Raw genomic sequence first — 144,179 nt, 5'->3', positions numbered from 1 at the left:
TCAGGTTAATATATGGACATGATCCTGAATTTCCATCATCGTTCATGAGATCGTGACCGATAACAGAACTAATTGCAGGGAAAATTCTTATTGATCTTGAAAATGACCTGGGTGGTGGAACCAGATTAAATTCAAACCTTAGTTCTCAATATATATTTACCCAGGCATCCATTATTTCATTCTTTTATTCCTTCGTTTGGCAACTTTACATTTAATTCACGTTGCAGGGATATCATGTACAGGATTAAAATCAATTTTCCATGAAATTAGCAGTAGACTCCATTTATATCACAGTGTGGAATTAATTGTTGGTCATTGGATGACAGCAAGAATATGTGTTCATTACAACAACAATAACAATGGCACTCACCCCCAGGAAGCTAACAAAATTGGATTTCCCTAAAACACGGGACTTTTTAAACTGTTTAAGTATCCCACCTTTTTAACCGTTATTACTTTGCAATTTTAATATGAAAATCAGCGTGGATTTCTGAGTTTGAGAGCAGGAATGTACTTTGTTTTCTTATCTAAAGAGGCAGAGTGAGAAAATTGGAATCGGACACTTATTCTATGCATCAGGGATAGTCCCAAATAGTCTTATTTGCAGTACCACCATATATGATCACCATACAAATGAAATAAATCATCTCATGATCAAAAAGGAACATTAGTGCATTTGAACTCAAGGCCTCGGCCAGCGATGGCAAACCTTTTTTGGCTTGTGTGCCAAAAGCAGGAGGGAGTGCAGGAGGAGCGTTATGCCGCCCCCATAATGCAATGCACGACCCCCAGCGCACATGACAGGCATTCCCCCCATTTTTTGCATGCCCTACTTAGGCAGGAAATCCTCTACCATTTCAGACAAATTCCTCCTCCTTGCTGAATCCTATTCTACTCCAGGGGGAGGACATGGGGTGTGCAAATCTTGCACTTTTAATTCAGGAGAACCTAGGGGAAATGGTTGGTGAGTTCCCATGTTGATGGTAGAAATAGAAAAACCTCTCTCTCTAGAACAGGGGTGTCGAGCACAAGTCCTACAGGCCGGATCCAGCCCATGATATGGTCAGATATGGCCCACAGGGCCATCCTGGAAAATGTAAGGAGCTGGCCCATGTCACTTTGGCCCAGTCTATCCAGTGCGAAGAGGAAACAGCAGGCCATTGTGACTTCGGCCTGGTCTACTCAGTGCGAAGAGGAAACATGCCAGCAGTTTTTCGAGTGGCGGCAAGCTGGCCATGCCCATCCAGTTGGCCACACCCATCCAGACAGCAATGCCCACCCAGCCCCCTGAGGTGAACCACAGCCCTGATGCGGCCCTCAATGAAATTGAGTTTGACACCCCTGGTCTAGGTGGATCTCTGCTACAAAGGATTTCAAAAATAAACCACTAGAGGTCAGTGAAGAGTAAAACCTTTTGTCTCTTCTTTTTTGTTGCCATCTAATGGTCATCTGCAATTTTGTCTCTTTGATATATATTTGGAAGAGAAAGAGAGGGGGGCAAAAGAGAACTAATGGCCTTTCCACAATTGCTACCTCTGTTTGGCTCTGAGTGTCTTTTGCTGCCTTCAGGATGCAATGAAACCATTTTATTTGGTGACTCTGTGAGAACCTTTGGAAACAATACCAAATTTAGGGTTAAACATTTTGAATCTCTGGGAGGCTGGGCAGCTGGGAACCCCACACATATCCCTAATGCAGAGAATTCAAGCCGTGTGTAAAATAAAAACCAAACGGCTTCAACTTATCCCAGCTAAATCTTAAAAGGTTTGGAGAAAAGGAGAAAAATGGTTAATTTGATGTCAACTCCCAAGTTGAAAAGTTGGAGAGCAAAGGAAAAAAAAAAGGAAGGAGGGGGGGGGGGAAGGTGACTGATATGGAAGCCAAGAAAAACTAAGAAAGGAAACCATAAATAGATCTAGGCAAACACATTCCTTTACTTCTTGCTTCTTGCTCTTTAACACCAAAGATGATTTGTTTTTAATTTACACTTCCCATCTGTTGATTTCAGGCCTGTCAGAAGCATTGGTTGAGGTCTTCGGTCTTGTGACAGTAATGAATTTTCATGGCAGCCCACATGGCCTTTTGACACCCAGCGCCAGGAGGGGGCCAGCTTTTGAAAGATGCTGCATCTGCTATCTGTTGGATGAAGGCTGCAGCTGTTGTCTGCTGGCAGATTGACACATTCGCTCTCTTTTCTCCCACCCTCAGCAGTTCCCATCCCTTTCTGACTGTGTTCCCCAGAAACAAACCCCACCTTTGACAATGAATGGACAGCCTTTCTTGGAAATAAAACAGGAATAATGAGGGAGGAGATAAGTTCAGGTATTGTCTTAAGAGCAGAAGGACTCCACTTTAGGGCAGGCAAAGGGCACTGAGCCTTATGGTGGCATATGGTAGCCCACTCCAGAAGACAGCAGTTCAGGGGCCAGAAATGGATAGGCCAGAATGGGAAAAAAGTTTTATTTAATGTAGATGCCATTAACACTGAGTTATTTAAATATGATCAATAGGTTTGAAATCTTTAATAATTACTCATTGTATGTCATATCTGATCAGGTGTGAAATTCACCAGGTTCTGACAGGTTCTGGGGAACCGGTAACTTAAATTTTGAGTAGTTCAGAGAACCGGCAAATACTACCTCTGGCTGGCCCCAGAAAGGGGTGGGAATGGGAATTTTGCAATATCCTTTCCCCAAGAGTGGGAAGGGAATGGGGATTTTGCTGTGACCCGACAAATGCGCGCCCGGCAAAAGCGCGCCGACAAAAGTGCGGTGAGAAAACCATGATGTCGAAAGCGCACCCACAAAAGCACGCCCACAAAAGCACGCCCACAAAAGCATGATTAGGGTTAGGGTAAAGGTAAGGTTTAGGGTTGGGGTTAGGGTTAGGGTTAGGGTTATTACGTTGTTTTCGCGTCCCACTATTTTGTTTGTTGATGGTGCGCTTTTGTCAGTACGCATTTGTCGGCGCCCTTTTGTGGGCGCGCTTTGAACGGCGCGCTTTTGTCGGCGCAGTTTTGACAGGCGCGCATTTGTCGGTGAACCGATTTTGCAGTATCTTCCCCCTGCTACACCCACCAAGCCATGCCCACAGAACCGGTAGTAAAAAAAAAAAATCACCACTGTATTAGATGTTAGAACTAGGTGGTGATTTTTGGAGAAGCATCAAGGGACACTTGATCATCTTAGGGGTAGCATGTAGCCTTGCCATTTAGAGTCAGGCACTTCTGATTTATGTGATGTCGTTGGGGTCCCTTCCAACTCTACCTGTGCATATCACATTGTATATCTCTCTTGCAAGATGTTTTTGGTACCTGTATTTCAATGGGAAAGACAGACAGAGAGACAGACAGACAGAGAGACAGACCGACAGACAAGTGACAGAAGGAAAGAGAGGGGGGAGGGAGGAGAGATGGATATGGATATAAGGATATAAATATAAATGATACAGGGAGGCGGTGGCTCAGTGACTAGGACGCTGAACTTGTCGATCAGAAAGATCAGCCGTTCGGCAGTTCGAATCCTTAGTGCCTTGTAACAGAGTGAGCTTGTCCCAGCTTCCGCCAACTTAGTAATTCGAAAGCATGTAAAAATGCAAGTAGATAAATAGGAACCACCTTTGGTGGGAAGGTAGTAGTGTTCTGTGTGCCTTTGGTGTTTAGTCATGCTGGCCACATGACCACGGAGACGTCTTCAGACAGCGCTGGCTCTTTGGCTTTGAAACAGAGATGAGCACCGCCCCCTAGAGTTAGGAACATCTAGCACATATGTGTGAGGAGAACCTTTACTTTTGCCTATAAATGATACAGATCATTATGCTGTAAGGACACTTTAGTGGGGTTTTCTTTCTTTTCTCTATCTTTCCAATCTTTCCCCCTTCTCCTTCTCCTCCTTCTTCTCTCCTGCCTTTTATCTCCCACCCATCCTCCACCTGCCATTTGGTCTGAGCCTCTAGAGGGTTTCTCCCCAGTGGGAGTCCAGGGTCAACCTCTGTTTCTCTGAAGACAGGGCTTTCTTTCCTTGGAGGAGAACTACAATGTCTGTTATTGATATTCTTGGCTCGGCATCTCCTGGGACCACGCGGGGAGCTTTTACAGATCTTCATTCGCCATGTTATACTAAAAGTCGGGGTGAGAGTTTGTACAATCAAGGAGCTGGAATAATAAAACAATAGAACAAGCAACAGGGAAAGCAGAAAGCTAAAGAGAGGCCAAAGGTTGGAGCTGTCAGCTCAGTGATTAATTCTTGAGCATTGTTCAACTACTGTCATTTAACGATGAGCTGAAATCTTCTAATTGCCTTTTTTTGATAGAACTGTTATGCCTAGTAACTGTGGCTTGCTCTGAATAATCCTGCTTCAAACAGCAATGCCAGAGACAATCTCACTTCAGCTTCATATGGACTTGATGATGGGAGAAAATATGGTGACTTCTGGTGTATGTGTGTGCATGTGTGTTTATGATTTATTGTTTTCTTTTTTCAGAAAAAAAAATCCATGGAGGAAAATAGATGCTACTCTTGAAGCAATAGGGTCTTTTTGATATTGATGGGGAAAATATGATCTGATAATAACTGAAAATTGACTGAGAGTAGGAAGAATAATTATGGTAGCAATTGCAATAGCTGTTAGACCTATATACCACTTCACAATGTTTTAAAGGCCTCCCTAAGTGGTCATGATATTGATCCCAACAATCTGCTGACCTCAGAAGGATGGAAGGTTGAGTCAACCTTGAGCTGGTCTGGATCAAACTCCTAGCAGTGGGCAGAGTTAGCCTGCAATACTGTATTCCAACCACTACAATATCATGGCTCTCTTTCAATATGGAAGGGTTTTTTTTGGCTATAGATTACTATTACCTTCTTCCCCAATCCATCCATCCACTCTTCCTTCCTTCCTTCCTTCCTTCCTTCCTTCCTTCCTTCCTTCCTTCCTTCCTCCCACCCTCCCTCCCTCCCTCTCTCCCAGATTAATCGACATAATTAGAAATTCCTGATTGCCTCGTGAGTACAAGAAATGAGACAAAATGTTAGCAGTCTCATGATGTTGACTTATTCAAATAACTGGACCTCAAACTTGCTGATAAAGAATTGAGGTTTCTGCCTGTGTTATCCTCTGGTTCACACATATACCTGCTCAGCACCAAGGGTTAAATTGATTCACATGTAAAAATGAACCCCACAAACTTGAAATAATTTTGAGTTCTAGCAAAAAAAACCAACACCTCTTGTTTGTTCTACTTAAACAAAAGCAGGTGACCTGATATTTTTTCCAATTCCTGTCTCCCCCATTTTTATCCCCTGTTCTGTATCCTTTGAATCTTTTCAGCGGATAGTAGCTTTTTGCTCACTAATTATGTTATTTAATAACTCTACCACAGTATTATAAAGACATCCCAGTATTTGTTGTTGTTTTCATTCGGTGTTTGCATATAGTTGCTAATTTGCAAGAGTTTCTTAGCAGCTTCGCAAAGCAAATAAATAATTAAAAGCATAACATAAAGCAAGCACTTTATTAAACCCATTTAAAACATAAAAGATTAGCATACATATTACTTAAACATTGTGAAAAGATAGTTACACAACTAAAGGATTCTTTCAGTCAGTTGAGTGATATAAGTTATAGTCTTGTTAAATAAATATATATATATATATATATATATTTAACAAGACTATAACTTATGGGGGTCCAGTCTATATTTTATATATATATGTGTATATATATATATATATATATATATATATATATATATATATATATATATATATATATATATATATATATATATATATATATATAATATAGACTGGACCCCAGTATTTTACCATAAGATAATTTACTAGAGAACCAAAGGGAACAAACTTCACATCTAAAAAGTTCTGGACTCCATTGAGTTCTCCTGTTTAAGCAGTAAAAAAATGAGAAACCGTGAATAACAATTTATAGGTGATCATATTCAAACAACTGATATTATATAAGAAGGAAAACTATGGTCAAACATCGTGTGCTATTGTTCAGAAGGTGGATGAACAGTTGTTTTGTTGTGTACATGGTGGATAGCTAGATGGATGGATGGATGGATGGATGGATGGATGGATGGATGGATGGACGGACAGACAGACAGACAGACAGACAGACTTACTGTCAGACAGATACAGGATAGATAGCTGGATGGATGGATGGATGGATGGATGGATGGATGGATGGATACATACATACATACATACATACATACATACATACATACATACACAGACAGACAGACAGACAGACAGACTTACTGTCAGACAGATACAGGATAGATAGCTGGATGGATGGATGGATGGATGGATGGATGGATGGATGGATAGATAGATAGATAGATAGATAGATAGATAGATAGATACATACATACATACATACATACATACATAGACAGACAGACAGACAGACAGACTTACTGTCAGACAAATAGAGGTTAGATAATTGGATAGATAGATAAACAGACAAACAAACTGATTGACTGACTGTCAGACAGATAGATGATAGATAGCTGGATAGATAGGTAGATAAACAAACAGACAGAAGATAGATAGCTGGATAGCTGGCTGGCTGGCTGGCTGGATGGCTGGATGGCTGGATGGCTGGATGGCTGGATGGCTGGCTGGCTGGCTGGCTGGCTGGCTGGCTGGCTGGCTGGCTGGCTGGCTGGATGGATGGATGGATGGATGGATGGATGGATGGATGGATGGACGGACGGACAGACAGACTGACAGACTGACTGACTGACTGACTGACTGACTGAGGATAGATAGCTGGATAGACAGACAGACAAACAGATAAAGATGATAAAGTGATGATAGATAGATAGATAGATAGATAGATAGATAGATAGATAGATAGATGATAGATAGATAGATAGATAGATAGATAGATAGATAGATAGATAGATATAGATAAGATACACACACAGAGACACAGAGAGAGAGAGAATGTGAGAAAGAGAGAGAGAGAGAGAGAGAGAGAGAGAGAGAGAGAGAGATGATAGACAGATGGGAAGTGGACTGATTGATGTAGCTTGGCCCATCTTAACAGTTCACAGAAGCAGAGAAGGCATACGATCATAATTTTACCTTAACCCTAATTGCCACTTTACTCAAATGATATCATGAGTTAGTCTGTCCCAAAGGAAGGGGGACATTGGAGCATTAACAAGAAGGTTCAACTACGGGGTCCTTATAGGTGTCCATCCCTCAGCGGTGGGAGCTAGCCTTGTTTCCCAGATCTTACCAGATGGACAGAGTTCCATTGGGGAAGAAAGAGCTATCCAGGTGCTGAGTCATGTGAAGCTAGTAAGGTGAGGATCAGAACTATGAATTGGATCCTGGATTATTTGTTAGCAGAACAAGTTAACCAGAGGTGGGTTTCACATAATTTTACCACTGGTTTGCCATGCGCTGAAACTCATGTGCCTGCTCACTTAGTGAGAGAGAGAGAGAGAGCCTTCCGCGCATACGCTTTGCTCACGCAGGGAGGCCCACCCTCAGGTCGCCACTACTGGTTCAGCCGAACCGGTCCAAACCGGCCAAATACCACCACTGATGTTACACTTATACTTTGTAGGTCATCTAATCAGCCTTCTTAAAAACGCTACAGGGCTGTGATCCTAATAAGAATCCTCCGTTAATTTACAGCCTTGAAAGGAAATGTCTACTCCTCAGGCTTCGGTGGACGAGTACAAGAAGCCGTTTTGTAAGAAATTGTGCCTTATGGTTTATTTGCAGGGTGGCTGGCAATTGTAAATCCAAGGGGGTTCAAGAGAAGGACAGGCTTGGAAAAGAACGCTGCTTAAAGCATCTTGACCAGACCACAGCCTTGATCTACGCCAGCGGCTTTCCTTGCAATTGTCCTCTTTCTTTGCAGTCAGATACTTTACCTTCCCTAACCTGCTGTTGTTCCTGCTGATAATTCCTAAATTACGTTTGCAAAGATTTCTCCCCCCCCACCCTTAACTAATCCATTAAAGTCTAGTTCAAGGATAAATGCAGACATTCCTGCTTTTAACTTCGCTTTGATCTCGCTATACCAACAAGGCTGCCAAGCCAAAAAATCAATAGCAAAAGCAGAAAACTTCTAGGATGGGTGGAACTCACGTCTGGGTGATTTTTGCTTTCTCCTTCGGGCACTAAGAGCACATTCCAGCTGCAATAACTACCGGGGTTTATCTCTGCTTGGTGCACTGAAGAGAAAAAGAGCACAGTTTGAAAAGAGATCTTTTACTCCGCTTATTAACATAACATTTTTTACACTCCATCAAAGCGCTCAGGAAAACTGACCATTATCCTCAGGAGTTCCAAGGAAATGAATGAGGTTGAATGATACAATGGGGAGCAATTTTTTCTCTCTCTTTAGAACAACTATTTTGCAACTTTTGCAAAACCCATCACAAATGTGATAGATTTGAGATAGATTTCCTTTAACACTCCCTCCTGGGTTGAATGCCTGCCTTGTGTGATTTTCTTTTGTTTATCCTTAGATGGTAGGGGTTGGAAGAAATGTCCATCTGGGTTCAGTTCCAAGTGGGGAGAAAGACATTGGAAACACCAAGGCTGATTAGAAAGATGGTTAATTGATGAACAGGATTGCATGAGTTTGAGGTCCTGGGCAGCTGACCGCAAGGAGTGGAGCATGAAAGTCATTTATATCTTCTCTTGGTTTTGAACTTGAGCTTCCTGTTCCTGTGGCAAGAGCATGCATTCTATTGGTTACTGGTAGACTCCCATGGGACTATGCAGGGGTCATGGCTAATTTTATAGGTTATGTTAGTGTGTTGCATAAATTCAAATCCAGAAAACACACAGAGATAACTGATTCAGTTGGGTTCATTAACTTCTTTATATACATAAGAATAGATGAATAAATGTACAATGCCAACAGGTGGTTCTTCCAAGTAAACACAAGGCAGGAGAGTTACAAGCAATTAGTTTCATTTCAGCAGACAAGCCCAGACAGATTGCTTGTTTACTTCTCAGAGCAGCAGACTGCTTAAGTTTCTGTTTCAATTCTTTGCACAGACTCAGTTCTCTTTAAGCCCCCATTGGCTGACTTAGTTGCTATGCCTATTCATTGGCTGACCTTGTTCCCATGTCTCTCCCAGTCATGAACATTCTAACAGATTATCTGAGTCAAGCTTGGTTGAAGCTTGGGCTGATGCAATGAAGGGGCTTGTTGTCCAGTTCCTATTGTGGCTGAATGGATAATCCCATCATCCTAGAGCTGAAGGTCTTTTGTTTTGTAGATAGGCTGGCCCAGTCTTTCTTAATGGGCACCAAATATTGGCTGGGGGCATGGAGCTGAAACTCTGAGTTTCTGTCTTCCTTAGGATTTCCATTTCTCTTGTAGGGGAATTGTATTCTGCCTTTTTAAATATTTTTCAAAATATTTCATTCTTCTAGGAGGGGTGACTTCCCTCAGTAGATAAGTTAATGATAGGTAGTCTATTAAAAATTCCAAAAAATTGCACTTTTTGGAAATATGCCCATTTCTTCCTTTGTAAAAAGACAAAGACTAACATCTGGAAACATTAATGGAGATCAGCCTTAATCATGGATTTGTAACTATCTGACAAACCATACTGAAATATTAGTCCTCAATGGTACTACATCCACATGGAGGGAAATATGCAGCAGGGTTCAAGTTTCCATCTTAGGCCCAGTACTCTTCAATATCTTCATAAATGACTTAGATGAGAGAATAGAAGGGAAACTTATCAAATTTGCAGATGACACTAAGCTGGCAGGAACAGCCAACACCCCAGAAGACAAACTGAGGATCCAAAAAGATCTTGACATACTTGAACAATGGGTCCTACCCAGGAGTGGGTTCTGGCAGAAACTACTACCAGTTTCTCAGGAATAAGCCCCATGCGCACGATTGAAGCATGCTGTGCGCGCATGCGCAATACAACTGAAATTGTTCTACGCGTGCGCAGAAGAAAAAACAATATGGCAGCACCATCTTTGGGCCAGTTTGAGGGCATGGCCAGCCTGGGTCATGCCAGTTCAGAGGCATGGCAGTCCTGGGTTGCTGCCAGTTCTAGTGATTCAGAATGCCAAGCTACTACTGGTTCAACCAAACTGGTCCGAACCGGTAGGAACCACCACTGGCCCTACCCAATAACATGAAATTTAATGTGGGGAAAAGCAAGGTTTTACACCTGGGCAGGAATAACTTAAGGTACATGTTCCAATTAGGCAAAACTGGCTCAAAAATAGTAACTGTGAGTGGGACTTTGGAGTCCTAGTGGACCAGGGGTGGCTTCCTGCCAGTTCTAACCTCTTCTATAGAAGAGGTTCCACAAATCCTCAGTGCCATTTAGAACCGGTTTCAGCTCCCTCCCCCCCGCCCGTCCGCATATCATCAAGATGAAGAGCGAGAGGAGGAATTCTGGGAGTTGAAGTCCACAAGTCTTAAAGCTGTCAAGTTTGAACACCCCTGGGGTTTTTTTTCTAAAGGGTTAAGGGTGCAAGGGTCTTGTAACTTGACAGCTTTAAGACTTGCACATTTCAATGCCAGAGTTCCTGAGCCAACATTTTGGTTGTTAAGCAAGAGCGTGCTTAAGTGAGTATCACCACATTTTACAAGTTGGCCACACCCACCCAGTCACATGGCTGGCAAGCCACTCCCACCCGGTCACATGGCCGGCAAGCCTCTCCCACCCGGTCACATGGCCAGCAAGCCACTCCCACAAAGCAGGCCACACCTACAGAAGAGCTTCTAAAAAATTTTGAAACCCACCATTGTAGTGGACGATTGCTTAAACATGAGCCAGCAGTTTGCAGCAATAGCCTAATACAATCCTTGGTTGTATAAACAGAGCCATAGAATCAAAATCACATGAAGTATTAGCATCACTTTATAAATCCTTAGTAAGACCACACCTGGAATACTGCATCCAGTTTTGGTCACTGCATTACAAAAGTAAAAAGTTGAGACTTTGGAAAAAGTGCAAAGAAGAACGACTAAGAGGATTAAGGGCCTGGAGACAAAAACATATGAAGAATGGTTGCAGGAATCCGATACGGACAGTCTAGAGAAAAGAAGGACTAGGGGTGATATGATCGCAATATGCTAACATTTGAGGGGCTGTTACAAATGTCAACTTATTCTCCAAAGAGCCAGAAGGCAAGACAAGAAACCATATATGGAAACTAAGGAGAGAAGCAACTTGGAATTAAGGGGAAACTTCCTAACAGTGAGAAGAATTAACTAGTGGAACAGCTTGCCTTCAGAGGTTGTAGGTGCTTCATCATTACAAGAGCCAAGGTGGCGCAGTGGTTAGGGTGCAGTACTGCAGGCCACTTCAGCTGACTGTTATCTGCAGTTCAGCGGTTCAAATCTCACCGGCTCAAGGTTGACTCAGCCTTCCATCCTTCCGAGGTCGGTAAAATGAGGACCTGGATTGTTGGGGGCAATATGCTGACTCTGTAAACCGCTTAGAGAGGGCTGAAAGCCCTATGAAGCAGTATATAAGTCTAACTGCTATTGCTATTGCTATTGCTATTGCTATTGCTATCACTGGAGGTTTTTAAGAAGAGACTGGATTACCACCTACCTGAAATGGTATAGAGTCTTCTGCTTGAGCAGGGGATTAGAATAGAAGACCTCCAAAGGTCCTTTCCAACTCTGTTCTTCTCTTCTCTCTTCTCTATCTTGCCCTACCCTACTGTAAATACTCTCTCTAGTATTTATTTCATTGCTCTTGTTTCCAATGAGGACATTCATTTTTGTCTTTGTCTCTAGTTTATAGTTGTCATTAATTTTAATTAATGGTTGGTTCACTTGGGTAGCTCTATCAGGGCAAATCAAGCCGTACTTGCCTTTCGCAGATCTAAACAATGACTCTTGCCCTTTTCCATATTCTTTCCTTAGAGACAAGGCTGATTTGAATTTTCCTTTGTTGAACCAGAAGCTGCTGCCAGTCCTGAATACAAAGGAATGTGATGATTTTAATGCTTCCCTGGCAGTTTAGAAAATGCATGTGTTATTTTTCTTTTCCAAAATTGTTTCGGAAAGCATCTACAGACAAGGAGAGTTATTTTGGAAGGTGTTCCTCCCATTTCTTTTTCTTCTTAAATTGCTCATTTTGTACTAGCATTTAATTCAATATTATTTGAGACATTTTCCAATTTTGGTAGAAACAACAGGTCTAGTCCTACTCAATTTGAGCAGTGGATTCATCCCCGACTGACTTCTTCCCAATATGTTTGGTGCTTGTTTATTTGTATCTGGTCTTTATTATTCTTAGCAATAGTTAGACTTATATACCGCTTCATAGGGCTTTCAGCTCTCTCTAGGCGGTTTACAGAGTCAGCATATTGCCCCCAACATCAATCCGGGTCCTCATTTTACCCACCTCGGAAGGATGGAAGGCTGAGTCAACCTTGAGCCGGTGAGATTTGAACAGCCGAACTGCAGAACTGCAGTCAGCTGAAGCAGCCTGCAGTGCTGCATTTAACCACTGCGCCACCTCGGCTCTTCTTATAAACAATTCAAGGTGATGACCATATTGAATGATCTTAGTCCTCCTATGTTACCCAGAATAACAACCCTGTGAGATGAGCTGGGTTGAGAGAGAGTGATGGGCCCAAAGTCACCCATCTGGCTTTCATGCCTAAGGCAGAACTAGAACTCCAGATTTATATTAATACATAATGTCTAACAGATTACAGATTAACAGAGTTGGAAGGGACCTTGTAGGTCATCTAGTCCAACCCCCTGCCCAAGCAGGAAACCCTACACTATTTCTGACAGATGGCAGTCAAGTCTCTTCTTGAAAGCTTCCAGCGATGAAGCTCCCACAACTTCCGGAGGCAACTTCTGTTCCATTGGTTGATTGTTCTCATTGTCAAAAAATTTCTCCTTATTTCCAGGTTGAATCTCTCTCCCTGTTCAGTTTCCACCCATTATTCCTTATCTGGCCTTCAGGTGCTTTGGAAAATAGCTGCTTGACCCCCTCCTCCCTGTGGAAAATATTGGAACATTGTTCAACTATTGGAACACTGTTTTAATGCCTCCACTGGTCTTTCTCTAGCTGGTGCCTTAACCATTAGACCAAAATGACTCTTGGCATAAATATGATGTGTTTCTTGGGTCAAAACAGACACTGTACTACTATTTTCAAAATTAGAGGAGGTCAGCAATGGACGGATGTCTGCAAAAGTTGATGGAGTTAGCTAAATGCTTTGATCAAGGGAAAAAAAAACACAGATACTTTTGTTTCTACCTGGAAACCACTTCTGGACTTTGTGCTTGAGGTGGAAAAAAATTGAAACTTTGATTTTTGCGTTTTAGCAATTAGATAGGTTTGTTGTTGTAGAAATAGATGGTTTAAACTATTATGTAAAAGTAAAAACTTGTGTTTTGATATTACTACCCTATTCTATTGCACCAAAAGGAGTCAGAGGTCAATGCCTTTCTTTCTCCCCATCTTTCGCACACTTTCCCCTTCTCTTTCTCCTTCCCTATTTTTATTTTTTTTATTTTTTTTATTTTATCAATTTCATATATACATTCACAATTATATGATCTCATAACTGTTATTAATAATATGTATTTATAACATTTTTTTCCCTACAGTTGACAATATACTTGAAGATTGCTTTCTTACCATCCCATAGATCCATCTTATCTTACAACGGTCCTACTTCTTCTTCCCTCCCTCCCTCTTTCTTTCCCTCGTTTCTTCTCTCCTACTCACCTTCCTTCCCTCCTTCCTTCCCTCCCTCCTTCCCCCTTCCCTCCTTCTCTCCTTCCCTCCTTCCTTCCCTCCTTCCTTCCTTCCCTCCTTTCTTCTCTCCTTCTCTCCTTCCTTTCCCCCTTCCTTTCCTCCTTCCTTCCCCCCTTCCTTCTCTCCTACATTCCCTCCTTCCTTCCCTCCTTTCTTCTCTCCTTCTCTCCTTCCTTCCCTCCTTCCTTCCCTCCCTCCTTTCTTTCTCTTTCCCCTTCTCTTTCTCCTTCCCTATTTTTCCTACCATTAGCTTTTGTAATTTTTTTTGTATGTTACGTTACAAACCAATAAAATTGTTTAAAAAAAATAGACGAGCTGTATCCCCCTTTGCATCAGCTCTCCCTATTTCCAAGGTCTAACAATTGCAATACCTACTGCTGATTTAAACCACATGAAATTCGGTCACTAGGGAAAGTGTGGAAACTCTAGTTTCATTACACCCCCCCATCTCAACATTTTTAGTCTGTGCTAAAAGTGAGTACAGGTGGGGGGGAAGTATTAGATATGTTTACCACCTTGAATTATTTATACAAATAATAAAAGCAGAATATTCAAGGGACTTTATTTGGAATGAGAGTGGTTAATTACACATATTGATGGTAACATGGTAACGATGGTGAAGATGATGATGACGATGAAAGATGATGATGACAATGATAATGACAGTAACTTAGGAGCAGAAATCGGCTTCGCTTCTATCTTAGAAATATAATTTCTGTGCCATTCATCTTCCCAACTTATATTTCTTCCTGGATACATTAGTCTAAGTAGTTTGCAAAAAAATGCATTATATTAGGTTTGCAAAAAAGGTGCATATATTAACTAAAATTGCCCATAACAATGCATGCATTAAGACAAATGGACATGAAAAGGTGCGTGGATTCTCATGCATATTTGTTTTTACAAGGTAGCCGATTGGCAAAGGCATGAGATGAACTTCAGGTTGACAGAATGAGAAACTGAGTCAAACTGAACTTGTCAGATTCTTCCAACCCCCTTCAGTTTTGACCTAATGGCTTGTCTCCATCACTCACTTGAGATATTAGGAGTCAAGCTGTGCTTCCCTCTTAAATGCCTAATTGCCAGCATCTCTAATACAACTGAAGCATATTATGGGTTTAGTGACAAGATGGTATATTGCCAGGGTTTGGGCCAAATTGCATCATTAATGATTCACAAAAGGCCAGGCAATTAGTGTTGTGTTCAAAAAGGACATGTACGGCTTCATGCTTGACTTAAATTGGTGTATTGTTAGAAAGAGTTACTCATGTATTTCTGAAGTACTAATGTCCAAGTGCTTGTGCATATGGTTTCTGTTTCTATAGATCATGTTTAGTGGCAAATTAAAGATTTGGTTACAACTGTAAAAAAGCCATGCTAACCTTTAGCTCTACTTTTTGAATATCTCAATTGAGTATGATACCTAGCTTTAAGCGTTGCAGACTGCAAATGAGAGTCATTGTTTAAATGCTTTCATTCATACAAACATAGGGATTTTTTTTCCAGAACTCCAGTTTGCTTTCATGGCAGTATTCCAGAACTTGAGTGGCTGCCACAAAGAAGAGGGGGTCAGGTTATTTTCCAAAGGACCTCTGGGCAGGACAAGAAGCAATGGATGGAAACTAATCAAAGACAGAAGCAACCTGGAAATAAGGAGAAATTTCCTAACAGCGATAACAATTAACCAGTGGAACAGCTTGCCTTCAGTAGTTGTGGGGGCACACAATACTGGAGAAATGTTGATATACCACGAGAGGAAGAGATAGTCAGGAAGATACTAACTAGATTCTGCAGAAATTGATAGACTGACATTGAAAATTAAACAGAAGGAAGATGTAGATTACTATCGAACATGGAAGCTATTTTACCAATGATTGGAAAAAAAGGGGTGGAGATTAAGAATGTAAATTTGTATTGTTAAGCAAATTAAATACCCAGACAACTCGATGTTTAATAAGCACTAAGGAAATGTATTTAATAGAAAATCAATTTTTAAAAAGTTGTGGGTGCTTCATCACTAGAGGTTTTTAGAAGATAGTCCCTTGTTCTGAAATGGTATAGGGTCTCTTGCTCGAGCAAGGGGTTGGACTAGAAGACATTCAATGGGCAAACCGAAAGTTTGTTCTGATTCGTTCAGGAAAGCCTCCTGAGCCTGGGGAGGGCAAAAATCCCCTCCACAGGTGTGGGGTCGCTTGTACATGCGAAGGCAAGGTGGGCCTCGCCCATAGAATCACCAAAATAGGATATGACTATATGAATATATAAGCATGGTGGTAGCTCAGTGGCTAAGACACCAAGCTTTCGATCAGAGTGGTCGGCAGTTCGGCAGTTCGAATCCCTAGTGCAGTGGTGGGTTTCAAAAAATTTTAGAACCTCTTCTGTAGGTGTGGCCTGCTTTGTGGGATTGACTTGCCAGCCATGTGACAGGATGGGAGTGGCTTGTTGTCCATGTGACTGAGTGGGAGTGGCTTGGCAGTCATATGACTGGGTGGGCGTGGCCAACTTGTAAAATGTGGTGAAACTCACTTAACAGCGCTCTTGCTTAGCAATCAAAGTGTTGGCTCAGAAACTCTGGCATTTGAAGCACACAAGTCTTAAAGCTGTCAAGTTACAAGACCCATGCACCCCCAACCCTTTAGAAAAAAACCCCAGGGGTGTTCAAACTTGACAGCTTTAAGACTTGTGGACTTCAACTCCCAGAATTCCTCCTCTCGCTCTTCATCTTGATGATGTGCGGACAGGCGGAGGGAGGGAGCTGGAACCGGTTCTAAACGGCACTGTAGATTTGTGGAACCTCTTCTATAGAAGAGGTTAGAACTGGCAGGAACCCACCCCTGCTTTAGTACCACCTAATGGAGTGAGCTCATGTTACTTGTCTCAGTTTCTGCCAACCTAGCAGTTCGAAAGCATGTGAAAAATGCAAGTAGAAAAAATAGGGACCAACTTTGGTGGGAAGGTAACAGCGTTCTGTGTGCCTTTGGCATTAAGTCATGCCAGCCACATAAACATGGAGACGTCCTTGGACAGCGCTGGCTCTTCAGCTTTGAAACGGAGATGAGCACCGCCTCCTAGAGTTGGAAACAACTAGCACATATATGCAAGAGGAACTTTTACTTTTACCTTAGAAGGATGAAAGGCTGAGTCAATCTTGAGCCCCATCAGGATCGAACTCCAGGCTGTGGGCAGAGTTTGCCTGCAAGACTGCACTTTAACCAGTGCATCGTCAAGGCTCCCTAATGCTATCAGGGGAGTAGGCACATTAATATTGGAGGTGCCTCATTCTACATGGCATGCGCTATGGCAGAGTCGGACTGCCTCCTGGGTCCTGATGGATGATGCTGTTTAATTGAAGAGACCCAGTTCACGTTAAGTCTGTTGTCTTTTATGGGGTGCCTGGGCTGACACCACGGGGGACAGGCAGATAACCAGGCATAAATTACTGTCTTTCCCAGCACCTGCTGGGGACCATCTCATCGAGGCATAGAAAAATATGTTATTGCAGAGTACAGCTTGAGAAATAAAAGAACTCATTTAGAAGTCAATGAATGTCACCAATTTGAATTTTCATTGCATTTATAGGATGGCATATATGCAAGTTACAAGAGGATTGGATTTCATCAGTAATAACTTTGGAATCTATTATTTCAGTCTACGCAAAGTCAGTTCCTGCTGGGTAGAATATTGCTATTTGAATCAGTAAATGTGGCTCAACGCAATGGGAAGGTGGATTTGTTCACTCTGTTGTATAATGAAATATACTTTTTTTTTTGGTAAGTTATCAAAAGAACATTGCCAAAGATATTAATAAAGATTAATTTAAACTTTTTGCTAGCATTCTTTTATGCTAGAATTCTTTTGTATTAAAAGTGATCAATTCTTCTCATGGTGAGCTTGATTTAAAAAAACAACAACAACTTGGATTTGCCAAAGAGGTTATTTGAAGTTTCTTTGAAATATATTTCGCCATTGTATCCACTTTTTAGACTCGAAACTTAATTCAAGTTGTGTTTTGGCATGCAAGCGCCTTTGTCTTTGGTAGCAATGTATCTTGACAGATTGTTACAGCAGATTGCACATGTGCTAACCTCTTTTCAAATGGTCAGAATATGGAAGGGGCTTCCCATTTCTCTTTTCCAAATTTATTTGTAATTCAAACCCAGCGTTTTCTAACAGTAATCAAAGCTGAGCAGAAACAGCATAGACGTTTTAGTGGATTGAACCATTAGTACAATGTATAACGAAATAACAGCGTCGGAGGGGAACTTGGAGGTCTTCTAGTCTGACCCCCTGCTCAAGCAGGAATCTCAATATCATTTCAGACAAATGGTTGTCCAATCTATTCTTCAAAACCTCCAGTGTTGGAGCACCCACAGCCCCTAGAGGCAAGACATTACAAAAAAATCAATTGTTTAAGGTTTAAGGTTTTAATGAATTTGTATGCCACCCAATCCCGAAGGATTCCGGGCGGCTTACATAAAAAACAATTTAAAAATATTAAAAGAATTTAAAATACAAAGACAAAGCGAATTAAAAAACACAACATGCACTCAATCTTAGTGGGGCTGGAGCTCAATCAAGGATCAGCAGCCCAGGCCTGCCGGAACAGCCAGGTCTTAATAGACTTTTGGAAGGCCGAGAGAGTGGGGAGGGTCCGGATCTCAGGGGGTAGATCGTTCCATAGGGCCGGGGCAGCTACAGAGAAGGCTCTCCCCCGAGGAGCCACCAGATGACATTGTGTAGTAATTGTTATAACTGTCAGGAAATTTCCCCTTAGTTTGAGCTTGCTTCTCTCCTTGATTGGTTTCCATCAATTGCTTCGTGTCCTATGCTTTGCAGAATAGCTTGATTCCCTCTTCTCTATGGAAGTTAAATATCAAATTCCTGAGATATTGGAACATTGCTATCATGTCACCCCCTATTCCTTATTTTCTTTTCTTTTTTAAAAAAATAGATTTTATTACACATTTTCAAGTTTAAAACAAATACAAAACAGATAAAAACACAAACAGCATAACAACATTGTATACTTTTACAGCATGTATAGTCTTCTTTTGTAGTTTACTATTCAACTTTTGCCTTCTCATAGTTTCTAACCAAATCTAATGATAATGTAATAATGATACTATAATGTAATAGTATAGTGCATATAATCAAAATTTACACATAAACATTTTTCTTCATAATATAATCAATAGTTTTCTAAACTTTCATTTCTTGTTTTGGCTACTTCTTCTTTTCATTAACTAGATATACCCAACTCCAGCAACCATTTTTTAAAATGTTTTAGCCTTTCTAATAGTAATCAAAACTGAGCAGAAATGGGATTTCAGCCTAGGAAGTAAAAAAACTGGAAGACTAATAAGGCATGAAATGTTGTCTCGATACTCTCATGCAGTAGACAGATGTGCTTTGAGTATGGGATGTTATTGAATGTTACACTAGTGTTTCTCTACCTTGTCGACGTCAAGATTCACCCTCCAATAAATACTGCATTCTAACTGTTGGAAGAAATATCCTTCTTTGTTAAGTTCCAAGTGGGGAAAAAGACACTGGATTCATGGAAGTTGCTTGGAAAGGAGGCTTATTGATGAACAGGATCACATGCCTTGAAGATCTTGGCCGAAGAAAAAGGGAAGAGATGCTGAGAGTGTCTGGATTTTGTGCCCTCTCTGGGCTTTTGAATTTGAGCTTGTATTAATGAAAGCCTGTCTAAAATGACATGATATTTTGAGAAGTAGGAATGAGTATAGTTTGAGTTTAGAAATGTCCTTATCATCTATTTGGAGGAATTATGAGAAACTCAGATCCTTGTTGGAAGAAATATCCTTCTGGGTTCAGTTCCAAGTGGGGAAAAAGACACTGGAAACATGGAGACTCTTTGGAAAGATGGTTTTAATGGTGGACAGGACCACATGCCTTGAAGATGTTGGGCGAACAAAAAAAAAAGGGAAGAGATGCTGAGAACGCCCTGAGTTGTTTTTTTAACCCCCTCTGAGCTTTTGAATTTGAGCTTGTACTCTGATTGGTTGTCAGAGTCCCATGGGGCCATGCAGGGGCAACTCTGGAGGCTGTCCTGAGTCCCAAGCTTGGTTGACTCTTGCTGGATGATGACGTAATGAAAGGGCTTTGGGCAATTCCTCTTATAGCTCTTCCTGAAGGGGGTAGATCTTTGTTATGTAGAATAGACTGGCCCAAGCCTTAATGGCCCATTGACAAAAATCGAGGGTGTGGGGAGATGAGTTTCTGTCTCCCTTTTAGGGGAAATATTCTTCCCTTTAAATATTCCCTAAAATATTTCATTTATCTAGGAGAGGGATGGGTGCTAACTTCCTACATAACCACTGCTCCACTGTAGCTTGTCAAGTCAGTTATGGGCTCCAAGATAAAGCATTGACAGCCTGGGGATAATAACAATAGCAATAGCAGTTAGACTTATATACCGCTTCATAGGGCTTTCATCCCTCTCTAAGTGGTTTACAGAGTCAGCATATTGCCCCCACAGTCTGGGTCCTCATTTCACCCACCTCGGAAGGATGGAAGGATGAGTCAACCTTGAGCCGGTGAGATTAGAACCGCTGAACTGCAGACAAGCAAAATGACACAAGGTAGAGGCCTGTGTACTGTGCTGAGAAAATGTGATCTTAGAATATGAAAAGGAGGAGATCATTTGGTTTTTGATTTACAAATCTCTAAAGCTGTATTTGTTTCAGCTCAATTGCTTAGCTAATATGCTAATGGTCACCTGAACCTGCCGAGGACAGAAAGAAATAGTGAGATTTTGTCTCTTCAGAACGGTTCCTCTCCCCTCAATTTGCAAATAAGCACTCCTTTACCCTGCTGCCTTTTGATATTTATTTCCAATCTTTCAATAAAACAATGCCCTTAATTTTTTGGCAGTGATGCAGAGAGGTTCAGCCCTCGGATTCCAATTAAATTCCATAGGAAATTTCCTATAATTAAAACCTATGCATTATTGAGGCAGAGCTACCGGAACAGAGGGAGCAGAAAAACTAATTAAGAACCATTCCCAATCACTCAGCTCCTGCGGTCTATATTAAATTATGTCCTCTTTGGAAAAGATGCAGTTATGTGGGGGGAAGCTGAGATGTAGGGAAGAAGGCAGTGTGACGTCGCCACATGCACGACTCAAGCCAACCTAGTGATGGGCCACATCCCACCAGAATAAATTGGCTTGGAAAGGTTGGTTTGAATGACATTAAAAAAAAAAACATACTTGTCACTTTGATGTCATACTTAGTGGAACAGGGAATATTAAATGCATAGAGAAAGAATAGTGAGACCACCAGATTTCATAAGAGGTTGGAATTGTTTGTGCCTAAATCTCACAGGTTTTTAGACAGGAATTGTCAGGTGCAAGAAACCAGGAACCAGGATAGAGTTCAAGAAAAGATCTCCAAGGTCCCTTCTAGCTTTATTTCTTCTCCTCTCTTCTCCTCTCCTCTTCTCCTCCCCTCCTCTCCTCTCTTCCTGTCCTCTCCTATCTTCCTGTCCTGTCCTGTCCTCTCTTCTCCATTCCTGTCCTCTCCTCTCTTCCTGTCTTCTCCTATCTTCCTGTCCTCTCTTTCCTCTCCTCACTTCTCCTGTCCTGTCCTCTCTTCTCCATTCCTGTCCTCTCCTCTCTTCCTGTCTTCTCCTACCTTCCTGTCCTCTCTTTCCTCTCCTCACTTCTCCTGTCCTGTTCTGTCCTCTCTTCCTGTCCTGTCCTCTCTTCTCCATTTCTCTCCTCTCTTCCTGTCTTCTCCTATCTTCCTATCCTCTCTTCCTCTCCTCACTTCTCCTGTCCTGTCCTCTCTTCCTTTCCTATCCTCTCTTCTCCATTCCTCTCCTCTCTTCCTGTCCTCTCCTATCTTCCTGTCCTCTCCTATCTTCCTGCCCTGTCCTGTCCTCTCTTCTCCATTCCTGTCCTCTCCTCTCTTCCTGTCTTCTCCTATCTTCCTGTCCTCTCTTTCCTCTCCTCACTTCTCCTGTCCTGTCCTCTCTTTCCTCTCCTCACTTCTCTTTCCTCTCCTCACTTCTCCTATCTTCCTGTCCTCTCTTTCCTCTCCTCACTTCTCCTGTCCTGTTCTGTCCTCTCTTCCTGTCCTGTCCTCTCTTCTCCATTTCTCTCCTCTCTTCCTGTCTTCTCCTATCTTCCTGTCCTCTCTTTCCTCTCCTCACTTCTCCTGTCCTGTTCTGTCCTCTCTTCCTGTCCTGTCCTCTCTTCTCCATTTCTCTCCTCTCTTCCTGTCTTCTCCTATCTTCCTATCCTCTCTTTCCTCTCCTCACTTCTCCTGTCCTGTCCTCTCTTCCTTTCCTATCCTCTCTTCTCCATTCCTCTCCTCTCTTCCTGTCCTCTCCTATCTTCCTGTCCTCTCCTATCTTCCTGCCCTGTCCTGTCCTCTCTTCTCCATTCCTGTCCTCTCCTCTCTTCCTGTCTTCTCCTATCTTCCTATCCTCTCTTTCCTCTCCTCACTTCTCCTGTCCTGTCCTCTCTTCCTTTCCTATCCTCTCTTCTCCATTCCTCTCCTCTCTTCCTGTCCTCTCCTATCTTCCTGTCCTCTCCTCTCTTCCTGCCCTGTCCTGTCCTCTCTTCTCCATTCCTCTCCTCTCCTCTCTTCCTGTCTTCTCCTATCTTCCTGTCCTCTCTATCCTCTCCTCACTTCTCCTGTCCTGTCCTCTCTTCTCCATTCCTCTCCTCTCTTCCTGTCTTCTCCTATCTTCCTGTCCTCTCTTTCCTCTCCTCACTTCTCCTGTCCTGTTCTGTCCTCTCTTCCTGTCCTGTCCTCTCTTCTCCATTTCTCTCCTCTCTTCCTGTCCTCTCTTTCCTCTCCTCACTTCTCCTGTCCTGTCCTCTCTTCCTTTCCTATCCTCTCTTCTCCATTCCTCTCCTCTCTTCCTGTCCTCTCCTATCTTCCTGTCCTCTCCTCTCTTCCTGTCCTGTCCTGTCCTCTCTTCTCCATTCCTGTCCTCTCCTATCTTCCTGTCCTCTCCTCTCTTCCTGCCCTGTCCTGTCCTCTCTTCTCCATTCCTCTCCTCTCCTCTCTTCCTGTCTTCTCCTATCTTCCTGTCCTCTCTTTCCTCTCCTCACTTCTCCTGTCCTGTCCTCTCTTCTCCATTCCTCTCCTCTCCTCTCTTCCTGTCTTCTCCTATCTTCCTGTCCTCTCTTTCCTCTCCTCACTTCTCCTGTCCTGTTCTGTCCTCTCTTCCTGTCCTGTCCTCTCTTCTCCATTTCTCTCCTCTCTTCCTGTCTTCTCCTATCTTCCTATCCTCTCTTTCCTCTCCTCACTTCTCCTGTCCTGTCCTCTCTTCCTTTCCTATCCTCTCTTCTCCATTCCTCTCCTCTCTTCCTGTCCTCTCCTATCTTCCTGTCCTCTCCTCTCTTCCTACCCTGTCCTGTCCTCTCTTCTCCATTCCTCTCCTCTCCTCTCTTCCTGTCTTCTCCTATCTTCCTGTCCTCTCTTTCCTCTCCTCACTTCTCCTGTCCTGTCCTCTCTTCTCCATTCCTCTCCTCTCTTCCTGTCTTCTCCTATCTTCCTGTCCTCTCTTTCCTCTCCTCACTTCTCCTGTCCTGTCCTCTCTTCTCCATTCCTCTCCTCTCCTCTCTTCCTGTCTTCTCCTATCTTCCTGTCCTCTCTTTCCTCTCCTCACTTCTCCTGTCCTGTTCTGTCCTCTCTTCCTGTCCTGTCCTCTCTTCTCCATTTCTCTCCTCTCTTCCTGTCCTCTCCTATCCCCCTGTCCTCTCTTTTCTCTCCTCACTTCTCCTGTCCTGTCCTCTCTTCTCCATTCCTGTCCTCTCCTCTCTTCCTGTCTTCTCCTACCTTCCTGTCCTCTCTTTCCTCTCCTCACTTCTCCTGTCCTGTTCTGTCCTCTCTTCCTGTCCTGTCCTCTCTTCTCCATTTCTCTCCTCTCTTCCTGTCTTCTCCTATCTTCCTATCCTCTCTTTCCTCTCCTCACTTCTCCTGTCCTGTCCTCTCTTCCTTTCCTATCCTCTCTTCTCCATTCCTCTCCTCTCTTCCTGTCCTCTCCTATCTTCCTGTCCTCTCCTATCTTCCTGCCCTGTCCTGTCCTCTCTTCTCCATTCCTGTCCTCTCCTCTCTTCCTGTCTTCTCCTATCTTCCTGTCCTCTCTTTCCTCTCCTCACTTCTCCTGTCCTGTCCTCTCTTCTCCATTCCTCTCCTCTCTTCCTGTCTTCTCCTATCTTCCTGTCCTCTCTTTCCTCTCCTCACTTCTCCTGTCCTGTTCTGTCCTCTCTTCCTGTCCTGTCCTCTCTTCTCCATTTCTCTCCTCTCTTCCTGTCTTCTCCTATCTTCCTATCCTCTCTTTCCTCTCCTCACTTCTCCTGTCCTGTCCTCTCTTCCTTTCCTATCCTCTCTTCTCCCTTCCTCTCCTCTCTTCCTGTCCTCTCCTATCTTCCTGTCCTCTCCTCTCTTCCTGCCCTGTCCTGTCCTCTCTTCTCCATTCCTCTCCTCTCTTCCTGTCTTCTCCTATCTTCCTGTCCTCTCTATCCTCTCCTCACTTCTCCTGTCCTGTCCTCTCTTCTCCATTCCTCTCCTCTCTTCCTGTCTTCTCCTATCTTCCTGTCCTCTCTTTCCTCTCCTCACTTCTCCTGTCCTGTTCTGTCCTCTCTTCCTGTCCTGTCCTCTCTTCTCCATTTCTCTCCTCTCTTCCTGTCTTCTCCTATCTTTCTATCCTCTCTTTCCTCTCCTCACTTCTCCTGTCCTGTCCTCTCTTCCTTTCCTATCCTCTCTTCTCCATTCCTCTCCTCTCTTCCTGTCCTCTCCTATCTTCCTGTCCTCTCCTCTCTTCCTGTCCTGTCCTGTCCTCTCTTCTCCATTCCTGTCCTCTCTTCCTGTCTTCTCCTATCTTCCTATCCTCTCTTTCCTCTCCTCACTTCTCCTGTCCTGTCCTCTCTTCCTTTCCTATCCTCTCTTCTCCATTCTTCTCCTCTCTTCCTGTCCTCTCCTATCTTCCTGTCCTCTCCTATCTTCCTGCCCTGTCCTGTCCTCTCTTCTCCATTCCTGTCCTCTCCTCTCTTCCTGTCTTCTCCTATCTTCCTGTCCTCTCTTTCCTCTCCTCACTTCTCCTGTCCTGTCCTCTCTTCCTGTCTGTCCTGTCCTCTCTTCTCCATTCCTCTCCTCTCCTCTCTTCCTGTCTTCTCCTATCTTCCTGTCCTCTCTTTCCTCTCCTCACTTCTCCTGTCCTGTTCTGTCCTCTCTTCCTGTCCTGTCCCCTCTTCTCCATTTCTCTCCTCTCTTCCTGTCTTCTCCTATCTTCCTATCCTCTCTTTCCTCTCCTCACTTCTCCTGTCCTGTCCTCTCTTCCTTTCCTATCCTCTCTTCTCCATTCCTCTCCTCTCCTCTCTTCCTGTCTTCTCCTATCTTCCTGTCCTCTCTTTCCTCTCCTCACTTCTCCTGTCCTGTCCTCTCTTCTCCATTCCTCTCCTCTCCTCTCTTCCTGTCCTCTCCTATCTTCCTGTCCTCTCCTCTCTTCCTGCCCTGTCCTGTCCTCTCTTCTCCATTCCTCTCCTCTCCTCTCTTCCTGTCTTCTCCTATCTTCCTGTCCTCTCTTTCCTCTCCTCACTTCTCCTGTCCTGTCCTCTCTTCTCCATTCCTCTCCTCTCCTCTCTTCCTGTCTTCTCCTATCTTCCTGTCCTCTCTTTCCTCTCCTCACTTCTCCTGTCCTGTTCTGTCCTCTCTTCCTGTCCTGTCCTCTCTTCTCCATTTCTCTCCTCTCTTCCTGTCTTCTCCTATCTTCCTATCCTCTCTTTCCTCTCCTCACTTCTCCTGTCCTGTCCTCTCTTCCTTTCCTATCCTCTCTTCTCCATTCCTCTCCTCTCTTCCTGTCCTCTCCTATCTTCCTGTCCTCTCCTCTCTTCCTACCCTGTCCTGTCCTCTCTTCTCCATTCCTCTCCTCTCCTCTCTTCTCTCTTCTCCTATCTTCCTGTCCTCTCTTTCCTCTCCTCACTTCTCCTGTCCTGTCCTCTCTTCTCCATTCCTCTCCTCTCTTCCTGTCTTCTCCTATCTTCCTGTCCTCTCTTTCCTCTCCTCACTTCTCCTGTCCTGTTCTGTCCTCTCTTCCTGTCCTGTCCTCTCTTCTCCATTTCTCTCCTCTCTTCCTGTCCTCTCCTATCCCCCTGTCCTCTCTTTTCTCTCCTCACTTCTCCTGTCCTGTTCTGTCCTCTCTTCCTGTCCTGTCCTCTCTTCTCCATTCCTCTCCTCTCTTCCTGTCCTCTCCTATCCTCCTGTCCTCTCTTTTCTCTCCTCACGTCTCCTGTCCTGTCCTTTCTTCCTATCCTGTCCTCTCTTCTCCATTCCTCTCCTCTCTTCCTGTCCCGTCCTCTCCTTCCTCTCCTCCTCTCCTCTCCTCTTCCCTTCCCTTCCCTTCCCTTCCCTTCCACCACTGCTCCATTCCATTATTTCATACTGCCTGTATGCAAGAATCTGAACTACTAACAGTCAAGCAAATTGGCACTGGATAAGAGTCAAGAGAATTCACAGAGGGCTGGACTTAGATATCTTGTGGGAACTTAGTGATTCTAAAGTGATGGCACATTGGACTCTGCCCTCAGGTTCAACCTGGTCATCTCCTATATCAACACTGATGTCTCATGAGGTTTGGTGGACTCTTAACTTTTAAGCCATTAAAAAAAACCCGTACAATTTTTATTTGATTAGGGGTTCCAAAGATAACAGCGTAGGGAGTGAGGCTTATCTACATCAATATGACCAAGATGAAGGTACATGACAGCAGTCTTCCAATATCTCAGGGGTTGCTACAAATAAGAGGGAGTCAAGCTATTCTCTAAAACACCTGAAGGCAGGACAAGATGCAACGGATGGAAACTAATCAAGGAGAGAAGAAGCTTAGAACTAAGGAGAAATTTCCTGACAGTTAGAACAATTAATCAGTGGAACAACCTGCCTCCAGAAGTTGTGAATGCCCCAACACTGGAAGTCTTTAAGAAGATGTTGGACAACCTTTTGTTTAAAGTGGTGTGGGGTGTCCTGCCTAAGCTCTGTTATGCTAAGGCAAAAACTTTTGGGGCAATTTTTAGCTATATGGTGCCCCTCAAAACCTGTTGATCATATTGGTCCACATAAATGAAAAATTGGCTTGTATGATATGGACTCGGAATATAGCCCAAATATAGCAATTGAAATATAAACATTTCATATATATGACACCCAGAAGGGAGAAAAGTCATTTGACGTGCTCTGGTAGCATGACAGGTTCTAATACATTTTCTGTCTTATAGGCATAGAAACATATAAGAAAAGCAGAGCTGCTCTGCAGCTTCAGAATAGCCGACTCTCTTGTGGTTAAATTAAAGGGAAGCCTATGAGGTATTAGCAGCAAATGTGCTGAATGAATAGGGCAGCTGTGCCCTTAGCAGGATCCTTACATAACTAGTCACTTGTGGTCCATCTTAAGTGGGGTGGAACTTAGAAGCCTCTGCCAGAGTCTCTTGGTACAGAAAAATCAGGTAGTTTGATTTAACTCTAATGAGCATGTTTGATGTGAGCCAAATGATGTGATGTCCTTCAGTGTCAGCCCTGGGAAAGCTACGCTTCACTGAAACCAATAAGCATTCAAGAATCAAGAAACTCCTTGACATCATTCTTTCCCTAGAGTTCCCCATCCTTCCTCCACCTTCTCTCCCTTTCCCTCCCTCTCTCTCCGTGTCTTTGAATCAGCCTTTTCTCCTTCTTAACCATTTATCTATGAAATCACAATTTTGTAACTGTAGGAAAGGACTGCACAACCTGTAGAGGCAAAAGGACCACATTGGCCAATGAAAAAAGAAGTGTAATGGTATGTGTGAATGACCTTGGGAGACAGTGAGAAGAGCCACAGTCAGAGAAGTGGTAGCTGAGTCTGCAGAAAGAATGGGGACTTGGCATACATCTCAGGAGGGACCCTCCCTAGTTTCATGGACTGTAAAGGGGATGCAATGGCTCAGTGGCTAAGACGCTGAGCTTGTCGATCAGAAAGGTCAGCAGTTCGGCGGTTCGAATCCTTAATGCCGCAGAATGGAGTGAGCTCTCATTACTTGTCCTAGCAACTGCCAACCTAGCAGTCGAAAGCATGTAAAAATGTAAATAGAAAAATTGGGAACCATCTTTGGTGAGAAGGTAACAGCATTCCATGCTGTCATGCCCGCCATATGACCACGGAAATGTCTTCGGACAGAGCTGGCTCGTCGGCTTTGAAACAGAAATGAGCACCGCCCCCTAGAGTCGGGAACGGCTAGCACATATGTGTGAAGGGAACCTTTACCTTTACCTAAAGGGGATGGGGGAGAGAGAATTGTACTTCGAGACTTGCAAGATTCTGAAAGAGAAGTAGAATTACAATGGTTTAATTGATTTTCCTCATAGGAAAAAAATAAAAAAAATGCAGCATAACTGAGGTATAGTTAGAATAAATGCTTTTCCATGGCTTGATTCTACATGCAATTCTGATAATTATATTGAGTGTAGATCATAGTTTAAAAGTAGATTAAAATAAGAAAACCCTACTACTTTTTCATGTCAGTATGAATCCTAAGGCACCTTTCTTGCATTAATCGCTTTAAAATTCTGTCTCGTGGTGTCTTATCTCTGGGACATCCAGATCCACGTAAATCCTTATTTTATTGCCTAGTATGTCGGATGGATTTCCACTCTGGGAAATTAATGACCATATATTTCATAATATATTCAGATCAAACTTTGCTGGTCTTCTTAGAGAAGTCAGAGAGTCATATTAATTTTCCCATTGTTTTCATGGGAAGAATACTGATCATCTACAACAATGCATGAACCTGTTTCATTTTTGTTGCATTTCTTAGGATATTCATAAACACAGAAAAATGTTATGGATTTATGCAGTCATTCCAGGAAGTGCAGCATACAAGAGGCACCATCTGAATATTGTTATGTTTGCTCATAGACGCAAAAATCATACATATTTTTGTATGCATTTTTCCTTGACATAGTCATTTTCAGCCTGATATATGCCTTTACTGATGTAGTTTTCCTTAATGCAGTTATTTTCATATGTAATGTGTGGGGTCCTTGGTGCTCTCTGAGCTTGATTGATTTTCTGCAGACATTTCATTGCCCAACTAGGTGACATCATCATGAACAGTGGTGGTGTTCAGACGGTTTGGACCAGTTCAGGCGAACCGGTAGTGTCAACCTACCCAACCCCCACCCCAACTCTATGTCGTATTATTTAGCCATGTTTTCTAAGCCGTGCACATGTGTGCAAACCACGCATCGTGAGCAAAGCACATTCTGAAAGGCCGCACGCTCACAAAGCGAGCATATGCACACTCATGAAGCGAGCATATGCACGCTCGTGCTCACATTCTCAGTGCATGGCGAACTGGTGGTAAAATTATGTGAAACCCACCTCTGATGATGCAGGAAAACAACCATAGAGCCGAGGTGGCACAGTGGTTAAATGCAGCACTGCAGGCTACTTCAGCTGACTGCAGTTCTGCAGTTCGGCTGTTCAAATCTCAGTGGCTCAGGGTTGACTCAGCCTTCCATCCTTCCGAGGTGGGTAAAATGAGAACCCGGATTGTTGTTGAGGGCAATATGCTGACTCTGTAAACCGCTTAGAGAGGGCTGAAAGCCCTATGAAGCGGTATATAAGTCTAACTGCTATTGCTATTGCTAACCAAACTCAGAAAGCATCAAGGATACCACATGATGATCCTGATCTACACATATTATCTTCTATTGGTACATATGTAAAATTTTAAAATGAGAATTAAATACTTAAAACATGAAGCCCTAAACATTTCATTTGGTTTAATTTTGGAGTTCAGTAATTGTGAATAATACTGGACCTTATTAAAGATAAATGTTTCCACTCTCCAGTCATGTACAAGTCTAGGAGGTGATGTCTCTCTGTTTCTTAGTCAAAGGAGCCAGCATAGTCCAAAGACACTTTTGTGGTCAAGTGCTCAGCATGGTTATATATCAAGAGGCACAGAATGCTGTTATTTTCCCACGAAGTTGTACCTATTTATCTACTCGCATTGGCATGCTTTTAAATTGCTAGTTGGACAGGAGCTGGAGCAGGTAATGGGAGCTCACCCCAGTGTTCAGTGCTCAGGTCTCAAACCCAAGATACCATTTTTCCAGCTGACAAACCCAACATCTTTAACTGAGGAGCCACTGCAGCCCAGTTCTTATTAAAACATGAATTAAATAAAGTCCTCAATTTATTAACCAATTTTGTTGTATTTCAGTACAATGACAGTAAAGATTATACTTAGACTTATTAAGTGATACATATGCCGAGACTGCCCATCCATGAAGATCATTGTTTAATATTATATTCTTGTTGAATTCTTCAGTTTTATCTCAAGATCTAAGAAGTCATCTTCTTTGTCCTTAATAATGCTGTTTAATCCCACATTTAATTTTGCATGAATATATTTTGACAAGATGCTACATTTTTTCATTGGTTTGAGTTAATAGTTCATTTGGGATGCTAATTACTCAAATGACAGTCACTTTGTTGAGCCTTCAGGAAGTTCCTCATGGGGGTTGTTTACATTGTTTTAATTGTTTCTTAATATTGTTGATTTATTATAACTCATGACAATTTGGCCCCACCGGATGTACTGGATATTACAATCACATATTAATAGATCTGTAATTGATTTAATGGGAGCTTTTTGCATGGTTTGAAAGGCATCATTGACTATTCCCATGACAAGTAATGAGCACACAAGGAGTATGATGTTTCACAGTGACTTTCGTTAAGGTAAAAGAAAAGAAAAATGGAACTCAGGTTCCCCAAAACAGGACATAAGCTTAAAAATGCAATGAGTCAGAAAAAGACATTGAATTAGTCCTCAATGAAGGAGGTGTTATTAGCTGGCCTTATTTCTAATCATCTATTTCCTAGGAAGACACCCTGTTGTTCCAAGAAAATAAGAATTAGATTTATGTATTTTTCTCTGGAGGATACCATTGGTCTGTATAAGCGAAAGTATAATCCAGAGAAGATGGGATTATTCTGAAGATGGTGAATATTCTGATTAACACAGAAAAAATTAAGATATGAGTTTTCACTTTCCTGTTCTATATGGTGAAGCTCCAATTTATCATAATGTGCTTACATTGGCACAACTATTCATATACGCATGGGTAAACCCAGCACTCCATTATTTTTCATAGAAAAACCAGAGATTACAAGTCTGGAATCTAATATCTGTTCTATGAAAAACATGCCACCAAACTATGATTCTGACTCAATTGATACTACATGCCCAATTCTAGCACAAGGATATTTCCCCACAGTTCAATTAAAGTAATGCCCACTTCTGCTTGAATTGGCAGAAAACTGCATGAACATGTAATTTGCTGCCCCCACAGCTGATCTCTATCTTTAGGGCGATTCCAACAAGTTGGAAAGGATCCATTATGTACTGATGTTCCTGTACCTTGGTAAGAGCCCCACTTGGATTACTGCATCCAGTTTTGGTTGCCACTATATTAAAAAAAAAGATGTTGAGACTCTAGAAAGAGGACAGAGAAGAGCAGCAGAGATGATTAGGGGGCTGGAGGCTAAAACATCTGAAGAATGGTTGCAGTTGGAATTGGGTATGTCTGCTCTAGTAAAAAAGCAGGATTGGGGTGGTGAGATAGCAGTGTTCCAATATCCAAGGGGCTGCCGTAAAGAAGAAAGGGTCAACCTATTCTCCAAAGCACATGAAGGAAGGACAAAAAGCCATGGATGGAAACGAATCAAGAAGTAAACTAACCTAGAGCCAAAGAGAAATTTCCCGACAGTGAGAACAATTAATAAGTGGAATGACCAAGATGAAGATACATGATAGCAGTGTTCCAATATCTCAGACACACAGTTCAATGACCCCCCCCCCGTATATGTGCACACACACCCCCCCTGTGCTCCCCCCATGCATATGCATGACCCCCCCTACCCAGTTTTGGGCCTAGCAGGCTCCCCTGAAGCCTCCTGAAACAAAAACTGGGCCATGAGGGGGCAATGATGCACTCCCACATGGCCTGTTTGGGCCTAGCAGGCCTCCCTGAAGCCTCCTAAAATAGAAAATGGGGGAGAATGCCACACCCTCACAGCCCATTTTTCATCTAGCAGGCCTTTCTGAAGCCTGTTGAAACAAAAAAAAAAAACCGGGGCAATTTATTTATTTATTTATTAATGAGACTTATATACCGCTTCATAGGGCTTTCAGCCCTCTCTAAGTGGTTTACAGAGTCAGCATATTGCCCCTACAGTCTGGGTCCTCATTTTACCCACCTCTGAAGGATGGAGGGCTGAGTCAACCCTGAGCCGGTGAGATTTGAACCGCTGAACTGCAGCTAACAGTCAGCTGAAGTGGCTGCAGTACTGCACTCTAACCACTGCGCCACCTCGGCCCCTTCCATTAACATGCTATTCTGACTGTGATCCTTCAAAAACATTATGAGCATTGAAGGATTATACAGATAGTCCTTGGTTTACGATGACAATTGAGATCAGGAGCAGTCTAAGAAACAAGTGCTATATCATCATTATCATTTAGTGATGGGAATTTGTCAATCCTGGTTGCTGTTGTTAAGCAAGAACATGAATGTGACTTTTCAACTTCCTTCTGGCTTCCCTTTTGGCTTTGCTTGGGGAAAGCTTGTAGGGAATGTCAGAACTCATGATCCTGTAAACCCAGCTCACCAATAGCAATAGCAGTTAGACTTATATACCGCTTCATAGGGCTTTCAGCCCCCTCTAAGCAGTTTACAGAGTCATCATATTGCCCCCAACAACAATCCGGGTCCTCATTTTACCCACCTCGGAAGGATGGAAGGCTGAGTCAACCCTGAGCCGCTGAGATTTGAACAGCCGAACTGCAGAACTGCAGTCAGCTGAAGTAGCCTGCAATGCTGCATTTAACCACTGCACCACCTCGGCTCCACAACCACCTAAACTCCAAGGACCCATCATTCAGTACTGACATAACTTTGAATGATCACTGAATGAATGGTCCTAATCTGGACAGATTTGTATCTGGCTTTTGAAATCAATTTGTTAAATCCACTGGTACTGAGCTTCAGGCTCCTCAGAGGCAATTCCCATTTTTATTTTTGGTTCCTGCAATATATTGTCTGTTGTTTATGCTACACTTGACAGCTCAGTTTCCAATGTTTTTTCTTTGTACAATACAGTAAACAAATGCCTTCCTTCCTTCCTTCCTTCCTTCCCAGACAGATCTGGCCTTTTTCTTCCTTCGATAGATCTGTCTTTCTCTCTCTTACATTTTGCATAAACAATGTTGATCATAACTCAGTAAAATGAAGATTTTTCCAGCTGTTTAAAACATTCCCATAGACTTTAAAATTGAGACTGTGAGAAAAAGATGTGAAAAGAGGCTCCTTTGGGAAGACAAAGCATTTCTTTCCACCAAAGGGCTGCAGATTTGTGGCTGTTTGTGGCAGACACAAATTCTCTGATGCCTCTGCAATCAGAGGTGATATTCAGCCGGTTTTGACCGGTTCTGGTGAACCAGTAGGGGAAATTTGGAGTAGTTCAGAGAACCGGCAAATACCACCTCTGGCTGCCCCTGCCCCTGATCTATTCGCTGCCTCCCCAGTCCCAGCTGATCAGCTGGGTCTTCTTTTGTTTCCTTGCACAGGAGAATGGAGCTGGAAAACAGGGTGGTGAGGGAATGGGGATTGTGCCGTATTCTTCCCCAGGAGTGGGCTGGGAATGGCGATTTTGCAGGATCCTTCCCCCAGGAGTGGGAAGAAATGGAGATTTTGCAGTATCCTTCCCCCAGGAGTGGGAAGGAATGGAGATTTTGCAGTATCCTTCCCCCGGGAGTGGGAAGGAATGGAGATTTTGCAGTATCCTTCCCCCAGGAGTGGGAAGGAATGGAGATTTTGCAGTATCCTTCCCCCAGGAGTGGGAAGGAATGGAGATTTTGCAGTATTCTTTCCCCTGCCATGCCCACAAAGCCACACCCACCAAGCCATGCCACACCCACCGAGCCACACCCATAGAACTGGTAATAAAAATTTTTTGAATCCCACCACTGCTCTTCATCACATATGGGCAGTAACTAAGGAACCTATGGAGCATCATATGATCCATTGGAGCTGTTGTGCTTAGGAGAAATAGTCTAGCAAACTATGTATGATACAACCTATGTATGGTAAATAAAAGTATTATTTATTTTAAAACGTACTTCAAAAGAAAAGCAACAAGAAAAAAATAGCTTTCTCTATTTCATATAATGGAAAGGCTGTATTTTATATGCACCCTTAGGACAAATTCAGCTTAAATGACTTTTAGAAAGGTATTATCAAAAATGTTTTTAAAAAACCATCTCTCCCTCTATTGTTCCAGGCAAAAACCAACACATGTAAATATTCAATTTTAGGCCAATTTCTCTCTCATTAATCTAAGAATCCATCCTGGACCTACACACTTATTATACCCAGACTGTATATCAGACACTAATACGATTGAGCAGGTCCAGAGGTATTTCACGAGAAGAGTTCTCCACTCCTCTATTCTCAATAGAATTCCCTATGCCACCAGGCTTGAAATTTTGGGTGTGGACAATCTGGAACTGTGGTATGATCAAAGCACAATACACAAAATTGTCTGCTACAACGTCTTACCTGTCAACGACTTCTTCGGTTTCAACCTCAATAATACACAGGCAAACAAGCAATAGAAACTCAAGGTAAACCGCTCCAAAGTCAAATGCAGAAAATACGACTTCAGCAACAGAGTGGTCAACGCCTGGAATGTTCGACCTGTATCCATTGTTACATCCTCAGACCCCCACAGCTTCAACATTAAACTGTCTAGCGTGGACCTCACCCCATTCCCAAGAGGTCCGTAAAGGGGGCGTACATAATAGCAATAGCAGTTAGACTTATATACCGCTTCATAGGGCTTTCAGCCCTCTCTAAGCGGTTTACAGAGTCAGCATATTGCCCCCAACAACAATCCGGGTCCTCATTTTACCCACCTCGGAAGGATGGAAGGCTGAGTCAACCTTGAGCCGGTGAGATTTAAACAGCCGAACTGCAGAACTGCAGGGTGCCTTCTGTCCCTGTCTCACTGTCCTCGTTTATCTGCATTCACTCCTTTCATTCATATCCATGTTTATATTTATAACTGCTCTCTTGAACATGTTTGACAAACTAATAAACGCACCTAAATACAAATGCTTCACTTTTGAATGCGAATGTGACCCAAATATATTTTGCACCTGTTTGTTTTGGGCTGATAGCATGAGATTGTGGTTTGTGGACAGGCATTAGCAAAAGTCTTCTAATGAGGTGACGGAAACCATCGGAAATCAAGCTCTCATTAATTTTTTTTAAGCCCCTTGGATACCACTTTGTGAAGTACCATTGATCAGAACAAGGCTGGCACAGCCGCCATTTCCAATCACGGTGCTCTTCAATCACACTTCCATTCGGGAGGGATTTTCAATTTTGCTGCTGAAATCAGGCAAGCAGCTGCACAGCTACTGCCGCTTGGGGTGAAGTGATACAGTGGCCAAAATGTCCCCCCCCCTCCCTCTCTCCCTCTGCCCTCCATTTTTTGGTCCTGTTTGCACTTCATTTCACCGAACATGTACATCTGATTCATTGACATCTGTTCAGGAGGCAGTGGAGGGAGAGCCAATGCATATGCATGGAAGGGAATCCTGCCCGCATTTCAATGAGGTTGCCACTGTTGTAATAAAGCCATTCATTATGAAACCGTTGCAGGGGCAACGGCCAAGGCAGTTGCCAAGCCTTTCAAAGCTTGATATTTGTTTAGTCAACAATACTGTCTTCTAGCAAGGCTTTCCTCTTAAAATGGGACTCAAAAAAGGTCAGTTTTCTTAATGGTGAAAAAAGTAAGGTTCTACATGTAGGCAAGACAAACAAAATACATAGGTACAGTATACATATGTGGTACCTTGCTCAATAGTAATAACTGTGAGAGGGATCTTGGAGTCCTAGTGGACAACCATTTAAATATGAGCCAGCAGTGTGCAGCAGTTGCTAAAAAAGCCAAAACAGTTCTAGGCTGCATAAACAGAGGGATAGACTCAAGATCACGTGAAGTCTTGATCGTTCCATTGGGTCGGGGCTACCACCGGAGGAGAGCCTTCTCGGTGGTAGCCCCGACCCAATGGAACGATCTCCCCGTGGAGATTCGTACCCTCACCACCCTTCAGACCTTCCGCACAGCCCTTAGAATCTGGCTATCCCGTCAGGCCTGGGGCTAAAGATTATAACCCACCCGAATGGTATGAATGTTGCGTTTTAATCATGTACTGTCTTATATGTAAAAGTCTGTCCCCCCTTTCCTTTTGATTGTGAGCCGCCCTGAGTCCCCCCAGGGAAAAGGGCAGCATACAAATAAACAATCTGAATCTGAATCTGAATCTGAATCTGAAGTCTTGATATTAAAACCACTTTATAATGCCTTGGTAAGGTCACACTTGGAATACTCCATCCAGTTTTGGTCGCCACGATGTAGAAAAGATGTGGAGACTCTAGAAAGAGTGCAGAGAAGAGCAACAAAGATGATTAGGGGATTGGAGGCTAAAACATATGAAAAACGGTTGCAGGAACTGGGTATGTTTAGTTTAATGAAAAGAAGGACTAGGGGAGAGACATGATGGCAGTGTTCCAATATCTCAGGGGTTACCACAAAGAAGAAAGAATCAAACTATTCTCCAAAGTACCTGAGGGTAGAACAAGCAGTGGATGTAAACTAATCAAGGTGAGAAGGAACCTACACCTAAGGGAAAATTTTCTGACAGGTAGAACAATTAATCAGTGGAACAACTTTCCTCCAGAAGTTGTGAATGCTCCAACACTAGAAGTCTTTAAGAAGATGTTGGATAACAATTTGTCTGAAGTGGTGTAGGCCTTCTTGACTAGGCAGGAGGTTGGACTAGAAGACCTCCAAGGTCCCTTCCAACTCTGTTATTCTATTCTATTCTCTGGCGTTGCAGTGCCACCAACCTTTCTCAAAAGGGAAGATGAGACGGGATGAAAATTGTTCAGCAATGGCTTCTTGAGAAGATCCATTTTTCAAAGCAGTCAGGAACATGCCCTCAAAGAAGGATGAAATTCATCATTTCTTGGAAACCCCCCCCCACACACACACATGATACTTCTGGAGTGGCCTTAATTACTCAGGGGGCCATGTATCTAATATACAGATGGTGACATTTATTTATTTTATTTATCTATTTAGTTTGTCAAACATGTACAAGATAACAGATATAAGTATAAACATGGACACAAACACAGGAAATGGGTACGAATAAATGGGGACAATAGGACAGGGATGGTAGGCACGCTTATGCCCTTTATGCTTAGGCCCTTTATGGACTTCTTAGGAATGGGGTGAGGTCCACGCTAGACAGTTTAAGGTTAAAGTTATGGGGGTTTGGGGATGAAACCACAGAACCAGGTAGAGCGTTCCAGGCATTGACCACTCTGTTGCTGAAGTTGTATTTTCTGCAATCAAGTTTGGAGCGATTTACCTTCAGTTTGTATCTATTGTTTGCCTGTGTATTATTGTGGTTGAAGCTGAAGTAGTCATCGACAGGTAGGACATTGTAGCCCACAATTTTGTGTACTACACTTAGGTCAGACTGTAGGCGGCATAATTCTAGCTTATCCAAGCCCAAATTTTCGAGCTTGGTGGCATAAGGGATTCTTTTGTGAGCAGAGGAATGGAAGACTCTTCTCGTGAAATATCTCTGGACTTGCTCCATTGTATTAATGTCCGATATACAGTGTGGATTCCAGGCAGATGAGCTGGCATCCTGTCCATTTCCTCAGGTCCAACAGAATTGAACCATTGCTGGATAACTGGGCAAGTTCACTCCCAGGGCCTTTCCACAGGACTTGTTCCATAATCAAGCCATTCCTTACTAACATGTAGTTTTATTCAGATGTCTTGAGGGTTAAAAAAAAATGTATCAAAGGACTGAAAGCTAAAAGATTCCAATGGCAGAAAGAAAAAAAGGAGACATTTATTTGATGCATGCAACCAAAACATCTATGAGATCTGATGTGGTGTTTCTAAGAGCCAGTTTGGTGCAGTGGTTAAGGCTGTGGACTAGAAACCAGGCAACCATGAGTTCTAGTACTGGCTTGGGCACAAAGTCAGCTAGGTGACTTTGGGCCACTGGCCAGTCTCTCTCACTGAGCCCCAAGTAAGGGTCACGGAGAAAGCATTCCCAAAATCTTGGCTAGAAAACAGCAAGGACAACGACTCAAGGCCAATGACTCTCTCTTTTTCTCTGTCTCTGCCTCTGTGTGTGTGTTTGTGTGTCTCTGTCTCTCTTTCTCTCTCTGTTTCTCTCTCTGTTTTTCTCTCTCTGTGTCTGTCTGTCTGAGTTTGTCTGTCTGTCTGTCTCTTGTATGTCTCTCTCTCTCTCTCTCTCTCTCACTCACTCTATCTCTCTGTCTCTGTCTGTCTCTGTCTCTCTTTCTCTCTGCCTCCCTCCTCTCTCTCTCTCTCTCTCTCTCTCTCTCTCTGTTTCTCTGTCTCTGTATCTGTTTCTCTCGGCCTCTCTGCCTCTCTCACTCACACACACAAAAGATCCGGAATGGGAATGTATCTTGGAACTACAGAAAGAGTGAATGTTTGCTGATAGTTACTTAATGAAAATAAATAACTTCTCATCAGCCTTATAAGCAAAATGAAGAAATTGTTAATTGGTTGAAGACAGAGATTTAACTTTCATCCACATGTACGGTGTAGAAAGTGTTTTGGTTTTTTTAAATGTGTGCTATTAACTTGTAAAGCCTCCAAAAGCTTGCGTTCTTTGAGATAACCATTTCCATACATGAGTTTTATGCCTGCCAGGAAAGAGAATAGGGCCTCTAAAAGGGAACATCTAACAAGAGATAGGGCAGAGACAACTTGGCAAACAAGGACACAGTTGTTTTTTTTACAATGCATTTCATGGCTTGGTGCATTTATCTTCTTCTACCGGAGATATCTAAGAGTTTTATTTTTAGTGTGATTGAGGTGGGGAAGGAACAGAGGCAAAGCCATTCTTGTCAGCGGCATAAACAATCGTTTCTCTTTTTAAAAGTTGCGTGTTCCTTTCCGGATTGAAGTTAAAGCTTTTCACATTTCAAAATGTCAGTTTCAGTCCAGGGCCCTACCACTAGCAACAACAGCAACAAAAGTATTCACACCTGTTATGCTTCAGGTTGAGGAATACAGTGTTCCAGTCACAATGATGAGATCATTTGAAAAGAAGTTTTCAGAGCAGAATGATTGAATATCATGGTCCTATGGAACCTACATGTTCATAAACAGCGTGCTGATTTCTAGCGGAGAAGATAACATTAATAAGAGTCAATATCCCATATTCACAAACATAGATCGCATCTCCTATAATATGCTGGCTTCCACTTATTCCCAAGAGCTGCTGTGGTCACTGATGGCCTACGGAGCTGGCAGCATAGTCAGACTGTGAGGAGGTTGGAGAGGAACATGGGCCAGTCCTGGAGTCAGGGGAAGGCTCGGACAAGAGCTCTACAACGGAGGCAGAGAGGGGGCCAGGACCATCTGGTAGTTATGTGCTGCCTCTGGAGCTTCTGGAGTCTGGCATCAGTGAGGCAGAGGAACAGGGGGAGCCTGTTCCCAGTGCGTACATGCGCAGAGCTGCCATAAGGCAAGAACAGCTAAGATAAAAGGGGCAACTTGGGAGTAAGGCTTGGAGATGATTGGCCCCTCCCATAAGACATAAAAGAGGAGCAAATGGCCTTTACAGGAGCAACTTGGTTCATTCTAAAACTCTGAGAAGCTCCCTTTGATTCTGTGCTCCATTTGGCCTTGCAAAACTAATTGGCGATTAAGTTTTCTGGCAGTGTTTCAAGGGAGATAAAGGTGGGTGCTTATCAGCCTTATCCCGAAAGACTGTGGCAGACATCTGTTGGACTTTTCACAGACTGTTTGTGAATCATTGCAGGCTGTGAATGAACCTAATTCACAGCTGTTTAATTAAAAAGAGGGGTTTTGGGATTAAGCGTGTGATTTTTACTGTCTCAAGAAGCCTAGGTCAGAACAAGAGCAAATATATAGGCTGCACCACATAAACTTGTCCCATTAGCCAGAACTTATGGGACCATGCGATTAGATTCATTCAAGCCATTCAGTCACAAATCACAGCTTAGAGACTACAATGCCTTGGTTCGCACAATAACCTGGGCCATCAAGATCATGGAAAGGAGCATGGTGGCTCTTATGGCTAGGGTGTTGGGTTGGAGGTTGGCATGGCCATGTTTGAAACCTGAATGCTGCCATGGGGCAGGATAGAGCTCTTGTCCTTCACTCCAGCTCCTGCCAGGGACACCTGGGTGACGGTGATGCTAGCCTTTTTAACCTGGAAGGACCTTAATCTGGAGTGTCAAACTCGCTTGCATCCCAGGCCATATGATGACGTATCACAGTGTTTTTGGCTTTTCTGGAGCTGGGGTGGGCGTGGCCTGCATGGGCCGTATCCAGCCTGCAGGCTGCCAGTTTGACTGGCCTGATTGCTTCTGACATGAGTGCAATGCAAGTACAGTAGCCATTATCAGTCTAAGAATATACCTTCTTTAGATGAGACACAAGAGAGCAGCCAAGGTGGTAGTATTCAGACAAGGAATATAGCATTTGAAAAGATGACACTCTTCAGCAAGGTAACATTCACCAACATTTAAGTCAATTCGACAGTCCTTGACTAACAGATGTGATTGGGAGCTCTCCAGGGTCCTGAAAAATATGTCCAATGGCTCCTTTGCCTCTTTATTTCCTTATGGCTCCTGCTGCACAGTTCCTTGTTGTTCCTGCCTCCTAATCATGTTTATTCCTATCATCCAGTTTAGAAGTAGGAAGGAAGAGGAAAAATAACATGTCAGAAAAATGGTAGTTCTCCATCCCTCAGTTCATTAAAGGATTAAAAGCCACATCGGAGTATTCTGACTGATCTAATGTGAACTCAGAGATTTTGAGTCTGGATTGTGCAGGGGAGCTCCTAGCAAGTGGTTATATTGATAAGAGGCATGAATGAATTGCTTTGGAAGATTTGCTTCAGTGGGTTATGTTTTATTTCACCTTTATTGGGAAACAGCCTATGTTACGCAGCCGTACAACCAGCTGACAGGTTGCTTAAGGCAGGCTTCATTTTGTTTAACACCCTGTGATAAATGGGCACTGCAAAGCCCTCCAAAAGAAAATCCAAATTCTTTCCTGGCTTTTCCAAACATGTCAGCAAGAAGAAGAAGAAAAAACCTCCACCACTTTGGTTGATGCAATTGCAATTACAGCAGTGTTTTGCCTTAAACATCTGAGTCATTGATGCATTCCCCTCTCTTGGCTTCCATAAAATATTTAAAGGGCTCTCACCCACAGTGAAATATGTCAAAAATTTAAAGCGACAGTTGCCATGCATGAAATCATTGTTAGGTTAGATAATTGCATTCAAAGTTCAGGTTCAGAACAGCTCTTATTGATTGGGGGAGAGGGACCTGGACAGATGTGTGGTGGGACTTGATTGACAGTCAACATGGCTTTGTCCCTTGGTCTCTTAATGAACTGGCTCCATGAAGTCTGGTTACAGCCATTAACACTGATAGGTCCCCATTCAGCACATGTTATCACCTGGGATACTTAAGAAGAAAATAGATATTATAGCTATTCATTAAGTGAAGTTGATGGATATGGATAATTTGTCAGTGAGGGGAGACCCCAGGAATAATTGTCTCATTAACTACAGCTAGTCAAGTACAGCATAATGAAAGACCAGCTCCCATAAGGTGAAAAAGGCACTATCAAATTTGCCAAAAGGGGTGGAAAATAACTCACGATTTTGGAAACATAAATGCAGAAAAAGCCATCTCATTTTTCAGCATTGCCAGCTATGAAATATGGATTATAATGTCCATCCTCTACATTACTGTATCGTCACACCTTCTTGATTTTTTCATCAATCCTTTCTGATGTTCTCTTCAACTCACTAGTAGTGTTCATAGGTAAAAGTAAAGATTCCCCTTGCACATATGTGCTAGTTGTTCCCAACTCTAGGGGGTAATGCTCATCTCTGTTTCAGAGCCAAAGAGCCAGCGCTGTCTGAAAACATCTCTGTGGTCATGTGGCCAGCATGACTAAATGCCAAAGGTGCACGGAATGCTGTTACCTTCCCACCAAAGGTGGTCCCTATTTTTCTACTTGCATTTTTACATCCTTTCAAATTGCTAGGTTGGCAGAACCTGGGACAAGTAACAGGAGCTCACTCTGTTACACAGTGCTAGGGATTCGAACCGCCTAATTGCCAACCTTTCTGATCAACAAGCTCAGCGTCTTAGCCACTTAGCCACTGCGTCCCTCTAGTAGTGTTCACACCACTGTGTAAAAATTCTGATGATTTAAATTCAATGATAAACTAACTGAATCCCCCCCCATCAAATCAAACCTTCAACCTGAATTGCTGAATCCAGTCTATGCACTGGGATGAATTGATTAGAACTGATTCTAACCAGTTGATGCTACGTGAGTTTATCCCATCTCTGAGCCTTCCCGGCCTTCCCTAAACAAATCAATCCAAACTATTTGGGAAGAGGATTATTTTAGTAGATTGTACCGTACACATATCCATGTTCCAAAATCCATAGTTTTATTCAGTCATCTCACTTTTCCACTGTTGGTCCAAGGCCTGTGACATAAACCTATAGATATTTGCTCTGTGTAACCCACTATGTTTTAATATTATTGGTAATTTGTGGTTCAGTGTGCTATGTAAACACAAATAATTGCAAATCCTTTGTTGTTTTTGCGGGTATGATATAGATACAACAGGGGAATGATATAGATGCAACTGGGGTATGATATAGATACAACAGGGGGATAACAGGGTATTTTTAAATGCCTCCCTGGGCACACGCTGCACTTCCTGGCCTGCTAGATTTTTATGTTTAAAAGGTTTTTAATTGAATAAAACATCATAAAACATCGACCTGGGTACTTGAGAGACCGCCTGCTGCCAATCACCTCCACTAGACCGATTAGATCCCACAGATTAGGCCTCCTCCATCTGCCGGCCAATGCCGACTGGCAACTACCCGGAGGAGAGCCTTCTCTGTGGCTGCTCCGACCCTCTGGAACGAACTCCCCGTGGAGATTCGAACCCTCACCACCCTCCAGGCATTCCGCAAAGCCCTTAAAACCTGGCTGTTCCGACAGGCCTGGGGCTAAAGAGCTTTTGCCCCTGTCTCGAATGGTATGACTGTTGTGTGTTTTTAAATTATGTATTGTTATGTTTCGTCTTTTTATTTTCTGTCTGTAACCCCCTTCCTTGATTTGAATTGTGAGCTGCCCTGAGTCCCCTTCGGGGGAAAAGGGCGGCATATAAATATAATAAAATCAATCAATCAAATCAAATACTATAGGAAGATAGGAACTTACAAACATATATTATTATCTTAAACTTCTGGAAAGCCTTTGGCCCTCATATAAAGTAGTGAGTGACTACCATTCTATGCTTGATTTAGGAGTCTGGCAAGTTGTTAAGGAAAAACACAAATCAAGGAGGAAGTGCGGAAGCTATGCCTGAAGCTTTCCTTTTCACCAAAATTTGTCAAACTATGATGGCCCATAGTTCTGATGATTGCAGTTATTTTGTGAAAAGCCTATCAGGGCAGCCATTGTATGAGAGTACCACAGCATGTTCCCAAGTAGGCTTACATGCTTGTTTGATCGATTATGTGCCATCAAGTCATCGTTGGTTCCTATATTGATTTTTCTACATGATGATCTATCCTTAATCGGGTTTTTCAGGGTCTTCCAATAAGTCGACTCATCACCATGGCAACTGAATGCATACACTTTCCTGGTGGCCTGCTTCTTTCTTTCCACCTTTCCCAGCATCAGAATCTTCTCCGGAGAGTTACACATTTTCCATAATGTGTCCAGGGTAGGGTATCGTATTTCAGAGTATAAGACACACCCTTTTCCCTCAAAAAAGAGGCTGAAAATCTGGGTGCATCTTATACACTGAATACAGCATTTTTGGCCTTCTGAAACCTTGCCCCCTTTGCAAAAATGGCTATGCATAGCCTTTAAGAGGCTTCCAGAGTGCTCCTGGGGGCTGGGGGCGCAAACAATGGCCTGTTTTTCACTCATTGTTGCCCCCCCGGCCCCCAGGAGCCCTCCTAAAGGCTATGCATGCCCTTTTTTGACAAAAAACACGGCCATTTTTGTGAAAAAAACGGGCCATTTTGGGGAGGTCTGCAGAGTGCAAAATCTTTTTTAATTTACCTCTTCAAAATCTTGGTGCATCTTATACTTCGGTGCCTCTTATACTAAAAAAATATGGTAATCTTGGAACATCTTGCTCCTCAAGGTGACATCCGCTCCCACCCTTCTGATCTTCCATAAAGACCTGAAGATTTGGGTCTACCTGTTGGCTTGGGGCACCAATGGGGGTGTATTATACTGGAGCTGGTTAACAGATTCAGAGAAGGCCCCATGTCCCCCACAATATACAACCTGTTCCCTCCCTCCACATCTTTGTAAGTGTTACTTTTACTGTTATTAGAAATATTTATTCTTCTAGTACTGAATAAAAATTAACAAAAATTACTAATTGCTATCAAACTTAGTACTGACCACAATGTGAATACAATGGTGATAGGAACAATTAATATCACTGTAATTGTTAGTACAACTGTTACTACATTATTACAGAGGTTAAAACCGATAGGAAGGCAATGGAGAATGGAGAACTACAAAGGCTAAACATATATGCCAATACAGAAGGCTATATAACTCTTTTGTGTATTGTTATGTTTGTCTTGTTTTTTCTTGTTTTTTGTTGTGTCCCCCCCCCCATTTTTAAAGGTAAAAATGTTTAATCAAAACTATTTTAAAAAACAAAAACAAAATACAATTGAAGATTACAAGCACTTGAAATGGAATTACCGAACTAACAATTGTAAAGTGCTAAAATGTTTCGACTGGCTTTTAATGATACTTAAAGATCTGCTTAAAAAAAGAAAAGAAATATTTATTTTTTGTAATTTTATTGGTTTTTAATGTGATAAGCTACCCAGAGTCACCTCGTTGTAAAATGAGTGGCAAACAAATCTAATAAATAAACAAAATGGTACAACAGTACCATCCCTTTTGACATTCCAGAAATCCTTCAAAACCTGGTAGTGTCATCAGGCCTGGGGCTTCCAGGGAATTGAAATAAATCCTGGTCATTTGTGTCTTGAATGGGAACTGATTTAGAGCAGGGGTGTCAAATTCACATTGTCACGGCAACGTCACATGACATTGCTAGATATTCATTCTTATTCTTCCTTTGCTGACTATTTCTGCATTTGTTTTTTATAATGTTTATTTTATAAAATCTGGAATTCCTACCCCCTTCCCTCTCCTTCTCTCACTCTCTCTCTTTTTATCTATCCATCCATCAATCCATCTAGTCTTGTTTTTGTATGACTTGTTCAATTGTTGCACGCCAGTGGGGGAATTCATCCAGTTCGCACCTATTCGGGAGAACCGGTTGTTAACTTTCTAAACAGTTCGGAGAACCGGTTGTTGGAAGAAATCTCCTTTTGTTTTTTTCCCACTTTACAGGGCTAATCCTGTAAGGAAGGCAGGGAGGAAACATTCTGGTGTTGTTTCTAGCCTCATCTTTATTGCCTTGCTTACAGAAACTGCCTCTCTGGTTAACCCTTATTACATTGTGCTAAGGCGAAGCGCCCATCGACCTGAGTGATGTTGAGTTGGCCACGCCCACCCAGTCACATGATCACTGCGCTACGCCTACCCAGCTGGTCATTAGGGCAGAGAACCGGTTGTTAAATTCTTTGAATCCCACCACTGTTGCCTGCTGTCCAGAGTTTTGTGAGATGGGCAAGTGTACAATTTGAGACAAATAAATGAATAAATAAATCCTGGTCATTTGTGTTTTGAATGGGAACTCTGGGTTGATTTAGAGCAGGGGTGTCAAATTCACATCATCACAGCAGCGTCACATGACATATTGGGACTTTTTTCCCCTTTGCTAAACTGTGCATGGGTGTGGCCAGCGCATGATGCATCTAGCCTGCAGGCCGGGATAGTCCTAATAGTCCTGATTTAGAGAGACGAGGTGGCACAGTGATCCTGCAATGTGGAAAACAGATTCATGTAACAACTGTGTTACTAGGTTAACACTTGCAGTGATTCACTTAATAACTGTGGCAAGGAAGGTCATAAAATGGGGCAAATTTTACTCCACAACCAGGTTACTAACTTAAGTGCAATGATTCACTTAACAACTGTGGCAAGAAAGGTCATAAAACAGGGCAAAGTTTAGTCCACAGATGTCTCACTTAACAACAGAAATTTGGGGCTCAATTGTGGTCATAAGTCAAGAACTACTTCCTGTATTACTTCTTGCTAAGTGGATTAACCTCCATTCACTGTTAAAAAAGATTTAAGGGCTGTGATCTTGGCTCTAGGTTCTAGCTTTTAGCTTTCTTTCTTTCTTTCTTTCTTCCTTCCTTCCTTCCTTCCTTCCTTCCTTCCTTCCTTCCTTCTTTCTTTCTTTCTTTCTTTCTTTCTTTCTTTCTTTCTTTCTTTCTTTCTTTTTTTTTCTAACTCAATATAGTTCACGCTATATTTAACTCCGCTCTAAAGAATCAGTACCACTTCTTGTTGGAGTGCTAATTTTTCTTTCTCCCTCTCAGGTTTTACTTATCCTTAGCCTGCAGTATGTGAGGTTTGTATCTGTGGGTCTTCTTCTATTCCTTCAGAAGGAATAAGATAAGGCCCACGAGTTTTGAAAGGGGGAAAAATATGAAACTTTGCTTCCAGAACAAAATAGAGATATGCTTTGATAAATTATTTCAGTATTCATCTATATTTTGTAGTGGCTCTCGGAGGCTGCTGCTGCTAAGAATAATGTCTTATGATATGCATCAGCTAGAAATTTAGCCCCAGCCAATTTGAAAGGCTGACTTTGGCAGAAGAACTTTGGAAGCCACAGGAGATTTGGGGGGGGGGGGGATCGAGGGAACAGAAGATAAGGAGAGAACAATGGCATCAGGAAGAACTATCTGTACTCATTCTTTTAGCAATGTGAACCTACTGTCTGAATGTAGGACATCAAAGGCAGACATTATTTTTGAGAAATCATCATTCAGGTATTCAGTGGAGGCATACTGGACTCCTGAATTATGACATGAGGAGAGTTACAGAAGCACCCTGTGGAATTGTTCTGCCATACTTTATGTAAAGTCAAAGCTAGATTTATCACCAAATATAATATACATTTAAAGGATTTGTTAAGTAAAGGGCCTCATCGATATATGAATACATGTATGCATATTTTTCGGAGTATAAGACTCTCCTAAGTATAAGATGCACCTAGCTTTTGTGGCAGCCTCTGAGATATTGGAAGGCTGCTATCATGTCTCCCCTAGTCCTTCTTTTCATTAAACTAGACATACACAGTTCCTGCAACCGTTCTTCATATGTTTTAGCCTCCAGTCCCCTAATCCTCTTTGTTGCTCTTCTCTGCACTCTTTCTAGAGTCTCCACATCTTTTCTACATCGTGGCAACCAAAACTGAATGCAGTATTCCAAGTGTGGCCTTATCAAGGCATTATAAAGTGGTATTAATACTTCACGTGATCTTAATTCTATCCTTCTGTTTATGCAGTCTAGAACTGTGTTGGCTTTTTTGGCAGCTGCTGCACACGGCTGGCTCATATTTAAAAGGTGGTCCACTAGGACTCCAAGATCCCATTCTAATAGAATAATTTTTTTAGGTGTGTGTGCTCTCATAAATGGAAAGATACAATTTGGCTCTTAAATAGGAGATGTTGATGTAGCAACCTTTTAAAAAATGGTCAAGAATATGGAATCAACTTGGAAAGACAGAGTGGGAGAAAAAACTACAAGGGATTGGGTAGGGAAGGCTTAACAGTTTTTAAATTAATGACAGTTTTATGCTAAAAACCCAGCAGTATTGTGTGAAGATTTGTTTATTTTAGCATAATCTACATATTAGATACCATTTCTGAACAGATGTTTATAAACCAATGTAGAAGAAGAATGGAACAAAATTATGAATTAATTGTCTTAGTCCCTTCTCTCCCCCACCCTCCATCTGTTAAAACTCAATTTATCCAAGTTAAAAAAAATGCATGTGTCTCCTGAATATTCAAAAATTGTTGATGCCAATTCAAAAATTGTTGATGCCAATTCAAAAATTGTTGATGCCAACTGCAGTGAGGATATCTTAAAGCCAGAATACTCGAGAAGTGTTACTGGTGTAGCTTTATATTTTCCATTCAAAATGTGTGCTACGGTAAATATTTATTTTTAGAGTTATGTGACTCAGAGGCAACAAACAATTTGTTTTCGGCCTGATCTACAAATATGTGGTGGCTTAGTGGCTAAGACGCTAAGCTTGTTGATCAGAAAGCTCGGCAGTTCGGCGATTCTAATCCCTAGCACCGCGTAACGGAGTGAGCTCCCGTTACTTGTCCCAGCTTCTTCCAACCTAGCAGTTTGAAAGCATGTAAAAATGCAAGTAGAAAAAATAGGAACCAACTTTGGTGGGAAGGTAAGAGTATTCCATGCGCCTTTGTTTACACATGCTGGCCACATGACCATGGAGATGTCTTCAGATAGTACTGGCTCTTTGGCTTTGAAATGGAGATGAGCATCGCCCCCTAGAGTTGGGAACAACTAGCACATATGTGCAAGGGGAACCTTTACCTTTTATTAATAAATGGGGAAGGAATAACTACAGAATCCTCTCCATCCCATTTCAGTAGGGCTACTTGCATGATTTCCATATTGACAGGTTTTTTCTGTCATGTCAGTTTTTGTAGATGGTTTATCTTTCACTCAGATTAATCGCTGGTCTGGGCATCTGAGGGGCAGATTAATTGATGAACTTGAACAGTGACCCAGAAATATCAACTGCCATGCTTCCTGTATTTAAAATGATATTTTTGTAAGCTAAGCAATATTTCAAGCTTGGTGGATTGGAAAGGAAAATTTCCCGTGGTTAAACATACTTTTCTCCTATTATAGTACCTTTTAAAGCAGGTGTGTCAAACTCGTTTGCATCACGTGATGTCACGTGATGTATCACAATTTTTTTTTTGCCTTTGTGGAGCCAGGGTGGGTGTGGCATGCACGTGACGCATCCAGCCCACAGGCCACCAGTTCGACACCCCTGTTTTAAAGGAATTTCTATGCTATCAGGCCATCTGGGAAAACTACTGAAATAAAAATATTTTCCCAGGATGTATTGTTTTAGTACAAAACTATGTTCTTTCTTTCTTTCTTTCTTTCTTTCTTTCTTTCTTTCTTTCTTTCTTTCTTTCTTTCTTTCTCCTCCCTTTTTTCTTTCTTTCATACCTCCCCCTCCCTCCCTTCTTTTCTTTCTTTCTCTCTCTGTTTTTCTCTCCCTCCCTCTTTTCTTTCTTTCCTCCCTTCCTCCTTCCCTCCTTTCTTTCTTTCTTTCTTCCCTCCCTTCTTTCTTCTTTCTTTCTTACTTTTTCTCTCCTCCCTTTTTCTTTCTTTCATCCCTCCCTCTCCCTCCCTCCCTTTCTTCTTTCATCTCTCCCCTCCCTCCTCCCCTCCTTCCTTCCTTCCTTCCTTCCTTTCTTTCTTTCTTTCTTTCTTTCTTTTTTCTTTCTCTCTCTTTCTTTATCCCTCCCTTCCTTCCTGTTTTCTTTCTTCCCCTCCTTTCTTTCCTTCTCTTTCATTCCTTCCTTCCTTCCTTCTTTCTTTCTTTCTTTCTTTCTTTCTTTTTTCCCTGGAAGAGCTGCTTCTATGAATGACAATAATTCAAAGGTTCATCTTCAATTCTTTCCATCTGAGTGTCAGTGAAGACTCAATCATCCAGGCCAAAAGTATCTAAAAAGGTTAAATCATGGCAACTGGCCACCATTTGTTAATCTGATGTTTCGTTATGCATCCAAATAATTTCATCAGTCAAACTAAAAAAAAGTTAGGTAGAGAGTCATTGGAAGGTACTAACTCTTGCCATATCAACTGCAGGGGTTTCCTCCACAAAATGTATTCCAATATGTCAATGAAGACTCAATCATCCAAGCAAAAAATATCTAAAAAGGTTAAAGCATGATAATTGGACCAAAGTCTATTAATATGAGATGTTTTATTATTTTGACTGATGAAGTTACTTGGAAGAGTAACAAGATGTCTCAGATTAACAAATGTTGGTCCAGTGGCCATGATTTAATCTTTTTATATACATCTGGAGAGAAAAAGGCAGAAAAGAGCCTAGCATATTAAGTGCTTAAGGTATGGGAGAAACTGCCTTTGATCGCTGTATGAATTCATCTAGGAGTGTGCAACTTATGGCTGTTCAGATGCTTTGGAACATTCCTTCTCAAACTATTTGTGGTGAAGATCAGATCTGTTAAATTTCCAGTCTGTCACGGACCAGTAGGATGCCGTAGCAATGTCAAATTGCTCCAAAAGTCTTTAAGTGCTTATTCTTGAATTTTGTCCTTACTCATTGTAGACCAATATACAGGCCATCACTGATCCGTGAACCACACTTTGAGTAGCCATGTTTTAGAGTATGGCTCCCACTGTCCCTTGTTACTGACTATGCTGGCCAATTTGGAGGTAAAAAATATCTTTAAGTGCCAGTTTTGCTACCTCTTAGAATATCACATTGTGAATATTGATTTTTATTTACTTTAGAGGGAGGAAGGAGAAGGAGGAACAAATATGTGATTTAGACCAATATTTCTCAGCCTCAGCAACTCTTAAGATGAGTGGGGCTGGCTGTGGAATTCTGAGAGTTGAAGTCCATCAATTTCAGTGTTTTTGAGGTTGAATAACACTGCTTTAGACTACCAAATATTATGTTATATTGATTTCAGTCTGTAATTCAGTGGGGGGGGGAGATATTTTAATGAAAAAAGATTCTAGATTCTACCCCCAAGATTTCAAAGTATGTGTGAGAGATGGTGACCCCAGAGCAGGGGTGGGTTCTTGCCAGTTCTAACCTCTTCTATAGAAGAGGTTCCACAAATCTACAGTGCCATTCAGAACCAGTTCCAGCTACCTCCACCCGCCTGTCCTCACATTATCAAGATGAAGAGTGAGAGGGGGAATTCTGGAAGTTGAAGTCCACAAGTCTTAAAGCTGTCAAGTTTGAACACTCCTGGGTTTTTTTCTAAAGGGTTAGGGGTTCAAGGACTTTGTAAATTGACAGCTTTAAGACTTGCACACTTCAATGCCAGAGTTCCTGAGCCAACATGACTGGAGGAGGAATTCTGGGAATTGAAGGCCATAAGTCTTAAAGCTGTCAAGTTTGAACACCCCTGGAGTTTTTTTTCTAAAGGGTTAGGGGTGCAAGGGTTTTGTAACTTGACAGCTTTAAGACTTGCGTGCTTCAAATGCCAGAGTTTCTGAGCCAACATTTTGGTTGCTAAGCAAGAGCATTGTTAAGTGAGTTTCATCACATTTTACAAGTTGGCCACACCCACCCAGTCACATGGCTGGCAAGCCACTCCCACCCAGTCACATGGCTGGCAAGCCACTCCCACCTGGATTCATGGCCAGTAAGCCACTCCCACAAAGCAGGCCACACCTACAGAAGAGGTTCTAAAAAAATTGAAACCCACCACTGCCCCAGAGGGAGAGCTGGTGTGATAGCCTACAGTGAAATTGTTGTTTTCTAGGAAGGAAAGGACATTTTGTGGGGGAGGGGGCAGACAAGAGGCAGCATGGTCCAGAGTTGGCCAGGAGACAGAGGAAGAGAGTAAAGATAGCCATTCCCTAGATTCTCCCCTGCATTTCTGTTACAGTGAGAATAGTTTAGTCTAGCAAGATTCTCCCTATTGGGTGCAAACTTTGGCTGGATTATTCTTTGTCGTTCTTGGGCTCGCCTGGGAGAATGATAGCTCAACATGTATTTGCCTAGAATCTCCCATGATATATCCATAGGCTCGGGGTAGTAAGGTTTTAGTTTGGCCAGATCTGTAATGCATAAGCAAATAAAGAACTGAACTCTGACCGAATTGTTCCTTGTCATTCTTAGTCCTAGCTTGACAGTAAGGTTGCTAAAACCAGTGACTGGAAACATCTAGGAAACCACTGCCTGTCATTATTGACACTTGTTCTAACATGACAGTGATTTGATAGAATAAACAACGTTTGTATTCCAAAGATTCTGAGTTGTTTATTATTTTGAGAAGAATGTTAAGCATAATTCATACTAGCTGGGTCAACTGTCATGAGAGGTCCTCTGCTGGTTTGGGTCAGGTATCATTAGTATGCTGATGATACCCCCATTATACATCTCAACGTCAGGCTGGCCAAGAGATTCTGTCAGAGTCCTAGCTAAGTGTCTGGAGGCTGTGCAGGTCTGGATAGAGAACAACAGATTCAGACTCAATCCTGACAAATGCAAGAGATGGACACTGACTTTCGGGATACCGTATTTTTCAAAGTATAAGATGTACCAAGATTTTGAAGAAGCAATTTTTTTTTTTAAAAAAAAGGTTTTGCACTCTGCAGACCTCCCAAAAATGGCCCGTTTTTTATGAAAACAGGCCCAGGTTTTTTTTTTCAAAAAAAAAGAAGCATGGATAGCCTTTAGGCTTGTAGAGGGCTCCTGGGGTGGGTGGGATGGGGGTTAAAATGGCAAAAAGCGGTCTCGTTTTTTGTCAGAAAAATGGCATGCTCCTGGGGACTAGGGGTGTGTGAGCATAAAACGGACTATTTTTTGCTCATTTCTGCCCTCCTCAGCCCCCAGGAGCATTCTGAAAGCTTCCTAAGGCTATGCATGGTCATTTTGGTGAAGGGGGTGGGGTTTCAGGAGGGAAAAAATTGTATTCAGTGTATAAGACGCACCCAGATTTTCAGCCTATTTTTGAGGGGGAAAGGTGTGTCTTATTCTCCCCAAAATATGGTAGTTTACATTTCATATTTAATGAGATTGCACTTTTCCAATTTCACATATCTGGAGGTACCAAGATTTGGAAGAATTCACTGGGGTGTGAATCTCCTACAGTGTGAAGAATATACTTCTGTCCAAGACACATCTCTAACAAATGGATTGTCAGGCCTGGAAGCTATCTTTTCCATTGGACCTTCAGGCCTGCCACATTTTCTACTGTGGGAAACTGGGAGGGGGGATTATATGGAGTATGGGAGATATATAGTCTAAATAACATTCCTTTCTCAGAGAGTCAAGGACACCTTGCCCTGCACCTTGAGTGGCGTGACTGTGAGGCATCTCCAGTTGGGACGGTGCCTGATTGGGCCATGGGATGGACATGTGGGTGCTGGGCAGGCGCTTGAACTTTCGTTTGGGTGGGGAAAACCTGGTATCAGCTTTGGAAGCCATATTAACACTGGAAGCTTCCACACTGCCACATTCTTGTACTTGGGAAATTAGGAGGGGGGGTTTAGTAGAGGGAATGTAGTTAGACATAATAGCATTTTTCTTTTCGGCCAAGGTCATGGTATTCCTGCACCTGGAGGAGGAATGGTTGAAATAATGTCTCGCGTTGGGACTGATTGGGATTGGACCATGTGATGGACTGATGGGTGCAGGGGATGGGTTTGGGCTTTTGGCTTACTAAGGGAAAACCTGGAACTCTCCAATTCGGGCTTTCCCAGATGTGCCAGTATACCTGCTCTTATTTGAGAAAATGTCTGTCTTGGAGTTTTCTATTGGAGTTGGGCTCTTCTGGAACGCTGGCACCTGGAAGCTTTCGTATTCGGGTTTTCCCAGATGTGCCAATATGACATCTCTAATAAAATGGAGCTTTGAGGAAACCCAAGCCTCAGAGTCTTCTTTCATTAGGGGTGTTACTTGGAACCCTGACATGGATTTTCCAGACAGAGATTCAGGATGTCAGCTTTACTTGTTTAGAATAAACACATTCATCAATGCTTCCATCGAGTTGAAATGAGCATAACTGAGGCAAACTGACTCCATCCCAGAACCAAAAAGAAGTTGCTGGAATGCTGGAACATAAATATGGTCTCAATGGAAGAGGAAGAGATTCTTCTCCTGTAGCATTTTTCTTTTTTTTTCCTGCATCCAGGGGAGTTGCAAGCGCCTAAAAGAGCCGAGGTGGCGCAGTGGGTTAGGGTGCAGTACTGCAGGCCACTTCAGCTGACTGTTATCTGCAGTTCAGCGGTTCTAATCTCACCGGCTCAAGGTTGACTCAGCCTTCCATCCTTCCGAGGTGGGTGAAATGAGGACCCAGACTGTGGGGGCAATGTGCTGACTCTGTAAACTGCTTAGAGAGGGCTGAAAGCCCTATGAAGCGGTATATAAGTCTAACTGCTATTGCTATTGCTTTCAGCAAAGTTCATGCAAGGGAAGCCGCCACAATGACTTTGTTTAGCAGCTCTTGTTTTATTTTGATGCCTCTGCCAAGCCCTCCGTTGGTTTCTTTGCAGGCTTCTAAAGTGGAGCCCTGGTGGGTATTCTACTGTCATGCTTTCTCTTTCTCTCCTTACCCCCTTCCCACCATTGTCGTGCGGTGACTACATAATGGAGAATTGAGGAATGGCGATAATAGAATCACTGACATCTGGTTAATTGCTATTCCAGCTGGAGGTTGCTTGGCAGCTTGAGTGGGACATGATTTGTGGATGAAGAACCTCTAGTGAACCATGATGGACAGAAGTCATTTGGGGTAAAAAGGGAGGGGTGGGAGGAAGAATGCTTCATTCCCCCCCCCCTACAAAAAGGCCTTAAGGGCAATGCCAATGTCTGTTATATTGTTCAACTTCTAAAAGAGCAGGCGTAGCTGACGACATATACTTTCCCCCACCCCACAATAATTCGATGAAAAATTATACATGTAAAGAATAAAAGTTAACACAAACTACAAAAAAAAATGCAAACAGAAAATATATAAAAAAGAAAAGAAAAATGGGTACATATGAAAGAGGAAAGTAAAAAGAAATAACTTTCCCTTCATCCCAGCAGAGGAAAAATAATTTTAATAGCTGATAATGGTCTCTGAATAAAACATAATTGTTTTCTCCTCACAGGGCCAACTTATCTTAGATGAGGAAGACAAAATGCTTAATCAATCAATCGTTGCCAGGAAAAGTCCAGTAAGCAATGCCGCTAAGAATTCTCTTCATAATCTCTTTTCTCCCCATACTGTAGATATAAAATTAAGGCAATAGAAATGGCTGCAATTAAACGCATTTGATTGCATTTGGGGAATTTGCAAACAGATTCACAACATAAAGAAATGACATCAGTTTTTGTTGATACAATAAAGGCTTATTGGTTTACTTCCGCTTTGAGTATTTGGAAATAACATTTGAGTGGGTCAGTACAGTTATAAAATAAGAATTGAACCGGGCAGCTTCTCAATAGTTCACCCAAACACTTGTAATTGATAAAATCATGCACATGTCATGAATTCAATATTTTCTCCTCTTATCCTCTTCCTTATTAGAACAGCTGTTTTCAATTTCTAGGGTCACTCTCAAGGATTTGGGGGATCCATAATCACCTGTGGTCTAAGGTTCATACCTTGGCTCACCATACTTATAGGTAGTTTGAATTATGACCCAATTGAGCGCAAAATTTCTATTGTTAATTGAGACCTTTGTTAAATGGGTGTTGCCCCATTTTATAGCTTTTCTTGTCACAATTGTTAAGTGAATCATTGCAGTTGTTCAGTTAGTAATACAATTGTTAAGTGAATCCGGATTTCCCATTGACTTTGCTTGTCAGAAGGTTACAAAAGGGGATCTTATGACCCCAGGACACTGCAAACATCATGGATACATGCCAGTTGGCAAGCGTTTAAATTTTGATCATGTGTCCATAGGGATCCTATAACGCTCTAAAGTGTGAAAAATGGTCATAAGTCATTTTTTGCAGTGCCATTATAACTTCAAACATTCATTAAGAGCCACGGTGGCGCAGTGGTTAGAGTGAAGTACTGCAGGCTGCTTCTGCTGCCTGCTGGCTGCCTGCAATTTGGCAGATCAAATCTCACCAGGCTCAATATTGACTCAGCCTTCCATCCTTCCGAGGTGGGTCAAATGAGGACCCAAATTGGTGGGGGCAATAGGCTGACTCTGTAAACCGCTTAGAGAGGGCTGTAAAGCGGTATATAAGTCTAAGTGCTATTGCTATTAAGGAGGGACATGGTGGCTCAGTGGCTAAGATGCTGACCTTGTCGATCAGAAGGTCAGCAGTTCGACGGTTTGAATCCCTTGTGCCGTGTAATGGAGTGAGCTCCCATTACTTGTCCCAGCTTCTGCCAACCTAACAGTTCGAAAGCACGTAAAACCGCAAGTAGAAAAAGTAGGAACCAACTTTGGTGGGAAGGTAACAGCGTTCCGTGCATCTTCAGCACTTAGTCATGCCAGCCACATGACCACGGAGACCTCTTCAGACAGCGCTGGCTCTTCGGCTTTGAAACGGAGATGAGCACCGCCCCCTGGAGTTGGGAACGACTAGCACATATGTGCGAGGGGAACCTTTACTTTTATCTTATTCCTATTAAATGAACGTTTGTGTCGAGTACTACCTGTATTGTATAAAGCCAGCCAACAAATATATACCTAATTCCCTCAATATAGCGACAGCAATAGCACTTAAACTTATAGTACAGCCTCACAGTGTTTTACAGCCCTCTCTATATAGATACCATGTAATACCTACTAGAAACTTTATATTTTCATACAGAGGAGGAAGAGGAAGAAGAAAAAGACTTACAGGCAATTTACCATAGTTGTCCCTCATTTCAAAATATGGGTTTAATAAAAATTGCCTTTGGCAATTTGGACTGGAGTCTTCTAACATGAAAGCCAGTTTTTAATTAAATACGTGTTTCAATGCTTCCAGTAAAATTTGGCTAAATACCTTGTATTTGATCTTGTAAACGACAAATTCTGTTTGATAAAGGGACATGCTTTAAACTCCTGTGGTTAAGAAGAACATTTCAATAGAAGCCAAATGTTTCATTTGGAGGATATAAAAGAAGAAATTAGGAAGGATTAAGCTGTGGCTTTTAGAAGAATTATTTTTAAGTTAAACAATTTTAGGGATGATGATAACAGTTCTTTTCAGCTATTATAATAGAGTTTGAATGTTTGGAATGCAGAAAGCATCTCTCTTCTAAGCCCAGAATGAATATGGTATATTTTATCAATGCTGGAAACTTATTCATCCTCACTAGGAAAGAGAGACAGAGAGAAGGAGGGAGGGAGAAGACACAACTCTTTTACAAGTAGACCTTGACTTATGATCAGTCACTTAGCAACCATTTTAAGTTACGACAGACCTCCCAAAAGGTACTGACTAACTGGGTTTGAATAGCTGTCCCTGACCAATGGTCATATGATCATATTTTGGGCCCACTCAACACTGGCCCACATTTATGACTGTTTGCAGAATCTTATGATCATGATTTATAAGGGGTTTTTTTTGTTTGTTTGTTTTTGCTGGAAACTGCTCTTTACTTTTGGTTTCCAGCCCCCCCTCCAAAAAAAACCACCCATTGTGAATAGTGGCTTTGCTTTATGACTGCTGCCTTGCCTGCTACGTATCTATGACTGCCAAAAATGATGATAAAATTGGGTGCAGTCATACCCGAGGTGGGTTCCTACCAGTTCGCACCTATTCGGTAGAACCGGTTCGTCAAATCTACCAAACCGGTTAGAAGAGGTTCCACCAGTGGACCCGGAAAGCAGGCCACACCTACAGAAGAGGTTCCAAAATTTTTTGAAACCCACCACTGGTCCTTGGATATGATTATTCTACACTATCATGCTCATATTTATAAAACTCAGTGCCTCTGTGAAAGGTAAGGATGACTACTGCGTTTGTGGTGCAATCAGAACATTGCGTGTGTTGAAGTTGTTTTAATGCAAACCAAAGATGCCTTTTAAAAAACAAGTTTACATCCTATTCTTATGCATGCCAGTGCTGTGTGTGAGGTAATTTAAGGTGGTTCTGACAAGTATCATCAGCATCTTCATATCCGGTCACATGGGCGGCAAACCACTCCCACAAAAGAGGCCACACCCACAGAGTAGGTTCGAACAATTTTTGAAACCCACCACTGAGTCATACAATGGCATCAGGTACGGAGGATTTAATAGCTGCCAGCTGGTGTAAGGCTGTAAGCTGTAAGCTAATGCAATATCAGGCTGATGCAATGAGGTGTCTATATATAGGTAGCCATTAGAGGGCGTTTCCCTCTGCCTTGTCGTGTATCTCATTCTCTCCTTGTGTCAGTAGCTGAGTGATAAGGGATTTAGCTTCATATATATATATATATATATATATATATATATATATGTATGTATGTATGTATGTATGTATGTATGTATGTATGTATATGTATATGTATATGTATATGTATATGTATATGTATATGTATATGTATATGTATATGTATATGTATATGTATATATTTGTATATAAACTACTATTAAGTGCCTAGAGGCTCTGTGTGCTGTGTTTTGCTCCCGGGTTTATCTCATAATAATAGTCACACTGCCAAAACTCTGACAGATGGCCTGTTTAACAATCGGCGTGACTTAGAACCATAATGCCAGGCTCCATTACAGTCGTAAGCCGAAGACTCCCTATAATATAATCTGTCCTGCCAGATGCAATTCAAGTCACATATAGCACTAGGCTCAGGTATCTCTGTCATCAGATGCTTTGGATGGAATCTATCCTTTGGGTGTGATCAGGTGTGAAAGGAAATGAAGGATCCTGTCCCCAAAGAGATAAGGCCATCGGGGAGTCTGGTGCCCAGGAATTCTATTCTTCCATTCAAACAGCCTCTTTCCTAAAATTTTAATGCCACTTTATAATGCCTTGGCAATATCATACTTGGAATACTGCATCCAGTTGTGGTTGCCACAATATTAAAAAGGCATCGAGGCTCTAGAGCAGGGGTGTTAAACTCAAGGCCCGCGGGACGCATCTGGTCCACAGGGTGCTTAGGACCGGCCCGCAGTGCCTTTGCCAAAGAAAATGGAGCTCGGAAGGGCTGCATGTGGATCTTCCAGGCTCCAGTTTTGGCCGCAATGGCCTCCTGCAGCCCTCTGATAGAGAAAACAGAGCTCATGCATCAGGGGTGGGTTCTGCATGGCTTTACTGTCAGTTTGCTTGTGCAAGCGCTTTGCACCCACAGTGCAGTGGATGTGTGCAGTGCGCTGCATGCATTCACAATTGAATTAAAATTGCTCTGCGCATGCGCAGAACTAAAAAGCAAGATGGTGGCGACGACAGTGACCGGGGAACCAGTTCGGGGGCATGGCAGTTGCTACCAGTTCCAGTGACTCAGGCCGCCATACCACTAACATTTCAGCCAGACCGGGCCGAACCGGTAGGAACCCACCTCTGTCATGCATGCCCCTGGGCTGTGTTTTCACTGGCAGAGGGCTGCAGGAGACCATCGCAGCTGAAAATGAGTGATGTTGAGCTGGCCACGCCCACCCTGGCCCCCTGAGGCCGAACACAATCCTGATGCGGCCCTCAATGAAATCAAGTTTGACACCCCTGCTCTAGAAAGACGCCTGGTCCATTGCAATAGGAATCTGCATCAGGTCTTCCCTGTTATACGTATATGTTAGTGCAGGATTTCCATTTTAAATTATTGCAAGCTGAGGACGAAAATCATTGGTTTCTTGGAGGCGAAAAGCAAATGCTCCATCAAATGGCATGTTTTTAGCTGCATAGTGTTTGCCTTTACTGCAGGTTGTTCTGGCTTACAAATTTCTCGGGTGTGAAGCCAGATTGAACTGGACGGCCTGCATGGAGAGAACACCTGGTGAATTTGCCTTCCATCACTGTGATTCCAATGTGTACACAAGGTTGCACTTTCCAAAAAAGAACTGTTTGCTTTAGTGATTTATATTTGGACAATGCAAATGGAAAATCAGGAGAATTATCCTAAGGGACAGAGGGTTAAAAGCCCCTCACTAAAGTGGGACTTCCATGCTAATAATGATTCTTTTTTTAAAAAATATACTTTTTTATTTTCCATTTTCATAACATATAATCACAGGTATACTATTACATAGCCAATATCCTATTGTATTAAGTAGTAATTATATCAGTTCCTCTTGCCATCAACGCCCAGAAAGATAAAAGCCCATTATTAGCTCTTCTGCTCTCCATACACCTCTTTCTTCTGCCTCTCTCCTACCTCCTTTCTTCCCTCCATCATCCTTTTCTACTCTACTTCCCCTTCCTTTCTCCTTCTCCTCTCTCTTCATTCCACTCCTCCTTATCCTCCTCATCTTCCCCCCTTACCCTCTCTCCTATCCCTCTCTTCCTATCTTTCTTCTCTCCTCTGTTTCCCACTCTTCCTCTCATTCACTTGGTGTATTTCAGCTTCTGAGCAAACTCCATTCTATGTTGATGGTATTTATGCTTAAATATCAATATACTTAACATATCTTAGTTTTAAAGAAAAAATAAGAGAAGACAGTATACATGTGCAATCATATTACTTTAAAATCTAACACTCCTCGTCAAGCCTAATATACATCCATTCCCCCCCCCAACCCCCCAACCCCCCCAGCCTTCCCTCCCCCGACTTCCCAGAACCCATACACGGTATAAATCTTTAACAAAAAGAGTCTAAAATATATTTTAAAAAAGAATAGAAAATTGATAACATCTTTAGATTGAACTGACCTCCTCCTTGCTAGGCTAACTTTAAACAATTTATATCATTCCTGATCTTAATCATAAGCTATCTGGAATTTCTTAGTCCCTATTTATTTTGTATATAATCGATCCATTTTTTCCAGTCTCGTTTATATCTCTCGTTTGAGTAGTCCTTAAGATATGCAGATATTTTAGCCATCTCGGCTAAATTTGTGACTTTCAATGTCCATTCTTCAATTGTAGGCAAATCTTCCTTCTTCCAGTATTGCACCACCAACAATCTAGCTGCAATTATTAAGTGCAAAATCAAATTAATCTCTACAGCTGTACAATCAGTAATTATACCTAACAAAAATAACGGAGGGTTAAACTTTATCCTTTTTTTAAGAACATTTTGCATAATCCACCATATTTTTATCCAAAATGCCTTAACCTTTTTGCAAGTCCACCATATATGAAAATATGTAGCGTCGAGAGAATCACATCTCCAATTATTCTTCTCTTCAGAGCTACGTGTAGTTAAGAGGTTGAGCAGTTTGCTCCTAAAACAGGCATAAATGAAACCCCCTAAAATATTGGGGGCCGCAACCCACAGGCTGCCAGTCTGTGACTGGTAGAAACTGGGCCATGCAAGGTAGCAAAGTTTCATCTGCATATGCACAGGAACTAAGTAGCACATGAAACCATCCCCACCCACCCACCCCTCATTTTACACGAAACCAAAATCATTTTACACGAAACCAGTCCCTGCTTTCAAAAAGATTGGGAATTGCTAATCTAATATGCAATGGTCTTATGGCTTCAAGTCAACAGATTCCTTAATAACCATGAGAGTCACTTAACTACCAGTGTGATTTGTTTAACAACTATGGCAAAAAAAAAGTTGTAAAATTGAGCAGGACTCACTTCCTGCTTAGCAATGAATATTCCGGTCCCGATTGTGGTCAGATGTCATCTGTATGGAGTTGTCAATAGCAATAGCAATAGCAGTTAGACTTATATACCGCTTCATAGGGCTTTCAGCCCTCTCTAAGCGGTTTACAGAGTCAGCATATTGCCCCCAACAACAATCCGGGTCCTCATTTTACCCACCTCGGAAGGATGGAAGGCTGAGTCAACCCTGAGCCGGTGAGATTTGAACAGCCGAACTGCAGAACTGCAGTCAACTGAAGTAGCCTGCAGTGCTGCATTTAACCACTGCACCACCTTGGCTCTTAATCTCAAATATTGCAAACACGACTGCCATGCTCTGAAGTACTTTTTATTTTCAGACCAATCCTGTTGGAGACTATGGCTGAGAATCCCATTGTTCGCTCATTCATTCATTCATTCATTCACTCACTCACTCACTCACTCATTCATTCAATTTTGTCTACTGGAACAAGTTGACTGTTGGCAGTGCTAAAGATATAAATTCTAAGAACAAGAAACCAAATGTCAAGGACTTGTAGGAATCCTGCCAGAATATAAAATAATTTTATAATTAGTCAAATTGACACAGGAACCAAACTGTGCTCAACCTTAAATATGTCTTTGCATCTCAACATTCCCATCTGTCGGCTGGAGGCTGAGAGGAATTGGAATATCAGAACATCTGGTGACGCATTGATTCGCCATTCTGAAATTTAAGGCAACTTGGAAAGCTCTGAAATGTAATGTGTACATTTGAGAAAACAAAAAACAAAATCAAGGCTTTTGTACAGTCCCAATAGTTTCTTTTGTCACATCCTGTGGGGGGGAAGAAATATTCAAACACCTATTAACTACAACAATACTTTTACTTAAAATTTATCCTTGAGATAAATTTTAATTCCATTTTCCCAAGGAAAATATAGAAATTCTGCAAAAAAAAGGGAAGATGATAAGATGCACAAGAGGGTCTCTACCACTATTATGAAGAAGCTTCATGACAGCGGTGAAATGCTCTGAAGTTTGCTACCTGTTTGCTTCATGGTAGTTCCGAGGATCAGCTGTGCCACGCGATTTAGAAATCATGTGGCACAGCTGATTGTTGCACAGCTGATCCTTGGAACTACCAGTTTGCCCAAACCGGTAGCATTTTTTTTACTACCACTTTGGGCGAACCGGTAGCATTTTTTACTACTAGTTCAGGCAAACTGATCTGAACTGGTAGCATTTCACCCCTGCTTCATGATTTAAAAAGAGCTACCAGGCTAATTTGAAGCAATGTGCTATAGTTTGCATTTCAAATGATTCCGTTGAATTGCCTAAATGGAAGAATTCAATTCAATTGAATTTTCAAAGCAAGAATCTATTTTAATTATATGCTTTAAAAGAAACATTATTTTAATTAGAGAATGAAGTTGTACTCTTCCACACGGGAAAAGGCTAGCTATAAAAAATGATCATTTGGATTCTTCATTTGGCATTTTGAACTTCCTTCGTTTTTTGAAACTTTCCAAAATAAAATCTCAAGAAATAAGCCCATTCCCTGTTAGGATGAAATTTGATTTGTAAGATTAAAATTATACCTTACATGTAAATGATACTAAATGAAGCCAGCCGTATTTCCACGAATCTATTCACCATCATTTGAATCATTCTGTGTGAGATATATATATATATATATATATATATATATATATATGTATGTATGTATGTATGTATGTATGTATGTATGTATGTATGTATGTATGTATGGATAGATAGATAGATAGATAGATAGATAGATAGATAGATAGATAGATAGATAGATAGATGATAGATAGATAGATCATTGAAAAGACATGGGAATTTACTTCCAATTTTTTCTTTAAAATAATGTTTCAACTAAAAATGGAAGTGAATTCTTATAGAGCAGGAGTCTCCAAACTTGGCAACTTTAAGATGTGTGGATTTCAACTCCCAAAATTTCACAGCCAGCCAGGAAGAATCTCTTCTGGAGGAATCACAAAGCCAATTCAACTCTGTGAAAGAGGTTTTCATTAATTTTCCAGTATGGAGATAGATATGGCATCACGGAATACTCGCTGAGGAATGAATTTCAAGCTGTAAGGACCCCAATTGTCATCTAGTTAGTTTCCATGGCTTTCTAATATAAGGGCTCCCTCCAAGAGAATTCAAGCCATTCAAATTGTTCCCTCTAGATGTGCTCAATTCCAGCTCTCATCATGCTGAGTATCAGGGGTGGCACTGAAAACTTTTTACAACTAGTTCTCTGCCCAGTCACTGGGTGGGTGTGGCCATGGGGGCATGGCCTAGTTGGCTTCCTGCACCACAGCGGGGGGAGCATTTTTGCCCTCCCCAGGCTCTGGAGGCTTTCCTCAAGCATCTGGGAAGGTGAAAATGGTATCTCCAGGGCTCCGGAGGCCAGAAATGGGTCTCTTTCTGGATTTTCGGGACCTCTGGTAGGCCTGTTTTTCACCCTCCCAGAGCCTCCATGTGGGCCCCGCACTTACCTGGCATGATGAATGGGCTGCCTGGAGACTCCTGGGAGGGGAGAGACAGAGTGGTGGGGTCAGCCGGTTCTTATAACTACTGGTTCAGTGAGCCAGATTAAAATTAACATCCAGTTCACCCAAACCAGTTCAAACTGGCTGAATCACACCCCTGCTGAGTATGCATGTTTTTGTCCACTTTTATTTGTATGCATTTGCTGCATATTTCAGGGATTGGAGCAAGCAACATTATTTTGTCTTATATTTTAAAAAAACAACAGCAAACCAGTGTTAAAATGTACTCAAAACTATGCTCCCCCCCCCAGTAGTAATGTATGGCTGTGAGAATTGGATCATAAGAAAGATTGAGTGCTAAACAACTGATGCTTTCAAATCGTAGTGTTGGGGAAGACTCTTAAGAGTCTCTTGGACTGCAAGGATGTCAAACCGGTAAATCCTAAAGGAAATCAATTCTGACTGTTCTTTGGAAGAACAGATATTGAAGTTGAAGCTCAAATACTTTGGTCACCGAATTCAAAGAAAGGATTCACTCGAAAAGGCCCTGATGTTGGGAAAAATGGAAGGCAAAAGGAGAAGGGGATGGCAGGGGATGAGATGTCATTGATATAATGAACATGGATTTAAGCCAAGTCTAGGAGACAATGGAGCACTGCGGGGTACTGATGTTCTATGATCCATGGGATTGCGAAGAGTCAAGCCCAACAAAAATGAATGATACGTTTTCATTCCAGCCTTAATTGATTACAGCAGGAATGTCAAACTCAAGGCCTGCAGGCTGGATGCAATCTGTGGGGTGCTCAGATCTGGCCCATGGGGCCACGCTGGAAACAGCAAAGGACCCGCCCGTGGTGCCTGTGCCAGTGAAAACAAGGTCCATTTTTGCTGATAGAGGGTTGCAGGAGGCTGTCACAGCTGAAAAAGAAGCTCACAAACCTGTTTTTTTTTTGCTGGCACAGTGCTTGGGCCACCATAGGCACCCGTGACACAAGTGACATCAAGATGGCCATATCACCCCCCACACCTATGAGGTCAAACATAACACTGATGCAGCCCTCAATGAAATTGAGTTTGACACCCCTGGATTAGAGTTCTATCTCTCTATCTCTATCCATCCATCCATCCATCCACCCATCATTGATCTATCATCCACCATCTATCTATCATTTCTTTCTCTCTCTCTCTCCACCCATCATCCATCCATCTATCTATCATCTATCTATCTATCTATCTATCTATCTATCTATCTATCTATCTATCTATCTATCTACCTACCTACCTACCTACCTACCTACCTACCTACCTACCTACCTATCATCTCTCTCTCTCTCCCTCTCCCTCTCCCTCTCTCTCACCCCCTCTCTCTCACACACACCTCTATGTTTCACCCTGTCCATCTTCTAACTAACTCTGGGTGGCTTCCAATATTAGACTGGAACTTGGAAAAAAAATGCACAAGAATTGCAAAAACATCATCATATTGCTGTTCAACAGCCCTATGTGGACATCTTCTTAGCCATCAGATAGTTGGCAGCATCTAGACCATCTTGGCTCAACTTGGAAAAACTGAGCTGAATTGGATCAGTTTACTAACTCCAGGCTATAGACTAGACTTGAAAATCGTAAAACATCTTGGAGTAAAATTGTGGCAGTCACTTCCAAATTGTTGCTAAGAGAACTCCCTCAACTCAAGAGAGAATTTATTCCACAGGACACCCCCACCCCCCTTCGTGTTATAGATAGGGCCGTCCAATTCATACGGGGGGAAACTCTTGCCAACATTGGTCCCTTCTCAAGGGAAAGTGAAGTCGAACAGAGATTGCACACAATATTTTTCTGTTCCAGCTCTCTGCTCCCTGACGTTAGATTGGCAGGAGCCTTTCTGGGAAAACTTTTAAAAACAATGCGCTTCTGGAAGTCTTGTTTGGAACCAGTGATTACTGCAATGTTCACTTGTGTTTTTGCTGGTTTTACGTTTTCATTCTGTTTTTCTCATTCCGTGTGGTAAAAGACTGGGCGTCCTTTTGTTGAATCTGGCAGCTTATAGACACAACCAAGCATAAAAAAAAAAGATGTATTTACACGTTGCAAACTGCATGGCAACATTCAGGAAAATGTTGGAATTGGCCTGTAATGATACTGCAGCTCATACAGAGTCTTGGGACTTGAGGCTTGAATAAATTTGCATTAATATGCAAATCAGTTACAGCCAGGGAGAAAAATGCTAGAGTAACATTGTTCCTTCCTTGGGTTGTTGTCGCTAATATCAGTTTGCTTCTCTATAGAATCAAACTTTGGAATGAGTTAAGTATATGGATCTGCCTTAGGATTTCTGGCCCAGCAGAGGGCATCATCGACACCCAGAAAAATACAGGATACTTCACTTAATCCTCCAAGGAAAGATTGAAGGCAAATGAGGTCCAGGCAGAAGAAGAACATCATGGCTTCAAAATCTAAGGGACTGGTTTGGACAAAACTCAGTAGCATTTTTTGTGCGGCTGTTGATAAAAATAGGATCACCAACATGATCGCCAACATCCGATGATGGATATGGAAGCAGAAGCAGAAGCAGGAGCAGGAGCAGGAGCAGGAGAAGACGAAGACGACGAAGACGAAGAAGAAGAAGAAGAAGAAGAAGAAGAAGAAGAAGAAGAAGAAGAAGAAGAAGAAGAAGAAGAAGAAGAAGAAGAAGAAGAGGCGGCATCATACGATTGACCTTGTCTAGGTTTAGAAGATAAGCAGGTTTCAACTTCTTAGTAAAAGTTCATGGATGGAGACACCCCTTTCCTTCAAATATGAGAACTATAGGCTAAAGTAGCAAGTGGAAAAATAACCCAGAATATTTTTCATAACTATAGTGTTGCCTAAAGAACTACATGAATGTATCTTGAAATCACCAGTGCAATTAAAGTGCAATTAAAGTCTCGTAGTAGACTTTACTTTATACTTGTATGAAGTTTGCATTCCAGTCCAAAGAATTAGAATATAGAATAACGTAGTTGGAGGTCTTCTAATCCAACCCCTTACTTAGGCAGGAAACCCTACACCACTTCAGGCAAACGGTTATCCAACATCTTCCTAAAACCTTCCAGTGTTGGAGCATTCACAACTAGAATTTAAGGAGTTCTAACAAGGGTATTTGCTGAGTGAGGCCTATAAAAAAAGCGGAGAGACTTGATTGCATGGCTAAGGCTGCCTTTTATCACTTTTTCCTTGAGTTCTATAACAGCTCAACTAAGAGCTTGAGTTAAAGCTGTGGATTCCAAACCATTACACACTTTCTCTCTCTCATCTCTCAATCACTCTCTCTCTCTCTCTCTCTCTCTCTCTCTCTCTCTATCTCTCTATCTATCTATCTTATATAAATATAAATATAAATATAAATATAAATATAAATATAAATAATATAAATATAAATAATATAAATATAAATATAAATATAAATATAAATATAAATATAAATATAAATATAAATATAAATATAAATATAAATATAAATATAAATATAAATATAAATATAAATATAAATATAAATATAAATATAAATATAAATATAAATATAAATATAAATATAAATATAAATATAAATATAAATATAAATATAAATATAAATATAAATATAAATATAAATATAAATAATATAAATATAAATATAAATAATATAAATATAAATATAAATAATATAAATATAAATATATATAAATATACTGATAAAGGAACTCACCAGTAAAAATATTGGGTTTCTGTCTGGAAGGTCTCTTGTGACGAGCCGATAGACAGAGAAAGGAAACAGTAGGCTTCCTCCCATGTTTGGCCATACGAGGGGTTGTGACACTAAATATACATACATACATACATACATACATACATACATACATACATACATACATACATACATACATGTTGTATTTGTGCTGATAAATAAATAAATAAATAAATAAATAAATAATCTCTTGTGACGAGCCGATGGACAGAGAATGGAAGCAGTGAACTTCCTCCCATATTTGGGCATACCAGGGGTTGTGACACTAAATATATATATTTATGTTGTGTTTGTGCTGATAAATAAATAAAGAGAGACTAGTATAGATCTATTTCAAGCTATTTAGCTCTCATCAGCTAGCCACACCCTTACTGGGAATCGACTCTAATATATACCAGGGGTTGTGACTTTATGTATGTATGTATGTATGTATGTATGCATGTATGTATGTATGTACGTACGTACGTATGCACGCACGTACGCATGCACGCACGGACGTATGTATGCATGTATGTATGTATGCATGTATGCATGTATGTATGTGTACATACATACATTCAGTACACATATATGATGCCTGCACAGTTGACTAAATATTGTTCTGCACATGCACAGAAACATTCCGGCAACGGCATATAAGAGATCAGGGAATCAATTCGGGGGCATGGCTGGCCTGGGGCACTGCTGGTTCTGCACCCCAGGCCACAATCCCACTGCCGGTTCGGCCGGTTTACCATTACCTTCTTCTGTGCAGTATTTATTGATGCCTTTGCAAAGTGATCATTGGACTCCTGCAATTTCCTATATGGCTAATGCCCAAAATAGTTGCTTATTTGCCTTATCTGGGCAGTTGGGATGACCCTCATACCTTGGGTGAGCAACCCACCTCGTGTCTGTGTGTGTGTGTGTGTGTGTGTGTGTGTGTGTGTGTGTGTAAATAACAGAAGGTTTCTGGATTCTAATTTAGGCAAGTCCAACCCACAACGTGCTGCAGGATGCCTGTGGCCCTGAACAACTGATCATTATAACATTACTATGTGATTTATATACATTAACTATATTATGCATTTTACATGCGTCCCAAGACAATTCCTGTTCACTCAATGTGACCCAGGCAAGCCAAAACGTTCAACACACATGAACATTAGTGAACATTAGCTATATCTAGTGCAAGTCTTTCCGAATAGCATTGTACGAACTTACCATTGAGAGGCGTTTTTCCCCCTCTAATATTCAGCTGAAATTTAGTTTCTTAAAAATACTGCTGAGTGGCTCTTCTGCCTTCTGAAGCAAGGCAGCACAAACCTGTTCCATTTTCACCTAACGTATCTTCAGGTAACTAAGCTAACAGATATCCTCTTCAACTTTCTTTTCCCGGTAAAAAAATACTCAAGTTCTTTCAACTGTATCCCATTTAGTGCTGTATGACTGAAGTAGCTTAAAAGCTCAATCAATCAATCAAGAATATTATTTCTTATAGCAACTTCCTCCTTTAACATGCCCACATATACCCTTATCCTTCTTACAATGTAGCACCCAGAAATGGGAATATTCCATATTATACCCGTCATTATAGAATAGACTGGGTTGAAGGTCCTCATAAAAGTAAGATGGGGAAAACGTGAGAAAGATGGTAGATATATGGCAGAAGAACAAAGCAGAAGGTTGAATAGGTGTCTTCAAACAAAACAGGTAAATGGAAGTTGGGGCTTATGAACAGAATAGAACAGATCATAATAATACAGTTGGAAGGGACCTTGGAGGTCTTCTAGTCCAACCCCTTGCTCAAGCAGGACACTCTATCCCATATCTCCTAGTATCTTCCTGCCTATCTCTTCATCTTGTGGTATATCTTCATTTTTCCAGTATTGTGTGCACCCACAACTTCTGCAGGCAAGCTGTTCCACTGATTAATTGTTCTCACTGTTAGGAAATTTCTCCTTAGTTTTAGGTTGTCTCTCTGCTTGATTAGTTTCCATCCATTGTATCTTGTCTTGCCTCCTGGTGCTTTGAAAAATAGGTTGACCCCATCTTCTTTGTGGCAGCCCTTCAAATATTGGAACACTACTATCATGTCATCTCTATTTCTTCTTTTTTCACTAAACAAACTCACTTCCTGCAAATTATGCTTTAGCCTTTAGTCTGCTAATCAGTTGGGGTTTTTTTTGCTCTTCTCTGCACGCTCTCTATGGTCTCTAGATTTTGCTTTATAATATAGTGACCAAAACTGGATGCATTTATATTTAAACATAATTTATATTTATATAATAATGGAAGCTCATGCTATTTTCATTTAGGACTGCAGAGTACACAGGTAAAAAAGGTAAAGTTTCCCTCGCATCTATGTGCTAGTTGTTCCTGACTCTAGGGGGTGGTGCTGATCTCTGTTTCAAAGCCGAAGAGCCAGCGCTGTCCAAAGTTGTCTCTGTGATCATTTGGTTGGCATGACTAAATGCCGAAAGTGCACAGACTGCTGTTATGGTATCATGATATAGAATCATGGAATATTATTCTCTCAACTCTATGCAGTAGAGTAGAGTAGAGTAGAGTAGAGTAGAGTAGAGTAGAGTAGAGTAGAGTAGAGTAGAGTAGAGTAGAGTAGAGTAGAGTAGAGAAAGACTAAGGTAAAGGTAAAGGTTCCCCTTGCACACATGTGCTAGTTGTTCCCAACTCTAGGGGGTAGTGTTCATCTCCATTTCAAAGCCAAAGAGCCAGCGCTGTCCAAAAGTATCTCTGTGGTCATGTGGCCAGCATGACTAAACGCCGAAGGCGCATGGAACACTGTTACCTTCCCACCAAAGGTGCTCCCTATTTTTCTACTTGTAATTTTACATGCTTTCAAACTGTTAGGTTGGCAAAAGCTGGGACAAGTAACGGGAGCTCACTCCATTATGCTAGGGGTTCGAACCGCCTAACTGCCGATCTTTCTGATCGACAAGCTCAGTGTCTTAGCCACTGAGCCACTCTGCTTGCTTTTTGAAATACGATTTTGAATACCTGGGCAGGCTTCGTCAGGCTCCTGGACTTTCCAATAATTCAGACACCTATATTGCCTTGATAGTGAGATGGCTGTGTCATGATGAATAGCTTCTCAATGTTTTCCTAGTCGTGATTTATGGGTGACAAGTTTAAGCAATCATTAACCATAATTACATTTAATTGAAGGGGAATTTTTCCTAATGTTTACTAGCAATGACAATGAAAATAAATAGGTTAAGAATTCATTAAATGGATAACGTGGTGCATAGCTCGTTTATATGTGCAGCAATTCCCATGTTTTAATCATGAATACCCGAAGGAGATAGTTGTTACACAAGGACTCATTTCGGGAGGAAACATAATAAAATATATGATATTTCATAATGCTTAACTGCAATTTTTTTTGCACCTTCCAGACAGAGTTGCCTGTGTTTTCTTGGTTATGATTTTGTAAGCAGATTGCCGTTGCTTTCTTTGCAGGCTGAGAAAGAGGGACTGGCCCCAGGTTACCCAGTTGATTTCATTCCTAAGACTCCTGGTTTCTAACCTGATGCCTTAACCACTAGACAAAACTGCCTCAAAACCAGGTGACTGACCTTGGGCCAGTCCCTCTCTCTCAGTTCTAGGAAGGAAGGAATGGTAAATTGTTCAGATATTTAATTTATTAGCAGGCACAGTAAAGGGGATACTTGGTCAGAACAGACAATAGCAATAGCAATAGCAGTTAGACTTATATACCGCTACATAGGGCTTTCAGCCCTCTCTAAGCAGTTTACAGAGTCAGCATATCGCCCCCACAGTCTGGGTCCTCATTTCACCCACCTCGGAAGGATGGAAGGCTGAGTCAACCCTGAGCTGGTGAGATTTGAACCGCTGAACTAGCAGTCAGCTGAAGTAGCCTGCAGTACTGCACTCTACCCACTGCGCCACCTCGGCTCTGGTAGTTGATTGGTAGTTGATTGGTTGAAGAGTGCAGGCTCCTGCATGAGGCAGTCTACATCACCCCAGTTCAGCTCTACTGTACCTGCACATGCGCCTCCCGTCGGCCAGCCAATTTTTGGGTCCCTGCTGTGCTTGTGAGAGACCCCTTCCATTTTTGGACCCAGGAGTCTCCACATGGCCTGTTTTGGATGCCAAGTAAGTGCAGGGCCTGTGCAGAGGCTCTGTGAGGACCAAAAACGGGCCTACTGGAAGTTCTGGAAGTCTGGAAATGGGCCTTTCTGGCCTCCAGAGGGCCTCTGCAGCCTGGGAGAGGACGTTTTCACCCTCCCGTAGGCTCAATGGAAGCCTCCAGAGCCTGGGGAGGAAAAAAAAAAGGGACTTCCAGAAGTCTGGAAAAGGGCCAGTTTCTGGCCTCCTCCCAGAAGCTTGAGGAAAGCCTTCAGAGCCTGGGGAGGGCAAAACCCCCGGCCATGCCCACCCAGCAAACAGGCAGAGAACCGGTTGCTAAAATGTTTGCATGGGATGGTGAGGGGAGCAATGGAGGGGGGGCATGCATATGTACAGGGGCTCTGGGCACATTGTATTATGGGTGTGGGCATGTGCACAATTTCAGAAAACAAGGACAAAAAGTTTAGTCATCACTGGTCTAGGCAATCTCTGAGAACTGGACATGACTGGACAGGAGAAGTCTCTCCCTCCCTCCCTCTCACTGTCTGTCTGTCTTTCTACCTATCTGTGCATCGCCGGTTGCCGCTGTCGCCATCTTTTTTTTAGTTCTGCACATGTGTAGAACATTTTCCATTGAACTGTGCATGTGCGCACACACAAAGCACACACACGAGAGAACCAGCAGTAACGCCAGTCAGAACTCACCCCTGATATAGATACATATGTATATGTGTGTATGTATAGTTTGAGGATATGGATATTTCTGGTTCACCATTACCTTCTTCTGTGCAGTATTGATTGATGCCTTCGCAAAGTGATCATTGGACCTCTGCACAGGGGTGGGTTTCAAATTTTTTTACTACCCGTTCTGTGGGCATGGCCTTTTTTATGGGGGTGGCGTGGCAGTCATGTGACCGGGTAGACATGGCTAACTTGTAAAATATGGTGAAACTCACTTAACAAGGCTCTTGCTTAGCAACCAAAATGTTGGCTCAGAAACTCTGGCATTTGAAGCGTGCAAGTCTTAAAGCTGTCAAGTTACAAAACTCTTGCACCCCTAACCCCTTACAAAAAAACCCAACAACCCGGGGATGTTCAAACTTGACAGCTTTAAGACTTGTGGACTTCAACTCCCAGAATTCCTCCTCCAGTCATGTTGGCTCAGGAACTCTGGCATTTGAAGCACACAAGTCTTAAAGCTGTCAAGTTACAAAACTCTTGCACCCCTAACCCCTTACAAAAAAAACACAACAACAACCCAGGGATGTTCAAACTTAACAGCTTTAAGACTTGTGGACTTCAACTCCCAGAATTCCTCCTCCAGTCATGTTGACTCAGGAACTCTGGCATTTGAAGTGCTCAACCTCCCCTTCTGCCTCCCACCTGTGGAGGATGTGTGGTGTTCCTCCTGGAGTGGCAGCTGAGCATCACTTTCCCCCACCCTCTGAATAGCGGGTAGGCTGAGGAAAGTGAGAGGGGAGAGGGGAGCTGCTCTTTTTTTCCGCTTCTTGGAGGTGACGAAGGAGTCTCTGGTGGCTGCAGCAGAAGCAGCGGCAACTGAAACACAATCCTGGGCAGTCAGCTCTGGCTCTCCCTTCCCTGAGCATGTCCTGTTGCTGCTGCCACTGCTTTTGGTAAATCCGGCTCAGCGATGATGGCAAGAAGTGGCTCCAGCAATGCTCTCAGCAATGGCGAGAGCCCTTCCGCCAAGCCGAATTCACCAAAAGCAGTGCCAGAAGCAATGGGACATGCTCGGGGAAGGGAGAGCTAGAACTGACTGCCCAAGACTGTGTTTCAGTTGCCACCACCGCTTCTGCTGCTACTGTAGCAGCTGCCAGAGACTCCTTCCCCACAGCAGCTTTGTTTTAGGCCGAGAAGCGACACCTCTGAGGGGCTTTCCCCAGATGGCACCTGTGGGCACCTTGCCGTGTCTCTTGGAGGAAAGAGGCAGGGATTCTGGCCAGTGCTTCCCCTCACTGCTTTCCCGGTCAGCCACCAAGCTAAGCAGGGCAGGTGGGGCTGAACTGGTGGGCTGCAGTGGCGCTGATGGCGAGCAGTAAGGGAAGTGAGCACCGGCCAGCATCCCTGCCTCCTTCCTCCGCTTGTGCAGCTAGGAAGTAATCAGGGGGAGAGAACAAAGCATGGAGGCTTCTTCCAACAGCCGAGAAAGGAAGAGGAGCAGAGGGGGGGACTTAGCGGGGACAGGCCAGGGGACTGTACCAGTACAGGGGCGTGGCCAGGCTGCCCTTGCAATGGTACAGAAAGATACGACCAATTTCCACTACGGGTATGCCTTTGCAAAGTAATCATTGGACTCCTGCATTTTCCTATATGGCTAATGCCCAAAATAGTTGCTTATTTGCCTTATCTGAGTAGTTGGGATGACCCTCATACCTTGAGTGAGCCAACTGGGAGCACATACTTCAACCTACTTACCCAAGGTTATTTTCTCATCCCTCCCAGGAATACCCTTCCTGCCGTAATGACACATTGCAACAGGGCTTGGGAGGTTACAGAACTCATAATTCTCTATATAATCAGTTTTATTGCCATTTTTAAGACAAATATCTACCCAGGTATTTCTTAATTGTTTCCTTGTTCTACAGCTGGTCTATAGCAATAGAATGAATTGAGAATCAATGGATTTTCTAGCAGAAATTTCAAGACTTGCTAAACTGGGATAAAGGGATGGAGTTATATAAGGTTCAGCTGCTGTGGGAAATCCGCCCATTGACTCAGTGTGTTGTGTAAAGAAGCCCATTTATTTATGTGTAAGATGTTATGAAACACAGCAGTTGTGTGCTGTTTAGTGCACTGTGTTGAACCAGGCAGAGATACATAAGTATAAAATAGAAATATATTATATAAATTATGCTTGCAGCTTGATAAAAAGGATATGGTGATCCCTCTCCCCCAATAGAGCCTCTTAAAAACTCAAATATGTCATTTTGGAGTGTTAGAGGACAGTATGAATGTTGAAAAGGGCTGATCTTTCTTTCAATATTGTTTCCTATTCTTTAAAAAAATGAAATGATAAGCTCCTGGAAGTTGTGAGTTCTGCTTTTGGACTGTGATATTTCAGAACTTGGATCTGAATCAGAGGTGGTCTTTAGCCAGTTTTGACTGGTTCTGGCAAACTGGTAGCAGAAATTTTGAGTAGTTTAGAGAATCGGCAAATACCACCTCTGGCTGGCCCCGCCCCCATCTATTCTCTGCCTCCCGAGTCCCAGCTGATTGGAGTCCCAGTTGATTGACTGGGTCATCTTCTGTTGCCCCTTCACAGGAGACCAGAGCTGGAAAGCAGATTAGTAGGGTGGGGAGGGAATGGAGATTTTACAGTATCCTTTCCCTGCCATGTCCACCAAGCTACACCATGCCACACCACAGAACTGGTAGTACATTTTTTTAAATCCTACCACTGATCTGAATAATGATCAATGAATATTCTCTTTAAGATCAGATTGATTGTATTTTGAGGTGTTTATCCATAATTGGGAAGTTGCCGTTCGAAACCAGGTTTGGGAAATGAAAATGAATTGCACACTTACTAAATAAACCCCCCCTCCCCTCTAGCACTGATGATATTACTTAGCTAGGTAATGAAATGTCTGCAAGAAAACAACCAAGCTCAGAGAGCACAAAAGATGCCACAGCTCTTGACCTCAAGCTGCAACTATTTTCTTTTATTGGTCCTAAATACACAGCTGAAATTCTAAATAAAAATCAATAGAGGCAAGGCTTAGAAGGCAGAGGACAAAGGAAGCGAAAAAAGAATGAAAGCCAGCCATAGACACAGTTCAGATGGAAACCTATCTTTATCCCCACTGAACATCACTCACACTGAAAGCAGGATGAATATGAAGTAGATTAATGAGACAGGTGAAAAGGGCCGCCAAGGGAAGATGGGGAGAAGCAAAACCACCGTCAGCTCCTACTGCATCCGTCAATGATCTCATGCTTTAACTAAAGACTGATTGCATACTATTAAGTGCTCAAAGTGCTAACCTGCATGTTTTTTTCATTTTATAGTTCTGTGGGTAAGTAAGTGCTCTGATGGATTAGATCCAGCTAGCTGGTGGATGGAGCTGTTGCCATATTTGAACAATTGAGGCAACTGATCTTAGATCAGCAAGGGGTGTTATTCAATGTGAAATGGTGTCAGTTGGTCACTTTTGGTATTCCCAGGGATGTGTTGAAACCTGGGAGCAGGCGTTATGAATCCAATTTAGAGAAAAGACTGTGCAATCACATGGGTGTACCCTTAGTCCTGCAAAAAAGGTCAGCCCATCTAGGGTTGGTCCAGGGATTGCCTCTCATGACTCATTGGAGCAGGAATCAGGAAAAAATAGATTTTCCCATTAGGTACTGTTAGGTAAGCTCCCCGTTGGGAGAGCGAGTACGTTCAGTGAAGCATTGTGAGAGTTGTGTTGGAGAACACACAAACCAGCATACAGAGACACTGCAGTTCAAATAGGCTTTCACTTTCGTGGAAATAGAGGTATCAGAGTCCATCAAACAGTCCAAGTCATACACAGATAAGACAGTCAGTCATCAATATCTTTCAGTTAAGGGATAATCCAGATAACATAGTCCAGTATCATATCAGTTCATTACTCAAAGTTTGCTAGCAGTTGCAAAACTTAAAATAGCTCACAGCACTTTCTAACAGCCAGCTTCCAAAACACTCAGATCAGATCAGTATCTAACAAACAGAAAGCTAACAGTCATTCTGGCTCCCTCTTATGGCCGATTGAGGAAAACAGCAACCAATCACATTTTACAGTATGATTTAAAGAAACAGGTACAGCATTGGTATATGATTATATATTGCCAACCCAACCGTTAGATTATATTCCTAACCAGTACTACAATATATACATACATACTGTGTTTCCCCGAAAGTAAGACAGGGTCTTATTTTCTTTTGCCCCCCCACCCAAAAAATAAGCACTTGGCCTTATTTTCAGGGAGGTCTTATTATTTTTGAGGTGCAGGATTGGTGAGCATGGTCATCTCATGGCTGCTGCTGTGTTGCAATATTTTCAGGGAGGGTTTATTTTGGGGGAAGGGCTTATTTTAGCAGATGTGCTCAAAAGCCCGATTGGCTTATTATCTGGGGATGTCTTACTTTCAGGGAAACAGGGTATATTGATACATACCATGTTTTCTATATTGAAAAACAAGCAAGTGAGAAACAGAATAGATGATATTTTCAAGAGAGAGGAAATTTTAGCTGGAGAAACATGCAAAGGTTGATACAAATCAGTGCAGCGATTTTTAAGTGTGCCTTTTTCATTTATTTTAAACTTTTATCTTTTCATCCAAATGGGAGGAATGTTAGATTGTTTTTAAAGAGTAAAGTATGCCAAATCTCACAAACACTGCTGCAGGTTTCTCCCGCCACCCAACTTTTAAGAAAATGAGCCTTTAGTTTTGTTTCTTTGCTTATTAGGTAAGGTAAAGGTTCCCCTTGCACATATGTGCTAGTTGTTCCTAACTCTAGGGCATGGTGCTCATCTCTGTTTCAAAGCCAAAGAGGCAGCGCTGTCTGAAGATATCTCCGTGGTCATGTGGCCGGCATGATTAAATGCCGAAGGCACACAGAACGCTGTTACCTTCCCACCAAAGGTGGTTCCTATTTTTTCTACTTGCATTTTTACATGCTTTTGAAATGCCAAGTTGGCAGAAGCTGGGACAAGTAATAGGAGCTCACTCCATTACATGGCGCTAGGGATTCAAACTGCCGAACTGCCGACCTTTCTGATCGGCAAGCTCAGCGTCTTAGCCACTGAGCCACCACGTCCCTGTTTGCTTATTAAGGTCAGGCAAAATCTAACAAAATTTATGGTAAATCTCTTTTCCCAAGCCACTTGGAGCAATCAAGTTGTGAAAACTGGTTAATCTTTAGTTTCATAAAACTCATATGGATGAGTGAAACAGTTTCCAAACTACATAGTAAAAAGAGATTTTACTGAGTGCAGCAGTTTGGATGGGAGGTAGGTCAAACTAGAGTCACCTCTTCCATCTCAAGTGAGCTAAAAACTACCCCGAATTGCTTTGATTGATGTTGGGTTCAACTTGATCTGTGCTAAAAGAAAGCTGAATCTTAGTCCATAGCTCAGAATACTAATGTGCCTCCCAACAGCAGTGTTTTATACATGGCCAAATCTTTCTCTGGTGCCCAGTGATTTATCTTGAGAAACAGGAATCTATTGGCCATCTCACGTCCTTGGCCAACTTGACTAGAAATTAATTCCAGAGATGAGGGAGCTGTCTCCGTCCAGGGCCAAAAGGAAGAAAAATGGCATCCAACCTTCCTTTTAGAAGTTGTTTCCAGTCTTCAGAAGTGTTTCCACAACTCTTTAGGGAGCGACTATGGATCGATAATAAGCTTAAACTTCAGATGAAGAAGGATCCAAATACATTCCAGAAATCTTAAGCAAAAGGATCAATTGGCAAGTGATGAGAAAATTCTCTCTTTAGGGCAGATTGCTATTTCTAATCTAGGAACTATTTCACCACAAAATCAATTAATAGCTTTAATTCATTAAGGGATCTTAAAGATAATGGGAGTAGATTTGTGAGGCCCCCAAAATGGGTCTTACATGGGGGGGGGGTGTCAAACATCATTTCCTTGAGGGCTGCATCAGGGTTGTGTTTGACCTCGGGGGGGCAGAGTGGGTGTGGCCAGCATGTTATTCATGTCGGGGGGAGGGTGCCTGTGGTGGCCCAAGCACTCTGCCAGTGAAAATAGGCTCCCAAGCTCCATTTTCAGCTGCCAAAGCCTCCTGCAACCCTCTGCCAGTGAAAACGGGGGACATTTGATTACCTTCTGCCACAAGCAAAGTCAATGGGGAAGCCACCTTCTCTTAACCACCTTACAAACGTAACAACGGCAGTGATTCACTTAGCCGTGGCAGGAAAGGTCGTAAAATGGGGCAATATTTACTTCACAACGGTCTTGCTTAGCAACAGAAATTCTGGGCTCGGTTGTGGTCATAAGTCAAGGGCTACCTATAAGTAATGCTTTCAGACTCCAAAATGAAGCCTGGTTCACTTAACAACTGTGTAACTAACTTAACAAGTGCAGTGATTCCCTTAACAACTGTGGCAACAAAGGTCATAACATGGCCAAAAACTCACTTAACAACTTTCTTGCTTAGCATTGCAAATGTTCGATCAATCAAGAACTACCTGTATTAGGGTGGGGAGGGGTGTATGCTTGGGAATGCTGCTGAATGCTGAATGCTACCTCTGGAAAAAATGGAACTGAAGATCTTTCCTTTTAAAAAAAGAAAAAAGAAAAAGTTTATACTTGGAATAATTCCATTTTAAAAAGAACTACATCCTGGTAATTTTTATTATGAAAAACAGCATTTGGAGAAATTTGCATTTAAACAGCAAAGTCGGGGAGTTTTACATTAAAAAAAACAATCATCCCTATGGTAAATCCTATTTTAAAAATGCATTCATTTAAGGAGAGAATTGGAGAGAAATTGGTGCACTTTAAAGACCTAAAATACCCTCTGTTCTTAAAAAAAAAAGATATAGCAGACTACTGCTTTATACACACAGATAGGAAAATAAGTCTGGTTTTATACCATCCATATTTTCTTCCACTCTTTTACAGAACAGTAGAGGCTACACTCCCTGATTCTCTATTATTTTGCATATTATATAAGTTGATATATTCTCCTTAGGTTTTGAACAAGTGGTGGAAAAAGAAATAATTCTTTACCATTGGTTTGAAGGTTACTGTTTGTTTCACCAAAACAATGAAAAACTGCTAATCCAGAAAAATTCCATCAAATCTTTTTTTCTTCTTAAAGCAAACACCTAGTATTTATTAATAAATTAGTACACCAGAAGGCAATGGTCTTCCCCCCCAATCCAAAAAAATGCTCTCCTTCCAATCACCTCTCCTTCTTAAAGAGATTTTCTTTGATGCCTTCTTATATCATCCGACGGTGTTGTAGCAGATTCCTTACCTGAAATCTGTGGGGAAATTTGCTATTACCTTATCTTTCTGATTAATTGTAAGATGATTTTATCTTACAGTTAATAGCACTTGGAACATTTTTGCACACAATGACAGTAATTATGAAAAGCCTTTTTAAAGAAAAATTAAATCCAGAATCTGGTCCTTGAGTATGGAATTGAACACTAGAGTCATTATGTAAATACTTTTTCCAGTTTGGTTTTTACAAAATTCAACTCGTGTGTGTGTGTGTGTGTGTGTGTGTGTGTGTGTGTGTGTGTGTGTATTTCAGGGGTGGTAAACACTTACCTTCCCTGTCGATTCACAAATGTGAGCATGCACATGCCCTTTTGGTGAAAAAAAATGGCCTAAATGGGATGCCGTAGAGCAGGGCACGGGTGGGTGGAGCCACGTGTGATTTCCGCTACTGGTTTGGGTGATCCAATCCAAACCAGCAGAATGCCACCTATGGTGTATATGTATATATCTATATCAGTGGTGGGATTTAAAATTTTTACTACCGTTTCTGTGGGTGTGGCTTGGTGGGTGTGGCAGGGGAAGGATACTGTAAAATCCCCATTCCCTCCATACTCCAGAGGAAGGTTATTTCAAAATCCCCATTTCCTCTCAATCAGCTGGGACTCGGATGCAGAGAATAGATGGAGGCGGGCCCAGTTAGAAGTGGTATTCTCCAAAGTACTCAAAATTTCTGCTACCGGTTCTCCAGAACTGGTCAGAACCTGCTGAATACCACCTCTGATCTATACCTATAGCTATATACACAATGTATATATACGATATGTCTGTACAATATTTTACACATACAATAAATAAATAATATTTATGATTTAGTATATCATCAATAAAACTAATGAAGTTGATATAAAAATAGCCATGCATTTCAAGCAACTGTGGCTGCAATAAATAAAATATTCATTTAATTCATTGTTGAAGCCAGCATTTTTCAAATAATAAATTTTAGGCTTCAACCAATATCAACCCTGGAGGATTTTAAGAAGAGATTGGACAGCTATTTGTCTGAGATAGTATAGAGCAGGGCTGTCAAACTCCCAGCCCGCGAGCTGGATGCATCGCGTGCTGGCCACGCCCATGCCTGGTTTAGCAAAAGGAAAAAATCCTGATATGTCATGTGATGCCACCGTGACACGTGAGTTTGACACCTCTGGCATACATATACACCATAGGTGGCATTCTGCTGTCACCTCATGCTGGTGCTCTCCAATCATTCAGCACCAGTCTGCCTTGAGTCCTGAGAGGGAGGAAGGGAGAAAGAATACTTGGGGGAAGGGGAGTGAAAGTAATGGACTTAAGTGTGCCTTCCAGAGAGAGTGTTTCGGGGGTCATTTCCCTGGGAGAAGAATGTAGCTGCAAGACAATCTACATTCAGAGTGACCATCTCAAAAACATCTTCTTTGACAATGATTGGTTCATGTGGGATGATCAATGATGGAACGTGCCTAAGACAGGGAAAGTTATGCTTACAGATTTGACATACAAATTTCAGTTCTGGTTTTGCTTTATTGTAGTCCACTTGACCTTCAGTGAACTATACCTTTCTCAACAAATGGAGTCAAGGATCCTTCTTACTTAAAGGATCAAATTGAGGCAGGATTGACAAAGGTACCTTGGAGATCTTCTAGTCCAACTCTCTACACATGCAGTAGACCCTATACCATTCCAGACAAGTGGCTGCCCAGTCTCTTCTTCAAAGCTTCCAGTGATGGAGCACCCACAGCTTCTGAAGGCAAGCCATTCCACTGGTTATTTATTCTCACTGTTAGGAACTCCCCCCCCCCCTTAGTTCTGGGTTGGTTCTTTCCTTGATTAGTTTCCATCCATTGTTTCCTGCCTCGCCTTCAGGTGCTTTGCGAAACTTTGGCAAAATTATACAGGGGCAGGCTTCAAAAATTTTAGCAATGGGTTCTCTGCCCAGTTGCTGGGCCGGCGTGGTCATGGTGGGTGTGGCCTAGTCATCCTCCTGCACCATGGCAGGTGGGGCTTTTTTGCCCTCCATGGGCTCTGGAGGCTTTCCTCCAGCCTCCGGGAAGGCGAAAACAGCCTCCCCAGGCTCTGGAGGTCCTCTGGAGACTGGAAGTGGGCCTGTTTCCGGTATTCCCGAACTTCTGACAGACCCATTTTTTGCCCTCCTTGAACCTCCGCATGCGCCCTGCACTTACCTGCATCTAAAAAGGGGCTGCATGGGGACTCCTGGGAGGGGCATGGTGAGATGGGTGGGGCCAGCCAGGAGTGGGATTTGGGGATTCTCTGAACTGCAGAGAATCTTAGCTAGTGAATTCCATCCACTGGCCAATGCCGATTGGCTACTACCCGGAGGAGGGCCTTCTCTGTGGCTGCTCCGGCCCTCTGGAACGAGCTCCCCGTGGGGATTCGGACCCTCACCACCCTCCAGGCTTTCCGCAAAGCCTTAAAAACTTGGCTGTTCCGACAGGCCTGGGGCTGATGAGTTCCTGTCCCCGCTCGAATGGTGTGGCTGTTGATTGTTTTTAAAATTGTGGTGCTATGTTGTCCATTGTCTTTTTTCTTGTTTGTAACCCCCCCACCCCCCCGACTTGGTTTGTGAGCCGTCCTGAGTCCCGCTGGGAATAGGGTGGCATAGAAATACAATAAAATAGAAATAGAGATTCTCCTGAACCTCTGTGAGCCCCCAGCAGCCCACCCCTGAATGTATAACTCCAAACATGACTGGCTTCAACCAGGTTTCTCTCTTACAATTGAATGGCTTATTTTTTTCTTCCTCACTGAGCAATTTATCATTCCCAGTATGCATATGTTGCTTTTAAAGAGGAAACATGCCAGGCTATCAGGAGCTGTTTGAAGGAATTATAGCAAATTTCATCACAGAAGGTAGGAGGTGATTGCAATCAATAATCAATCAACCCACTTGTGACAGTTATCATACATCAATTTCAAAGCAGAGAATTCTGACTGCGGTTTCTGTATGGGAAATCCGTTTTGGAAACACATTTATATTTGAAGAGTATTGTATATTTCTCTCTGCTGGAGAGAAGGGAAGCAGTCATAAACTTCTCAGCAATGCTGTCCGCATTTCAGAGTAGCCATTAAAACTGTGGCAACACAGGAGATTGAATTGAATATAATGCAAATTGGTGTTTTTATGTTGAAAATCTGTCAGGATTCTGGTGGATCTGCCATTAGTGTTAGCCTCAGTAATTTTGGATGCCTTGGCCAAGCAATTTTATTGGCTTTAATGCACCTATTGCCAAATTCTGGTAATATTTATTGTATATTTATTTATTAAATTTATATGCTTCCCATCTCACTGTCCAAGTTGACTCTGCACAGTTGACTATAAAATCATACATATACAAATATTAATGTTAACATGATTAGGTACAAAACTAAAAAAAAACAAGAGCAGGATTGGTGTATGAGGATTGATTCCTTTGAGTTCACCAGCATAGAGTACCCCCATCTGTCACAACTGCCACAACTTAAACCTCTAAGTAGAAATGGTCCTTGGCTCCATTGGTTGGGAAAGATATAGTTTTATTAAAAGTCAAGTGTACTGCAGAAGTGCAAAACCAGAACTGAGAATTGTGCACCAACCACCCAAATTCAACTCTTTCCTCTCAGAGCTATCTAAGTGTATAAAGCCACTTGTCTCGAATGATATACAATCAGGCATGGCTAGGAAATTGGGGTGGAAATCTCTCCTCCATTTTCTCCAAAGTTTTATTCCTCTGTTTTTCTGCCTCCTTGTCAGAAATTGTCAAATTCTAATGTTGTTCTTTTAAAACGTCAGGCAGAAAGAACTTTTTAGAACCCCTGGAAGTCTCTGCTTCTCTCCGTCATCTTTTTCCTAATCTAAAGAATTAACAAAAAACAAAACAAAACATGGAAGGAGACTTTCGTTTTTTATGTTTACTTCTTTACACCATTGTTTGAAGTTTAGATTTAGGGGAGGTGCAATCTTGCTTGCAAAGAGCCGAGGTGGCACAGTAGTTAAATGCAGCACTGCAGGCTACTTCAGCTGACTGCAGTCCTGCAGTTCGGCTGTTCAAATCTCACCGGCTCAGGGTTGACTCAGCCTTCCATCCTTCCGAGGTGGGTAAAATGAGGACCTGGATTGTTGTTGGGGGCTATATGCTGACTCTGTAAACCGCTTAGAGAGGGCTGAAAGCCCTATGAAGCGGTATATAACTCTAACTCAGGGGTGGGTTTCTCGCCCCGTTCCAACCGAACGGGGCAAGAGGCGTCCTCGTGCACGTGCGCGGTGCACGCATGCGTACTAGCATCTGCGTGACGCTCCAGCTGCTCCTGGAGGATCGCGCAGGCGCTGTATGCGTCCTGTGCATGCGTGGAAGCGCAGAACTCGTCAAAACCGGGTAAGGACCACGGGTGGGCGGGCGCACCCTTCGCCGCTCCCGGAAGTTACTTACTTCCGGGTTCGCCGACCAACTGGTTCGCAGGGACCGCCGTGAACCGGTTGAAACCCACCCCTGGTCTAACTGCTATTGCTATTGCTATTGCTAAATTGTCAGAAAGAAGAACAAGTAATTCCTTGGTTATTTTGGCTAACTTAGAAAGAATCCCTCAACTTAAATCTGGAGATGTTCACTATTTTTCCTCCTTTAGGAAAAAATCTGGGAGCCATTTCTTTTCCATCAAATAGAATGAGAGTGGCATATTACTGTTCCCCCCCCCCAAAAAAAATAAGACCCAGCTAGAAAATAAGCTCTAGCACAGTGATGACGAATCTATGGCATGCGTGCCACAGGTGGCATGCAGAGTCCTCTCTGTGGGCATGTGATGCATCACCCCAGCTCAGCTCCACTGTGCATGAGACCACATCTCCCACCAACCAGCTGGTATTTGGGTCTTTGCCACACATGTGTGAGGAGAAGGGCACATGCAAGAGATGAGTGCATGCACGGGGGGGCAGGGGGTCATGTGGATATGCAGGGGAGCACAGGGGGTTGTGCATGCATGCACAGGGGGTGGGGCGCACACAGGAGGCTGTGCGCATTGCATTATGGGTGCACACACTTTTGGAACACCACAACAAAAAGATTCGCCGTTACTGCCTTAGCATGATTTTTCATGTTGCTTGTAATATAATCTCTATCCCCCCAAATAAGCCTCAGTTAAGATAGTCAGCCAGAGGGACACATTTAGTACTGTATTTTCCCAAATATTAGACCTAACTTAAAAATAAGTCCTATTGCATCTCTTGGAGCAAAAATTAATATAAGATCCGGTCTTATTTTGGGGAAAACACGAGTAGAGACAGGTCTATGATGTTTTGTTTGATTGTCCTTGATACAGCGATACTACCACAAAAACGGCATTTCTTCTGCCAAAATATTGACTTATGTTATATACAAAAGCACACTTTTCTCTTCTCCTTCATTTATGAATTATAAAATGGAGATACAGTCAGCCTTCATTTGAAGACCTTTCTTTACATAACTTGTAAAGTTAACAGATTGTGTCTCTCTGAATGCTGTGCTTCCTTTTGCCTATAGGCAAATGCAAGCTAGGGAAAAAAATGTTTTCGCTTCTGTTAAACCTCTCCTGGGATTTGCAACTTATCTGGCTCCTGCTTAGAACTGGAAGGAAATTTATGAGTAAAGAAGCAGGAAAACCAGAGCTTTTCTCTTGTTCATTCTCTTTTTCCCTTTCCCTTTGAGCAGCATGAAAGAAGAGAAAAGAAAAAGAAACAATTGCAAACTTCTGAAACTTATGTTAGTTTAGCGTGGAACAAGACTATATGCTGTCAATTCTGGGTTTTTTTTAAACTTATGAAAAAAGAAGAGGAACTATCAAAGCATTGAATTACCCTCTGATTTATATTCTGCTTCTCATCAAATATTTGAGCCTATTGTGCATGTCGATGTATTTCAGTATTTCATTTGAGTATGTATTCAATATTCAATAGATTATCCATCCATCCAAATCTTGCTCTTGCTCTCTCTTTCTCTCACTCTGTCTCTCTATCATCTATCTCTGTCTCTCTCTTTATCATATAATATCATATCTATCTATCTATCTATCTATCTATCTATCTATCTATCTATCTATCTATCTATCTATCTATCATCTATATCTATCTATCTATCTATCTATCTATCTATCTATCTCTATCATCTATCTATCCTTATCTATCTATCTATCTATCTATCTCATCTATCTATCATCTATCTATCATCTATCTATCATCTATCTATCTATCTATCTATCTATCTATCTATCTATCTATCTATCTATCTATATCTATCATCTATCTGTCATCTGTCATCTATCATCCATCCATCCATCCATCCATCCATCCATCCATCCATCCATCCATCTATCTATCTATCTATCTATCTATCTATCTATCTATCTATCTATCTATCATCTATCTATCTATCATCTATCTATCATCTGTCATCTATCATCCATCCATCCATCCATCCAACCATCCATCCATCCATCCATCCATCCATCCATCCATCCATCCATCCATCCATCTATCTATCTATCTATCTATCTATCTATCTATCATCTGCCATTTATCATCTATCTTACCTCTCCCTTCTTTCTTTCCTTTTTCCTTTTGTTCCTTCTTTTCTAAGCTTTTCTAATTTTACAAGATTATGCTCACATTTGGAGCATAATCTTGTATGAATGAAATGCTGAAGTTTTTCCTTAGCAATCAACTCATTCTAACTAACTGCAACGCAAGAACTTTCTCAGTCTGACTAACAACAGTTTTTTTTCCTCAGCTGTGCCTGTTAAGAAGTTTCAACTTAGCTATAATTGTACCTTTTCACAAAGGACTTTAAGGGACTCATGATGTCTTTCCCCATGCTAACATTTTATTATTTTAATACTTTTAATACAATTCACTTTTCTATGGCTATTATTATCGGATGCTTCAATTCTTATGATGTTAACTGGACAGATGATTAATTTTAAACCACTTAGCTTTTACTTCGAAGTTCTTTGTTGTGCTAAAGTAAATGTAAGCCATTTTTCCAGGTTCTCCCTTTTCATAGGGAAACCCCATTTTAATGTAATAAATTGCTATTAAATGATCTTCCAACCCAGTTACTTATTGGAGAAAGTAAGGGCAGATTTGGCCATCACTTATCATTTATACACCTTTGGCCCAGTGGTGAGTTCCAGATCCTGTTGCAACTGGTACGGTGCAATGGGGCCCGGCATCCACCACATGAATGTGCACAGCACGCATGCACATGCATGCACATGTGCGCAGCATACACATGCATATTTACTGCCTGCAATGCCTCTGTGATGCCTCCGCGACGCCTCCACAACGCCTCTGAGACACCCCCGCAACGCCTCCGCAACACTCCTGCTGCTCGGTGGAGCATCACACAGGTGCTGTATGCTCCATGCGCATGCATGGAAGCCCCGAAGAGCTCAAATACCAGTAAGGAGCGTGGGTGGGTGGGCCATCCGGAGCACCGTACCGAAACAGTACCCGGTGCTCCCGGCAGGCACTGATATGCCCGTACTGGGGTGTACTGGTTGTAACCCACCACTGCTTTGGCCCAATACAAGGCACAGGAAAAGGCAGATATATTGGAAATTACAGGGTGACTTTGGAATGTCACACAATTAGTGCGAGCTCATTATTATTTATTATTTCTGACTACGTCATCACACTAGTCATTTCTGGAGATACCACCATGGAATTGGATGTAGTGGACAGGTTGCAGACTGAGTTTTCTCTTTGTTGCTAGTCAGAGTCAGTTCAGCTTGCTCTGAATGTTTTCTTAGAACAGTGGCTTCCAACCTTTTGGGCACCAGGGACTGGTTCTGCGGAGAGAGGTTTGATGATCCGGGGCATGGGACAGAGATAACACAGAGGCAACTGGCAGTTCAAACCACCCCCTTATTTCCCCCAAATTTCCCCCAATGGTCCCAATTTTCTGGCAAGTCCCAGAAGAAAGTGATCACACACACACACACACACACACACACACACACACACACACACACACCTCAAGCAGCCTCTGGTGGCAAGTAGTGCATCCAATCACTGTAAGCACCACAGCTGCAAAGCCAGAAATCCAGAAAGAATGCAAGGAATCCAGGAAAGTTCAAATGTCAGCACTCAACCTCCCAGGAATTCAATGTTTGTTCCTGAGAAATGCCCCTCCCCACAATGTGTTCCTTAAGTCTCAGTCTCCAGGTGTCGCTTGTGAAGAGGGGCGGGGCACTTTCCTCCCGAGTAGTTGGGTAACTCTGTGCCATTTTTGCCTTCTCTCCACTCTCCGTGCTCGAGGATCAGGAAGTGGTGGCCCTTGCTCATCGCCTGAGTTCTGTCTCTCATGTTCACTGCTTGGCCTCTCTTGCCCCCCCTTCCTCCCTGCCTACAAGCCATCCAATCCTGAGAGCCACTGGCCTGTCTGGGCCTGCTTTTCCTCATTTTCCTCCCAAGCCAACGAAGCCACCCCCTTGATCTCCGTTGCTCCAGTTCCGGCTCATCTTCTTCCACAGATTCAAGCTCCAATGGGGGCATGACAAGAGGTTTTCCCATGGACAGGAGGGGGCGTGGTTTTTCATGCATCCCACGGATGGGGCTTTGTTTGCTTGCAAAGGCCCAGTTTCTGGCATGCTGCTGACTGCTGCCGATCTACAGACTAAGGGTTGGGGATCCCTGTCTTAGAAGAACACTTTCAGAAGTTCATATATATGGATAGGCATTTCAGGAGCTTGATAATCAATGCAGGTTACATGTGCCTGAGAAATGTACCATTTAGCACCACTAAACTCTGAAAGAATTGAGGGTTTAATATTACACCTCCCTTTTTCATACTATTGGATATAAAATATTACCTATCCAAACTATGATTGCCCAAGATCTTGCAGAGTTGTCTTCAAGTTAGTAGAGGAATGTGGACTGAGGGATGAAGCCTTCATTGAATTTAATGCAGTTCCTTGCTCACACTGCATTTTGGTATTATTCTGCATTTTAACACTTTACATTTTCTTCTCGGCACTCGGGCTAAACTGCTGCTCGAAAGACTATAGGCAAATATTCACCTAAACCATGGTCCTTCATTGGCCTCTTAAGGATGATCTTTATTTTATTATTTCTCTGGTCTTGAAGGATGGCTGTTTATGGATTCAGGTGAGAACTTTTCTTGGTAATTTATTGTTTGCCATTTGCTTCAGTCTTGATTTTAAAAGGAAGTCAGTTTCACATTTGTAGAATCAATCAAAAACCCTGTGGGACTTTTTAGCTCTGCTGAGTCAGGGTTTTCTCACCCCTGTAGAGGGGGACCTTTTCCTAGTTATGTGTATGTGTGTGTGTGCATGCTTATGTGTGTATAAAAAATTCCCTTCTCACTCTAATGGGTCACAACTCGAGTACTACCTGTTATGGCCCAGCAGGCACCATTGGAGCTGCCACCAGACTCTGACAGTGAGGGGCCCTATGAGTCGGCTCTGGAGGATGTGGAGGACCCTGGACAGGGTTCCGACTTCGAGCAGGGTGCAGAGAGGCTGGTTGGCTACCAGGAGGCGCTTGAGCCTTGGACCAGTGGGGAGGAGACAAGGGAGAGTGATCCGGATGCCAGTAGTGAGTTGTTCCTGGATGCCCGGCACCGAAGAGCTAATAGCCATCAGGAACAGTTGTGCAAGTACAGGAGGTAATTGCACTCAGCTGGTGGTCATTAGGCTCCTCTCCAGACTATAAAAAGACTGCTTGTGCACATGCCCCTCTTGCAGAAGTCAACGCATTGACTAAAAGTTGGAGAACTTTTGTAACTAGCGTGGCAGGCTGGATTGCTGCCAAGGTTTGTCTGAGTTGCTGCCAAGGTCCTTATCTGTTTGTTATGCTTGGCTTTCAGCTACTGAGGTTTTGGTTTCTTGCTATTAAAGTACATTCCAGTTAAGCTTGTCTCGGCATTCGTTACTGGATGGAGGAGAGTGTCAGAACAACTACCTATGCTAGTTAACAGAAGGAAAACAGCTAAAATTGCTTCCATAATCGTCAGAGTAAAAACCAGTGATAAGTCACTTTTTTTCAGTGCTGTTGTAACTTCAGTCACTAAATAAATGGTTGTAAATCAAGGATTACCTGCATTCTTGATTCTCGTGATGCTTCCCGGAGCTGTTGTTTTGTGAATAGTGGGGGAAGATAGTTGGTCCGATGTTCAGAGGTGCGTTGCTCCTAGTTCAGCCCGGATTGGGCAAACTGGTAGTAGTTGAGGAAGGAGGCTCCGCCCGCCTCACCCCACCTGGATGCGTGTGCACGAGCAAAGCGTGTGCACGAGCAAAGTGGTAGGGGAAAAAAATTAGAAACTCACCACTGCTGATGTTGTGTTGTTGAACTTGATGTTGGAGATGGCTTCTCAAAATGTCATGGGCAGTCCAGAAAACAAATGCAGGAATCATAGAGCAAGTCAATCCAAAGTTTCCACTCAAGGCACAAATGACCAAGTTTAAATTAGCATATTTTGGACACATTATGTAAAGACCTAGCTCTCTTGAAAGTCCATAATGCTGGAAAAAGTGGAAAGAAAGAAGATGATGATCAGCAGTAAAATGGATGAACTGAATTACAGCAGTGATGGGGGCATTGTTGGAAGACAGCCTGGGGATTGGCAAAGGATTATCTAGAGTTGAAAAATCTAGAGTTGAAATTCACACACGAGCAACTCCGAAGCCTGCTCATCTCTGTCTTAATGGATATTAACTTTAGCATTTAACAAAATATTTTTGCTGTAACTGCTCCACTAAACCAATGCTTGAAATACTTAACATTTGATCATTCTTGGCTCATCAATTCACAATTTCATTTCATGGTTGTTTTCTTCATCTTTTGGTTAAACTCTATCCTAAACCCATCCGAATGGGACGCAGTGGCTCAGTGGCTAAGACACTGAGCTCGTCGATCAGAAAGGTCGGCAGTTCAGCGGTTCGAATCCCTAGTTCTGCATAATGGAGTGAGCACCCGTTAGTTGTCCCAGCTTCTGCTAACCTAGCAGTTCGAAAGCATGTAAAAATGCAAGTAGAAAAATAGGAACCACTTTGGTGGGAAGGTAACAGTGCTCTGTGTGCCTTCAGCATTTAGTCATGCCCTCTACATGACTAAGGACATGTCTTTGGTCAATGCTGGATCTTCAACTTTGAAACAGAGATGACAGCCCCTACAGTCGGGAACAACAAGCACATATGTGCAAGGGGAATCTTTATCTTTACCTAAGACAATTTTGCTTGTAGAAAGCATGTAAAAATGCAAGTAGAAAAATAGGAATCTTTGGTGGGAAGGTAACAGTGTTCTGTGCACCTTTGGCATTTAGTCATGCTGGCCACATGACCACAGAGACATCTTCGGACAGCACTGGCTCTTTGGTTTTGAAACAGAGATGAACATTGCCCCCTAGAGTCAGGAACAACTAGCACATATGTGCGAGGGAAACCTTTGCCTTTACCTTTAAACCCATCTGAAATAGTAGGTAAATTAATGCTACTTCTCTTCATACCTCACCCCTCCAAGTCGTATGTATTATGCATGCGTTCATTACAGATGCTTTCATGTCACACCAGTCCAGTGGTGGGTTTCAAAAATTTTTAGACCCTCTTCTGTAGGTGTGGCCTGCTTTGTGGGAGTGGCTTTCTGGCCATGTGACTGAGTGGGAGTGGCTTGGCAGTCATGTGACTGGGTGGGTGTGCCAACTTGTAAAATGTGGTGAAACTCACTTAACAACACTCTTGCTTAGCAACCAAAATTTTGGCTCAGGAACTCTGGCATTGAAGTGTGCAAGTATTAAAGCTGTCAAGTTACAAGACCTTTGCACCCCTAACCCTTTGGAAAAAAAACCCAGCGGTATCCAAACTTGGCAGCTTTAAGACTTGTGGACTTCAACTCCCAGAATTCCTCCTCTCGCTCTTCATCTTGATGATGTGCAGACGGGCAGGGGGAGGGAGCTGGAACCGGTTCTAAACGGCACTGTAGATTTGTGGAACCTCTTCTATAGAAGAGGTTATAACTGACAGGAACCCATCCCTGCACCAGTCTATTCTGACTCTAAGCAGTTCCCCCACGCAAATACAATCATACAGTACAAACATAAATACATTATGCCATTTTATTGCCAGATGACAAGCCTAACTTAACGTAGAGATGTAACAATAAACTGCATCTGCTGTGTTTTGGCCTGTATATATGTATGCTGCAGGCATAGACAGATGAAATTATAAAATCAGCCTATGGCATTCAATTGAATGCAACATCATGGGACTTAGAAAAACAGCTGGGATTTAGAGCTTAAATAAGCCATCTGAACCAAGACTGAGCGACACCACCTGATTCTTATGAATTTAGCTAGTTCTTCTGAGATTCCCTAAGGCTGATTGATGCAGTTAATTGAATGATCTTCTCAAAGGATTCTCAACCTCCCATCTGATCTGAGGGTTTCCAAATCAAGGAAGCTCTTGGAATTAAAAAAAAAAAAGACTTGCAAATCAGTTCTGGACACTTTCATGAAGATCAGAGGGGTCATGCTATTCTCCAAAGCACCTGAAGGCAGGACAAGATGCAATGGATGGAAGCCAATCAAGGAGAGAAGCAAGCTAGAACTAAGAAGAAATGTCCTGACAGTGAGAACTATTAATCAGTGGAACCTTCCCAAATGGCTTCCAACAAGCAAAGTCAACGAGGGAAGCCAGATTCATTGCACAACCGCACAATTCACTTAACAACTGCAGTAATTTGGGTAACAATGAGGCAAAAGTTTATACAACAGGGCAGAACTCACTTAACAATTGCCTTGTTTAAGAATGGAAATTTTGGGCTCAGTTGTAGTTGTAAGACGTGACCCATCAAAACTGCGCTCGACTAAACCGTGCTCAACTAAACCACGTCGCTGACGTCATCAACAGGGCAACAACAGCCAGCGCGGAGAAAGAAGGGCGCTTTAAATAGCGCTTTGAAAGCAAGCCGATTCAACTTAAGGTAAGGGTTAGGTTTAGGGTTAGCTTTAGGATTAGGGTTAGGGTTAGGTTAAGGGTTAGGATTAGGTTTAGGGTTAGGGTTAGGGTTAGGGTTAGGGTTAGGTTAAGGGTTAGGTTTAGGGTTAGGGTTAGGGTTAGGTTTAGGGTTAGGGTTAGGATTAGGTTTAGTGGGGTTAGGTTTAGGTTTAGGGGTTAATTTTAGGTTAGGGTTTACAACGTGCTTCTGTCTCCGCGCTGTTGTCGCCCTTTTGATGACATCAGCGACGTGGTTTAGTCGGGCGCGGTTTAGTCGGGCGCGGTTCAGTCGAGTGTGGTTTTGTCGGTAAACCGTTGTAAGAGCCCTGGTGTTTTCAATGGTTAGAATGCAGTATTGCAGGCTGACTCTGCCCGTAGTCTGGAGTTCGATCCTGCCAGGTTTGGGATTGACTCAGCCTTCTATCCTTCACAGGTGGGTAAAATGAGGACCCAGATTGTTGGGGGCAATAAGATGACATTGTAAAGTGCCTAGGGAGTGCTGTAAAGCACTAGGGGCAGTATATAATAAGTCTACATGCTATTGCTATTCCTATTGCTATCACTACTGCTATTGCTATTTTAAGTTAAGGACTACCTATATCAGTGATGGAGAACCTTTTCGGTACCCAGTGCCAAAAAGGTCACGTGGAAATGTCACACGTGCACATGCGTTGGGATCATGCTCCAGAAAATCCTAACTTCCGGGTTCACCTCACAATCACCTGGCCGGCGAGCATGCCCACACCAGTTTTTGGCACTGCCGCGCACGAGGACAGCTGATTGTCGTGCACACATGTGTGCCAGAAATCCAGAAGACAAACAGGCCGGGCGATATGGTTTCCCGTGCCACTTTGGGCACACGTGCCATAGGTTTGCCATCACAGACGTATACCTTCAATCAGTTGATATGTTCTGCTGACTCTTCCCAGCTTGATCAATGGGCAGCTATACAGCCAACAGTTGTAATCAACCAAGCCCAAGCCCTATGCTCTGAAATCCTCTTCTCCTTGGAGAGAAATTTCAAAGGCAAATCTTGTTGTGTCCAATGGAGTAAAAAAAGAAACCATGATAAAAAGTAATGAAGATGTATTTTATTTGTTTTTCTGCTTGGAAATTGGAGACGAGAGGATGTAAAACGGATGTGACTGGCTGTCATTCTAAAGATATTTTCACAGTGTCCTCACTCTTTCTTCCCATGTAAGGAATTACATTTCATGCCCACATAGGTGATGGAAAGCTCACTCTGCCCCTTGCCTCCTCCTATGCTGCATTTGTTTTCATTTCTTCTTGACACGGCTGTGATCCATGGTGCAACTCATTGCTGGAAGTTTTTCTCCTGAGAATAGACAAGCATAGACTGTCTCTCGAGTCAGACCTTGATGTGGCTCTTGTGTTTTTACTGTCAAGTCAAGTCCAAATCAATCATGTCAGTCTGAGCATTAGAATAGAATAACAGAGTTGGAAGGGACCTTGGAGGTCTTCTAGTCCAACCTCCTGCTTAGGCAGGAAACCCTGCACCACTTCAGACAAATGATTATCCAATCTCTTCTTAAAATCTTCCATTCTTGGAGCATTCACAACTTCTGGAGGCAAGTTGTTCCACTGATTAATTGTTCTATCAGGAAATTTCTCCTTAGTTCTAAGTTGCTTCTCTCCTTGATTAGTGTCAGCCTCCGCTTTGCTACTGCTTCGGCTGCCATTGAAACAGGGAAAGGGGGGCATGGTATTTGGGAGGGGAATCATTGTTGTGCTGGAGGAAGATCCTAGATTTTGAACTGACCACCTTACTGTGCATGTGGAGGAGTGTTTCCCGCCAAGGCCAACGGCCCAGTATTCCATCCTGGTGATGCCTTTCGACATTATCTCACACCTGACATTTGGGAGAATTATGATTGGACTGTATATGGGATGCCAAGGGGAGGGGGAATGAAATATACAATATATTATTCGCTTTCGCGTTTAAATAATCAGACTTAGCTTAGCTTAGCTTCTTTTCATTTATGATTAGTAAAAGTACACTTGATTTCAACAAATGGAGTCTGGTGGTTTTCTTTCCTGATTTGTGAATGAAGAAGGGCTGACAATTAGTTTCCACCCATTGCTTCTTGTCTTGCCCTCAGGTGCTTTGGAGAATAGCTTGACAGCCCCTGAGATATTGGAACACTGCTATGATGTCTAATTCTCATTCTTGTGAATTAATAAGAGTATGTTAGATGATCCAGTTGGCCCAACAGAGGAATGAAAATACAAGGATATTCTGAGATGTTTGTAAAGTTGTATTATATGTGTGTTTGTTCATAGTACCAATATTCAGAGTGCAGCAATGCCACTTTCACAAGCAATATTTGCTAGCCCTGGATGTAATCACTGTCAGGCATAAAGGATCAGGCCCATACATAAAATTGCAGTTTGAAGGATTTATTGCTCAAGACTGTACACAAGAATCTTGTCAAATGAAGTTCAATACTAAATTGGCACCAGATAAGAATCAGCAGAATTCAGAAGGGGTTGGATGGGGGTCTAGGATAACTCGCCAAAGTCAACTTTGCATGGCCAGCTCGGTGTGGCCAACACAGCCAACTTGTTGCTGCCCATTTGTCATGCGACAACTCGCTGTGGTCAATTCGACATGGGACAATCACCTGGGAGAACTCAGCAAGGGATTGGTCCCTTTTATTTTTCCGCAAGGCATTACAAAAGTAGTCTTAGGGATGTTTCCTTTGATGCAAGAGGTAAAATAATTTTGATGAAATTGTGGTCAACAAAAGTTTAAAGAAACTAAATGAATCCTGGAGTGAGTTGTCCTTCAGCGAATTGGCCACGGGGAGTTGTCCCACTGTGAGTTGGCTGGGATGAGTTGGGCCCCAGTGAATTGGCCGTGGCAAGTTGGCCACAGCAAGTTGGTCATGGGAATTGGCTGTGGTGAGTTGTCCCATTTCAGTTGGATGCAGATTGTTTGTGGGAGCCTTATGACCCTAAGCTAATGGTGCATTTAACTCCACCTCCCAGCTCTACCTGCCCTTCTACGGTAACTGAGAATACAAGATTTGATCTTGCACCAGTTTACATTCCCCCATCTTCCTAATTCAGTGTATTAAACATGTACTTGGGATCCATATCCCAGGATTTCAGTCAGGGGATATTTCTCATGAAAGGAAGTCATTGTGGGGTGGACGTTAAGGTGCTGGACTTGGGAAAAACCATCACTCTTAGCTATGGGACAGAAGAATCTGCAGAGGAAGTCAAAAGGGGCAAATGCTAAAAGCAGATTGTCATTGTGACACCTATATAAATGACATCAGTGGTGGGATTCAAAATAATTTAACAACTGGTTCTCTTCCCTAATGACCATCTGGGTAGGCATGGGCTCAGTGGTCATGTGACTGGGTGGGCATGGCCAACTCAATAACACTCAGGGCGATGGGCGCTTCGCCTTAGCTGTTACAATGTAATAAGGGTTAACCGGAGAGGCAGTTTCTGTAAGCAGGGCAATAAAGATTAGGCTAGAAACAACACCAGAATGTTTCCTTCCTGCTTTCCTTACAGGATTAGTCTTGTAAAGTGGAAAAAACGAAAGGATATTTCTTCCAACAACCGGTTTTCTGAACTGCTTAGAAAATTAACAGCCGGTTCTGCTGAATAGGTGCAAGCTGGCTGAATCCCACTACTGAATCGCATGCATATATGAGAGGGATGGAGTTTGCATTGAAATGACCCAGTACTGCTCTTATCAGGTTGATGGAAATAATTGGGTCTTTTGGATGTTTCTGCCATGAAAGCTCATTGGGTGAGTTTGGCCAATCAATCAATCAATCAATCGGGCCAACCTAGATCGCACAATTTTTTTTCAGAATTTATACTGAGCCCCATTTACACCTCAAGCAAAGCCACTCTAGGTTGACCCCTTTTACATGTACCTGTTAGAGCAGTTGTGAAGGTGCCACTCTCCGTAATAAATGATAGCAAGCATTTTATTACAGAGTCTTCTGCAATTAAGTGGCCAGAGAGTTTCTATTTGTTTCAGAGCTTAACAGGCTGTGCCAGTTGCCAAAGTAGTTGTGGCGAAGCTGCACATCACTGCTTATTTTCTCTCTCTCTTTTCACTAGCATTCTATTCTGGAGCTTTCAGTGTGCCAATGTTTGGAAATAGAAGGAATGGCATCATGTGGATAATTGGGTAACAGACATGATGAATTGCTTCTCACTTGACAGCTAGCATACGTGCTAATATCTGTGATAAAATAGAAGTCATAATTTTATAGGAGGAGAAATAGAACAAGAGGTGAAGGTTAGCAGCATAGAAATGCCAGATTTTAAAGGTCATGTTAATTCTGGCAAGGTGAGATTATTCTGCATTTGGTCCATTCTGTCCAGGTGTTCCCAAAATTCCCTGAAATATCACATCATCTTCAGTACATCTTGTTTTGATAAGCAAGCATATGGAGCAGTATTGGTTATATGTCTGTACTGGAAACATTCTCAGTATCTTAAGGAACTGATGAGGTCCCTATGATTATTTTATTCATCTACTAGCTGGATGCCCGTGCTTCACTATGAAATCATGTGATTGGACCAGCCTCCAGGCTGGATGAGTCACGTGCTGGCCACGCCCATATAAAGCATCTAGGAGTTAGAACAGAGTTCCTTTCAGGTGGGAAGGGGGAGTAGAACATGTAACTCCTTAGCATCGATGTGTTTTAATATAATATTGTATAAGAAATACTAATCATCTGATGATCATTTCGAAAAATCCTTTCTTAGCGAGCACCAAGAAGCCAAGAGGAACATACATGCCAACTTTCAAGTTGGTAGGCTTTAAGGTTCTGGAGACTTCATGATGAGCGAGTGGTATTTAGCTTATATATAATAGATATATATTAGATAGATAGATGATAGATGATAGATAGATAGATAGATAGATAGATAGATAGATAGATAGATAGATAGATGATAGATAGATAGATAGATAGATAGATAGATAGATAGATAGATAGATAGATTACTTGCCTGCAGGTATTTTAGACTGAACAAAGGTCCAACCTACCCAGTTTCTTATTTTTCCTTGTAACTTTGTATTTTGTCTCTTGTTGAGGATGAAATGTACCTGATAGAATATCTTCAGGGCACAATCTGGGATTGTAATGTATTCCAATCCATGTATCCAGGGGAGGGGTCTCCAAACTTGGCAAATTTAAGACTTGTAGATGTCAACTCCCAGAATTCTTCATCCAGCCATGAGGAAGACTTTAATAGCAGAAATCTTTAATATACTAGAACTCATTAAATGCATTCTTTTCCCCCATTCGAGTTATCATTCCAACCTTGGCAACTAGCAGAGTCCCATCATTCTCTGTTAGTGTGGAAAACAGGCATCAGACAAGTCCTCCAGATGTCTTTAAGTTGTCAGAATCCATAAATGAGGATCTTGTTTTCTTTCTGTAAAAAATTAACTGACAATGGAGAGGAAGGTGCAGTGGCCCAGCTGTTGGTATGTCATTCAAATTCCAAGATAGATTGAGGCAAAGTATCACACTGTAGCATCTGAAGTTCTCAAAGGAAAAGAAAAATGTAGCCTTTTCATTCTTTTACTTCAAATCCAGAGGAGTGATAAAGGAATGACAGTTGTATATCTGTAGAGAAGAGAGAAACACGAATTCAGCTCTCTGAATTCTGACCTCGTGCCTCTAATTTGGGATTAAGGGAATTGAAACCCAATACAACCAAAGGGAGCTAGTTTAGAAAAAAAGGGTTTATTACTCAAATTGGATAAGTCTGACAAAATGGGAATTCTACCAGAACAATCCTATTTTCTTTACTTTTTTTAATTATATTTTTTATTGAAGTTTAAAATTACAAAGATAAAAAGCTAATATAAACTGAGAAGAATATAAACAAAAAAAGTGCAAAAAGGGTGGGCAGGAAAAGGGGAAAATACATAAAAAGGAAAAATGTATGTATGTATGTATGTATGTATGTATGTATGTATGTATGTATGTATGTAACTTCCTCCTTCATCAAGACAAGTATAAACCTTTTTAATAGCTTAACACCTCTAATATTTTAACCCAAACTTTCCTCATCCCATATCTCATCTTTTTGAGATATCAGCAAATAATAAAACCTCATCTTTCAGTATATTTTAACTTTAAACAAGTAAATCCATTTCATAATTCTTTCTTGCACTTTACTCAACACTTTGTCATTTTCTATAAATCTCTTCTTCCCATGTCTTATCTCATATCTATCAACAAATCTTTAAAACCTCATCATTCAAACACAGTCAAGAAAAATTCAATTAAAAGGTACTAGAAACAACAAATTGAAACTATTAATATTTAAACCCTTCAACTGATGACCCAGAAATTAAGTTATTATCACCTTCTCTTCCAGAGGTGGGTTGCCAATTTTTCTACTACTGGTTCGGGTGTGAACCAGCATGCCCAGAAGCTTCCGGGCAGGTGGGCGGAGCCTTATGCTGCTGCTACTACCGGTTCACCTGATCCGGGCCAAACCAGGAACAACCCACTTCTGTTCTCTTCATCTCCTCTTAATTAAAATATCATAGCTTATAACTTTCCCTAAAAATATACCAAAACTCTCTTCTTCTATATCTTATCCATAAACAAAATTTAAAGCTTCATCATTCAGACCTAGCCAAGAAAAAACCATTAGAAGTCATCCCATCCCATTCATGTTGGAAGCACCAAGATACCTCCGGGTTGAAAGAATTAGCTGGTGACATCACCATTGTTCAGGGAGTGCCCGATTGAGGGGTCCTTTCATCTCCACAGTAATATACCTACTTGAAATTGCATGATTTTGAACTCCTAGATGGGCAGGAGCTGGAGCGAATGACAGGAGCTCACTCCATCATGTAGCAGCACTCAGGTCTCGAACACGGGTTTGCTGATTGTCAACCCAGCATCCTAAGCACATGAGACATGACACTCTGCATTAGAAGCTGTTAAAAAGAGAGAGAAACATATATAGTTTAACCTTGGTTAAATTGGCATCCTTTGGGAATCTAAGTTTTAACTTCAAGGTCTTGGTTATTCCTTTAACGCAGGGATGTCAACCTTGATTTCATTGAGGGCCGCATCAGGGTTGTGTTTGATCTTGGGGGGCTGGGGTGGGTGTGGTCGGGGTGGGCATGGCCAGTTTGACGTCATCCGTGTTGGGGGCACCTGTGGTAGCCCGAGTGCTCTTCCACTGAAAATGGGCTCCCAAACTCTGTTTTAGGCTGTGATAGCCTCCTGCGATCCTCTGCTAATGAAAACGAAGGTCAGGAGGCTGCGCACGGCCCTCCTGAGCTCCATTTTCACTGGCAGAGGCACCGTGGGGCGGTCCATCACTGTTTCCAGGGCCAGATCTAAGCACACTGCGGGCCACATCCAGCCCGCGAGCCTTGAGTTTTACATCCCTGCTTTAAGGCAATGTCCCCAAGTTAATTTTTTACTTATTTTGCTTTTCTCAGGAATTCCTTCATATATATTACACATCACTTTTGCGAATAGATTCATGTGTTCCTTTTAACTATTGAAATCTCCTCCAGATACATTTGTTGGTATTGTATAACATGTTTATAAATATTATTCGTATACACTATCAGTTTTAAATCGGTATTCTAGGCAGCCACATTCTCAGATATTTCTTCTATCTAGTATCTCATTTCTATTGTATTAGATAATCTAAAGACTAAATTCTGGGTACATTGCTGTGATACAGCCTCAAATTCTCCCAAAGTCAAAATATTTTTCTCCATCCTGTACTAGTGGGAGTTTTCCTTTAATTATAATCTTTAATTCTTTCTGGTTGCCTCTAGTAACCAGCCTTCAAGGTCTTCTCTTATCATGTTTTTCTCCCATCCAGAACATTTCCCAGGAAGAGATTTCTTAGATTTAAACTCATATCTTCATGTATTTTTAATAGGATTTTTAAACAAACTAGAAATATCTTTTGTAACTTTTCAAAGTCTTGTTTCCAGTCAATCAGTCCCCTTAGTCTGTTTAAAATCTTTTTAAAAATCAACATTCTAATCAGCCTTTTACTTACATAAGTCTTCTTCCCATGTGGATCAGAGGAAAATCACTCAATCTAATATTACTTGTCCTTCTCTGGAGGTTCTTATTGCCCCCAAACCAAAACAATTTATAAGTCATTTCCAATAAAACTGATTAAGAGGGGAGGTGGACAAATCCAGTATCCTTGTGAAATTTTCTGACTGCCGCTTGGGGGGCAATGTCTCTATTTATTCCCAGAGCTCTAAAACCCATTGAGACCACTACTTTATGATCCCATCACAGAGAGTGTCCATAAAGAGCCACTTGGGTGATCTCAAATCCTCCTCCAGAGAGGGATCTACTTTCCACTTGTCAGCTCTACTCAAAGCAAAATTGTCTTAGGTAAAGGTAAAGGTTCCCCTCGCACATATGTGCTAGTCGTTCCCAGCTCTAGGGGGCAGTGCTCATCTCTGTTTCAAAGCTGAAGAGCCAGCACTGTCTGAAGACATCTCCATGATCATGTGGCCAGCATGACTAAACACCAAAGGCACACGGAACACTGTTACCTTCCCACCAAAGGTGGCTCCTATTTTTCTACTTTCATTTTTACATGCTTTCAAACTGCTAGGTTGGCAAAAGCCGGGACAAGTCACGGGAGCTCACTCCATTATGTGGCACTAGGGATTCGAACGGCCGAACTGCCAAACTTTCTAATCGACAAGATCAGCATCTTAGCCAGTGAGCCACTCTACAACCACTGCTTTAATTCACCGTTATTCCCAGGAAATATCCACAATCCTGCTTTCTCGTTGCAGAATAAGGGAGTATTGTACTGCTTTCAAAGTCAGATGCATCACAGTTGTGCAGTGCTTCCTTTCTTAAATGTGTACTGTTGACATGGCTGCAATTTGCTAGAGTCCCTGTGTAGGCTTATGTCCCCATGTGCTTTAAATATTTGAGATTATTCTAGACTAGAATAATAGTATTGGAAGAGACGTTAGAGGTCTTCTGTTCCATTGCGATCGTGGGTGCACCTCGGTTCACCCACGTAACACCTATCCTCCGCGAGCTGCACTGGCTGCCTATTGGTCTCTGGATACGCTTCAAGGCACTAGTCATCACTTATAAAGCCCTTCATGGTATTGGACCTGGGTACTTGAGAGACCGCCTGCTGCCAATCACCTCCACTAGACCGATTAGATCCCACATATTAGGCCTCCTCCGAATTCCATCCACCGGCCAGTGTCGACTGGCGACTACCCGGAGGAGAGCCTTCTCTGTGGCTGCTCCGACCCTCTGGAACGAACTCCCCATGGAGATTCGAACCCTCACCACCCTCCAGGCCTTCCACAAAGCCCTTAAAACCTGGCTATTCCGACAGGCCTGGGGCTAAAGAGCTGTTGCCCCCGTCTCGAATGGTATGACTGTTGTGTGTTTTTAAATTATGCATTTATGTTTTGTTTTATTTTTTGTCTGTACCCCCTTCCCTGATCTGAATTGTGAGCCGCCCTGAGTCCCCTTCGGGGGAAAAGGGCAGCATACAAATATAATAAATCAATCAATCAATCATTGACTAGTTGTTCTCACTGCCAGGAAATTCTTGGGTCAGCTAGGTTTTGACCCTAGAGGTGAAAATAAATCAATTTATATCAGAATTGACAAAAATATACTATCTATAAACAACATAAAGACTTTGGGGCCTTTGGTTTCCATACATGGTTTGTCCTCATATACTTGTTTTGAGAAATGAAAATAGAATCAACCTTAGTCTTACACCAATATTATTAGTCAAACGTAAAGATTAAATATCTCCCATTGTAAAATGCAAGGGGGATGTTCATTGGTTTATTCTTTTTTTAGGTTGCTCCTTTATTATTTGACTGACATGTATATACAAATTGGTAAATAAACAAATGCAATTATACCATAAGATCTGTATTATTTTGTGTGTATGAAATCAGTGGTGGGATTCAGCCAGTTCGCTCCGGTTAACTCCTATCCCCCGCCCTGCTATCAAAGTTGATAGCACTGCGCTGCAATGGAGAAACGGGCAAGGGAGCAGCCGCTGCAAGGAAAGGAGAAGGCTGCTTTCCTTCTTTCTTCTCCCTGCTCCTCCTCCTTCCTTCGGGCTGGCCGCTCCCCATTTCTCCATTCAGTGCAGTGCCCAGGATCCACTTTGATAGTGGGGTGAGGGGGAAGGTAATTTAACAATTGATTCATCCAGGGTCAGGTTGGCCATCATGAGAGGCTCATCCCACATGTGCGGTGGAGCTGGAGGATGGGATGGGCCACACCTCCCACGACGGTCAAACTGACCCTGGGTGAACCGGTCATTAAATTATTTTAATCCCACCACTGGATAAAGTACAATTTAGAGTAAAATATGACAAAATGTAGTCTTGATACAGCTGAACTCACAAGCACAGGGCTTAGTGCAACTCTAAACAATATAGCCATCCGCATAGTAAATATGGTAACTATGATAAAGTATCTTGGGAATGGATGGATGTATCCTGTAGTAGCTGTGATGTTCCTGAGACTTATGAATGGTGCATTTCCAGGACTACAGAAATTGTCCTAATTCAACTAGAATTGCAGAGATTACAAAATTTATAGAGCCGAGGTGGCGCAGTGGTTAAATGCAGCACTGCAGGCTACTTCAGCTGACTGCAGTTCTGCAGTTCGGCTGTTCAAATCTCACCGGCTCAAGGTTGACTCAGCCTTCCATCCTTCCGAGGTGGGTAAAATGAGGACCCGGATTGTTGTTGGGGGCAATATGCTGACTCTGTAAACCGCTTAGAGAGGGCTGAAAGCCCTATGAAGCGGTATATAAGTCTGACTGCTATTGCTATTGCTATTGCTAAAATTACAAAAGGAAAGGGAAAGTAAAATGTGGTGCACTCTCTCATATCCATGTTTAGCTATTAAGGTAGAGTCACCTCTAGACGAGATGGGCAGCACACAAATAGATAATTATAATAAATATGATAATTTTGGGGGAAAGGATCATGTCATCAGAGGCGGGGAAATGTGTTTCTTCTTTGATTGCCCAACCCGAAGTTGGCCCAACAGCTTGACCGGATCACAAACTAGTAAAAATAGGAATGTGTCATATTAAATCCAATCCAGTTCAACTTCCAGTAATATGTTCAAGGCATCCCCCATAAAATCTAATAAGCAGCCTTTGTGTTGGACGGCAGTTATTTCACTGTGCCTTGTATCTAATTAAGGGCTCCTGATAACAGTATCTCAGTTTGTTTGGATAACTAATGAGAAAAAGAGTGCAGAGACAATTAGTACCCGTCATTCTTTCATGCAAATGAAAAATCCAACAGAATGATAGCCTTGAAAGGTACCCAATTAAAGCGCCACATTTAGCGGCTTTGAAAAAGGACTTTGGCTCGTGTCCTAAGATACAATTGGCTAAATGGGCAGTTTTGAACAGCGGGACTTGATGCTGCTTTTTCACTTGTGACCGCCATCTAAAAATTCTTACTGCCAAGCTGCTGTTCCTAAGGATCCCTTAGGAAGTTCTTTTCCCCCTAATGTTCAGTTCCATCCTGCCGTTTTGGAGCCTGAAAGCATTACTTACAGGTAGTCCTTGACTTATGACCACAATCAAGCCCAGAATTTATGTTGCTAAGGAAGTCAGTTTGTCAGGGTTCCAAGTAATAATCCCATAGATAGCAGAACTCCGAGTCCGGCAGATTCTTCAAAGAACAGTTTTATTGGAGATTGGCACAAACGGGTGAAAACCGACTCTGAAAGTTCCCGCAGCACCAGTTTTCATCTGATTAAAAAGTGAAAGTTCTCCCTTTCCCCAAACAATCAGTCACATTGTCCAACCAAGGTGCTATCAGGTTGCTTGGTTACTTCACTCCTCCTTTCTCCAGCCACTTGTTGGAACATCCTTGGTTCCCACAGGGAACTATTTTGTTTTTGCTACAACCCCCCCCCCCCCATCTAACTATGTCCCCCCCCTCCCTATTCCTTCTTCGCATTGGGGCAACCCTGAAGCCTCCAAAATGGCCCCAGCCAGGTTCGCTTCAGAGTTGACAAAGTTGTTAAGTGAGTTTTGTCCCATTTTACGACCTTTCCTGCCATGGTTAAGTGACCCACTGCCATTGTTAAGTTTGTAACATGGTTAAGGTAATCTGGCTTCATCATTGACTTTGCTTGTTAGAAGATCGCAAAAGATGATCGCATGATTTTGGGACACAGCAATGATCATAAATGTGAATCAGTTGCCAAACATCTGGATTTTGATCATGTGATCATAGGGATGCTGCAATGGTCATAAGTGTGAAAAATGGCTCCTTGTTTTCTCTGTACACTTTCTAGAGTCTGTTTGTGTGCTTATGTACTTGCAATACACATACACTAAGTTTGCAGTTGAGGATTTTTAAGACATTTCTGGTTGAACCTAGCTCAATATCTTCCACCATGTGTCCTTCAAAAGAAAGGTAAATCTTTCATAACACACACTAATCACAGAGAAAATTATGAAGATATACATTCCAATAATGGTTTTCTCTTAGCTTCGCTACCAGTTTGGAACTGGGAGCTTGCACGCGGCTCTTCTGCACATGCACATAACCTTCTGCGCATGCACAGAGTGTCTGTGATGACATCTGGGTGAGTGGGTGGAGCCTCCCGTCACTGCCACTACTGGTTCTCCTGAACCGGAGCGAACCAGGAGAATACCACCTCTGATACAATCCTTAACTTATATCACTCATGCTATATTTAAAGGCTAGCGCACGGATCATTTTGCTTGGGTGGCCTTGTGCATCATTTTAGAAGCTATGCAAATGCTACAGCAGCAGAGACTGACAAGAAAGCAGTGTGTAGCGCAGAGGATAAATTGATGTCACACGCTGCCATGGTTTTGTTGCCTCTGCATGAAATTTTAATGTAAAACAAGCAGTCCCTTGACGTTTCTCAGAAAACTGTCCCGTGGGCCTATTGATTCTTTGCACTTTAGTCTGAGTGCTCATTACCAACATTGCTTTATCAACATGAAGTCTCTTGTGCTCTCTAGAAATGAAGAACACAACAAATCCATGAAAACTTGGCTATATTAATGCTTGGTTTGAATAACAGATGACGATGCCATTAATTTATTGCAGTAGAGGCAATAGGGACTTTACCCTTATCAGCATCTTTATGGATTATTTCATTGTGATTTATACAAAGATGGATATAAGAGGAGAGCAGGCAGAACTGGAGGGTAGAGTGAAACATGTCATCAATTTAGAGTCCTTGCGTTGCCACAAGAGACCCAACTCCATCTCACCTTGAGTTCCACTGATTTTTATCTAGTGCCAGTTTAGTGCTGACCATTAATTGACCAGATTCTTGTGACTTCAAAAAATCCTTTGTGCTGCAACCTACACAAATGGTCCTAATTCTTTGGATCTGACTTTGCCTTTGTAGACCATCCAGAAGCTATGTTCCATGCAGAAAATAGGAGTCTACATGCTTGAAAGAGACAGTCATTAGAGGTTTTAATCTTTAAAGGCCTATGTAAGTCAGGACAAGCTTTTTCAGGTAAAGCTACACATCTGTTGAGGTCATTCCAGGAAGGAAAGCTTGGGGAATCTCCCAGTCATGAGATTGGAGGGTATCTAAAGTCCGTGGAAAACAGAGGTCTTCTGCCATGCATTTGAAGCCTAATGGTTATGAGTTGTGCAGTATCGTGTTTCTTTTATACAAATCTAGACAGAATACTAAAAAGCAGAGACATCATCCTGACAACAGAAGTATAGTATGTATAGTCAAGGCTATGGTTTTCCCAGTTGCAATGTATGGCTGTGAAAGTTGGACCATAAGAAAGGCTGAGCACCAAAGAATTTAGGCCTTTGAACTATGGTGTTGGAGAAGACTCCTGTGAGTCCCTTGGACTGCAAGATGATCAAACCGGTCAGTCCTAGAGAAAATCAACCCTGACTGCTCTTTAGAAGGCCAGATCCTGAAGTTGAAACTCAAATACTTTGGCCACCTAATGAGAAGGAAGGACTCACTGGAGAAGAGCCTCATGCTGGGAACGATTGAGGGCAAAAGAAGAAGGGGACAGCAGAGAATGGGGTGGCTGGATGGAGTCACTGAAGCTTGAATGCACTTCAGAAGATGAAGGCCTGGAGGAACATTCTCCATGGGGTCACAATAGGTTGGATACGACTTCGCGACTAACAACAACAAAAGTCCATTGAATGAGCTATCTCCAGAAATTCAGGTGGTGCTTAGAAAGACTTGAAAACAGAAGTCTTCTGCCATGCATTTGAAGCCTAACACTTATGAGTTGTGCAGAATTGTGTTTCTTTTATACTTTGCATTTCTTGCTGTTCTAATGTATTAGGTTTAATGTGAAGTCTAAGTAGGTAAGAAAACAGGTAAATTATTTTCTCTTCTTCTCTATTATTTCCATATCCATTGGTCTTTCACCACAGGTATTTTGAACGCTATCATTTGGGATACTTCAAGAGCTCAATGGCTTCTAATACTGGTCCACGAAAAGAGAAGCAAATCTCTTTTGACATAATCCTACTCACACAAAGTCGGCTTTTGAATTGGGCTAGTACAACTGTAAGATTGAGTTCACAAGAATTGTTAACCCCAATTATGAGCTTACCATTATCTGGGTTGTAAGAACTACTATTATACAAGAGACACATATTGGAATGTTCTGCATCTCTTTGTAGCCATCTAATGTAGTCCCAACGGTGCTTTTTTCTTCTTCAAGAGGCACCTGGACTTCCTCGTTTTTCTTTGAAGATGTTTCACTTTTCATCCAAGAAGCTTCTTCAGGTATGACTGGATGGGGGGCGGGAGGGGTATGAAAAGATGTATATTCCTTGCAAACAGCTGGTCATTTGCATCCTTTTAGAGAGTCCTTGAGGCCACCTGGAGGTTTGTCTATGTCCTCAGGGTCAACCTCCAGGTGGCCTCAATGACTCTCTAAAAGGATGCAAATGACTAGCTGTTTGCAAAGAATATATAAATCCTTCCATTCCCCATCATCTAGTCAAAGCTGAAGAAGCTTTTTGGATGAGAAGTGAAACGTCTTCAAAACAACAACAAGAAGAAATTCCAGTTGCCCCTCGGTGGGGAAAATTGCATTTTTGGGACAACCCTGATCTGGATGACTGAGAATCTCCTTAGACATCTAATGCAATGATTCTTAACCTCGGCTACTTTAACATGTGTACGGTGGTTGGTTATTTTTTAAAAAATTTGTCTTGTTCTGTATGTTCCCTTCCCCGTTTGAGTTGTTCGCCGCCCTGAGTCCCTGCAGGGAATAGGGCGGCATATAAATAAAACAAAACTTCAAACTTCAAACTTCCACTCCCAGAATTCCCCAGCCAACATACTGGCTGAGGAATTCTGGGAGTTGAAGTACATGCACTACATCTCAAAGTTGCTGAGGTTGAGAAACACTGATCTAAGGGCGAGCTAGATTCTGCAGGGGGAAGCAGACACAAGATGCCCAACAGAATAGCCAACAAAATCCTGTTCTGTATATACGACCACAATGTCTGTTGTTAAGTGAAACGTTTTAAATGAGTTTTGCCAAACCTTATTGAATAGATAACATTCCAAGTAGTTCTTGACTGATGACCACAGTAGAGTCCAAAATTTAGGTTGCTCTGCAAGGCAGCTGTTAAGTGAGTTTTGTCCCATTTTATGACCTTTCCTGCCACAGTTTGTAAGCAAATCGCTGCATTTAATGTTAGTAACCCAGTTGTTAAGTGAATCTGGCATCCCCACTGACTTTCAGAAGGTTACAAAAGCTGATCACAAAACCCCGGGAACTTACAACCATCCTAAATATGAGACAGTTGTCAAGCATCTGAATTTGATCACGTGACCATGGGAATCCTGCAAAGGGCATAACTGTGAAAAATGGTCCTAAATAATTTTTCCCAGTGCTGTTGTAACTTTGAACGGTCGCTAAATAGACAGTTATACGTCGAGAACGACCTGTCCTACTATTCTCGCCAATATGATTATTTTCAGATAGTATTGTGAAAACCTCAACAATACAGTACTGAGAGCCAACAAACTGTAGCTTTGAGCAGTGCAGGCTGCAACAATTCAGTCAGCCGCTAGATGGCAGCAGGTAGCCCTAGTTTCTTCCCATATGTTTAAGTGGGTTGACTCATTAAAATAGCAGCCTCTTTAATTTGAGCCTTAAACAGCTGCATCTCTTTCTTTCATGTTCTCTCAGGTGGCTGAGAAAAGGACCGCTGTGTTTGAAGAGGCGCTGGGCTTGTCTGCCCCCAAATTTCCCAGCATCGATTGCTTTCCATTAAAATGGATCGAGCCATTTCTCCTTTCTGTCATATTAAAATTATATTTCCTGCAGAAAATCATAGGTCTGTAACTTAGTGCGTTATGGAAAACTATTCTGTGGACTTCTTGGGGGCATCTTAATAAATCTATTCTTACATTCTCTTGTGAAGTTCTTTGAACACTCTTATGGTATATATAAAAGCTGTTATTGTACAGCTCAGCAAAACGAGGCACAAACCTCATGTCTGCAAAAATTCAAAAAATGCTGGCTGTAATTTTGGAAATCATTGGATGGTGCATAAACCCCCCCACCCCCCACCCCCAGGGCACAGCCCCTCCTCCGTCACCAAGCTTGCAATTAATCTTTTCAGTCCTGCAACAGCGCTGAATTGCGACAGGGATGGCTGGCTGGATTTTACTAACATCACACAGAAAGCTCTTCCAGATGGCTGGATCCAAATGATCAGAGTGGTGTTGCTAATTGGCAATCAAGCCATTAATTGGTTAATTATAGCAATTGATGGTCTCAGCACTGATTCCATCCAACAGTAGCAATACCGATAGTTTTTTTTTTCCCCCTTTTCTTTTCCCTTCCCATATTGGTAATTCTGAGAGGGATCTGGTTTCTGAAAACAAGAGAGTTAAAATATCATGTTTTCCTGAAAATAAGACAGGGTCTTATTTTCTTTTGACCCCCAAAATAAGCACTTAGCCTTATTTTTGGGGAAGTCTTATTATTTTTGAGGTGCAGGAGGTGACAAGTGTAGTCACCTTATGGCTGCTGCTGTGTTGCAATATTTTAAGGGAGGGCTTATTTTGGGGGGAGGGCTTATTTTAGCACATGCGCTCAAAAGCCCGATTGGGTTTATTATCCGGGGAGGTCTTATTTTCTGGGAAACAGGGTAGTTGTTATTGTTCATTCGATTTGAAGTAGGAAACAACCTTTTTTTTTTGTTCTGGTTAAGGGGTGCTTAATAGTGAGCAGAAAGAAAGATAGAATATGGAGAAGACATAAGACAGATGGCTGGTGAATCCTTCTTGCTGAGGCTGAAAATCAAAGGTCGATTTCAGCTGATAGATTCAAAATTTCCTTCACACAGAATTCAACCAGAGGTGGTAGTCTGTTGGTTCGAACCGGTTTGCCTGAACCAGTAGTGGAAATTGCAGGTGTCCCTGCCCACTAACCCCAGCTCTATGGCATCCCATTTAGGCCCCTTTTTAAGCCAAAGTGCATGCATGGAACACTGAGCACATACGTGGACGGGGCACATGTGAGCTCACATTCGCAAACCAGTAAGGAAGGTAAGTGAATACCATCCCTGAATTCAACCTTATTTCCCTGAGAAGCTAACATTCCCCCCACTCTTCCTTCACCGTGGAGAATACTAAGGCAGGTGGAAGCCCACCGTAACGTGTAATATTCTGTGCAGACCAGGGAAAACTTGACTATTTGAAGATAGCAATAGCAATAGCAGTTAGACTTATATACTGCTTCATAGGGCTTTCAGCCACCTCTAAGCGATTTAGAGAGTTAGCATATCGCCCCTACAATCTGGGTCCTCATTTTACCCACCTCGGAAGGATGGAAGGCTGAGTCAACCCTGAGCCAATGAGATTTGAACCACTGAACTGCAGATAGCAGTCAGCTGAATTGGCCTGCAGTACTGCACTCTACCCACTGCACCACCTCTGCTCTACAAGATGATGTATATAAAGTATGTGTATAATGTAGGACTTTGGAATGAGTGGAATTGCAGGACAAAACCTCCATTCTGTGGAGGATATGTGCTTTGCATGAAGAAGGTCTGAAGTTCAAAGCATAGTATCTTCAATCGGAAAAGAATCAGGAAAGTGACAAGGAGGCAGAGTTATACCTGTAATGTAATGGTTTGTGGCCAGGGGTGGGTTCCGGCTGGCTTTCCTGCCGGTTTGCTCATGTGCACACTTTGGGCATGTGCGCACTGAATGCATGCTGTGCATGCATGCACAGTTCAATTAAACTTGTTCTGCACATGAGCAGAACTTAAAAACAAGATGGCGGTGCCAACGGCGGTAACCAGAGGCACAATTTGGGTGTGTGGCAGGCCCTGGTCACTGCTGGTTCCAGCGACCCAAGCCATCATACCACTACCGGTTTGGCCGAACCGAGCTGAACCGGTAGGAACCCATGTCTGTATGTGGCGCAGTTGGTATAATGCAGTATTGCAGGCTGGGGGTGCAGTGATTAGAATGCGGAACTGCAGGCTAACTCTGTCCAATGCCAGGAGTTTGATCCTGACTGGCTCAAGGTTGACTTCCCCTTCCATCCTTCTGAGGTAGGTAAAATGAGGACCCAGATGGTTGTGGACAATATGCTGACTCTGCAAACTGCTTATAGAGGGCTGTAAAAGACTGTGAAGTGGTAGTCTGAGTGCTATTGCTATGTGAGAATGATCTCGAAATATGAGGCCATGAGATGCTGCTCAGGGACAATCAGATAGCAACAGCAATAGTGCTTAGACTTATAGCAACAGCAATAGCAGTTAGACTTATATACCGCTTCATAGGGCTTTCAGCCCTCTCTAAGCAGTTTACAGAGTCAGCACATTGCCCCCACAGTCTGGGTCCTCATTTCACCCACCTCGGAAGGATGGAAGGCTGAGTCAACCTTGAGCCGGTGAGATTAGAACCGCTGAACTGCAGGTAACAGTCAGCTGAAGTGGCCTGCAGTACTGCACCCTAACCACTGCGCCACCTCAGCTCTTATAAAGCACTTTACAGGTTTAAAGCCTCCGCAGGCCTCTGGTGGACCACAACATTCAAAAAGTAGACCATCCCAAAATAAAACTGAAATTTAAATTATAATCGAATGATTAAATGTTATTAATGGGATCATCCTATGTATCTATTAATTTTCTTTTTGCCAGATTAAAAAAAAAACAGCATTCAGAGGATACCCTGAAGGCTTCAAAGGGTTATATTTAATACTTATCCCTCAGTTAATGCACAGTTTGGATATTTGTTTTCATTCTTTATTAGTTCAATTTATGTACTCAGCACTCAGTGCATAATGAAATGGATGATTCTGCAGAAAGGGGGCAAAATGATCTAACTCAGTCTAAGGTTAAACTAAATATAGCTTCCAAACCCAAAGTGATTTTTATATTTTATCTAATAGAGCTGGTTAGCTTGTTTTAAAGTTAGTTCTAGGCCAATTCATGGCTCCCATGAGACCTCATTGATTGAGTGATTGTTCATTGTTTGAAATGTTGGTTAACATTGGCTACAATTATTTCCAGGCGGAAAAAAATACCCTGCAATTTCTTCACAGCTATTCCCATTATATGAAAAGAGTGTTTGCTTTAGGTAAAGGTTCCCCTCGCACACATGTGCTAGTCGTTTCTGGCTCTAGGGGGCGGTGCTCATCGTTTCAAAGCCGAAGAGCCAGCGCTATCCGAAGACGTCTGTCAGCTTCTGCTTTGCTGCTGCTTCAGCTGCCATGAAACGGGAAGGGGGGGGCTTGTTGTGGGAGGGTTTTAATTGATGTGCTGGAGGTCTGCTGACGGAATGTTCCAGGGTGTTCCAGTCGTCGGGGTGTACGCATGCGTACGTGTTTCCCGCCTACATCAACGGCCTTCACATTCCATCTTGGCCTGTCTTTTTGAAGTTATCTCACACCTGACATTTGAGGGACTTATGATTGGACTGGAGCTTTGATCCTGTGGGGGGGGAACGGGCTATGCTATATATCAATTGCTTTCGCGCCATATTATTCAGATCTTGCTTCACTACTGCTCGCTTACCATTTATAATTAGTAAAAGTACTTTGGATTTCCAACCCATGGAGTCTCTTGGTCTTCTTTCCTAATTATGGAATGGAGTGGGGCCTGACAAGAAGCAAGATCTCAGTAATATCCCTTTCCAGGAGATTTACGTCTACCGAGAAGGGACATAATGTCTTCTCCGACCAGAGAGGAGGAAGGCGCCGTTGGAGGGATGGACTCCAGTGAACTGGGACCTCCCGACCTTTCTTTACACCAGCCCAGCCCGTCTGACCGACCTCTGCACGAAGATTTATGTCAACTGCAAATTTCCAGTCAGCCTGAGCCTTCCCCCCTGCCCCGGTGGTCAACTTCAGTGGGGCAAAGAGAAATAGAGACAAGTTGGAATGCTGGTCTCACCCAGAGACCACCTCAACAAACTTCGCTGGAGCCAGGGGCCGTGAGAAAACCTCAGGGGGGCGAATTTCCTGACTATTGGAGCCAAAGAGGCGATGAAGCGGAATGGAGAAATTATCAGCACCAGGGCCCCGTGAGAAAACCACAGCGGAGTGAGTTACCTGATTATTGGGGTCAAACATTTTTGGAGGACAGGAGGGGGGAGGAGGAAAGAGACTGGAGAAGTTGGCAACGTCACCCACGCCAGGATTCTCCCCCACCCCCCCCTCGGCCTGCATCACCCCCTGCGGCTAGAGGTTTTGCTGATCAAAGGGGACCTCCCCCCCCACGCCCCACCTCGAAGACATCGAATGGCTAAAATTCCTCCCTTGCCGGTGCGTTTTGATGGTTCTTCCACCAACCTTCCCTCTTTTCTTATGCAAGTTTTTAACTACATGGAAATTTATGGGCGGGACTTTGAATCTGATACTTTAAGGGTCAGAATGGTTCTTTTATCTTTGGATGGTGAAGCGGCCACGTGGTCGACTGCTCTGCATATGTCTGGTTCTCCCCTCTTGGGGAATTTCAACCGTTTTATGGCGGCTTTCCGCCAACGTTTTGATGACCCGTTGACCGAGAAGCGGAACAAATTAAAGTTTTTAACCTTTGACCAAGACGATAGACCTGTGGCCCAATACATCCAGGAGTTTCAATGTCTGTCTCAGTATATGAGAGGCTGGGGGGAGGATGCGCTTCTGGACAGATTTGCTGAAGGCTTAAACGCTGACATTTATCAACAATGTGTCAATCGTAACCTGCCGAGGCGTTTAATCACTTGGTTCGAACATGCTGCTGACGCTGAGCTTGATTTAATTCGTCTGCGCTATGCCACTGAAGAAAGAAGGAAGCGAAAAGAAAGAGCTGCCAAGTCCCTCCCCCCTCCTGCTACTCAAGCGCTTCCCAAACGCCGGGGCGACGCGAGGGAGCCCCCTTCTGGCTCCTCCAGACCTTTAACATGTTTTCGCTGTGGCAAGCTTGGGCATACCGCCCCCCTCTGTCGGGCGAGATCACCCCTCTCCACCCAACCCCCTCCCAGACGGGAGGAGAAGCCTGCAAGAGGCCCTGGAAAGAAAAAGAGGGAAACAGCTTTCGCAGGAGAAACCAACCCCCCTCCTCTTGCCCAACCATTGAAGGATGACGCGGATGCTAACTCCTCTTCTTCTGATGACTCGGATGACGACGCTTCACCTAACTGGGTGAGTTCAAACAAGGGGCCCCTTCTACTCCCTATTGAATTAAAGGTTCCTTCTGAGGGAACTACTGCCACCCTCCTGGCATTACTGGACTCCGGCTGTTCCCGGTCCATGATCAACCCAGCCATGGTTGAAAAATTAGGCTTCAAATTGCGAACTTTAAAAACCCCTCTTGTGTTTTGCCAGATAGACGGATCTGTTGCGGGGGGGGGGGCTGCCCATTTTTTTACTGAGCCTTTGGAAATGAAATTGGGGACCCACACTGAATTGATCTCTTTTGTGGTCGCGCCTGGCATGGACAGACCACTTATTTTGGGCATCCCATGGCTCCGGAAATGGAACCCTCACATTAACTGGCGGACAGGCCGCTTGCGGATTCGCTCCAAGGTACCTCCAGTGGGGGAGGGCTCTCCAAGCCAACCTGCAGTCACTGACGTTCCTGAGGTGGCCGCTAGGGGGCAGGAGAGGATTGCAGGAGAGGAGAGAATTCCGAAAGAATATTTGGATCTTAAAGAAGTCTTTAGCGAGCAATCTTCGGACATTCTACCCCCCCACAGGCCTACTGACTGCTCCATTGACATTTTGCCCGGAGTCAAACTCCCTAAACCCCGCATTTACTCCATGTCACCCAGGGAAATGGAGGAGATGCGTTCTTTCATTGACAAAAATTTGAAACGTGGTTTCATTGAACCGGCCCGGCCCAAGGTGGCGGCCCCTGTGCTATTTCGTGAAAAGAAAGATGGGTCTCTTCGTTTGTGTTGCGACTTCAGAAATCTTAACGCCATCTGTTCTCAGAACCTCTACCCACTCCCCTTGATGAAGGACTTATTGGCGCAACTGGGGAAGGGCCGCATCTTCACTAAATTGGACCTGCGTGAAGCTTACTATAGGGTGCGCATTAAGGAGGGGGACGAATGGAAGACCGCCTTTAACTGCCCTCTTGGTTGTTTCCAGTTCCGAGTTATGCCTTTTGGCCTACAAGGGGCCCCTGCTGTATTCATGCAATTTATTAATGAGATCCTACACGATCATCTCTATAAGGGCGTTATCGTATATCTGGATGATATCCTCATTTATACCCGCAATTACGACCACCACGTCAATCTGGTACGCACTGTTTTGAAAAAACTCCGGGCTGCCAACTTGTATGCCAAATTGTCTAAGTGTGAATTTCACCAATCTACTATTGATTATCTGGGCTACCGTATCTCCCCTCATGGCATTGAGATGGATCCTGAGAAGGTGAAGGCGGTCACTGAATGGGACGCTCCCAAAACTCGTAAGCAACTGCAACAATTTTTGGGTTTCGCTAATTTCTACCGTCAATTTATTCCCTCTTTTGCCGACATTGCTCTCCCTATTACGAATTTGCTCAAGACTAGGGGCGACCCGAAACCTAAACCCAGTAAGCCGTTGGACTGGACCATGGAATGCCAGGCGGCGTTTGAAAAGCTTAAACGCCTTTTTGCCGCTGAACCCGTTCTTAAACATCCTGACCTCAACCACCCCTTCGTTGTGCAAGCTGATGCCAGTGATGTCGCGGTTGGAGCAGTTCTGCTACAAGCAAATGATCAAGGTACCTTACAGCCTTGCGCGTACACCTCACGTAAACTCACTGACACGGAACGACGCTGGGCGGTCTGGGAGAAGGAGGCGTTTGCAGTTCGTTGGGCTCTCGCTACTTGGCGCCACTTCCTTGAAGGCTCTAAACACCCTTTTGAAGTGTGGACTGACCACAAAAATTTGGAAGCATTGCGCACACCTCGCCGTCTCTCCCCAAAGCAGATGCGTTGGGCCCAATATTTCAACCGTTTCAATTTCACGCTGAAGTATATCCCGGGCGGGAAGAATTTTATGGCCGATGCTTTATCCCGGTTACCTCAGTATAATTGTTCCAAGCTAAGTATCGTCCAACCGCTCTTGGCGGCTCCGGTGCTCACGCGTCGCCAGGCCAAGGCCCAACAGGACGTACCTCACGACCTGCTTTCTGACCTCAAAGCAGCTCTTCCGCAGGACGACTGGTTCCTCAACCATCGGGACGACTGCACTATGAGGGACGATCTGCCATGGATTGGAGCTAAACTGTACATCCCCGCTGCCCTACGTCTGGTGGTCCTTCGTCGCGCTCATGACTCCAGGATGGCGGGTCATTTTGGATTCGTGAAAACTTTGCACCTCGTTAACAGACAATTCTGGTGGCCCTCTTTAAAAAAGGACATTGAACTTTATGTTTCCAGTTGCCCGGTTTGCGCCACCGCCAAGAAACCTCCGGGGAAACCACACGGATTTCTGCAGTCCGTCGCCCGCCCCGTTGCCCCGTGGAAGGAAATTTCTATGGACTTTATTGTGGACCTTCCCGAGAGCCAGGGGCACACAGTCATCTGGGTGGTTACTGATTTGTTCTCCAAACAAGTTCATTTCGTGCCGTGCCACAAGATTCCTTCTGCCAAGGCCTTGGCTAAACTCTTCCTTTCCCATATATACCGTTTGCATGGCGTTCCCGACCGTATTGTCTCCGATCGTGGGGTCCAATTCACGTCCAAGTTTTGGAAAGAGTTCCTCACACGTATTGGCTCCGCCCAAGGCCTTAGCTCCGCCTACCATCCTCAGACTAATGGCGGCTGTGAACGTACTAATTCCGTCCTTGAACAATATTTACGTTGTTTCATCAATTATCAACAGGACGATTGGGTGGACTTGTTACCACACGCTGAAGTGGCCTATAACAATTCGGTTCATTCCAGCACTGGTTTCACCCCTTTCCGGGTAGTTTACGGCCAGGATTTTGTTCCTATCCCCGAACTGCCTGCGGCCCAGCCTCAGGTTCCCTCCGTGGCGGACTGGAGTGAACGTCTCAGTCGCCTTTGGCCCCTCACTCGTTCCACCTTGGACGCGGCCCACAAGGCTCACAAGAAACAGGCTGATAGGAAACGCTCTCAGCCTTATGAGTACCACGTTGGTGATTTGGTGTATTTGTCCACTAAATTCTTGCATACCACGCAAAAGTCGAAGAAATTGGGTCCCAAGTATGTTGGCCCTTTTCCCATTTTGAAAGTCATTAATCCTGTTTCTGTTCGTTTGCAATTGCCCAAACATCTTAGCCGGATCCATCCTGTGTTCCATATCAACCTTATCAAGCCCGTTCGGACGTCTGACCTGCGGCCTGCAGCTGACCCTCCACCTGCTCCGTTGCTTGTTGATGGGGAACATCATTTTGAGGTCCGGGACATTTTGGATTCCCGCAAGCACCGCAATCGCGTGCAATACCTTGTAGCTTGGAAACATTTTCCCCCCTCCCACACGGAATGGGTTGATAAGTCCCACGTGCGTGCTCCCCGCTTGCTCCGGAAGTTTTATGCTGCTTATCCCGACAAGCCTTGACTTTTCTCCTTTCCCTCTCTTGTTTGTTTGTTGTTTGTCTGTTTTGTGTGTTTTGTTTGTTTTTTTTTCCAGGCCTGACAGCCTTTTTTCCGGGGGACGGCCGGATGTCAGCTTCTGCTTTGCTGCTGCTTCAGCTGCCATGAAACGGGAAGGGGGGGGCTTGTTGTGGGAGGGTTTTAATTGATGTGCTGGAGGTCTGCTGACGGAATGTTCCAGGGTGTTCCAGTCGTCGGGGTGTACGCATGCGTACGTGTTTCCCGCCTACATCAACGGCCTTCACATTCCATCTTGGCCTGTCTTTTTGAAGTTATCTCACACCTGACATTTGAGGGACTTATGATTGGACTGGAGCTTTGATCCTGTGGGGGGGGAACGGGCTATGCTATATATCAATTGCTTTCGCGCCATATTATTCAGATCTTGCTTCACTACTGCTCGCTTACCATTTATAATTAGTAAAAGTACTTTGGATTTCCAACCCATGGAGTCTCTTGGTCTTCTTTCCTAATTATGGAATGGAGTGGGGCCTGACAACGTCTCCGTGATCATGTGGCCAGCATGACTAAATGCCAAAGGTGCACGGAACACGGTTACCTTCCCACCAAAGGTGGTTCCTATTTTTCTACTTTTTTTACATGCTTTCAAACTGCTAGGTTGGCAGAAGCTGGGACAAGTAACAGGAGCTCACTCCATTACGTGGTGCTAGTGATTCGAACCGCCGAACTGCCGACCGTTCTGGGTGACAAGCTCAGTGCCTTAGCAGTGAGCCACTGTGTCCATTTGCTTTAGAAAAAAAAAGTTTGGCAATATTTACCTAGATGAAACATAGTGACTTTGAATTGATAGGGATGAAGACCAGCCAAGGATGTCCAAGACAGCCTTATCTTTCACTGAGCAATCCAGTATCTGTTGTTCTGTAGCTTACAACCATCCCTCAATCTCATGGAAGACATCAAACCTTGACACACATACACCCAGTGATGCCCCTTTTTGTTGAAAAGGTGACACTTTGGCATTGAAGTGTTGAAGAATCTCACCTTCTCCAGGAGAAATTCAGAGAAACCATCTATCCAATTTCTCTAAATGAATATGGGGGACACCATGTCTGGCCAAGCAATTCTATTTAAAATATACAGAGAACATAAAAACATATAGAGATATATCAAGTAGTTGACATGCATACATATGTTATGCCAAGTGGTTGGTTGGACTGTTATCACTGGGGGCATGAGGGTTTATTGGCTTTTATATCAGGATTTTATTTCTGTAAGCCACCCAGAGTCATTGTCAGTGAGTTGGGCAACCATATAAATTTTCTAAATAAAAATGAATAGAGTAGGGTAGAGTAAGAATAGAAGTAGAAGTAGGAGTAGAGTAGAACACAATACAACACAAGAGAATACAATAGTTTCATTATATCCAATCTTACTTAGAAATCTTTCTGGCAAAGAATTCTTCAAAAATCTATTAAGATGTATATAATATCTCTACTTTCCTTGAGCAGATCTAAGTAGGATAAGCATTCAGTCTATGCTTTCTATCAGGAAGGGCAAACCGCAAACATTACAAAGCAAGAATACAATTCTGGCACATTGACTCGGGATTTTTTTCCCTGGCAATTCAATTGGATGGTGGGGAGGAGAGGGAGAGAGATGGAGAGAGGGGGGAGGGAGAGAGGGAGAGAGATGGAGAGAGTGGGGAGAGAGAGATGGAGAAAGGGGAGAAAGGGAGGGAGGGAGGGAAAGAGGGAGAGAGAGAGAGAGAGATGGGGAGGGTGGGAGAGAGAGAGAGGTCACAAACCCATACAATTTCCATACCAATTAGTAAATTGTTGGGAAAGATCAATGCCAGGGAAATGAACTCACCCAGGAAGGATTTTCAAAGAGTCATGCTCACATTGGAGAGACAAGTGCATGCTGTAGCCTTAAAGATTAATCTACTTGGCCTAGTGAGTGTAATTTAATAAGGTATGTCACAGATCCATTTAACATCTGCATGTTTGGGGAACAATAGCTTGTCTGGCTCATCCATTAATAATACATACCAGGTAAACAGAGCACTGATTAAAAGAGTGTTATTAAGCCTTCCTAAAGCCAACAGCTCTCCAGATGCTCTTTTACCCATTGCCATTTTTATATCTATATCTGCATGCCCATATTTCGAATGCTGTGAACCAGTCCGATAATGCCAAGGAAATAAAAGGGCTGAGAAAAAATTGGACAGGGATAAGCAATTCAGTCAAGGGCTTGCAATGTGAAAATCAAGGAAAGACAAAGGAGTTTCATTTATTTTTACTTACCAAAAAGGGAGATAGGGAAGACATGTTTATATAGATTTCCCCAACCTGCCATCCAAATGGAGTAGATTACAGTTCTGGAAGCTAAAGTCCCAACATGGTCCAAGACTGGGAAGGCTAGCAGTCAGAAGACATGATGAAAATTCCTTAATTTCACAGCACATGGACAGATTTAACCACAATTTCATTGGGAAACTGTGAGCATCCTAGACCAAGCCATGTCCAAAAAATGCTAGTGAATTCTGGGAAACCTGGCACTTGGACAAATCTGTCATCAACAGGCACATAGATGTAGACAATAACTACATGCCATTCAAAAGAGAGAATCAAAATGGAAACAAAAGGACCCAAACACTTCCTCACCAGCAATCAACACCTTGATAAGAAGAGCTTTACACCAAGGTTAACATTAGATTAATAGAATTATTTATTAGCCAAGTGTTATTGGATACACAAGGAATTTGTCTTTGATGCATATGCTCTCAGTCTACATAAGGAGAATAAAATACATTCATCAAGAATGAAAAGATGCAATGCATAGTGATAGTCAAGGTTACTAATAAGCTATCAAATCGTACTAGGAAACAAATAAAAAAAATATAAATTGAAAGATATAAGCAACATGGTTATAGTCATAAGTGGGGAGAGATAGATACTAGGAAGGAAGAGAAGAATACTAATAATACATTCTTAGTAAATTATTGACAGTGTTGTGAGAATTAGTTGTTAAGCAGAGTGATGGCATTCAGAAAAAAAAGGTCCTTGTGTCTAGTTGTTCTGGTGTGCAGTGCCACACCAGAACCAAGTCAAATCAAGAAGTAAACAAATCAAGTCAAGAAGTAAGCAACAGCCCAGTAGAGGAACAAGCAATTCACACAAATAAGCTAACAGCAAACAATAGCCTAATTAAGGAATAACTTAAGATTGGACATGGTATAGGGTTTCTTGCCTGAGAAAGAAGACTAGAAGACTAGAAGACCTAGTCTAGAAGACTAGAAGACCTCCAAGGTCCCTTCCAACTCTTTTATTCTATTCTATCCATAAGAACTCTTCCACCAGGGGTAACATTCAGCAGGTTCTGACAGGTTCTGAAGAACCAGTAGCGGAAATTTGGAGTAATTTGGAGAACTGGGAAATACCACCTCTGGCTGGCCCCAGAATGGGGTGGGAATGGGAATTTTGCACTATTCTTCCCCTGGAGTAGGATGGGAATGGAGATTTTACAGTATCCTTGCCCTGCCACATCCGCAAAGCCATGCCCACAGAACCGGTAGTAAAAAAAAAAATTGAATTTCACCACTGTCTTCCACCAACATTAATAGGGCAAGCCACTAGAATATAAAAAGAGAACAAATCTCACTCCCTTCTAGCACTACTGATGTTACCTTCTTTGGTGGTGAAACATCTGCAAGAAAACAACGAAGCTCAGAGAGGACCAAGGACTCTATAGCTCAACCCTAAGCTATATAAATTATCTTTGCTCTAAGTCAGCCTTCAAAGTCAGAGAATGCGTTTGGATCATTGACTAAAGTAATAGAAGTCAAAACAGAAATAATAAGAATGTAGATGTATCATGAAAAACTGGAGCCTCACAGTTATTGCCAGATGAAAATTGACAACATCAGATGAAATGCCAGAGATGTTGCAGATTTCATCCTTTCGTCTTTCTTCTCCCCTGGAGTGTATTTCACTTCTCCTCCCCCTGTTCATCTCCTTCTCACTTAGCATTGTTTCAATGCAGCTTGGTCACCATGTTCATAAATTCTGTGATTGCCGAGATCTGGAATGCTGATGTGCTGAAGAATCTCTATGGAGTGAATTATAAAACTGGACAGATTTAGACTTAGCAAAAAAAAATTATTATGGAAATAAATTCAGTCCACTGACTCAGTGTCTTTGCAGGCTTAAAATATTTCAATGTCATAAAACTTTCAAAATACCAAAGCTCCGGGAATATGAGATGAATTTTGCTTAAACAGCTTTGTTGCTGCCTGCTCCACCATCTCCACCCTGATTTGTTGTGTTAAAAGATACAAACTGCTAGTCACTCATCGTTTCCTTAGCTGTCAAGGAGAGGAGAGACCAATGTTTTCTTGGAGATGATGAAGCTCATAATTGGATAAACAATGCATCATCAAAATGCCACAAGCAACTGACAACACACATCCTTTTTTTGCATACTTTCCAGGAAGGAAGCCTAAGCTTACTAAGTCTATCAAGATGAGTAGCTCAGTTTAGTAAATTATTCCATTTGACAACATAGAGATTAATTGTGATATTATGCCAGCAATCTAGTTTCTCTTCCTAAGTCATATTTCTGTGTTAGGGACAAGCAGATCCCCATCCTTAGACTGCAGATGACATTGGAACTGATTTCATCCAATATTTGGCTAAGATTTTGAAACTTTGAAACATTCACGTTTGGTTCAAAAACCTGATGTCTGCTCTTTCATTCAAAAAACTGTTTCCATCTACCATATTTTTGGGAGTAAAAGATGCACCTTTTACACTCAAAAAAGAGGCTGAAAATCTGGATGCGTTTTATACACTGAATTTTGCCTCCTGAAACCCTGCCCCCTTTGCAAAAATGGCCATGCATAGCCTTTAGGAGGCTTCCAGAGTTCTCCTGGCGGCTGGGGAGGGCAAAAATGAGCGAAAAATATATGGAATATATGCAATATATGGCTGTGAAAGTTGGACCATAAGAAAGGCTGAGCACTCAAGTATGGAAGCCTTTGAACTATGGTGCTGGAGAAGACTCCTGGGAGTCCCTTGGATTGCAAGGCCATCCAAACGGTCAGTCCTAGAGGAGATCAACCTTGACTGCTCTTTAGAAGGCCAGATCCAGAAGAGGAAACTCAAGTACTTTGGCCATCTAATGAGAAGGAAGGACTCACTGGAGAAGAGCCTCATGCTGGGAAAGATGGAGAGCAAAAGGAGAAGGGGACAACAGAGAATGAGGTGGCTGGATGGAGTCACCGAAGCAGTCGGCGTGAGCTTCAATGGACTCCGGAGGATGGTAGAGGACAGGAAGGCTTAGGGGAATGTTGTCCATGGGATCACAAGGACACGACTTCGCAACCAACAACAATAATTAAAAACAGAAGATTAGATATGTTTCTAAGTGATTTATGATTGCTTGGACTCATATGTCTTGATCATTTGTCTACAGAGATTCCCAGTCATCCAGGTCATGGTTGTCCCAAAGGTGCTTTTTCAAAAGGCAACTGGACTTTGATTTTTCCTTAAAGATATTTTGCTTCTCAACCAAGAAGCTTCTTTAGTCAAAATTGAAGAAGCTTCTTGGATGAGAAGCAAAATGTCTTCAAAAAAAGATAAACCCAGTTACCCTTTGAAAAAGCACTTTTGGGTCTTGGTTATCTGAGTCACAGAAATTCCATGTTCCTTGGAATCTTTGCCATCATAAAAAAAACTGGATTGTGCAAATCATAGTTATCCTTTTTTTTTCAGTCATTATTCCTTATCTGTTTTGATGGGAATAATAACATCCCACATTGTTAAGTTGTGGAAATAAATGAGATAAAGGAAGTGAAATATTATGTGCACAGACAGTGCTATATCACTAACAAGACTGATAGGTATAAATGCCTGAGTGAACAAATCTTTCTTGCTCAAATGTTCTGTCACACTCTATGAGAAATTAATGCAAGCTCTGAATTATTATTTTTTAAATTAAACCAAACCAGAGGCAAAGGTTTGCCGAGGAAATGAATAATACTGCATCATATCCAATATATTCTTATAAAACTCTGGATGTACTCTGATTCATTCAGAAGTGAACTGATGAAAGTTATAATGCATGTCTAGGTTAGGAGAAAAGGTTATTTTGTGATTGACGGGAAAAATAATCAACAAAGAATAAATGTCTGACTAGAGATTATACAGAATGCATATTTGTTCTTATTTTTCTTGGAGCTGTCCTTGGTGCTCTCTGAGCTTGAATGTTTTATTACAGAGGTTTTATTATCCAAACTAAGTAATATCATTAGTTACCTAGTTTGGACAATGAAACATCAGCAAGAAAACAACCAAGCTCAGAGAGCACCAAGGACCCCTAAGCTACAAATATTCTCCTTTATTGGTACCACATGTGGGCATCAAAAGCTTCAGAGAGCATGCAAATCGGGAAAAAAATTGCCTGCAGGCCAGAGGTGGCGTTCAGCCGGTTTGCACTGGTTCGCACGAACCGGTAGTGGAAATTTGGCATGGGTCGCTGAACTGGTAGTGACTGCTGGCTGGCCATGCCCCCAAACTAGTTGTCTGGTTGCTGCTCGCTCGCTCAGCCCACCCGTCCGCTCACCCAGACTTGCAAGGCAATGGGATACATATGTGCGAAAAGCAGGGAGGCAATGACAACGGCTTTTTCGGCAACCTCCAGTACTTTTTGGCAGCCTACAACCAGCTGCCAAAGCCACAAAGAAACTTTCAAAGAGGAGGCAGCTGGGAGACTTCTTTGCCAGTCACTTCCCATCAGCTGGCTGGCTGGGGACTGCTGAAAACTACTGGAGGTCAGCTTGCCTTCTGGAGTCTGGACTAGCTGTCACAGGAGGAAGGTAAGCAGTCTGAACAAAGAGGTGGGGGGGAAGTGGGGCTAGGGCCGGGGCTGCTAACAGAGTGAAACAGGGTGATACATGCGACTGATGAATGGAGGGAAGAGCAGCATGCAAGTCCTACCTTTTTCTGTGGGCGTGGCTTGGTGGTGGTGGGTCATGTGACTGAATGGGCATGGGTGTGAGTGATGTCAAGCTGGCCATGCCCACTCAGTCACAGTACCCCATCCACCTAGCCACACCCACCTAATCGGCAGCGAACAATTATGAAACCCACTACTGCTGCAGGCCCATTTCCACCACTAGCACGGATGATGTTTGGGTAATGAAACTTCTGCAAAAAAAAAAAAAAAAACAAGCTCAGAGAGCACCAAGGATCTTCATTTCAACCTTGAGATACAAATATTTACTTTTTATTGGTAATTTTTCTTTTAAAGACATGACTGCCTAAACCAAATCACATGAACAACATCTCCCTCACCCCAAAATTGTGAGAGCTTCCACAAAAACCCTAACTCCTAAGCCTGAGAAATCAGGATATTTGTGTGTATTTCCGCCATTTTAAGACATCCGCCAAAGTTTATTTTTTATTGGAACTGTTATGAATACCATTGTGGCCTTCAGCCTTACTGCCTGTCCTTTACTTATAGAATTGTCCTCTAACTCCTAACCTAACTTTATAACTCCCAATTGCTGCCTCTATGCAATGTTTTCCCCTATGTATTAAACTGTGTGGTGGCTAGGAGTGTGCACTTTTAAATACCGGAGATAGACATTCATCTTCATAACAGACAGGCCTCTTTGCTATCGAAAGCTGATTCGGATGATCAATTGCAATCCACTAAGGTCATTATCAATATACAAACAAGTGGATAAATATCATTTTGGATTCATTGGCAGCGTGAGGGATGAGCTGAGGATACCGAGTGAACAGCAAAGTGAAGAGCAAGTCATATTCTCATCGCCCTGGTATATATGGAATGTGTGACTGTAGCATGGTACATAAAATGCCAATTTAAGTTGGTTAGTTCAAAGCAGGGGTGTCAAACTGGATTTCTCCGAGGACCGGATCAGCATTGTAGTTCTCCTCTGCAGGCTGGCCAGGCAGGGGGAAGGGGGAGATGGAATGGATTCCTCCTGGAGCACCCTGCCCACCGTTACTGGGCATGGGGGCGCATGAGGCCTCCCCTGTTGTCCCCAATTCAGGTCTGAGCCTGGTGCTAAAGCCAATGATGGACGCCAAACAGGAGGTGCATTTTTTCTGATTGCTTTTTATTGGAGTACTCCAAAGGAAAGGGTTCCTGGTCAAAAGGCCAAGAACCAAGGATTAAGAAAGCTTTATACATTTTCACTAAAGGAGAAGGTGGGAGAGGGTGAAATAATAAGAAATATCATCTAATAAACATTTCAGCAATAATTCTACAATTTGTTCCATTGGTCTATATCTGTCCCATTCCTAAGCCTTGGCTAATGAATGCCCGAGGAGTTATCTAATACACATTTCATTTGCTGCAGGCCATCTCCATTGCTAACTTTTGGCTGAGGTCTGCAAGTTGTCTAATTCTTGTTACTTTTTATCAGCTTTCTAGCTACCCATAATTGCTACAAGCTTTACACAGTTGATAAGCATTCTTTGTTCTTGCTGAGACATACAGACAGACCCCCCCCCCAATTGCAGTCTTTCTGAATTACTTTCAAGTGTGTGCCATGACTTTGTTTTAGTAGCCAACCCTTCACCCCGGACCCCATTTTCTGCCTGGACAGCCTCCCAGCGCACTTTGCAGGCCAAAATGGGGCATGGGTTTTTTTGGTTGCCAGAGGCACTGTTTTGCTATTTTAGGGCTGGCCCCACAGGTCAGATTTAAGTACCCTGTGGGCCGGATCTGGTCTATGGGCCTTCAGTTTGATACCTTTAGTCTAAAGTGTGGCAGGCTAACATGCCTAAATTTGCAGGCTTAGGGACATGGTCAGGTTAGGTCAGTAATGGCAAACCTTTTCAGCACTGAGTACCAAAAAGAGAGTGCACGGGCATGGCACCAAATGCCCAAAAGGGAGTACTTTGCGCCGCATGCTCATCTAGGCCACGACTAGGAAGAGAAGTTGCCCAGGGTGCTGCTCCGACCCTCTGGAACGAGCTCCCCGTGGAGATTCGAACCCTCACCACCCTCAAGGCCTTCCGCAAAGCCCTTAAAACCTGGCTGTTCCGACAGGCCTGGGGCTAAAGAGTTTTTGCCCCCCTTCTCGAATGGTATGGTTGTTGTGTGTTTTTAAATTTTGTATTGTTATGTCTCGTCTTTTTACCCCCCTGTCTGTACCCCCTTCCCTGACAGAATTGTGAGCCGCCCTGAGTCCCCTTCGGGGAAAAGGGCAGCATATAAATGTAATAAATCCAATCCAATCCAGGGGCCATGAACGCACCAAAAAATATACTTCTGATTTCCAGCTAGCAAGTCTTCCGGTTAGCTGGCCGGAAGCGCATGCTCTCACTGGAAAACAGAAGACCAGCTCTTCAGGTTTCCAGCACTGCCACACCCACAAAGGCCAGCTGATTAGCATGTGCGCATGTATGCCAGAAACCCGAAGAGGAATGTCTGATGCCATGCATGCCTGGTGACAAGGCTCCATGTGCCACTTTGGGCACACATGTCATTGGTTCACCATTACATTGTTAGGTGATATCCTATTACTGTCTCAACATACTTGGTGTATGTTCAACTGAACCCATCTGAGATATTATGTGGCTCTTTGGAACGCCCAAAGTAAGACACCGAGGTGATCAAGTTCTCTTGTATACATCACAATCAAGTCTCCAAAACCTCTTTCCCACATTCTTTAGCTAACTAACAAGAGAGAGCTCATAGTCTCACACAGATCGATACGTGCTACAAGCAAGCTTTGTCATATCCTGTTTTTGGTATTAATCACTTTTACCAACCTTCCCTTTCAGCCATTTGGTGCTTTGCCATGAACATTACCAGTAATGCTGCAGGGAGAACATTTAAGATCTTTATTATTATCCCTAAGTGCCTGTCGGATAGTAAAGTGGATAAAAAGTTCTGAAGATGTGCTAGCAAAATCAAGGAATTAAACCATAATGCTATTTCACTATGCTACACCTGCAGGAGCAAATCAGTTATTTCTGGAAAATCTACTCTTTAGGATTTTTCTTTTCAATTCAACAAGAAGACCATTTCAAGAGGACAATGTGACTTTTAAAGTGTTGTGAAACCCATAGCTGAAAGGATCCCTGTAAGGAGGCTGATAAATTTCACTTTCATGAATTATATCATGCATTAACTGATCTGCAATTGCAGACTACTAATATGCAAATCAGAACCTAAAATAGCAATAGAACTGCTCCCCTCCTCTAAATGTTCCAAATAGTGCAAAACAGAAAAATTCACATCCAGTACTCCATCCTGCTTCTGTTCCACCATGCGATTTAGCCAATAGAACTTCATTTAGAAATTCCTTGTGTGTCCAATCTTGCTTGGCCAATAAAGTATTCTATTTTAGCCTAGTTTAGGTATGGAAGGGCTCAGTGGCTAAGACGCTAAGCTTCTCAATCAGAAAGGCCGACAGTTCAATGGTTCGAATCCCTAGCATAATGGAGTGAGCTTCCATTACTTGTCCCAGCTTATGCCAACCAAGCAGTTTGAAAGCATGTTAAAATGCAAGTAGAAAAATAGGGACCACCTTTGGTATGAAGATAACAGTGTTCCTTGAGCCTTCGGTGTTTAGTCATGCCAGCCACATGACCACGGAGATGTCTTTGGGCAGTCCTAGCTCTTTGGCTTTGAAACAGAGATGAGCACTGCCCCCTAGAGTCAGGAATGACTAGCACATATGTGCGAGGGGAACCTTTATCTTTACCTTAGTTTTACACTACACTAGACAACTCTACTCTACTCTACTCTACTCTACTCTACTCTACTCTACTCTACTCTACTATACTATACTATACTATACTATACTATACTATACTATACTGCATAGAGTTGAGAGAATGATATTCCTTGATTTTATACCATGATTAGTGAAGGAGTTTATGATGTGCTGTTGTATTAGATCTACCAGCCAGCAGAGAAGTCTTGCAACTGAGGTTATGCCTTCAGGACTAACTCTCATTCAGTTGGATGAATGGGAGTTTGCATTGTTGTATTTCAGAAACAGCTTTTGAAACTCTTTCAAAGAAGAGATTTTCAGAGAAAACTCACATATGGTAAACGATGTTCTTGCAATTTCTTAAGTAGGAGCATATGATTATGCTGTCATTCATTATACAGTCTTCTAGCTGTCTCTAGCCTTCATGGCTTTCCATTAATTCCAGAGAAAAAAAACACACAAAGAGATGAATAGAAAGGACCTGGATATTTGAGGAACCACCTGTCTCCAATTGTTTCTGCAGAGTCTTGTAAGATCTGACAGGTTCATCATACTTTGAGTCCCAGGAGTAGAGACGTCTCTGTCATGCTGTCAGCCTTGTGGAACAGCATTTTCCCTGAGACTCAGACAGCTGGGAGTCTGCTGTTCCTTAAGAAAGTCCTGAGGAACTGGCTGTTTCCCTTGCCTTGGTCTAAGATGTGGTGTGTAGCCTCCTATGAAGACCAATGAAGTTTCCTTCCCTGCTTTGTTTTGAATCCTTGCAAGCTACACCGATTTCTCAATTAATGAGCATCCTAAAAAAATTAATAAAGGATGTAATAAATCAGTATAAATCCTCAGCCAAGGATTCTTCAAGGCAGTGGACAAGGCAGTGGACAACAACACTTACTCCCTCAGCTAAGAAACAGAGATGAGCACTGTTCCCTAGAGTCAGACATGAATGGACAGGGGAAATCTTTACCGATTATTTCTCTTCTTTTCTCACTTTTCCTTTCCCTGGGAGAGAAAAAAAATATCTCCAAAGATTTCGACACATGTAATGCCAAGAATTTTTGTAGCTAGGCCAAGGAAAGGAGCCTTAGACCTTGGCTTGCCCACATCTCTAAGAAGACCATCTCAGAGAAAACAGGAATCTCCTCTCTGCCATTTCTTACAATATGTTGTACGTAAATTGAAGACCAAAGTTTACACTTTGTTTTCATTTTGTTTTCAGTAAAGCAAGGTGAAATGAATACATCCCCCCCCCCTACTGATGATTCATGAAAGTAAGTCGTCTAAGCTTGTTCAAAAATAACATATAATAAAAAAGTAACTTGGTCTTTCCCCATTTTTCTTCCTAATATATTTTAAATTTTTCATTGAAAGTCAAAAGAATTTTATTGAAACTCAAAAGAAACTCGATCTCAGTGGTCCGAGTTCTGGAAATAAACCAGTATGAAAATGCCACATGCTTGTAGGCTAATTGACTTAATTCAGCCGGACTCTGGCACACAATGAGTTCTACCAGGAGCAAAACAGAAGTCTGTAAAGATGCAAGATGCAAGTCAGTGCTGGGAGTTTCTGCCTCCCAGCATGCTTTATCAAGGCGAGCCATGCCCTCTTTTCCCAGGCTGGCCTCGCCCTGTCATCAGTCATCAGCCCTACCCAGCCATTTCTTGCTCTGTAACAGCTGATTGTTGGCTCGGAACAGCTGATCATTACTTGGAACTTCTGATCCCTGCTGGTGATTTTCCTCGTGTTCCCATACCTCCCCGCTTCACAGATGAGCTCTGTTGTTGCCTCCGTCACTTCTGCAGCCTTCCCTACATCCCCCCCATCACCATTGCTTCATTGCTATGGTTCCTACATCCCCCCTTCACCAGTGCTGCCCTGTCCTGTCCTTTCATGGCAAAGAGAGCCACACCCTCTTTTCCCAGGCTGGCCTCGCCCCATCATCAGTTATCAGCCCTACCCAGCCATTTCTTGCTCTGGAACAGCTGATTGTTGGCCCGGAACAGCTGATCGTTACTTGGAGCTTCCGATCCCTGCCGGTGATTTTACTCCTTCACCAGTGCTGCCCTGTCCTGTCCTTTTATGGCAAACCCCGGACATCAGGGTTTGACACTTGAGGCTATGAGTTAGCAGAAGGAGTAAGTGATCAAGTGGTATTCTGTAGGGCAGTTTACTTTTGTTTCAGCAAACAAACACCTCACACAGTCGCCCAGGCAGATGCAGCTACTGTAAAACTAAATTTAAAAAAAAGCATTGAAAAATAATCTGCTGAAAGAGCAACTTAACTCATTACTAGTCCCAGGAGACAGTCACAATCCTCCAACCACTTGTATTTGATCTTCTAACATAATTACTCCTTCAATATGACAAAATGACTTTTTTTTTTAGCCATTACATTCTCCTGTCTCTTTATTGTATTGCATTCATGGGATGGTTTAATCTGATATGCTCCAGGGAGAAGGTCATCCCTGAAATATGGATTTCTGATTTGCTCCAGTGATATTGGAGTTTAAAAACTTTCCTTGGCAGCCGTCCCTTTTTGTGGGATTATCATCAGGAATCTATTTCTCATCGGATGCTAAGGCCCATGGACAAATAAATGTCCTTATTTGCACTCAGTACTATGAAATATGGAAGGAATTTAAATATGGAAGGGCCACCGTCTACTACATAGGCACCAAGCAAGAAATAAAGGACCATAATGTACTTGCTTTAAGGCAGTGATGGCTAAGCGTTTTGTCATTGCGTTCCAAAAACATGCACGCCGTGTATGACAGCGTGCACCCGCACCCATAATGCAATGCACATGTGACACCACCCTGTGCCCCAGACCCCTGTTCTCTTCCTCTGCCACCCATGATTGTACGTATGACCCCCCCTGCCCCATTTTGGGGCGTGTAGGCCTCCCTGCAGCCTCCTGGGACCCAAAATAGGTTGCAGGGGGGAGCACCACAAGCCCCCCACACTCCGCACATGCACAGCAGAGACCCAAAAATCAATTGGCTGGTGGGAGGCATGTGCACATGCGTGGTGGAGCTGAGCTAGGGTGATGGCTCATTGCCCGCAGAGAGGGCTCTGGGTGCCACCCAGGGATGGGTTCTGGATTCTGTTCTAACCGTACAGGTTGGAACGGCCCCGGCATCACCCACATGGATGCGCGCGGCATGCGCCTGCGTCATACTTGCATGTGATGCTCCGCCATGCTCCAGCTGCTTGGCGGAGTGTTGCGCCAGCACCATAGGTGCCATGCACGTGCGTGGAAGCGCCAAAGGCTTAAAGGACAGGTAAGGAGCTCGGGCAGGCAGGTGGGCCCTCCGGAGCACTGTACCAGAACAGTACCCAGTGCTCCAGACAGGCTCTGGTACGCCCGTACTGGGGCGTACCACCTGAAACCCACCACTGGTGCCACCAGATGTCAGCGTTCCAAGTAATGCATCCATAGAAAGCAGAACTCTGAGGCAGGTAAATCCATCAAAGAATAATTTATTGGATATATCACATTGGCACAAGAATGGGCACAATTTTTTTGCCCTTGCGCAAAACTCTCTCAGCGAACCACTAGTAAACCAGTTAGGAACCCACCACTGGACTAAGGGTGATATGATAGCTTCATATCACTATCTAAGGGGTTGCCACCAAGAAGACGGGATCAACCTTTTATCCAAAGCACCTGAGGGTAGGACAAGAAGCAATGGGTGGAAACTAATCAAGGAGGGATGCAACCTAGAACAATGGAAAAATTTCCTGACAATTAGAACAATTAGTGGACAGTTTGCCCTCAGAAGTCATGGTGGTTTTCTTCTTTTTTTTTTTTTTCATATATATCTTTATTTCATTTTCATATTCATTTTATACAATCACTTATATACTGTGCATAAAAAAAAAAAGAAAAAAGGAAAAAAAAAAAAAACCCACATGACACTTCATTCCCCCATACACCCTCTCTTCTCCCCCTCCAACTTTCCTTTCACCCCTCCAGCATTCCCCTCTTCTACTTCCCTACCCCCTCAGACATCTCCCCCTCCCTCCATCTCCCCCTCCTTACATTCCCTCTCACTCCCTCTTTACTTCTCCCTCCTCTTTCCCTCTTCTCCTCGCTTTGGTGTATCCATACATTTCAGTTTGTTTTTTACAATAAAAGTAGAAAAAGAAAATAAGAAAAAAAAAGAAAAACGAGCCGCAGTACACAAGTGAATTCTTATTGTTCTAAGGATTGAAACTGTAATTCCACCCTCCCCCCTCCCCCCTATAATCCCCCCTCCCTAACCCCCTTACGGCTTCGCAGGTCCCATGCCCGGCATAATTCTTTAACAAGCATTTGAGTATAATAAGGCCAGCTAACTTTAAAATTAAAAAAATAAAATAAAAATAAAGCCAAAAAGAAAAAGGAAAAATAGTAGAAAATAAGAAATAAAAAACACCCACACTCACACACAAAAAGAAGAAAGAAACAAAAAGGGTCAATAAACCCACTACGTTAACACAGCTTCCCATTATCTGTAAATTTTAAACAATGTGACTCATTCCAAATTCCGATTATTTTGCTACTTGCAGGGTTTCAAACTGTATTAGAGCCAGGTAAGTTGATCAATTAGAATTCCCCAACTAAAAGTCTCCTTGCTTTGCCTATCTATTCAGACCTTTAATTTATCTCTTTTTTATCCAAATATCCAAACCTTTCTATAACACCATTAAACTCAAATACTTCTTTCATTTTTCATTTCCAACACCTCCCTTTCTATCCTTACCCACCTCCACATATAAATTTTTTACCTTCCACCCTGCCTTTATCCATATCCACATATATATTTTATCCACATTCATTGCTCCTCCCATGTTTACTCCACTTTCCTGAAGATTCTCCGACCAATCTTTCTTAACTTTATATTGATATAGCAACTCAAACAAACATCAGCTTGCGTTCTAGCCCCAGGTAATCTAATTAAACTTTCGCTGCCCTTCCCTCTCCCACACACCTCCCAACTCCGTTCGTCCCAAACCGCAACTCAAAAAGATCACAATTTCCGCTCTCCTCGCCTAAGAAAATAGTTCATGCACAATTTGAGTTAGAGTTCAGATAAAACTTCTGTACAATATATGTCCACAATCAGCAACGCTTCTTTCAGTCTCCATGTCTCATCATCGATATGCCACTTTTCCATTTTATCCCAGACAGAAATCATAAAACTTTAAAAACATCGCTTAGTCTTTATTCTTTAGTCTTCTGCCCTTCCGGAAGAGAAAAACAACACCCTCCGCCTTGTAGCCACGTGTCTCGCTGTTTGTCTTCTCCTTCTCCTTGCCTCTCCCCAGATCCGGATGAATCAGGAAGTCCCGCCTTCAGGGTCTCGTAGTAAAATTTTCGGGCTTCACCGACGGAGTTAATGCGGTGTTTTTGGTTGCCAAATGTAACTGTGATACCAGCTGGGACTTCCCATTTGTATGGAATCTGAGAATTTCTGAGTTCTTCGGTTAAGAAAGCGTACTGTCTTCTTGTTCTTAATATTTGAAATGGTATCTCTTTAAAAACAATCAAGTCCTCCCCATCAATTATCAACCTCTTTCCGTAAAGCCTCTGTATTATCTCATTTCTAGATTCCCTTGTAGTAAAGTATATTATTATGTCCCTCGGAAGCTGTCGCTGTTTTGCTACCCAGGAATTCTGGCGGTAAATTCTTTGAATCTGCCAATCAAAGTTAAGTCCCGGACTTCCCACCAAGCGACTGAAAGCCTCAAAGAATGTCTGTTTCAAATTCTCCTGTTGGTTTTCACGCAGTCCTCTAACTCGTATAGCAAAGGCAGCCTTGTTATAATTTATCATGACAAGTTCTTTTTGGGCAGATTCAATTTCCTGTTCTAACGTTTGGATTTTTGATATCAGATTAAGATTAGTTTTTTCCAAAAGTTCCAATTTGTCCTCCGCTTCAGCAATATAATCTGTCATGACTGTCATTACTCCGATCATATCCTGCTTTGCCTGAGCAATTTTAGCATCAAATTGATCACATAAATCCGATATCAGTTGATTAATCTCCTGTCTGAAATCATTAAGCGTTTTGAGAAGGAATTCTTGTGTTAGCAAATCTCCCGTGGAGGGTGTAGGAGACAAGGGTAGCGACTTCATAGCAGTTTTTGGAGATATGTTATTAAGGAAGCGCTTCTGTTTAGGTTTGGGAGCCATTCCAGAATAAGAATAAAAGACAAGCAATCAAGCGAGCCAAAAATCAAAGTCTGTGCTCCCCTCAGTTAATCTTTTAGCAATTAGTACGGAGAAGCCTTCAGGAGGGTAGGGCTTACTAGGTACGTCACATCAAACACAAAAGCTACGAGATCGCCATCTTGTGACGCAGCTAAAAAAGAAAGGGAGCCTTTTGCGAAATTGAAGCTGGTATTTTAAATAGTAATAGAAGAAATTCCTCGGGAATGGTCCCCGCCCGGATTGGCTTTTAAATAGCTTAGCTTTGTCCTGGGGGGGGAGGCAATCTGCCTAGGCTGCAAAAAAGGCAGCGCGGAAAACTGGCCGGAGTAAAGGCTCAGCTAATGTTGAATCTCTTCTCCATTCACAGCAAAAAAAAAGCTATGAATTACAAAGAGATCCTAACGACTGACCTCCTCTCTGCCCCTTTCTGCCAGAAAGGGGAGATATCTATAGATCTTATAAGATATACGAACCAGAGTCCTGGCAGGAGCTTTTTTGAGCTCCCGACGGCGGCAGCTCCTCCCCTCGAAGCCCCAGAAGTCATGGTGGTTTTCAATACCAGTGGTTTTTAAGAAGAGATTGGACAATCATTATATAAGGTTCCCTGTATGAGCTAGAAGGACTAGAAGACCTCCAAGGTCCTTTCCACCTCTGTTATTTTGTTAAATTCAGTCCTGAGCTATAATTATTTTCTTCTATTGGCAATAAAAAGCACTTTGGGGTCCCTGTTCCATTAAGCTCAAAGGGAATAAGGACTCACAACATCCATGCTCAGGAAAAATATAGGACAGTGGATGGTCCCGATTATATACAAGGCTCAAAAATTGAAAATGAGAGGTCGATGCTTAGGCCCAAACTATGTTTTCCACACACAATTCATTGCTCTCCTTCTGGGGTTGAATTAATTTTGCATGCGTTCATTAGGCTGCCCCATTCCACTTCTCTATTAATAGGATTTGGACAGAATCCAGGTATTCATTTCTGCCGGCAGAAGGTCAGAACAAAGAGAGCAGGAAATCCCTTTTACCTGTTGGAAGAAATGTTCAGTTCCAAGTGGGGGGAAAGACACATGGAGGCTGCTTGGAAAGATGGTTTTAATGGTGGACAGGATCACAGGGCTTGAGCTCCTGAACAGAAAAGGGGGATCCCATGCTTCCAGATGTTGGGTGAAGAAGAAAAAGAAGCAGAGATGCTGAAAGTCCCTGGTTTTATGCCCCCTCTGTGCTTTGAACTCGAGCTTGTATTCTGATTGGTTGTCATGGAGCCATACAGTGGCAACTCTGTAGGCTGTGTTTTGAGTTCAAGTTTGGTTGAGCGTTGCTTCGTTTCAGGTGCCCTGTGATGAGATGGGTAAAGGGCTGATACTATCATGCTTTAATCCCATCACCCTTGAGCCAAAGGGGGGAAATCTTCATTATGTAGAATAGACTGGCTCAGACCTTTTAATGGCCCATTGACAAAGGTGGGGGCTATTAAGGGTGAGCCTGTTTCCTGCCTAAAAACATCTTTCTCCATTTCTTATCTAGGGAAATATAATAGTCTGCCTATATATAATATAATATAATATTTAATTATAATTATATACATTTAATATATAATATAATATTTCCCAGGATATTTCATATTTCTAGGAGAAGGGTGGGTTTTAACTTCCTACAGACCCACTTAGATCCTTTAGGATCTTTTTAAAGGAGAAAGGGACTTTCTTATATCTACTGATCCATATACATACTATAAGAAGTCTCCCTTTGAAGTATAATGAAGGAATCAGATGTATCATGTTTGTTACATATTGAATATATATATACACCGTGTTTTCCCCAAAATAAGACAAGGTCTTATTTTCTTTTGACCCCGAAATAAGCAGTTGGCCTTATTTTTGGGGAGGTCTTATTATTTTTGAGGTGCAGGAGGCGGCGAGAGTAGTCACCTCATGGTTGCTGCTATGTTGCAATATTTTTGGAGAGGCTTATTTTTGAGGGAGGGCTTATTTTAGCACATGCGCTCAAAAACCTGACTGGGCTTATTATCCAGGTAGGTCTTATTTTCAGGGAAACACGGTAGTTGTGTTTCACCTGCAAAAGTGAAACTAACCTTTAGATGACCCTCATTGTTAACTCCAACTGTTTTGGTGGGAAACTTAGAATATTCATATTTGGGTGGGCTTTTTCCAAGTATTGTGATTGGTTAAGGCCCTGTGGGCCAAGAACAGGGGTGAAATGCTACTGGTTTGGATTGGTTCTCCTGAATGGGTAGTTCAAAATGCTACCAGTTCACCCAAACTAGTAGTTTAAAAAATGCTACCAGTTCAGCTGAACCGGTATTTCTGATGATCAGTTGTGATCCATGATTTATATTAGCTAGAATCATTGGATTGCTTGCTTTCTAGCTAATGTAAATCGTGTGGCCTGCTTACCTTTGCAGGTGTGCTTTGTACCCGGATGTCATCATGTCCCATTTTTGATGATCTGTGCATGTGCAGAAGGCCCTGTGCATGCCCGGAGGTGGCATGTATGAGCAAAGCATGTGTGCGTGCACACTCATATTTGCAAATGGGTAGTGAAAGTAAGATGACTTCACCCCTGGCCCAGAGTATAAATTACAGGGATTTGCCTGTTGTTCCACAGTTCTAGTTTTGAGTCCAAAAATGCTATTGTATCTAGGCTGGTCTATTCTTGCCTACTGAAGCCCACTGCACAGTAAAATGTTCACTTAAAATAGTCAAACTCCCACCTCAAAGATGCTGCCAAAAAGTATTTCAGTACTTCAAGTTTTTCTCACATCCTTCCAGTGACTGGACTATTGCTTCCAATGGACGAAAACAATGTAGAAAGGAATGACATTGCTGGAGCCTGCAGAAAGACATAAGCGTTTATGTAAAAGATGCATTTGCACAAACAGTCTAAGGATCTCCTTAACCACCTTGGAAACCTAATTCAAAAATATGCAAGACTCTACATCCATGATGGTGAACCTATGGCACATGTGCCACAGGTGGCGCACAGAGCCCTCTCTGCTGGCACACGAACTCATCTCCACCACGCATGCACATGCGCCTCCCACCGGCCAGCTAATTTTCAAGCCTCTGCCCTGCGTGTACAGGGGGTGGGGCACATGTAGGAGATGCACATGCATGCTCCAGGGATCATGTGTGCATACAGGGGGCAGGGAGAACATTCCCCCACCCCACAGCCCATTTTTGCTCTCAGAAGGCTGCAGAAAGGCCTACTAGGCCCAAAATGGGGTGCAGAGGGGCCGCACACACATGCACGGGGGGTGGGAAAGAGCCAGAGGGGGTCACATGCGCAAGTGCAGGGGTGCGGGGTGCACAAGAGGGTTGTGTGTGCATTGTATTGCACACACGCTTTGAGCATGCCATCATTGCTCTAATGATTTTCAGGATGGGGAAAATGAGAAAAGAGCAGGCAGAATACATTAAGTGATGCACAAGAACAGTTCAACTTGAGCTATCATGGTTTTCTTTCTAAAATTCTTTCATCTTTTAGACTTTTTCCCTCTTCCCATCTTCTTCCTCCCCCTCCTCCTTGCTGAGAAAGTTTTGCAAGGTAGATTTAATTGAACAAGTGTAAAATAGCACTATTGAGAGATGAGTGTTGAGTGTGTGCATTTTCAAGTGGGATGGTCAGTGTGCTGTTGGCTTCCTCTGAATTTCTTACATCAAAACAGAGTGAACTCAGTGGTTTGAGACACCTGCCCCAAGTCTATAATTTTTTATCCAAGTTAGAATGCAAAGTAAAGATCAAGATCTATAGATTTGTGCCCAAATCCATTTCTTTATTCGGGAATTCTTTGTGTTCTTTTTTAAAAATGCAAGCCAGTGTTTATACTGGGAGAACTAACTCCATTATAAAAAAAAAACCATACTGGAGTTGGTTCACCGACAAAAGGGCGAACGACAAAACCGTGCCCGACTAAACCGCAGTGACAAAACCGCATGTTCTAAAGTGCTCCGACAAATGAATGCTGAATCGTGCCGACAACAGTGCAGCGACAGAAGCGCGCTGTAAACCTAAACCTAACCCTAACCCTAACCCTAACCCTAACCCTAACCCTAAACGTAACGCTAACGCTAACCCTAACCCGAAACCTAACCCTAAACCTAACGATAAACCTAAACCTAACCCTAAACCTAACTCTAAACCTAACCCTTACCCTAACCCTAACCCTAAATCTAACCCTAACCCTAACCCTAAACCTAACCCTAATCCTAACCCTAACCCTAACCCTAACCCTAACCCTAAACCTAAACCTAAACCTAACCCTAAACTAAACCCTAACCCTAACCCTAAACCTAACCCTAACCCTAAACCTAAACCTAACCCTTACCTTAACTTAAATCGCCCTTCTGCCGACGTGCTGTTGTAAATCGCCCTTCCGTCGATGCGCTGTTGTCGACGCGCTGTTGTCGATGCGTTGATGATGTCACGGTTTTAGCGACGTGGTTTAGTCGGGCGTGGTTTTGTCATTCGCCCTTTTGTCGGGCCACGACTGGAGTTAGTTCTCCATTTGCATCAATGAGACATCTAGCCTACCCGAAGAAATCAAGGCTTGCAGAAAAAAACCTCATATATAGGGGAAAACGAGAGTGTCACAAAAAGGCAGAGACAAAAAATGTGCCTGATTGTCTGCACGGAGTCTTATTTAAACCAAACAAAAAACCAAGCACCGCCACACAAATTGGAGCTATTGATGTGGAAATGGGATCAAAAGAACGCAAGCCTGGAAAAATGAGAAACTGAGTGAAAATGAAATGGATATATGTAGCTAGCCTTGCCGTAATCCACAAACATTTGCAGGATTGACCAGAAAGATGTTTGCAGCAAAACACACAACGCTACTGAACTGTGAAGATGGGAGGCAGGAGGGGAGAGCGAGTTCTCCCATGTGCACACATGCATGCATTTTCATCTTGGTGTACAGCTGTCCTGGTTACTTAGATCCTTTTGTTTGGCGAAAGCAATTTCTGCAACAATAGACTTTTAAGCTTGGAAATGGCATAGCAATTTCTCTCCTCTCACTCTCCCAGAGTGGTGTTTTTCTCTCTCTCTCCCTCTCCCTCTCCCTCCCTCCCTCCCTCTCTCTCTCTCTCTCTCTCTCATCCTAGATTAAATATATGCAAATGTCCCTGTCATTTTGTACACAACCTGTTACCTTCAGGAACCTGGCTGAGCTTTGTTTACAGGTTCTTCAGTTGCTCAGGACAATTATCTCCTCATTACTGTGCTGATGGGTGCTGTGTAAACACCTCCCACAAATCAATGGATTAAATTTATCTTGCACAGGGAATCTCAGCTAACCAAATCTCCTAGCTGCCAGAGGTGCAGCTAAAATTATGTTTCACCATTGTAACTCACTGATAAAGTCTCCGAAATCCTCCAGGTTTCAAAGATGTTCATTTAACTGATTGCACATAATCCAGGAGTTTCCACAGCAGAAGGGAAAGCGGTTAGGGTGAGGGGAATCTTCCTTCATTTGCATTTTAATAATGGCTGTCAGTGGATTTGAAAAGTATCCTCGGAGTACAATCAGCTGCCCCACAGAAAATTTTCAGATTGTCAACAGTGCTTATTGTGGCATCAGTAAACACCTTTGTGCACAGCTTTGATTACATCCCAAAGGGCCACATCTGTTTCCAGATGTCAAACATCTAATAATGGAGCTAAGAGAAAGCAATCAAGAATTTGCAACTGAGAACAGCAACACATCTGTAGAGGATATGTAATATGCAACATTATGATTACTGATTATAATCATATGCATCCATTTTCTCTTCCACTCTCTTCATTGGGCAGACATTTCAGTGGGATACAATTATTCTGCCTCTTCTCATGTCTAAAGAAAAGATGAAATGCAAAACATACACATTCCCTCCTGTGGCCATGTTGGAAGAAATGCCCTTCTGGGTTCAGTGGGAAAAAAGACACTGGATTCATGGAGGCTGATTGGAAAGATGGTTTTAATGGTGGACAGGACCACGTGATTTGCGGTTTCTGGGGGAAACGGTGACGTGCTTCACGATGTTGGATGAAGAAGAAAAAGTGGGCCGAGATGCTGAAAGTCCCCTGGGTTTATGTCCTCTCTGGCCTTTGATTTTGAGCTTGTATTCTGATTGGTTGTCAGACTCCCATGCAGGGGCAACTCTGTAGCCTGTTCTTTGAGTCCACGCTTGGTTGCCTTGCTGGCTGATGTAATTTTCCCAGGTGCCTTGTGGTGAGTTTCTGTAGAAGGCTAATCCTACCTTTGTTATGTAGAATAGACTGGCCCAGGCCTTCAATGGCCCATTGACAAAGGTGGGGGCCATTAAGAGTGAGTCTGTTTCCTGCCTAAAAACATGCCTCTCCATTTCTGATCCAGGGAAATATAATATTCTGCCTTTTCAATATTTCCTAGGATATTTCATTCTTCTAGGAGAGGGATGGGTGCTAACTTCCTACACTGCCTTTATCTGCTAAACATGTACAGTATTATGATCAATCATTCATGTTCCTTTCCCCAAATTGCTTGGATTCAGTTACAGAAAGCATGGGAAGTCTGCTGCTCCATGATCATGTCTGGTTTGTAAGTTCACTTTCTGGAACCATGGGGAATATCTACAACCAGGGCTAGTGAAAAATGACAAGACCATTTCCTATATTTCTGATGGTGGAAAGAAATGAAAATTGTAGGATGAGCCCAAAAATGGGCAAAACTTCAAGCAACCAGGAAAACCCCCATAACTCTATGGTCCCACTTGCAATGTGTCACTCAGCCTCTGTCCAAAAGTTAACTCTGCTTTGAGACCCAAAATGTGAGTTTAAGGGTGAAGGAGATGATGTACTCCTATTGATCATATGTACTCATATAGCCCTTTGTTTCTATAAACAGAGCATTTCTGGCTTGCAAGCAAACTTGGGAGTGTGACTCTGGACCTTTTATGCTTAATTCCCTTTTGAGGCTCCTGCTGCTTGGGTTTTGATATGTTTCTGATTGCCATAGGTTTTATTTTCCCGGGTTAATCTTGGTGCCAGGTCTTTTGTTTTTCCTGTCCTAGGAGTTACCGTATGTTTTGGAGTATAAGACGCACCCCTTTTCCTCAAAAAAGAGGCTGAAAATCTGGGTGCGTCTTATATACTGAATACAGCATTGTTTTGCCTCCCGAAACCCCACCCCCTTCACCAAAATGGCTTTGCATAGCCTTTAGGAGGCTTTCAGAGAGCTCCTGGGGGTTGGAGAGGGTAGAAATGTGCGAAAAACGGGCCATTTGGGGGGAAAGGGGCCATTTTTTGCTCTTTTCTGGGGAGTCCCACACCCCAGCTGCACTTACAAGCCTCCTAAAGACTATTCATGCCCTTTTGTTTTGAAAAAAGGGCCCATTTTTGCAAAAAAAAACTGGCTGTTTTTGGGAGGTCTGCAGAGTGCAAAAACTTTTTTTAAAAAATTGCCTCTTCAAAATCTTGGTGCGTCTTATACTCTGATGTGTCTTATGCTCCAAAAATATGGTAATCCTGTCAGGGAGGGAGGCAGGAAAATAGAGTTTTGGTTTACCTTGGAGAGTTTATTTTTAGCCGGATTCCCCTTATCTTTAATGGCTCTACTTAAGTGTTGCTGTTACTTTTCTGTTACTTTTGTAACAGTCATTAGCAGGACTGCTCTGAGTTTTCCTTTCAGCTGGTGCTGCTTGGTTTTCTTAAAGGGGGAAGGGCTGGCTTGAGTCTCTTGCACTGTTTTCTGAGATTTCTGGTGCTCTGAGGTTTCTGTCATTTTGGAGTGTACCTCCTACAGTTCTTTAATCTGTGGTTTTACCTGTTTGCTGAATACCACTCAGGATCATCTTCATTGAGAAGGTCAGCTATGAAAATTTGGTTAATAAATAACTATCCAGTGGGAGTCTATCTCCTCTGCAGACCTCCATCTGAATGTGTAGGGAGTTGCACTGAGTAGGAGACAGAGTTGAATGTGTGTCTTAGTTGTTTACCCATTTAACAATCTTCCATGTGTAGCTGCATACCTGGAAACAGCTTTTATATTGATGCTGTGTTTCAACACACTCAAGAGAATATTTTGCCTTAAAGGTGCTTGGAAACCAGCAGGAAACAAATGATTCTTATTACATCCTGACAAGCAGCAACTGAAATGTAACAATAAAATTACAACCTGATTACAAACTGATTCTTTTTTCTTATTGTAGAATAAGTACCCTGCTTCGAAAGGCTAAGGACAGGGATCCCACTCTCAGTAAAAAGGTACAGAAGAGGATATGTATATGAGATAATTGCCCATATCTTGGCTCATTGATCAGCAGTTAATGTTTTTTTTTTCCTGTTTCCACACAATGGAACAGCAAACAATAACAACAACAAAACATTTTTTAAAATTGGTGACGGCAAGGGGGGGTCTTCCAAGAACTGTTCAGCTTTATCTCAGTCAAGAAGATTTTTTTCTTCACTCGTTACTCTTGTTTGTGATGTTTTCTTGGCGCTCTGAGTTTGCTTGTTTGCTTGTAGATGTTTCCTTACCCTACTGGGTAATTGTCTGTATGAGTGTGGACTTTTGTCCCTGTTTACAAACCATAGCTTGCCCTGCCAGTCTTGGAGGGGTGTGGTTCACTCTTTTGATAACTTAATTTTTTATATGCACTCAATCCCGACAAGACCGAGTGGCTATTGATGCTCCCTCCCATTGATGCTCCAGCTATTCCATCCCTTAGCCTGGGGGGTGAAACCATACACCCCTCAGAGAGGGTTCGCAACTTAGGAGTCCTCCTGGATCCACAGCAGACGTTAGAACATCATTTGTCGGCTGTGACCAGGGGGACCTTTGCCCAGGTCCACCTGGTGCACCAATTGCGACCCTACCTGGACCGAGAGGCCCTTCGGATAGTCACTCATGCCCTCGTGACCTCAAGACCCGATTACTGTAACACGCTCTACATGGGGCTGCCGTTGAAGAGTGTCCGAAGACTTCAGTTAGTCCAGAACGCAGCCGCGCGAGTGATTGTGGGTGCACCTAGGTACACCCACATTACACCTATCCTCCGCGAGCTGCACTGGCTGCCCATTGGTCTCCGGACACGCTTCAAGGTGCTAGTCGTTACTTATAAAGCCTTTCATGGCACGGACCTGGGTACCTGAGAGACCGCCTCCTGCCAATTACCTCCCAAAGACTGATTCGATCGCACAGACTAGGCCTTCTCCGGATCCCATCTGCCAGCCAATGTCGGCTGGCGACCCCCCGGAGGAGAGCCTTCTCTGTTGCAGCTCCGGCCCTCTGGAACGAGCTCCCCGTTGAGATCTGGACCCTTATGACCCTCCAGGCCTTCCATAAAGCCAGTAAGTCCTGGCTGCTCTGGCAGGCCGGGGGCTGTTGAAGTATCCAGCCCCACAGTAACTATGAATGTTGTTGTATTTTAAATTGTTGTTTGTCTTATTTATTCCCTTTCCCCTGTTTATTGTAAGCTGCCCGGAGTCCTCTGGGAGTGGGCGGCATACAAGACTAATAA

This window comes from Thamnophis elegans, chromosome 3 (genome assembly GCF_009769535.1).
Source record: "Thamnophis elegans isolate rThaEle1 chromosome 3, rThaEle1.pri, whole genome shotgun sequence".
NCBI classification, from domain to species: domain Eukaryota; kingdom Metazoa; phylum Chordata; class Lepidosauria; order Squamata; family Colubridae; genus Thamnophis; species Thamnophis elegans.
Note: the sequence above shows the minus strand (reverse complement) of the source record.